Source organism: Lontra canadensis, unplaced genomic scaffold (assembly GCF_010015895.1).
Source record: "Lontra canadensis isolate GAN:19392208 unplaced genomic scaffold, GSC_riverotter_1.0 scaffold43, whole genome shotgun sequence".
Taxonomy (NCBI): domain Eukaryota; kingdom Metazoa; phylum Chordata; class Mammalia; order Carnivora; family Mustelidae; genus Lontra; species Lontra canadensis.
In genome coordinates this window covers 3,515,617-3,637,512 of record NW_022631037.1, presented here as the reverse complement: position 1 = coordinate 3,637,512, position 121,896 = coordinate 3,515,617, and the positions used below count along the sequence as shown (strand labels likewise).

General features: G+C 42.1%; 3 protein-coding genes across 5 annotated transcripts in view; all 3 read right to left on the bottom strand.

Moving 5' to 3' along the window:
- Positions 1-4,912: 4,912 nt before the first annotated feature.
- On the bottom strand, positions 4,913-10,713 carry SUPT4H1 (SPT4 homolog, DSIF elongation factor subunit). 2 transcript variants are annotated; one of them, XM_032871954.1, is made up of 5 exons: positions 10,513-10,713; positions 9,890-9,996; positions 6,081-6,136; positions 5,746-5,799; positions 4,913-5,298 (listed from the first exon to the last, which is right to left on the bottom strand). In XM_032871954.1, the coding sequence occupies exons 1-5, from the start codon at positions 10,624-10,626 to the stop codon at positions 5,231-5,233; spliced, it is 399 nt and encodes a 132-aa protein (XP_032727845.1). In that variant the 5' UTR covers positions 10,627-10,713; the 3' UTR covers positions 4,913-5,230. The 2 variants fall into 2 exon arrangements, with proteins under 2 accessions (XP_032727845.1, XP_032727846.1); XM_032871955.1 differs by having other exon boundaries at positions 10,558-10,708.
- A 2,170-nt stretch (positions 10,714-12,883) lies between these two features.
- Positions 12,884-76,795, bottom strand: RNF43 (ring finger protein 43). 2 transcript variants are annotated; one of them, XM_032871953.1, is made up of 10 exons: positions 76,155-76,795; positions 74,443-75,318; positions 28,747-28,869; positions 21,676-21,750; positions 21,433-21,564; positions 20,697-20,801; positions 19,237-19,398; positions 18,630-18,732; positions 16,401-17,750; positions 12,884-13,584 (listed from the first exon to the last, which is right to left on the bottom strand). In XM_032871953.1, the coding sequence occupies exons 2-10, from the start codon at positions 74,692-74,694 to the stop codon at positions 13,541-13,543; spliced, it is 2,346 nt and encodes a 781-aa protein (XP_032727844.1). In that variant the 5' UTR covers positions 74,695-75,318; positions 76,155-76,795; the 3' UTR covers positions 12,884-13,540. The 2 variants fall into 2 exon arrangements, with proteins under 2 accessions (XP_032727844.1, XP_032727843.1); XM_032871952.1 differs by having other exon boundaries at positions 74,443-76,795.
- Positions 76,796-79,660: 2,865 nt separating this feature from the next.
- Positions 79,661-121,896, bottom strand: part of HSF5 (heat shock transcription factor 5) — a 47,187-nt gene continuing 4,951 nt past the window's right edge. The window contains exons 2-6 of the mRNA XM_032871951.1: positions 117,403-117,777; positions 108,284-108,381; positions 105,141-105,662; positions 102,314-102,491; positions 79,661-81,213 (exon numbers count right to left, since the gene is read on the bottom strand). Of these exons, the coding sequence (XP_032727842.1) occupies positions 81,143-81,213; positions 102,314-102,491; positions 105,141-105,662; positions 108,284-108,381; positions 117,403-117,777 (1,244 nt within the window). The 3' untranslated portion in view covers positions 79,661-81,142. The remainder of the gene's footprint in view (positions 81,214-102,313; positions 102,492-105,140; positions 105,663-108,283; positions 108,382-117,402; positions 117,778-121,896) is intronic.

Sequence of the window (121,896 nt, the reverse complement as noted above, 5' to 3'; positions counted from 1 at the left end):
TCTCTGGGACCTGTGATCACTCCTTCCCAGCCTCTGCTGGGACCACAGCCCGGGGGAAAGCGAAGCGATGGCTGCCAGCCTCTTCCTCTCAGTGGAGTCCTTCTCTGTTCCAAGTGCCAATTTGCATTTCCCCCTCTGCCCTCCATTCTTCAAGCCCCTAGGGACGAGGTGACAGTTAAACCCCTTCCTCCGGCTGGTGGCCCCAGAGCGCTCATTTCCTTCCAGGTCTTTACCAGGATGGGGGGAGGGGTTGAAAGGGTGGCAATGGCTGATGGTGGGCAAGAGCGAGAAATCCATTTTGGAGAGACACTGGGGTCCCTCCACCCTGTCATCTGAAGCTATTGCTTACCTTCCCTCAAGTTCTCTCTTTAGCCCAAGAGCTCAGTGTGGAGGAAGGAGAGTGCACAGGCAGGAAACAGCACATAGGAGCTCTTGAAATGGGCCCGCCAGGCCCCTGATTTCCTACAGTCCCAGGCCTTCATCTGTAGGATGGACCCCCAAGTCCTCTGTCCATGACCCCATAATGCCTGCCCTCCACTCTTGGGGGCGTGTTGAGAATGGGAGATGCCACAGGTCTGCGGGAGAGGGGTTTTCGGTTACATTTCTCAGAAGATTGGGGATCTTGGTGCTATCAGCCCTCAGTTTTCTCTGCCCTCGGTTCCTGCTTTCTGGGATCTTAGAGCAGAGAGAAACACAAGCATCTCTGGGCAGAAGGCTCCAGGCCAGGTAGTGTAGGATACATAAAGTAGCAGAGACCCCTTTGGGATCAGGTTGACCACTGCCTCTGGTGCTATCTTCTCACCGGAAAGGAGGGCGGGCTGGTGTATAAGTCACAACTCTCCCAGCCTTCACATTCTCTGGATGACCTGTCGCTCTCCAGCTCCAACACTCTGGCCAAGGCCCAGGCTGGCAGCCATGTACTTCTTTCCTCAGTCTACACCTTACTGGCTCACCCTAGAGCCATATTTACCAAGCGTGGCTATCTGTTCTCCTAGCTCAAACGAGACTGGAAGGGGGACAGTGACATATGGGTAGCAGAAGTGACAGGCTGACATGAATCAAGAGGTAGAAAAATAATCAGTCCCAGAACCATTTCACCACATGATACAAAAATGGAGGTTTCTAACAATGACTTTGAGCCAAGTAGAGGTTAAATCACTTCCAGAATCTTGTATCCAATCAGTAAGGAAGTATGAATTTAAAGAAAACAATAGCATATGTCACTAAAAAAAACGAGAGAACAGAGAGATTAAAATTAAAAGCCACGGTGCTTAAAGGAAAATGTGTCTGCTGTGATATATTTCTGTATGATAGGTGTAGTGGAACATCTATCGTCCCACAATACTACAGGGATGTCATTCGTGCCACACTTACCTGGAACTTACCTAGAGGTGGACAACTTTGGATAAAGTTGTTGTCTTAGATACACGTAATAGCATACAGCTCTCAGATGGCTTTTATATAAATTAATGTATTTCTTACACTGATCCTAAGATAGGACCGCCATGTCCTTAAGTGAACTTTTTGTTTGAAGTTAGCATACAAAGAAAACTGAGCAGATCCTGAGTACATAACTCAATAAATCTTCAGAAGGTGAACTGACCTATGTAACTGGCATCCAGATGAAGAAAAATTATAATTATCCTCAGGATCCCCTTGGGTCTCCTTTTCCACCCTCAGCCATCACTGGTGACCACTATCCTGCTGCCTGAAGCAGTTTTGTAGAAAGGAAATGGTTTGAGTAGTCAAGTGACTGGGAGGCAGGGGCAATGCCCCTAATTGGATATGCACGTATCCTTTCATCACAAGTCTGTTTCAGTGGACTGTGAAGGGTCCATAATTGGGCTGCAGATGGAGGTGGTGAGTAGGGAAAAAACAGAAGAGGTTGAGGAATATGGGGCAGAGGTCAGCAGATACCTAAGAACTGCTGGAGTAGAAAAGAAGATGCAGCCAGGTGGGAACTGGGGGAGGGCTGGACCTGTTTCCCAATGTCCTGCATAGGGGTCCTTGAGTAAATTCTAAGGGTCACCTCCCTGGTCCCTTGCCCCACACTGCCTCCCACTCTGGATAATTTGGGGACTAGAGATGTAAGATGTGGGATGTTCGGGGGACTCAATGTATAGGGACATGTAACTCTCACTTATAATGAACTAATGCCTCAAGCTGGTTCTGTGGAATCCTCATGAAGGGAGCAAGTCCACCGCATGTGGGGAGAACTATGTTGGAAGGAGTTAGCAGCCCTAAATTGGGTGTGAGCAACGCATTTCTTGAGTTCAGGCTCTACTTCTTGATCATGGCCAAGTCACTTTAACTTTGACCCTTAGTCTCCTCATCATGACATAAGGATGTTAACTATGATAATAGGGGTTTCGTGAAGATCAAATCAGATAATGGACATGAAAGCCCTTTTGTCAACAGTAAAACATCATTTAAATGAAAAGTTTTACTGATAAACACGAAGGAGACTTCCAAAGTAAGATACTAGTCTGTGCTTCAACATTACATACCTGTTTTACACACTCACAGGATCAGGTGTCAGGGAGGGGACGTGAGGATTGAATGGCAGGTTATAGACAGGCTTGGAGTGAGAGGGCATGGCCATGCCCAGAGGAAATAGGCCAAACCTAAAGAGTCCAGCCTGAGCTTACTCTCCCCCAGCTCATCCCCATTACTCTTCCAAAACAGCTCCCCTCTAAAACCAGAATGTTCTGACCCTCGTTCTGATCCTAGCCACCAACGGTTGCCTAGGAACAGAGGCCACGTTCAGCAATGAACTGCTACTGAGTCTGTTTTTATTTCTTCAACCCAACGGGCAGTAGTTGGTGGGAAGTAGAGAATAAGGAATAAGCAGACAAGGAGGGCAGCCTGGTCACTAGCCTGGCTTGCATCTGTCATTGTGGAACTAAAGAGGAGGAGCCTTGCCTTTCTGAAGTAGGGAAGCCCAACGACTGAGCAGGAGACCAAGACCCTGGGTAGTTGTGGGACCTCCGTGGTCAGAATGGGGCTGAACCTGACAGGCGCAAGGAGCAGGGCATGGCCCTCAATGATGTGTGATGCAGGGCATCGGTAGCTGAAACCTCCTTGTCCGCGTAGTGCCCCTCCCTCCTGGGAAACCTTTAAGAACCAGCAGTCCCTCTTGCAGTTTCTTTGGGTTCCCTGCAGTGGGTGGACTCTAGCACCTTCTAGGCTGTCTGGGCTGCCGGGTAGCACCATAAGCAGCTTCCACGACCAGAAACAGCAAGAAAGCGAACTGAGAAGCAGCTTCCAGGCAGAGCCCACTTGGCACCAAGTTTGTGACACCCGGTCCCCCGACTGGGCACCCCTCCCCCACAACCCTCGGGGCCTGTGTCTTTCGCTTCCTGCGAGGCTAACAGTTAGGTCGTCAGCTCAGTGTGGGGCTGAGGCAGCCTGAGTGTGGTTATTTGTGTACAGCTCCTCTTGCCTCCCCTCCCCACAACTGTTTCCATTCTCACCAAGCAGCCACGTCCGGGTCAGACACGCAGGACAGCAGCTGGGGATTTCCAAGGGACTTTTTGAGAAAAGCCAGTGAAAGTTGGGTGTTGGCTGCATGGCCTAGGCACTCTTGCTGAAACCCACTTCTCTCCAGATCCTAAGGCTGGCCTGGTGGGTCTACTTCCCAAGGATCCTTTCAGACTGAAATTAAATAGAAACCACCACACCTTGAGCTCTTTCAGTTTGCTGGGCTGGAGAAATCCTTTAAAAACAGCTGAAACTGGGGTTAACGGACCACTCCTTCAGAGCTTGAGGGCATCAGCAAAATGGTTCTGGTTTGAGGAGGATCTGTGAGTGCCCTAAGCATCCTGGGCCACTTTCAGCTGCCCTCGCAGGGGCCTCTGAGCAGACGACGACAGGGGTGGGAGCGGTGGGGCGGGGGGGGGGGGGGTTACTGGAGAATCAGCTCCTCTCCCTCATTCCCACAATCGGCTCCTCTCTCTCCTTCCCACACACTCCAGGCCGCAGGGAACAAGAGACACTGACTCACTAGCAACACCAGGTGGCTACGGGCAGAGCCCTAGTGTAGGCACCTCCGCTAATGAGTCAGGAGCTCATTCTGCAGCAGTGATTTTCGGCATTTCTCCCACTATTTGATTAACTGTGCGCTTACTGTATACATTAAAGAACAGCTAATAAAAACAGAGTAAATGAATTTTACTTTTCATAAAACCTAAGTTTCAGAATTTTCACATTGCTTCGTTTTTGTAATAACAAAACTAAGGTAAAACAGGATGTTATCATTGTTTTACAGATGGAGAACAAGAAACCTAGGAAATAAATAGGATAGCGATAGGATTCTTTGTGGAGATTAAAGTAAGATTTCTGGTAAATTTTTCATTCTAAAACAAATAACTCACCTTGACCAACAACCTGATATCAAAACCCCCTATTAGGCCAGACAGGCAGGGGAGGGGCCCAACTCCTACAAAGGCATAAACTAACTGGACCAAGATCCAGCAGCCACCTGAGGGTCTCCAGTTGAAGAAACACAGTGGAATGTGTGTAGGTGGGCAAGGGAGGGTCATGGCCTAAGGTAGAGGAAGAACAGTAAAAAGAAGGAAAAAAAGGGCGAGGGAAGAGTAATAATAAATATGGTCAACAGGCAAAGAATACTGAGAAGCCTCAGACTTTCTTTCAAGATACTTGCTGTGCCAGGTCTAGAGCAAGTCTGCAACCCCCAGATGCCAGGACTACCAGCCTGATGGGGCTGCCCAGACTCAGGACAGCAGACCTTCCAACAAGACCCGACGAAGCACACTAGAAAGGCTGCAACTTTGGAAGGCTGAAAGATGGGTATCAGGGAGCTGGAGGGCCTCTGTTGCTCCAGGAAAGTGCTTACAGAGTTAGGTGAGTTCTTCCTGTGCCCAGGTAAAAAGGAGGAGGCAAGGCATCTGTCATGGGTTTAAGAACTTTCCTAGGGGTTCATGTTTATTGGCATCTGACCCAGAGTCCTACTCATGGGTAAGGGCAAAAAACACGTCTCCTACCCCCCACTCAAGCCAGCCTCTGTTAATCCACCAGCTCAAACCACCCCACCCCCACCAGCAGTCCAAAGGTAAAATGGCTCAGGGACACGCCATGTTCTCTCAACGGTCTGCTGAGTCTCAAGAGTTGGAGGGGGAAAGTCTCTGAAGTTCTGTCCATTTAGTTCCATAACAAAAAATAAGCAGATGCAGGAGGCGGGGAGCAAAGATGCTGGCAGCCACGTATCTTGCTAGGTCTTTATAGCTGTGTCTCTGGATTTGTAGGCCACTCCTCGACTTTTCAGCTCTCGCACGATTCCTGCAGCAGGAAAAGAAACAGCTCTGTGAGGGAGGAATATTCCAGAGGATAAGAAAAGTCTCTCTACTACCACTTTGGTGGAGGGCAGGAAAGGGAGAAAGGAAGGAAGGTGTTCCTAAGCAAAATGGAGTTCCTTCCTACACAGCTCATCAACAGTCCTGCTTGGTTGGCTTGTTACCACTGAAGATCCAGGCACGTGTTTGGCAATGACTTGGTAAGAATGAGAAGGAAAAGGGTACACACTGTAGTCACTAAAACCAAGGGTTCTGGGGTCAAAATGCCTGGGTTCACATTCTAGCTCACTACTAGCAGGATGACCTTGGGCAAGTTATTTAACCTCTCTGTGCCTCAGTTGCCTCCAGAGTCATGAGGACTAGCGTGTAGTCACAGAAAGGACCTCCACAGAGCGTGGCGGAGCAAGTGAACACTGGCTGCTATTATTATTACCTTGGGGAAGGCGACCAGTGACCGACACTGCATACACACCTGGCTTAAAGTTACCTACGAGAGAAGAAGAAAGATGACAGTGAGAGTGAGTTAAGTCTAAAGACCAAATGGAGGTTTAAGCTAAAAATGAAAGGAATGCTGCAACTCCAAGAGAAGAGCAATCACTTCTTTTGGCTCTGATGTTAAGTGACAGGGGATAGGACACTTTCTTCCTGTTTCCTACAACACCAACTGTTTCATTCTGTGGCTACTTACCCCTGATTTAAGGCTCCCCCACCAGACCAGCGGGCAGCAACAACAAGTAGGCCAGGATAAGGAGAAAGGGAGATACTTACTGACTCGCTGCCACTTCGAGACCCAACTGTCCTCTGGACTCATCATTGCAATGATTCTGGGAAAGGAAAACAAACAGTCAGCCTGAGCCTCTCCTACTAGAAAAGAGAGAGATGGAGGAAAATGTCCACTTCACTCTGCTTCCAGCCAGCAACAATTCTGGGAGAGGAAACAAAGGAAAAAGCCAAGTATTGGCTTGGGAAAGAAAGCAGGGAAAATGGACTACTAATGCTGGGGACACTGACAAAGGTTCTTGGCCTGCCAAGCACAGGTTAGTTGCCATTCCCAAAGGATTAGCTCATCAGGCTCAAAAGCATCCTTAGCCTGGATTCTCTGGGAAACAGGACAGCTTTAAAAGTAGAAAGCCAGGGGCTTTCTCAGTGGGTTAAAGCCTCTGCCTTCGGCTCAAGTCATGATCCCAGGGTCCTGGGATCAAGCCCCGTATTAGGCTCTCTGCTCATCAGGGAGCCTGCTTCCCCACCTCTCTCTGCCTGCCCCTCTGCCTACTTGTGATCTCTGTCAAATAAATAAATGGAATCTTTAAAACAACAACAACAACAACAACAACAACAACAAAGTAGGAAGCCAGTTACAATTACAAGCAACACCACCACTAGGGGGCTGGGCCCTAGTGCAAAGGGGGAGGGTGAAGGACAAACATGCTTATGGGGTTACAAAAATAAGTTAGACTTGGCCAAGGTCTGCTCTGATGAGTTGTACAGCCTAAGACACATTTGGAGACCTCTCATAGAATTATGTGGACTGAAACTCAAATACTGAGTTAATACACGACAAACACCTAGCACAGAGTAGGTGCTAAATAAGCATTAGCTCTCCTTATCTTACTCGTTCTCCCCAGAATAGCTCTGATCCACAGGCAACAGAAAGGCCATTTAATAAGGGCTAGTAGGCTGCCACTTGAGCTTGACAAGTAAACACCAGGTACTTTCAGAAGCTACCTTATGTCATTTCTGTCATTCATTCAATCAAATGCTTGCGGACTGCCTATTGTGACAGGTCTGTTATAGATACTGACATTTATCAACTGCCTTCTCAGTAACCATTCCCTCGGGGCGCCTGGGTGGGTGTCATTAAGCATGTGCCTTTGGCTTGGGTCATGGTCCCAGGCTCCTGGGATCAAGCCCTGTATCAGGCTCTCTGTTCACCGGGAAGCCTGCTTCTCCCTCTCCCATTCCCCCTGCTTGTGTTCCCTCTCTTGCTGTTTCTCTCTCTCTGTGTCAAATAAATAAATAAGATCTTTAAAAAAAATAACCATTCCCTCTTCTTCTTGGCACCAATCTTGCATTCTTATTTGGGGAGCCTTCCTCCCCCCAACCATATCCTACATTCTCAGCCACCTGCTGGGAGTGGAACGGACGCCACTTTCTGGGGTGGTTAAGTAGAGTAACACCTGCCCTGGCCTGGCAGACTGACCAGAGGTAGCCACAGGCCGTTGTCTGGACCAACAGTATGTTCTCTTCTATTCTTCACCAGCAATCTTTCTAGCCTTACAGTGCCTGTCACCCAACCTTATGATTTAACTTCAACAGAATCCCCACCATTCTCCAAACATAGCTTAATTTTCCCACCCCATGATTTTACTCAAGTCATTCCCTTGTTTAGAATGCTTTTTCTAAAATGCTCTCTCACCTCAATGTCCTCAAAAATCCTGTACTTCTTTATGTCAGAGCCTGATTCACATAGTATCTCCTCGGCTTCTGAGTTCATGTGGCCCTCCTCTGAGCTCCTTTAGCCTTTGATATACACACTCTCCAAAATCTAACACGCACCAGAATACACAAAAATAACTCTTACAACTCAACAATAAAAAGTCAAATAACCTGCTTGCAAAGTGGGCAAAGGATTTGAGCAGACTTTTTTCTAAGATCTACAAAAGGCCAGTAAGCACATAAAAAGATGCTTAACATCACTAATCATTAGGGAAAAGCAATCAAAACCAAGACAATGTCACTTCACGTCCAAGAAGGTAGCCACTACCAAAACCAAAACCAAACATAAAACAAAAAAACAAAACAAAGCAAAAAAAAACAAGCGTTGGCAAGGGTGTAAAGAAACTGGAACCCCTGCACACTGCTGGTGGGAACAGAAAATGGTGCTGCCGCTATGAAACCAGTATTATGGCAGTTCCCCTAAATATTAAACAGAGCAACTCAGCAATTCCGCTTCTGGATATATACCCTAAAGAAATGAAAGCAGGAATTTGATCAGATATTTGTAAACCTGTGTTCACAGCAGCATTGTTCATGACAGAGAAAAGATAGAAGCAACCCAAGAGTCTACCAACAGATGAGTGGATAAAATGTATTCAGCTTAAAAGGAAAATCCAGACGCATGCGACAATATGGATAAACCTTGAAGACATGGTGGTAAATGAAATGAGCCAGGCACAAGAACACAAATATTGTTATGATTCCACTTATATGAAGCACTCATAGTACACTTCAAATTCATACAGCAAGAGGGGTGCCTGGGTGGCTCAGTTGGTTAAGCATCTGCCTTTGGCTCAGGTCATGATCCTGGGGGTCCTGGGATTGAGCTCCATGTTGGGCTCCCTGCTCAGCTTCTCCCTCTCCCTCTGCCACTCCCCCTGCTTGTCCTCTCTCAAATAAATAAAACCTTAAAACAAAACAAAAACCCAAGAAATTCATACAGAAAGAAAGTAGAATGATAGTTGCCAGGGACTGTGGGAAGGACTCAATCTCACTACCCTGAGATCAAGAATTGGACACTTAACTGGCTAAGCCACTCAGATACCCTTGTGTGTAAATCCTTAATTGGCCTAGAAGCCAAAAGACAGTTATCTCCTTATCCCCCCAAAGAATATTATTCTCTGGCTCCTACCTTGGGGAAAAAAAAAAACCCGAGACCTGGTCACTTATGTTACTCTCATTTCCCCTTCTCCCCATTGGACAATCTCACCAAGGGACATACCTAACAGCAACAGCTTTCAGGTAATAATTTACCACTACTGTACCTTACACCTTACCTTACCTTACCTTACCTTCATTTTCAGAAAGGATCTTCATGTATTTTTTTTTTTAAAGATTTTATTTATTTATTTGACAGACAGAGATCACAAGTAGAGAGGCAGGCAGAGAGAGAGAGGGAAGCAGGCTCCCTGATGAGCAGAGAGCCCGATGCGGGACTCGATCCCAGGACCCTGAGATCATGACCTGAGCCAAAGGCAGCGGCTTAACCCACTGAGCCACCCAGGCGCCCCGTGGATCTTCATGTATTTAACAAACATTTCTTAGCCTTTTGCCACCTTCTGGGCCCTGTGCCAAATCAGTGTGTACAAGATAAACACAGTCCCTACCACCAATGAGCTGACAGTCTAATGAAGAACTGTCCAGCAGAAATAAACAAAACCATAAACAAGTCATTTAAAATTTTCTAGTAGCCACGTTTATAAGTAAAGACAAAAGGGTGAAATTAATTTCAATAACATATTCATTTAACCCAGTATACCCAAAGGATTATCATTTGAGTATATAATTAATATTAACAAAGTTAAAATACCTTAAATTCTTTTTCCTTGTTCTAAATCTTGTCAATCTAGTGTATATTTTACAGCTGGAGCATAACTCAGTTTGGACTAGCCACATTTCAAGTGCTCAATGCCGAACATGCTAGTGGCTACTGTACTGGATAGCACAGAACTTTGTGAACATAACTTTGAGAACAACTAGGATCATGATCTCAAAAGTCTGCCTCACATTTACTGGATGGGGTGGGGTGGAGTAGGATGGGAGTAACCAAAAAGTGAATGAAGGAATCTAGAGGAGCTTACCCATCAAAGGAAGAGCTGGTGCAGTCATATACCATCTCCCGGTTACCCTTCATCTGAAGATATGCATCACAATTGTCACAACCATCATATTCAAACTGGTCTATAGTCTGGGAGAGGGAAAGAAAGGGGTAGGGGTGAGCATAAACAAGGCCAAAAGAATGAGTAGCTCTCTCTATACTTCTACTTGGTCAAGTAGAAGGCTCCCTATGCTGGCTCTGCCTCATCAGGCTTTCCACCCACCACTCCTACAGCTCCATTTCTAAAGTTCCGCCCACACCCTCACAGTCCTCCCTCTCTTGTTCCTAACTGCGTTTTACCTATTCCTTTCCCTAGTCTCCTCAGGGACAGGCATCCTCTCTGACTACTCCCTCAGCTGCAGATCCCCACCCTCACCTGACTCTCAGTGGCCTTCGACTTCAACAGAAGTTCACTGAACGTCTGTTAAGAATCACACGTGTGCTAGCTAAGGATTCAAATGCATCTAAAGACTGCCTGTATTCCTGCAGACTTAAACGATGGCCTTCCAGCAGGTTCCCACATCCCCCTGCGCCCCGCCAAACCCAGGGTCCTGGAACTTAATTTTCTCTTCGCTATCCCCCAGCCCCGTTCCACTTTTCCCCCACCTTGATTCCCCCCATCACCCCTACAACCAGCTCCCCGAAGGACACCTTGACCAGCGAACACAGCAAACAAGCCCGCAGATGCCGCAGATCCTTCGGCACCGTCTCAAGGGCCATCCCCTCCGACAAAAGCACAGCAAAGAACTGGGCCACGGATTCCTCAGCCGCAGGAAGTAAACAGCGAATTACCCAGAATGCCTCCCACTTCCGGTGCCCAGGACTTCCGCTTCCTGTGTGGGAAGTCGCAGGTCCCAGCCACCGCCCCCCCACCCCCGCCCGTCCTACGGAGATGGTTTCTCCCGCCTGAAAGGCGGGACCGGCCGGGAGTCACCTGGGCCGGCGCGAGGGCGAGGCCGTGGCGGCCGTTGGGCCTGTGGGCAGGGCCCATGGGGGAGGAGCGGCGCGGTTGGCGCCTGCGCGGGAACGCGCTGCAGCCGGAGCCGGAATCCCGGCGGGGCGGGCCCTTTGATCTCAGTCCCTGGCAGTCGGCCGTTCGTCCCCTTAGGAGGATCCCAGATGCCAGCCGAGATCCTTTTTTGTCTTGCCGTTTTAAAAAAGCGCAGGGCCAGAGAGCCTACTGTCTCCCTCTGGGTTATCTCTGCCAAGAGGGAAAGAAATCAGGGACAGCCCCTTTCTTCCTGAGAGCAGTGTAGGGTTTCCATTTGCCGTCCGCCGGGATTGTGGCGTATGAGCCGATGGCGTATTTATTTTTTAAAAACTCTTTACGTACTTTACTCGTTCCAGCTGATAATTTAGGCTTTGTGCATCTTTTAGCATTTAGACAGTTCCTTTACTTGAGAACATCTGTAGGGGATAGTAGAGTGTCTCCCCCCGCCCCCACCTTCTAGAAAGCTAGATGCTTCTGTGCTCTGTGCTTCAAAACTGGGCAACAGATAATGACGACCCCTATGAAACATTCCTGGAGAAGCAGAAGGGGAAATGTGCTTTGTGAGGCTATGTGGAATTCATAACAACTTAGCAGTAGCTCTGGATCCTCAACAGTAGTCGCAGGAGTAGGGAGAGCACAGTCATTTGTGTTTATCAGAATTGGAGCTCTGGAATATAAATAGGTAGTTTCAGGCCCCGATGTTCTGTCCTCCCAACCAGGCCTCCGAACTGAAACAGAGCTTCTTCAAGGGGGGCTGGGGGGACTGCTGTTTGTGCCCCTGCTATGCTTTGTTCAGATGGGCTCTATGACTGGGGTTAGAATGTTCTCCAGCGTTGGATACTTAACTCCTCCAAACATGCTTTCACTCTTACCTGGGGAGCCCTGCCACTACTCTGTGAAGTAGGCCTATTTTATGGGTGGAAAAGTGAGGCACAGAGTATTTGCTACAGGTTACAAAGTCATTGAAGCATCACAAGAGTGTGAAGTAAAAGGTACAATAATAATACAGATAGCAACTGGACCACAGAATCCAGTCATGCTTTCCTCCCTTTCCTGATCTCACTAAACCATGCTTTTAGGGGCATACAAACCAATGCTTGTTGCCTAGCCCACCACTCTGTCCTATCCCTTCCTAAGTCAGAGCCTAACCTCTGATACCAGAAATAATTTACTTCTGTCAATGTAGAAGATGAAACCGTTACCGTGAGTGACCGTCATGACAGAACAAAACCATGAGACAAGACCGCATTTATGGATAAATATATTAGCAAATAAATACATTTCTCAACATAGTGCCTGATTCAAGCGTCTTTCTGTCTGGTTCAGATATAAATACCCATGTGGGTGCCTAGGTGCTAGTTCCCCACTGACTTTGAGGGAAGAAGTTTCCCAGGTAGGGTCCTGTGTCCACGTAGCTCCCACATTCACATTCCAAATGGGATAATGCCTGAGGAGCCAGCAATAGTCCAGCTGTCCTGGGGTGAATGTCACCCTCAGGGGGCCCCTCAGCCCTTGCCCACTCGGTGCCAGCTACCCGGGCCAGATGTCCTGCATGCACAACCTCTTGCATGTACACCTTCCTGGGTGTCCCTGGTCTGTATGGCTTATCATGGGAAGTGGGGCCTTGGAGCCATCTAAACCCAAATGTCCCACTTTGCTTTTCCTTTGTTTTCCCCTGTTCCTCATCCCTGCTCTGAGAGAAAACTCCGAGAAAAGAATTCATCATTGTCCTTGTTCAGCTGTAATTCTGTCTTTTCTACCTTCATTCCATCCTCCCTCTTCTAGATGAAGTCCAGCAGAAATCCTCTTCTTTCCACCTACTTTGGGACTTTGAGATAGGCAACTTCCAGGAAAGAATTATTCCCTCCCCCACTACCCCCACTCCCAAGCCCCAGAGGAACTGGAGCTGCTAGAGTGACGAGGGAGTTTGAAAGTCGGAGACTTCATCCCAGGTTCTTCAGGGCGCTGTACTGCTTTAAAGACATATCTCCACACCCTGGCTTCCCAGAGCCTCCCCTCTGACTTAATGGAGTGGATATGACAATTAAAGACAAGAAGGGAAGAGCACTCTCCCTTATGCACCAGGGCAGGTACTGCCTGGAGAAGCTGCACAGTCTCCCTTTATAGGGCTCAGGGCTCATCTACGTTCCTGATCTGTTTGCAAAGAAGGAAAATGACACAAGCCGAGGTTGCTGCTGATGCAGCAGCTTTACCAAGGCGTCAAAGCTGGTGTGCAGGACTCACCCAAGAGAGGAGGTAAGAAGGACCCTTGACAGGTGTGCACATGAGGCTTGGGACTAGGAAGACCTGCTGGGCCTGGGGAAAACAGCAGCACCTTTATAACATCTATCCACCCATACCCAGCTTCCTGTTCTCAAAAGACAGCCTTTGGGAGCCGGCCCACATAGGGAGTAGTTGGCTGCCCCACTGGACACAGGCTTGCTGACTGCAGACGCGTTCTGCACTCAATGTCCAGCGCTGGGAGCAGGGAGCACCTGCCACCCACCACCACCACTCCTCTTCCGGAGGTGCCAGGAAGTATGGCCCAAAAGAGGGGTGTTTTCTGAGGTCCTTTCTTCACTCTGTGCCAGGTAGGGCCAAGTCATCCAAGTACGCTCTTGGTTGGAGCTAGGTCTGAGCATCTCACACAGCCTGTTCACACAGCTCCTCAGTCTCCTCCTCCGAGCCTGCATTTAGAGAGAGGAGGGAAAGAGGTCACTGAGGGTCAGGCCAGCTGCTTTCCTGTCCCACCTGCAAGACAGTATGGCTGGGAGAGAACTACAGAGAGGGAGGAGCAGGGAATGTATCCAGAAGGGGCAACTAGATTGAAAGCTGGGAGGGGCCCCAGCTGGGATAAAGGGGAGAGAAAAACAAGAAAGCTCAAGAAAGAGAAACATACATAGCAACCAGTGTGTTATAATTACTTACTATTTGCTCATTAACCCAGTAAATACTTATTAAGCACTTGTGAATCTGGTCTGTTACCATATGCCAAATAGAAGAATAAGCGGGGACCTGACAATCTTGTAGGAGAGAGGGTGTGCATGCAAAGGGAAATTATGCAGTGGGACAGGATGGATCATAAGACCTTTCCTGGAAAGGGGACAGATCATGTTCAAGTGGAGCAATCAGAAAGGGCTTCCTGAAAGTGCAGATAAATGAGCTAGTCGGGCAGAAATGGGTAAGAACTGGATTTCTGGGAAGAGGAAGGCAGCAGAATATTCTGGGTTACAGGGACTGCGAGAAGTGTTTACTAGGTTTGGCAAGGGAAGGGGAAGACTGAAAAATAAAGTGAGGAAGGAGGACAGGGGCTAGTCGGTGCTAGAGCCTTGAAGGCCAAACAGGCTCTGTTTTTGTTTACTGTGGACAAAACAACATGTAGAAATTTCTGTACAGTTTGTTTAGAGACGATGAGCCTGGCAGCAGCAGGTGAGCAGGGCCCAGCCTTCATGGCCCTGTAAGAGGGGAAGGAAGAGCTAGGAGGCTCCTGCCTTGGTCTTTAGGCTGCATCGAAGACATGGGCAGGGACCATGTATCCTTCTTCTTCTTCTTTTGTTTTTTTTTTTTTTAATATTTTATTTATTTATTTGACACACACAGAGAGAGATCACAAGTAGGCAGAGAGGCAGGCAGAGAGAGAGAGGGAAGCAGGATCCCTGCTGAGCAGACATCCCTATGCGGGACTTGATCCCAGGACCCTGAGATCATGACCTGAGCCGAAGGCAGAGGCTTAACCCACTGAGCCACCCAGGTGCCCCCATGTCTCCTTCTTCTGAAGGAGAAGGTAAAAAAGCTCTCAGGGACAGAGTTAACAGAACCTGGTGCTGACTGGATTTGAGGAGCAGGGAAGAGGGAGGTGTCCAAACCAGTTCTATGTATAGGAGAGAGGGGAGGTGCTGGTCTGGCTCCAGTAGCCGCGAGAGAGCCCACGTGACAGGTTCCAAATGGATCATCAAACACATGACCAAAGCTTGCTTTACATGGCTCCAAGGAAGCCATGGTCTTCTCTACTGTCACTGTGTACGTGCCTTTGACCGCATAGACCAATCTCCCGGTTGACAAATTCCATGTCCTCAGCGCCTAGCCTGGAACCTAGCCCATAGCAAGCATCGAACGCAGGAAGAAAAAAGGAGGGAAGGGTGCCTGGGTGGCTCAGTGGGTTAAAGCCTCTGCCTTCGGTTCGGGTCATGATCCCAGGGTCCTGGGATCGAGCCCCGCGTTGGGCTCTCTGCTTGGCAGGGAGCCTGCTTCCCTCTCTCTCTCTCTGCTTGCCTCTTTGCCTACAAATGATCTCTGTCTGTCAAATAAATAAATAAAAATCTTTTAAAAAAAAAAGAAAAGAAAAGAAAAAAGGAGGGAAGAAATGAATGAATGAATGAATGAATGATAAAAGCTCTAGGTCTTGACTGTAGGGTTCCTAGACTGAGAGGTCTTATATTACAGGACCTTTGGGTTCCCTTTTGGGGTGCCTAGGGAGAGCTGTAGGCAAAGAGCTGTGTCATCCAAACCATGGGAGAAGATGGGGGAAAAGGAGGGAGGCTGCTCTGGAGAAGGAAGAGGATTTGAGCAAATAAACACCACATTAAAATGGAGGATTTACATTATCCATATTGGTTGTAATACAATTATCAGGGATGCACTGAGGCCCCAGGAGAATAAGGTTGGTCTTATTAACAAGGGTGCTCAGAAGGGAAGCCTTAGTTGTTCTTTTACCTCAGGGGGAGAGGAGAAAACCTAAGGACCCCCAGGGTTGCTGGGAACCACCCATGATTTTTTTTCTTTTCTTCACCCCCCCACCGCCTTTTTAAAAATAATTTCCATAGCTCTTCTCATATGGCTTAGTGTTACAGATATCTGCAATTATTTCCCCTCAGTCCTCACATTGGCTGGGATTACAACTATCAGTAAGTACTTCTCCATGCTGTCCCTGAAGAGCAAGGAACACTTCTTGGCCTTCTTTGTTATCTAAAGCTTATAACTGGGGACGCCTGGGTGGCTCGGTCAGTGAAGCCCCTGACTCTTGGCTTCTGCTTGGCTCATGGATCTTGGGATGATGGGATCAAGCCCCATGTGAGACTCCACGCTCAGCAGGGAGTCTGCTTAAACATTCTCTCCCTCTGCCCCTCCCCACTCCCCTTCTCAAATAAATAAATCTTTAAAGCTGATAATTGAACTGTGGGCACAGCTTGACTAATTATTACAATATTGAAACACTTACATTTGAGCTGCTGCCTCAAACCACAGCAAGTGCTATCTGATGTTTCCTCCACACTGGCGCTTCCCCCGAGACCGCCCTCTGCTCTGGCAACCAAAGGACCAACACCTGGCAGAGTCAGAGTACCTAGGCCAGCATCCTGCACTATGCCTGCTGTTCAGGATTTTGAATGTTACCCCACTGCACCCTTCTCAGCTGCTGTCAACCCCCTCGTTGGCTGACTTCCCCCATCCTGCAGAAACCTCCGGTATCCACTCCTCACCACACCCTCTTCCCCTGAAAACTCACCAGGCTGGGCTGGCGGCAGCTGGCAGTGAGGGTAAGGGCATGGCCTGCCCTCTGGGGTGCCAGAACTCCATTCAGAAGGCCCCTCTCCAGGTGGGTGTGGTCCTAGGGACTGGCGTGGAGTCAGACACAACCACACTGGCTGTGAACTTGAGTAACAAGGGCCTGGGCTTTCTGGCAGCAGCCTCCTGTCCAGGCCTGGAGGCCCAAAGATCAACGGGTGGGTCTCCGGGGACCAAGGGTACGCCAAGCTGGTACCGTAATGGGGGAAATTCTGGCAAGCTGGGTGAGCCATTAAGTCCTGGGGCTGAGAGGCAGGGGTGGGCTCTGAGAGGCCCCCCCGCCTTTTCCTCTGTGGGTGTCGAACAGGGAGGCTGGATTTCTGCAAATGGAAGAGGCTGCTGGGACTGGGGCTGGCGGCATCAGCTGAGCCCGGGGCTGCCTCCGGGAGGGTCCTGGGCCGTTGTGGGCTGGGGAGCTGCCCTGAAGGGGCAGTTAGGTTGGATCTGGCAGCCTGCTGATCAGGGGAAGGTGGCTCTGGCTGGGGCTGTGTCTGAGCAATGGCAGGCCTGGCCTGGGGGACCCCAGTTTCTGGGCCAGGCTTCCGGCCATGCCATTGGAAGCGCTTTTTGTAGTGGTGGTGCCGGTGGCGGTGGTAGTGGATGTGGCTGGAAACCTGGCTTTCCCCTGTGGGCACCACGGAGTCCAAAGACCGGGGCCGGGAGGTCACGCAGGGCCGTGTCTCCTCTCCCCGGGGCTCCCCTTCCGGGCTGCAGTACACCAAGGGGTCAAAGTCACTGCTCAGGGAGCTGCGGAAGGTAGAGCTGCTGCCGTGAATGCCCTGCAGACTGACGTCTGTGCAGTTGACCACTGAGTCACTAGAGGAGCCATGGCAGGGCCCCGAGCTAGAGTCACTGGCGGGCCCGTCGGCCATGTAGCCACTGCGCTCGGTGCGGTAACTCTCTCCAGAGCCACTGCTGTCGTGAGGCCTGGCCCGACGTGCGGGTGCTGGGCACACCGAGGGGTGCTGCGACGTGCGTCGGAGCGGGCTCAGCCCCCAGCCCTGCGCGTAGGGGTGCTGGGCCACTGCCAGGCGCTGCTGCTCTCCCGGAACCCTGGGGTGTGCGGCTCTGGGGATGCGGTGGTGCCGGGGCGCTGCGCCTGGCTCCTGGGAGGTTAGGAAGGGGCCCGGTCGTGGGGGCCGAGCCATTGCACCCCGGGAAGGGCCCAGCACGTAGGCAGCAGGCAGGTGGTAGTGCGCATGGCCAGGATGCTGGCGAATGAGGTGCAGTCTCCGGCCTGGTTCCTGGTAAGAGCGAGAAGGTCCCAGGGACTGAGAAAACGAATCTCCCTCTGGAAGAAAGAACCAAGAGCACGGGTGTTTGACTCCATGAATTGTTGGAGGGTGGCTGCAGCGGCCCCATTCAAGCCCACGTAGCTGCATGTTCAGTCAGAGTTGGGGGACCAAGGACATTCCTAATCTGCCTGTGCCCTGGGACGCCCTGGCTCCTTCCAGCTAGTCTCTCTCCCTGGGGGTTCCACTCTGTATGTCCATCCCCACTCCTCCCACCAAACCATTTGGGGCTCTTTCACTCAGGGCCACCACTGGCCTGTAGCATACCTTTGGGTAAATTAGAAAAAGGCTCTCTTTCCTCAAGATACTTCACTTTCATCTTTCAGGAAATTTCCATACTATCCTGGTTTTGTTAGAATAAGATACTTTATTGCCAGAAACTCAGAATTATAAATACACAAACCACCCAGATTTGGAATCAACAAAGTTGTTATAAAAATACGATTTTTAGGGACGCCTGGGTGGCTCAATCAGTTAAGCCACTGCCTTCGGCTCAGGTCATGATCCCAGGGTCCTGGAATTGAGCTCCACATCAGGCTCCTTGCTCAGCAGGGAGCCTGCTTCTCTCTCTGCCTCTGCCTGCTGCTCTGCCTGCTTGTGCACTCGCATTCTCTCTCTCTCTCTGACAAATAAATAAATAAATAAATAAAATCTTTAAAAAAAAAAGATTTTTAAAGTAACAAAGAAGTCTACAATGTGAACTGTGGTTTGTCCCCCTTCGTAGGAAGTACCCTTGAGCAGTGCACAGCCTGAAGAACTGTTAAGGGAGAGCAGCATTCCCCTCAGCTTCAAGGCAACACGCTCCGTTGGAGGGCAGCCTCATCCCAGACCCACCCCCCCGCCCCAGCACACAGCAGAGTGCACAGCCCACCTCCTACCTACGATGTTGAACATGCAGAGAGGGCAAGTCCGGTGCTGATGGAGCCAGGGGTCCACGCACACACGATGGAACTCATGGAGGCAGGAAATGACCCGTAGCTCCTGTGGAACACAAGGGGGTCCGAACCAAAGTTACCTGTAGCTGCAGCAGTAAAATGGGGCCTCCCCTTCTTGCTGTGACCTTGTAAAATACCACATAGTAGCCTAGAAATGGTAAGGGCTTTGGCGTCAGGTCAACCTGACTCTTGCCACTTGGCTGCATTACTTTGGTCAAGTTCCTTAACAGTTTTCTGCTCTAAAATGAGGATAAAAAGAAAATCTACCCCCACTGGGCATTGTCATGAGGCTGACAGGAGATCATGGCTCTGAAGCACCCACTGCAAAGCCTGGCATGTGGCCACACCGAACAAGGCCTAGCTCTCCGTCCCTGGAAGACCAAGGAAAGAGCCAGAGATCAGGGCTGTCGCCTCCCTCTGCCTCATGCAAGATACACAGGGTACAGATGCAACCAGGGAAGCAGCCTTCAGTGCCCTGCCCAGCCTCCTGTGCAAGCGTCCCTCCCCGGCCCAGTCACGTCACAAAGGGCAAGCTCGAGGCCCGCCTTACCTGGCCCTCAGAGAACTCCTCCAGGCAGATGGCACACACGGGGGCTGAGCTACAGCTGCTGCTCGAGTCTGGCCACTCAGCCCGAGCCCTCCCGCAGCTGGCCCGGTACCTCCTGGTGGCCAGCTGGCTGATGGCCCAGGCGGTTCGCTGTTGAAGGGGATCCTGGGAAGAGGGCTGGGGCTCAGACTAGGGCAAGGGCTCCTTGCCCAAGGGTTCCTTGTCCCTCACCCCAGGACTGTACTGGGTTCCCAGTCACCCAGTGAGACCACACAGCCCACTGACTATTCCTAGGTGTCTGTCCCCTTCAAGCTCATACCCGGCTCTGCCAAGCCTTCCTACCCCACCCCCATTCATACCACCAAGCCTTCCTTTCCTTGATGGGCTGGAAGAGAAGTTTTTCATCCCGCTGCCTGCCTGGTATCTTAACTTGGATATCTAATAGGCCCATCAAATGGCATTCCTAATCCCATTAACCCCCCAACCACACACCCATCCTTCCCCACTTTAAAACTTAAATCAGGGGCGCCTGAGTGGCTCAGTGGGTTAAGCTGCTGCCTTTGGCTCAGGTCATGATCTCAGGATCCTGGGATCGAGTCCCGCATCGGGCTCTCTGCTCAGCAGGGAGCCGGCTTCCCTCCCTCTCTCTCTGCCTGCTTCTCTGTCTACTTGTGACCTCTCTCTGTCAAATAAATAAATAAAATCTTTAAAAAAAAAAAACAAAACTTAATTCAGATCATGGTACTGGTTCTGCTCAAAATCTTCTCGTATCTCCCACTTCACCCAGAGTGAAAAACACTGTCCTGTCAATGGCTTCCGCAGTCCAGCAAACCCCTGTCCTCACCTCTCACTCACTCTACTCCAGCCTCCTGGCTGCCTGGCTGTTCCTCAGACATACTGGGCACACTTCTGCCTCAAGGCCTTTGCCTGTACTGGGCTCTCTGTCCCATCACGCTCTCCCCAAATACCTCCACAGATGACCTCCTCACCCACTTAGGGTCTTTCCTGTAAATGCCATCCCCCCAGTGAAACTTTCTCTGGCTTCGCTTTTTAAAAATTAACCCTTTCCCTTTACATTCCCTCTTCCCTCTTCTATTTTATTTTTCTCTCTGGCACATACCACCATCCAAATATACCACATAGTTTGTTTATTTTGCTTATTGTCTAAGCTTCCCATTAGAATGAAAGCTCCCTGAGGGAAGGGATCTTCTGTCTTTTTGTTCACCCTGCTCTTGCCAACACCTGGCCCCTCCAGGAGCTCTTTTTGCTGAATAAATAAATGAATGGGCAAACCTCCATGGAGGGGCTCTACAAGTCAGAGACCAGGGTATTTAGATGTAAATGATTTCAAGAGCCTAAGGGCACCTTCTTTCCTCCCCTTTTCCCTTCCCACTCCTTTATCCTCCCCCACACAGGAACATGCCCACCCCCCCGCCCCCCCAGTGCCCCCCAACCCAGCTCACCGGCCCGCTGTGGCGGGGGCGGCACCGGAGGCGAAGCACGGAAGCCAGGATGACCACAAAGATGGTGCCCACCACTGTCAGGAGGATCCACACGTCATAATCTGGCTGGGGAAGTGAGCAGAGATTGAGAGAGTCATACTTCTGGAAGGAGGTGGGCCAATCTGGGAGAAGCTCACGTGCCTGGGAGGCAGAGAGCCAGAGGTCCCCTTGAGTCTTCTAGCAGTGGGGAGGAGGTAGGGAGGAACCTGCAGGGGGTGCCAAGTGGTCCCTCTCTGCCCACGGGCATGCATAGGAGAGGGTTCTCCAGATGTTCCTTGGGAGAGGTACTCTCTGAAGACCCATCTGCTTGGGAGAAAGAGGAAAGGGACCCCCCTGAAGAGTGGCAGCCTCCCAGTGACCCCCTGGGTGAGATTTCCAGCTGGTGGAGAGACACCAGCCAGGGATCAGGGGCTGGGGGCCAGGGTGTCAGTCTGGCTCTGCTACTCTGTGCAGGGAAACCATGGAGCTGAAAACAACTTTAGAACTCAGGGGCCTAATCTTCTCATTCTGCAGATGAAGCCCAGAGGGGGAAGAAACGTGTCCAGAAGCACACAGCTGGTATGTGAAGATGAATGGTTAGGGTTTCAGAATTCTCTTTGGCTCCAGGAGTGCAAGGGCTTTTGACAGGAGTTGCCACAGGAAGAAATGGAGGTGAGAATGGGTGCCAGGGCAGGGGCTGGAGATCTGGCGTGCTTACCCAGGTTGGGGGCTCCTTCAGCTCAATCCTAACATGGGCCTTTCGGTTTTTGTACACAAACTCCATCAGCTTCTCGGCGTCCTTACCCCAGATCAACACCACTGGCCACGTCAGCCCCAGGGGCTGCTGCAACTGCAGGAGGAAGAGTACCCACAAGGGCTGCTGCGTCCTCACTTGTCTTTCCCCAGGTGACTTGATCTCCCTCCATCCAGCCCCCTCAAACACCCCAGTGTCCCTGGGTACCTGCTCAGCAGCAGCTCGATCCTCCGTGATATCAAAAAGGACAGCGCTGGCTCCTCGCTCCCCCGCCATCCGGGCCTGCAGAGACACACAACAGTGGTCCCCCTGCGGTCAAAGCAGGACACAGCCCACCCAGGCCCTGGCCTCCCCCCTCCCACGTCTATCCCTTCCTCGGGCATCGCACACACCATACCTCTGCACACTCCTGTATGACACTTGCAAGGCGGCAGTGGGACTAGGATCCCTGTCCTGCAAGGAGCGCACCCAGCTCCCACTGCCTTCGAGGACAACGTTCAGTCCTAACTTTTGTAATCAAATAAACCCTTAACAAGAATTTAGTTGTGCCAGGTAGTAGACTAGGCTCTGGAGCTAAGGACAAATAAGACATCTCCCTGCTCTCAGAGTACCCCAAGTCTGCCTTCACTAAGAGCTGGGATAACAGAAAGCAGGGAATGACCAGCACCCCCAGGGAGTGGGGAAGGGTGACCAGTCCCCAGTACAGAGAGGGAGAAGGGGAGAAAAGACAGCTCCTTTTAGAGCTGGGCTTTCCACAGTCCCACCCTGCCTGCCAAGAGGAGCCTGTGGGCATCCCCCAAAGGCCTGGGACCCTGCTGCCACCCAAGGTCTCTGTGGCAGAGCCCTGGGCTCAGCCCATCTCTTGGTGTCTCTCTCCCAGCCACACTCTAGTTTGCTGACACGTTTCCTGGCTCCAGTTCAAGGACTTAAAGGGGTCCCCATCCAGTGTTTTGTCCCTGAGGTGGCACTGGAGATTTGGTGGGGAGGGACCCAAAGGGCTGTTCTCACAAGGGCACAACTGTGTGTGCAGGCTTGGGGCAGCAGAATCTAGCCAGGCAGCCAGGCAGAACAGAGTAGAGCCAAAAAGAGTAAAAAGGCAAAAATCTAGCAGCTCTGGGTGTTGGGTAAGAGAAGAGAGATAAGGGCAAGGGGTGGGTGGAGACACAAGGGCAAAGGAGCAGGACAGATACTGCCGTGACTTGGCGTCGGGCAGCCCTGCCCAGCATCGCCACTCACCAGCTTTCCTCCCCAAAGCCAAGGCTCATCTTGGAAGGGTATCAGGCTGGGACCTTGTGCCCCCAGGGGCCTGCTGAGTCTCTGGGGCTGAGCTGCAGGCACAGAAGGAGTTAATCCCTCTGCCAGCCCCAGTGGCAGGCGGAGGAGCCAGTGCTGGGGCTCACTCACACGCTCAGGCCTTTGATCTCGGCTTTCTTTCCCTGGGGAGAGCCTGTCCAGGCAGGTCTCCTGCCTGGCAGGCCTGGGAGCAGGGAGTGGGGAGTGGCTCCTCGCCCCTGCTCCTCACTCCTCGCCCCTGCTCCTCATGCCCCAGGAGGCAGCAGGGACCTGGGCCCCTCAGAACTGGCAGCTTACAAGCAGGGAAGCCCTGGAAAGTGGTGGAGACACTCAAGTGGGGGCCCATAATGGGTCATGAGGGTAACTTTCCCCCTTCCTCCCTCCCTCCCTCCCCCCAAGCTGCTAAGTCCCGGGACTGGACTAGCAGCATCCTGGCCCAGCCCAGGCTCAGGCTCCACAGTCTAACCAACTGGAAATTTACAGGACTCCGGAATGATACTGCGGAAGAAATTGAGAGGTCTGAGCCTTCCTTGTCCTCCTGCTCACTTACACCCAGGAAGTCCAGCCCAACTAGAGGACCCCAGGCAAAGGGAAGCTCTCCACTCTTCAGAAATGCCCAAGCCATGGTCCCGGAGCAGCCCCAGAGGACAAGAGGAACTTCCACTGCTAATGTCACAGTCCAGGCCTTGGCCAAGGCATTGGTGGGGAGTCACCCCAGTAGTGAAACAGTTGAGACTCCTGGATCCCCATACTGCCAAGGCCTCACGTTTCTCATGCCCTGACTGAGACCCTATACCCAGCCCAGGCTGGGAAGAGCATGAGGGAAGGGCACAGCCTTCTTTCTCCAGAGAATTTCTTACTTTCCCCACTGTCCCCCTCTTTGAAGGATTGGGGTAGGAAAAGTGGAAAGTAATTACCCTGATGTTCAAACACCCCAGCCCATTATAGCCCATAATTACGAAGCTGTAAAAGAGATCAAAGAGAGCGTACTGGCCAACAGGGGAAACAAACAGGACTTTCAGGCAGTGGGTACCTGTGTCCAGAGTTCTAGGAATCAAAAAGCAAGGCTTGGGGCCAGATGGCAGCCAACTCTGGGGCTGTCCATGCTTCCCTCCAGAACACCTGCACCCCAAAAGTGGGAGAGAGAGAACGAAAGGAGTACTTCTTGGGAGACTGGAATCCGGAAGGTAGAGAGGGTGGGTAGGCCCTCTGCATGGAAAGATGGGGCTCCACAAAAACAACACAGGGATCTCTTTGGGAGCTGCGAAGAGTCAACCAGCCCCCTTGCTGGCTGCCCATGGCCTCTAGCCCCTGTAACCAGGACACTGCAGGAATTGCACACAACCCTCTACGCCTCTCTGGGCTGTAGGTTTCCTCTCCAGACACAAAGGCAAGTCTCTGTCATCTCCTCCTCATCAAAGACTGACTGAGTACCTACTGTGCCCAGGGCACCAAGCCAGGGAAGGCCAGGCCTTCTAGAACAACTCATTTTCTAGTTGTAGAGACAAGGCATATACATAATACAATGCTGATAACGTTCTAGAGTACAAATGAATGAAATAAACTGGTAGTGCCCAGATAAAGCCCTTCCCTCCACCACCCCACCCCCACCGACACACACACACACACACACACACACACACACACACAATCTGACACAATACACAGTAAAAGTGAGCTGAGTTTGAGGATGGGGGTGGAGTTAGGAAAGAGCCTTGGTTTCCCCCTCCCCACAAAGCATCTCTGTGAAAACTGGTGTGTAAAGCACAGACAGAGACCCTGGCAGCATGCCAGAAGCAAGGGATTTCTGCCCCTAATGGGCTACCTGGGCTGGGCCAGTCAGGAAAGATTCAGTAGAAGAGGTGGAATTCATCTGGGCTTGAAAGCAAGGGTAGGAGGAAATAGAAAGGATATAACCTTTATTGAGACCCACTCTGCCCAGATTGCTCAGGTTTGAGTCTGGAATTTCCTACTGACTGTTATCTGTGAGACTTTGAGCATGTCACTTAACTGCTGTATGCCTCAGTTTTCCTTTCTGTAAACTGGGGATAATAATAGGACCTACTTCACAGGGTTGTTTTGCAGACTATATAAATTAATCCACATAAAACCTTACAGTAGAAAAAAAAAAGAACCAAAAACCAAAAACAAAACAAAACAGAAAACCTTACAGTAGTACCTCAGACATAGTCAGTGTCCCTGAAGTATTAGTTATTGTCATATCAGCTATCACTACATGCTTTGGGTACATGATTTCATTTATTCCTCACAACTCTACAAGACAGTCATCAGTTTTGATTTGAAGAAACTGAGGCTCAGAGACACCAAACAACTTGCCCAGGATCACAAAGCTGATAAGCAATGGAGGCAGGATTCCCACTCAGGACTTCAGTCTTCCAAGTACCTGGTTACCAGGTCGTGGCCTCTATGGTAGGAGAGGCGGGGCCTTGCTGTCTTCCACCAGGAAAAAGGCCACTGCTCTAGTCCAGGCACGAGGTGACTGGGGCCTGGGTAATCACAAGGATGGCTGTGGAGTTGCTCATAGAGAAACAGAAACCAATTTGGATGACTAGATAGGGGTAGGGGGTGGCAGCGACAGGAACTGAAGAGTCCGGAAAAATTATGGTGAGGGTTTCAGAAAAGATCAAGAGAAGTACCAGTAAAAGAAAAAAACCAATCTTGTTAACTCTGAAAGCATGGGATGATGGTCCCAGTGATGACAATAGTGATAAATGTGATCATTGAGTGGTTCCTATGTGCTTGGCATGGGGCTGAGAGCCTCCATCTGCACTGTCCCATGAAATCTTCACAATTACTTTCTGATGTAAGTTCCATTATTATTTCCTGTCTACGAATGAGGAAACAAGAGGCCCAGAGAGGTGAGCTAAAGTGTCCAGATCACGCTGAGGGGCAGTGGACATGCTGGGCTTCAGGCCCAGGGCTGTCACCTCAAGACCCCCAGCTCTGTCGATAGTGATGACAGCACTAACACTAATCCGTATTCCAGAGCAGAGCCGATGGAAGTCAGCAGTTCTCAAACTTTTATCGCTAAAACCCACCTTTTCCCTATGCCTCCCATGAGCCATATATTTGTTATTTTTTAAATTTTCTTTAAAGGATTTATTTATTTATTTGAGGTAGTGTGAGAGCGAGAGAGAGAAGAAGCAGGGGAAGGGGCAGAGGGAGAGGGAGAAGCAGACTCCCCACTGAGCAGGAAGCCCAATGAGGGGCTCGATCCCAGAACCCCAGGATCATGACCTGAGCTGAAGGCAGATGCTTAATTGATGGAAGGCAGGGGCTTAACCAGGCACCCCCAAGCCATATTTTTTTAAATGTTTTACCAAACTAACTGCATTTGTTATGTATAATTCATCTTCCTATGAGATAACTTATAACCAAAAGCAATAAATAAATATTTTAATTAAGTTTGTGGGACTTATAAATCTTGGAAGTAGCTCAGACACCTCCATTCCTACTTTCACAGACCTCCTCTGGGCCAGGGGGCCCTAGATAGGAGCTGCTTGGCGAGGCCAAAGGATGAGGTGTGAGGGAAGCCTTGGACCTGCCCCGCTGGAAAACACAGGGCTAGAGCACGCCCACAGAGATGAGGGAGAGGAGAAGCCCTGTGTGAAGCAGCTGAGGAGCGAGTACAGGGGAGGAAGGCTAAGCGGCAACTGCCAAAGCTGTGGAAGAAAGGCAGGTCCCAGGGTCGGGCCAAGGCACTTCTAAATCCCTAATGGTTTTTTGTTTCTGTGTTTGTTTTAGCTCAGGCACTATTTGGTACTTGACATATATCATTTTTATCCTCACAATGATCACTGGGGTAGAAAATAAAAGCCCCATTTTATGGCAGAGGAAACAAAGGCACAATAAGGTTAAGTGCCTCAAAGAGCACTCCCCTCATGTTCCTTGCTTCCTAGCCTCTGCGCACGTGCCTCAGTTCTCCTGCAGGAGTGCGATCCTCCCAGGGGGAGAAGGAAGCCTCCCGTGTGGACGGCGTCCTGACGTGGCCCAGTGTTCACAGTATGGGAGATCATACCCGGCTTTAGAAGACAAGTGGAGCTTCTCTGAGGCCTTCTTCCCCCTTCTCTCCTCCCACACGCCTGCATCTCACATGCACTCTCTCTCTCTCTCTCTCTCTCACACACACACACACACTCTCTCTCTCTCTCTCTGCCCTCATGTTCGTACTACCAAACACTAGGTACTCGTCTACCAAATGAATAAATGAATGGCATTTGCCCATATTCTGTCAAGCAAGGGAAATGGAATAGCCAGAAGCAGGGTAGCTTCAATCTAACAAAATTCTGCTGCTGTTAAAGACCCACATAGTCTTTTTCTTCTTCTACTTCTTCTTCTTCTTTTTTTTTTTTTTTTTTAAGATTTACTTATTTTTTGAAGGAGGGGCAGAGGGAGAGAGATAATCCTGAAGCAGATTCCCTACTGAGCGCCGAGCCTAACGAACGGGGGCTCCACGTGGGGCTTGAGCTCAACCACCCCAAGATCATGACCTGAGCTGAAACCAAGAATCGGCCACTTAACCAACCGAGGTACCCAGATGCCCCAAGACCCACACAGTCTTGCACTGAAACCATGCTCTCCCCCTTCCTGGTGTGTCCTGGCCCCCATTTCCCACATCCTCCCCTGGCCCCCTTCTGCACTGGTGTGGCCAGCCTGGCAGACGCTCCACCCACGTGTGGGGCCACGTTTGAATCCTGCCCACATCCCTGTCCCCTCCGTGGGCTCGTGGAAGAACCCAGGCTGCTTCCTTGAGACTCCTGGCTCAGGAAGCAGGCCTCGGGAGGATCAGGAAACCCCCAGGGGGATCTGGGCCCAGGCACAATGAGCAGGCACAGGGGCTGGGACACGCAGCTTCCTCTTTTTACCCCACCAGGGAGCTGGACCCCTTCCTCTAAGCCGACCTTACTCACCCGCATAGAATCTAACTAATCTCTGGCTTAGGTCACCATGAGAATCTTCTCATATGCATTTAGTGTTCCTGGCCAGAATGGGAGGCAACAGCGCAAGGAGATTAAAAGCCCAGGTTTGGGAAGTAGACAAGGCTCAGTTCAAATCACAGCTCCACCCCTTCCTAGCTCTGTAACCCTAGCAAGTTACTTAGTTTTTTCTTGTTCTTTTTTTTTTTTTTAAGTTTCTTTCTTTATTTTTTTAATACTCTCTACACTCAAGGTGGGGCTTGAACTCACAGCCCTGAGATCAAGAGTCGCATGCTCCACTGACTGCACCAGCCAGGTGCCCCAGTTATTTAAGTTTTCTGACCCTCACTTGTCTCATACGTCAAATAGAGAATAAAAATGTCTAGCTTTCCTGACTGTTGTGCAAAGTAAACAAGATGATACATAAAGAATCTGTCCCACCTGGCCCACGGTCAGCGCACAGAGAACGGTAACTAATATTAGAGCAGGCATCACAAATGCACATGTTCACAGGGCCTTTGAGGTAGCAGGCCAGGGAGGAGCGAGGCAAACCCGAGAGCCCGGGACGGTGGAGAGGCGGCAGCTGCCACCAGCTCCAGCCAGCGATGTCCCATGGAAATGTGGAGCCACTGGTTTGCAATCTTGCAGGAAGAATGGGAACTGTTTAGGGATAGGGCAATGAATGGCATCTGCTTCTGCTATTCTTGCATATGCTCGGTTAAAATTTTTGAGAGGTGGAAAAGCCCTTCGACTGGCCCCTCCTTGCTCTGATCCGGGCAGGGAAAGGGGTTTAGGAACTTCCAGGTGATGGGGAGGATATGGGGCAGGCAGCATGCCTTAGATGACAGGTTCTGCTGGTAGAGGGTGGTTGGTGGGGAAAGGATGGAATTTGAATTTCCACCCCTCTCAGACCCATCATGAGTTAGGAAAACTTGAGTGAACTGGGCCCATCTCTCCTAGGCAGCAAGGGGACAGAGAACAAAGGGGCCTCTCACGGCCTAGAGCTGGGTGAAGTTCAGAGCGTGTGTGGGGGCAGGTGTGAACCCACCTTGCTGGCCAGGGACAGGCAGGGGCGGGGGGCCCGCTGGGGACTCTCCAGCTTGACGATGCTGATGAATCCAGGCTCCAGATTGTCGTCATCACTGGCATTGCACAGGTACAGGGGGTGGGACTGCAGAGAGAGGGAGAGAGGGAGAGGTTAGGGAGGCTAGAGGGGAAGTGGTAAGTGGCAGGAGCCAAGCACCTGCCCACTGTTCCAGGCAGGGACAAGGCAGGTCTCCTAGTGGTATGAAAGAGCAGGCCTTCTCATCTGAAGGCCTCAGAGGAAACTAGTAACCATCAGTTGTCATTTCCAGGGTGCCAGGGCGAAGAACACACGGAGGCAGGGAGCAGGTAGGCAGGAGGGTGTCCAAAAGGGGGACCTCCATGAAGAGTCCGCTGCAGAGCCACTCCAACAACCCTCACACTGCCCCAGCCTCTCTAACCTCCTACTTCTTCTACCTGTTCCAAAACCCCAGGCTAAGAGCCCACATCAGCACGTTCAGAACCTTGCCTTCCCTCCATGCTCTCCCAGGGCAGCTGGGTGCCACCAGTGCCTCCTGAGATCCCCTGAAAGCCCCTGGGTGCCCCCTGAGATCCCCAGCTCTCACATGGCTTGGGTCTTCTCACTCGGCACTGCCTCGTTCCTCTCAATAGCTCCCTTTGCCCCTGCCCTGGGCCCATCCTGGGATGAAGCCAGGCACGGGCAGGGAGAGTGAGGCTTGGCTAACAGCCTTGAACATCACACTTTCTAGGGGCTCATCCTGTCCTCAGCAGCAATGCAGTAGAGAGGGGCCAACCCAGCGCCTCTGCTCTGAGGGTATGGCGGGGCCAGTCTGGGACCCTGTGTCCCTAGCCCAGTTGGTGCGGAGCAGTGACTCAGGGGCAAGTGGGCCCAATGTGTGCTGACAGACCAGAGGATCCCCCGAGCAGAGGGACAAGGGTGCCCTTCTGTATACGCGAGGTGACTCAAAGGCCCACGTGAGTCTAAGTTTCCCAGAGTGCTGTGAGATAAAGTATGATCTTGCGTGGAAACTGAGTGTATGTGGCAAGAAAGGGGATTCTGCATGAGGGAGGCATGCCTACTCCCCTGTCCACTGCTGCTGAAGTCTAAAGGACTTCCAGAAAGAAGCATCAGAGGAACCAGACAGCATTTTGAATTTATGAGGCTATCTCTGAAGATGACGATGCCGGTGAGGGACTTACGGGCACAGTCACTTTCTGAGAGCACTGTCATGCTACTTCTTCTCACTGTCACTGCAGTTACCTGAACATAGTGGGTTCTCAAACACAGACACCACCTAGCTTTGAATTCCAGTCTTGTGAATACACATCTTTGGGCAGGGGGTGTTGAGATGGGAGTGCCATTCTTGCTCCCAGAATTTAAGGAGTACTAGTCTGGGGTGACCAAAGTTTAGTGTGGAGAAATGTTACGCACATCCCCCTACCAAACCCTGGAAAAAGGCCAGCCAGAGCTCGGGTTGTTCTCGCTTCAGTCCCATTAGTCTGTCTGTCCGCCCATTTGTCCAACCAAACATCCCTTCATTTCTTCATTCTACCAACACTGAAGGCCTCCCTGGTGCCAGGCCCTGTGTGATCCAACAATAAATAAGATGGGCTCTTTGCTTTAAAGAAGCTCAGAAGACAAGTTACAAATACACTGTAGGGTGATATGACACAGGTTCATGCAAAGGCCTGCAGGACGGCGGGCTTCAGGGCTCCCTTGGATTCTGAGCAGGTGGTGCTCACCCGCTGGGCCCACAGGAAGGGGGAAGACGCATTCCTGGCAGAGGAGGCACAGCCTATGCCCAGTGTGGAGGCATCAGCAGGGGTCTGGGAGGGACTTCCAGCAATCAGGTCTGGTGGGGAAGGAAAGGCAGGAGACTAGACTGGAAAGGTCAGCAAGCTCCAGACTGAGGAGCAGAGACTACAGAATTGCACTGGAGAAGGTTCCTCGGTAATGACAGAAAACTGTCTGGGGTGGTCAGGAGGCAGAAGGCAGCTGTTCCAACAGAACAAAGAGGTGGGAGATCCCCCTTCAGGTGACAGATTGAAGCTGTGGGAGTCCACCTTGGCTTGCTCTCCAGCTGTGACCCATGGTCAGCCTTCTTCAGATAACTCCAGCATGCCTCTCATGGACCAGGGGGTCAACTGAGGGGGTAGGTCACCTCAGAGAAGAGTTGTCTTTAGAGAAAGTTGTGCAAATATTTAACCACCACTCTGCCCTCAGACCTCTGCAGAGGGAACCAGCGTACACAAAGCGGTGCCGTACTGTAGGATGCCTCTGATGAGATTCAGGAGGAAAACTTAGTGTCAGAGTCACCAGACTTGTCTGGTCCTGAAAAGGCTATGGAGGAGGGGAGGGGAGGAAATTAGCCATTAGTCAATGCCTCTTGCATACCAGGCCCTCTAGATGCTATCTCACTATGAGGTAGCTGTGATCATCCCCATCTAAAGAAGAGAATGAAGCTTGAGGCACAGGGAAGTGAAGGTCACACAAGATTAGAACCCAGATCTATCTGACTCTGGCCTCTGGAGTCACGTAACTCCAAATGAACACAGAGTCAACCCTCCATTGTCCATGCTAGTGATGATGATGATTGTTCTAGAAACTACTGTCTCCATCTTAAAGATGATGAAACTGAGGCATTAAGTGGTTAAGTGACCAGCAAGGAAGAAGTCAAACTTTTACTGTTTGCATATGATACGATACTACATATAGAAAACCCAAAAGACTCCACCAAAAAATCTGCTAGAACTGATACATAAATTCAGTAAAGTCGCAGGATATAAAATCAGTGTACAGAAATCTGTTGCATTTCTATACACCAATAATGAAGCAGCAGAAAGAAAAATTAAGAAATCAATCCCATTTAGGGCATCTGGGTAGCTCAGTTGGTTGGGCGTCTGCCTTCAGCTCAGGTCATGATCCCGGGGACCTGGGATTAAGCCCCATGTTGGGCTCCCTGCTCAGTGGGGAGCCTGCTTCTCCCTCTGCCCCTGCTTGTGTTCCCTCTCTCTCTCTCAAATAAATAAAATCTTTAAAAATAAAAAAAGATATCAGTCCCATTTACAATTGCACCAAAAACAAAAGATACCTAAGAATAAACCTAACCAAAGATGTGAAACACCTGTATTCTGAAAATTATAATGCTAACGAAAGAATTGAAGATGACACAAAGAAACAGAAAGACATTCGCTCATGGACTAAAAGAACAAATACTGTTAAAATGTCTATACTGCCTAAAGCAATCTACAGATTCACTTGTTCTTTTTTAAATATTTTTTAAATTTTTTTTTTAATTTTTATTTATTTATTTGACAGAGAGAGAGAGATCACAAGTAGGCAGAGCAGCAGGCAGAGAGAGAGGGGGAAGCAGGCTCCCCGCTCAGCAGAAAGCCCGATGTGGGGCTTGATCCCAGGACCCTGAGATCATGACCTGAGCCAAAAGCAGAGGCTTTAACCTGCTGAGCCACTCAGGCGCCTCTAAAGATTTTTTTTTTTAAAGATTTTATTTATTTATTTAACAGAGAGAGACACACCAAGAGAGGGAACACAAGCTGGGGGCGTTTGAAAGGGAGAAGCAGGCTTCCTGCCGAGCGGGGAGCCCGATTTGGGGCTCGATCCCAGGACCCTGAGATCATGACCTGAGCCAAAGGCAGACACTTCACTGACTGAGCCACTCAGATGCCCCAGCAATCTACAGATTTAACGCAATCCATATCAAAATACCACCAGCACTTTTCACAAAGCTAGAACAAACAGTCCTAAAATGTGTCTGGAGCCACAGAAGACCCCAAATATCCAAAGCAACCTTGAAAAAGAAAAACAAAGTTGGGGGCACCACAATTGTGGACTTCAAGTCATATTACAAAGTCGTAGTCATCAAAACAGTATGGTACTGGCACAAAAACAGACACAGAGGTCAATGGATCAGAATACAAAACCCAGAAAAGAACCCACAACTATACGGTCAGTTGATCTTTGACAAAGCAGGAAGGAATATCCAATGGGAAAAAGAATGTCAACAAATGGGGTTAGGAAAACTGAACAGCAACATGCAAAAAAATGAAACTGGACCACTTTCTTACACCCTACACAAAAATAAATTCAAAATGCATTATAGACCTAATTGTGAGACTTGAAATTATAAAAATCCTAGGGAAGAGCACAGACAGTAACTTCTTTGACATCAGCCATAGCAACTTCTTTCTAGATCTGTCTCCTGAGGCAAGGGAAACAAAATAAAAAATAAACTGTTGGGACTACATCAAAATAAAAATCTTCTGCATAGTGATGGAAACAATCAACAAAACTAAAAGGCAACCTACAGAATGGGAGAAGATATTTCCAAATGGCCTACTTGATAAAGGGTTGGTATCCAAAATATATAAAGAATTTAAGTGAGAAAGAGAGAGAGAAACAAGCCATAAAAGACTGTTTTAGACAGAGAATAAACTGAGGGTTGATGGAGGGAGATGGGTGGGGGTGGGCTAAATGGGTGACGGGCATTAAGGAGGGCACTTGTTAAAATGAGCACTGGGTGTTGTATGTAAGTGATGAATCACTGAATTCTACTCCTGAAACCAATATTGCACTGTGTGTTGAATAACTAGAATTTAAATAAATATTTGAAGAAAAAAAATTTATACAACTCCACACCCCCTAAAAATGAATAATCCAATTAAAAAATAGAAGACATAAACAGACATTTTTCCAAAGAAGATATGCACATGGGCAACAGACATATGAAAAGGTGCTCGTCATCACTCATCATTGGGGAAGTGCAAATCAAAACTACAATGAGATATGTCACCTTACACCTGTGAGAATGGCTAAGATCAACAACACAAGAAATAGCAGATGTTGACAAGGATGTGAGGAAAGCGGAACTCTCTTACACTGCTGGTGGGAATGCAAGCTGGTGCAGCCACTCTGGAAAACAGTATGGAGGTTCCTCAAAAAGTTAAAAATAGAGCTACCCTACAATCAGCAATCACACTACCAGGTATTTACCCGAAGAATACAAAAATACTAGTTCAAAGGGATACACTCACCCTGATGTTTACAGCAGCATGATCTACAACAGCTAAATTATAGAAACAGCCCAAGTATCCATTGACTGATGAATGGATAAGAAGATGTGGTATAGGAACACAAGGGACTATTACTCATAAAAAAAAAAAAAAAAGATGAAATCTCGCCATTTGCAATGATGTGGATGGAGCTAGAGAGCATTACGCTAAGCAAAACAACTCAGAAAGACAAATACCATATGATTTCACTCATATGTGTAATTTGAAAACAAAACAAATGAGCAAAGGGGGGGGGAAGAGAGAGAAAGACAAACCAAGGAAACAGGCTCTTAACTGTAGAGAAGTGATGGTACTGGGGGCAGGTGGGGGGGCGGTGGGGATGAACTGAATAGGTGATGGGGATAAAGGAGGGCACTTGTTAAGTGATGAGCACCAGGTGTTGTAAGAAGTGTTGAATCACTAAATTCTCCATCTGAGATTAATATCACACTTTATTTTAACTAACCAGAATTTTTAAAAAAACTAAAAAAAAAAAAAAAAAGTTTAAGTAACATGTCCAGAATTACATAGCTGAAATCAGAAGAAATGAAAGAAGTAGGATAATGTAAAAAATAATCATAATAAATTAAGAATAATTTCCATTTTACTTTGAAAACATGATGCCTCCTCCCAACTCATGGCCATCCTAATTTTACATTCCTTAACAAGTCCCTGAAACATTGGTGATGACTTCCAGGATTCTGTCCTCCGCCTTCCTTTCTTTTCACTCTCCAAGCACCCCCTGGGTGAGTTCAGCCAGTGCATGGCTTTCAGAGATCATTGATGACATATGTGCAGCCCAGACCTCTCTTGACTTCCAGACCAAATGTCCGACATGTAGGGCCTGGATGTTTCTGCCTGAAGGAGCTTAAGTGAGACATCTCAATCTCAGCATGTTCAAAATTGAACTAATCATTTTATCCCTCAAAACTGCTCCTCCTGTGTTCTCTATTTTAGGGATTGAAATCACCATCCTCCTCCTACCCAAGCCAGACGTTGTCCTCCTAGCTTCCTCTCTCTCCTTCAGCCCTACCCCCACCAGCAACAGCCACCAATCACCAGATTCTAACAATGCTATCTCCCAAACATGTCTCCTCTTTGTCCTCTTTCCTCCATTCCCACTCTGGCTACTCTAATACAGGCCGCCATCTTTGCTGTTCCAGTTTGCTGAAATAACCTCTTAACTGGGGTCATCTCACCCCCCGCCCCGCCCAGTTCTCTATACACTAAAGCCAGAGTGATCAAAAATGCTAACCTGTGTCACTCTTTCACTTTAAGCTCTTAAAAGGCTTCTCATAGCTCTTGGAATAAAGTCTGTGTCTATAAACACAGCTTAAAGGCTCTGCCTGCTCTGGGCTTACCATTCCCTTCCCATATTTTGTCCCCCCTTGCAAGCCATGGCGCCGCTTTGGTGCCTGCCACACAGTAGGTACTCAACTGGTATTTTTTCTATTAAATATTAAAGGTCGACAACCAGATAGCTGACAGTTAACTTTAATAAAGGCAACACAATGCACACCAAAATTCTGGTAATGCTGGCTTTGAGAGAGGATTTAGAGAGCAGACGGTGAAGATAGAGTTTGGTGCTTTTGCTTTGAACATTTCAGTCATAGGATGATATACCAAGATACTAATTTGAGTTTTGTTTTTTTGCTGTTGGGGAAGAACAGAAAATAATGAAAGCTATTTATGTTTTGTTCTCTGTCTTTTCTTTCCTGCCATTCCAAGAAAAGAGGCCCCACCCCCCTCTATTTCCCTGCCTCGGGGGCACTTGCCCAAAGCAAGTGTTGCTAAAGACCTATCTTCCTGCCTTTTGTGAAGGACTGAACTCCCATGAGGAAAATATTGAGTGTCCTGGAGGCAGATAGGAGTGTGTAGGTTTGGGGGGAGTGGGGGCCATTAGAGTCCCAGGAATCCTAGAGAATGGGGGGCAGAGTCTGGGGATATGCCAAGTTGTAGGAGTCTGCAGGCTGGGCCCCAGGAGCGGTAGATTCCAGAAGGCTGGGCCTGGGCAAAGATGACGCACCTCTGCAGATTTCAAGGGAACACTTGTACCTGAACAATGGGCACATTTGTGGTGACCAGCGCAAACAAGTTTCAGAGGGGTCACTCAGATATTTCTGTTTCAGCTGCTCTGTGAGGGAAAGCTCTCAAGAAAACAGATTTCTTGTACAGTTATATTTGTGGCATGAAAACCATACTCATTACACTTTTGTATGGTTTGACTCTTACAGTAAGACTTTTTCAAGTATTCTCAGATTAAAAACCAAACCAAAAAAAAAAAAAAAAAGTCATTCAACTAGGACACCCTTCTTTACCTAGCAAAGCTGTTTTAGTCTTCCTTGGGTGTGACCTGGGTTGTCTTTGCTCCCTCCTCCAGGGGATTTTCAGCTGGGAAGAAGGCCCCTGAGAAGAAAATAGATCCAAATGCACCTGCCTCCTTAGGATGCAAGGTCTTCTAATAAGGAGGTGTCACCTGTCCTCTCAGTGACACCCAGAGAGAGCCAAGAGAAAGAGGTTTGTAGCATTCAGAGAGGGTGTGGCTGGGGAGGGCCCCCCAAAACCTGACGGGCTTAAGGATTGGTTATCTGTGTGTTTCTGAAAGGTCAGAAGTTGGGACACCCATCCCATATGCTGCCATGAGGGGCAAATGAAGAGGAGCCTGAACTTTCTTTCAGGGTCTAGGCCACTCTGGCTGAGAATTCAGCTTTGCACACATATTTTATACAACTACGAAAAGACATGAATACTGTCCTTTAGTGGTATGTGTTGTACTTCCTATTCTTGGATCTGTTCTCTATGTCTCTGTCTTCCTCCTTTAACTTATTTGTTCTGATTTTCCCCCTCCCTCCCAAAATAGACCTAAGGCTCCAATTCTGACTCTGTCATTTGCCTGTATGATCTAGGGCAGGTTACTTAGCCTTTCTGAGCCCCACATTCTTCACCTACAGAATGGGATGATTATCATGAAGAATGGAGATAATGGATATATGCCTAGCACGGAGCCCAACACTCAGTCAATGCTCATTAAATGGTAGTTGTTTTATTATTGCATTTGCAACAGTAAAATCCCTCCTCATTGTGGAAGGGACAAAGACCTTTCTGAGTGTTACTCCCTTGGTGATTGTCAACAATGCCTCTGAATGCCAGTGTTCTACAAGGCACAGTCTGGGACAGCTCATTACCCACGGTCACTTCCCTCCTGTGCTCAGCCCCCCAAACCCCACTGAACAAGCTCTTCCAGTTCTCAGCCTGCCTCCTTCCCGTGAAGCAGCCACGTGATCTCATTACCTCTTCACAAAGGGCATTCCAGGGCTCAACTGAGCCCCAAACTTAATGCTGGTCTTTCTTTATCCGCGGCATCTCCTCATCTTAGGGTGTGTGCTTTTGCAAGCAATTCTTTACAGTCTCTTGTTTCCAGCCACCCTCCTCCCCCCACCTCTGCTGCAATAATCTCTTAGTTCTCTGATTCCACATACGGACCTTCACCCAGGCCTTGGACAGGAACTTTACTGCCTGCTACAATTTTGCCTTTGTAATCAGGAACATTGGCCAGGCATCAAAGGCACCTTTCTCCCCATTTCCTCTTTTCAGATTTTATAATCAATCTCTTCTGTGCAACCTCCATTACCTGCACTTAGAACTACCTGACTCTTATCTCCAGCAGTAGGACACACCAGTATCATAAAGTCAAGCTCTGTAGCTCGGGCGTTGGGAAACACAGTTGGGCCTGAAGTGGCTGCTTCCTGCCCGCAGCACCAGAACAGCCTCAGAGGCCTAGTTTGGTCACCTTGTCCTTTATTAAAGAGGTCAATGTTCACAACCACAGGTTAGATCCTAATGGTGACTGATTAGGCTTGGATTTGGAAACCTCTAGACCTCGTTCTCTTCCTTACCTTAGCTTGTCACTACAATCTTTGGGATGGCTGAGTTTCCTACTGAATTAAGCTGGAAGGCTGGGAAATTGTCAAAAGGGGTTTCCTTTTATTCTGTTAATATTTTTTTAAACAAGGAAAATGTATTCCTGCTTAATTGTGTGATTTTTTTAAGGTGCAAAAGAAAATAATATTGGTGGGGCTAGCCAAGCGCAGCCTTGGGCTCCCTGATGAGAGTGGACTGGCAGAGAGAGGATGGGTGACAGAGGCCTCCTGTGTTTCTCACTTGATCCAGAGAACCTCCTGGCAGACAGGTGTGCCAGTGAGCAACTGGGCTGACACGAGAACGGCAATGATGTGCCAGCTTCCAACAGGAAGCAAGGGGACAAAGTCTGAGACAGAAAATGAGCTCATCAGACGTCTAGTCGGACTGTGCGGGGGGGTGCCTGGGTGGTTCAGTCGGTTAGGCGTCTGTCTGCCTTGGGCTCGGTCATGATCCTAACATTGGGCTCCCACTCAGTGGTTCTGCTTCTCCCTTTCCCTCTGATCATGATCACTTTTGCTCTCTTTCAAATAAATAAATAAAATCTTAAAAAAAAAAAAAAGTCCAGCCGGGGGCTTGCATTTTGGAGGTCCTTTGTATTTGCTGAAAGAATTAATAAAATTTCATTTGAATCCAGTTGCCATATAGTTTATAAAGAGTTGTGAATTACTAATAGCCGGGCCTGGTTCATGCCTCGAAGGCCCTTCAAAACTTACTTCTGACAGATGAGGAATGGGAGACTCAAGTCACAGACTGCCCATGGCCACACAGCTAGTTAAAGGAGGTGGAGGGCTCCAGAATTCAATGCCAGTACCCTCTCCATCCAGTCATGCCACCTCCAGGGGTGTGCACTGGGAGGGATTCTGCACGGTGCAGCAAGCATTAGGTGCATACCGCAACGCATGGGTGGAAGGCTTCAGGACCTCCATCTGTAGAATGTTCCAACTTGAATCATTCTCAGCAACAACACAGAAGTAAAGTCTGTTTGCTCCTCTTCCTTCCCGGCCTAGGCTCCTTCTGCCCAGCAGTCCTGTTTCCCTTCTGTCCCCTAGGGCTTATCTCATCTCTTCTCCTACCCACAAGAGAGGTAGCCAGACCCAGACACCGCTCAGAGATGCTTTCCCAGCGAACAGTCCATGTTTGTTTAGGATGAGAAAGGTGTGCCCTGAAATTAGAGGTCACAGAAGCTCAGACCCCAATAATGGTCTTTCAATCAGACTACAATTTCCCTCTCTGTCTTGCTCCACATTACAGGTTTCATTCTTCAGTTTTAAAATTCACCTATCCTTCTCTCAGATCCTGGACAAACTCCATGATGTAAGTGGACCTCATGACCCTAAAATGGCCTCCACAGTGGGGTTTTCCTGACCCTACACCTTGCCTGGCATCTATGGATGGGTAGTTCACAGGGTGAGAAGCAGAGTCATGAGCAGGAAGAAGGGAGGGGAAAGAAGAAAGAGCTAACCATCTAAGTTGCTTTTGAAATAAATTGATATCAGAGAAGAAGCTTACTTGGCAATCATCAGAGGGAAAGAGGAAAATCTCCGCCACCCAAGAGGTAAAGCTTCTGTCCATTCTATTCCCACCCAGAAACACGGTTTGTCCTGACTCAGCCCAGAATGACCTCTGGAAGCTACTCACGAAGTTAGGAGCAAAGAAGAGGGAGCTCACCAAATGTTTTAATTACATCAATGCTCTTTAGAAGGAAAGCTATGAAACAGGATGCCAAAGTCCTGAGGCCCACGAAGGTCAAGACCTCGGAAGATATGCCAGTCACGGAGTTTGAACTCCTCTCCTCCACCAGGGGAGGCTCTCATGGATCAAACCTCTAAGAATCCCACACTAGGAGGTCCTGAGGTGTCAGCTGAGTTCTGCCCCTCAGTCAGTGACCACTGTCGCAGGGAGACCCTACCGCCTTCACTGCCTTCTATCCTTCAGGAAGCACTGCTCGAGGCCCCTCATTTACCTAAGTCTTGTTAAAAGAGGTCATCCGAACAAGAGCTGAGGTCTTGGCACGGGTGGCAGTATCGCTAGGGCGACACCTGCCCTCCCATTTCCAGGATGAGGGTCTAAGGAGGCTTGGGTCAGGGTCCCTCCTACAGGCAGCCTTCACTCTTACCACATGACACTAGTTCACCGCCCCCACCCCACAGGGCTCCAGCCCAGCCCAGGATGCTCCCTGAGGACAGTCTTGACACGGTCTGCTTTCCGATTTTGCTGCTATTACAGCTAAACTCATGCCAGGGATTGTAGAAATTTAGAGACCTGCTGGAACCAGGCAGTGCTGCTGCTGCTGTTTAAATAATTACTTCTGTCAAGATTTTAATACCAAAAAGGCCACAGACTAAAACCAAACAGCCTCTGTGAAAGAAGACCACAGAAACGAGACTTGAGGACATCAGATTATTCACGTCAATATGCCACAGGCCTGTCAGGACTCCCAGCAGAGCTACTCAAGCATTGCTGAGGTTGGTGAGTTTAACGCAAGGGTGTGAAACAGCCACGTTAATCTGGTTATTTCACACATGCCATGTCTTTCAGGCCTAGTCTCCTGCTCAGAGGTTGCGGGGATTCCAAGTCGCCCCACAAACTCGGTGCCAGCTATCCACGACCTGCTCGCCGCAGTGCTCATACGTCCTTTGAGGGACGCATCCTGTATCCAGATGGGCCAGCACAACTAAATCTGTTGTCAGCTTTGAACTTCACACTGTGAGTAGGGATGGGAAGTTATGGCATTTGCTTGGCTGGTGTCCGTCCCCAGATCCGGGGCTGTAAACACAAGACCGCATGCACACTGGAAAGTGAGTGGGGAGAAAATGGAGCACGGGCCTGCACTTTGGTCAAGAAACAATAGAGGGGCTCTAAGGTAGTTGCGCTAAGAAATGACATTAGGAGGAGAAGGACAAAATTATTCACGACACCAGCCAACTCAGATGCCCAGAGTGTCTCCTCAGAAGCCACTGGGGGTTGAGATCAGGCCAAGGAGGCTTCTGTTCCGAAGAGGCAACAGTCCGAGGCTTGTGTTGGATTCGATCCAAAGGCTCCAGCCCGAGTGCTGACAGCCCTTTGACCACAGCTCTGAATCCCTGTCCACGGGGTGGCCCTGGGGAAGAGGCCTGCTTTGGGGGGACTGTTTAATGATTTGCCAGTAAAGAACAAGGCAAACAGACTGCTGGCAGCTGCCTGGAGGCAACAGGAGAATAGATTTTTATTCCCACCCACGGTGGAGCCTTCCAGGCAGGAGATAAAAGAAAAAGTGAAAGATGGTGTTGCGAGAGCCTGGAAGGGATGGCGTTTGGGGATCAGCACTACGCTGGGTCTCCATGGATAGCGCCTGGATATCTTGGCATTGCTGCCCATTGGTATTTCCATCCTCTGAATATTTGCTCATAGCAGCATTTCTTGGGCTCCTAAGCACTAAAGACTAAGATCTATAAGTGGCCCCTTCTGGCAGGGTTCTAGCGTTAAAGAGGATGAAACCAGAAAAACACTGTCTTGGCTCTTAAGTAGCCTTTTACAGAAAAGATGTATGAGCTGGGAAAGCAGTTTGGTTCTCTGCTAAATTCCTTTTACTTTCTTCTCATGGGCCTTTCCCAATCTCCTCGGCTCTGTAGGGAAAAAAGGGCCCCTCCCCTTCCCCTGTGAGCCAGACTCCAAGGTCTAAGTCCTGCAGCTTTCCACCTCTTTCCGCCCTCAAACCTCTCAGCCCAGTCCTGTAATCTAAGCAGCCTTCAGTCCTCAGAATTAAACACCTTGCTCCATCAGTCCCCTAAAATGATAGATTCAAAATTCTTAAGTGACACTTACCTCTTACAGTTGTATCAATACAGTGCCTAGGTTTTAGATTTCAATAAATTACTAGTCCTTTCCCTCTCCCCCTAAAGTTGATCCGGAGCTACTTCAGGTCAGAAACCAGGCCTTATTCATCACTGAGCAGAATGCCAGGCACACAGTAGATGTGAAGAAAAAAAATGCCTCCATGTAGAATTATGTTTTAATAAATGGATGTGAGATAAAATAAATTTGGTGGTTTTTTTGTCATTTGATCAGGATATGCTTATTTTCAGATTTCTGCTTTCTCTTCGAAAACCTTCTGTATACTCCCTGTAAGTTTAGGTTTTAAAGCCAGCTTACGGCATTTTGACCTCTTAGCAAGGGAGAGTTTGCTTCCTTTTTATATCACACCTAAACCTCCTCCATCACCCTGAACAAAACTCACTTCTTTCAGGAAAATCTTCCCGCTTAACAGCCCATCCCCAGTTACTCTCTTACTGTCTTCCTTCAGTAGCAGTGTGCTAAGTTGAACATAATCCCTAATGGGAGAGAAGCGTCCCCCTGCAAAAAAAGGGAGTGGGCTCCTGCTCTCAAGAGACTAGAGCCCAACTGGAAAGCTATGGCCATGCGCTCACACACACACAAGGCACTCAAGGCCATTGTCCAACAACACACAGGGAACGCGAATCCATGGATCACAGCACATCCGCACTGAGACAACACAGAATGAACGGGCAGACTAACTTATTCTTGTGATATTATTTTGGAAGCGCTCGCTTGTCCTCTTGGGCTGTCTTGTCTAATCTCCCAGATATGATGGGAAGCTCCTTCAGGGCAGGAACCAATTAGAGTCTGTTCAAAACAATTTTATTTATCTTTTTTATCCCTACAGCAAGGCCTCAAAGAAACTCTTGCTCCCACTGGCCGCAAGATATAGGGTTGCCTACCAAGATTTTATGAGGACTCAGGCCAGTCATCTGCATGGAAAAGCTCTGGAAAAACTCAAGAGTTGATGTACTCCCAATACTACTCCATATTTTTTCCAAGTGGGTCAGGTTAGCATTAAATGAAATAACGTATTTAAATAACATTTTTCTTACCTTCAGTGGGATGAGAGATGAATTATATTTCTTTTCTCCATCCTTCTGCTCTGAAAAGCTGATGTGTCTGAAGCCCAGCTCTTAAGGGCTTTAGCTGAGGAGCCACTCGGTACCATCGCCTTTCCTGCTTCAGATTCCCCGCAGCCTGCTCAGCCCTCCAGCCCACTCTCGTCCTGAAGATGTATGTTCAAACATTCCAAGCATCCTTTAACTCACTCTTTGTGAACCATGAGTTCTTTGTCACTTCCTAATTGCTCAGACCCCTTTATTTTTCTTGCTAAGTGCAGATGGTAAAAGATATGAGGAGACCATCAAAGCGCTGAGAAATGGAAGAGGAGTCTTCTCAGTTATCAAGTGGGCTCTGCGGGACAGAAGTTCCTGCTTGCATCTGTCAGGACATTCGGAGAGGGGCCATCGCCAGACTTAGTGGGTAAGGGAAGTCCTGGGAGAGTTAGGAAGGAGCAGAGCCAAATTTCTGGGTTGAGAGTTCATAGGGCAGTGAGGATCCACAGCCGCACTTCGGAGATCTACACTGTTATCAAGGTACAAAGCAACACTACCCTTTGTCCTTTTTATTTTTACCCTGCTAATGGAACCCTTCGCCCTGAATTAAGACGATTATTCGGCTTTGATGTTGCGTTTTATATTGGTAAAGTACTTTATAATCCCTCATTAGCTATTTTACTCTCCCTTTATTAGTACCACCCATTTTACAAATGAGGGCCAAGAGACAACACAATGCGTGTTGGGCTTGCAACCAGGAATCCCGAATTCTGGGCATGGACTGCATGTATTAAATATAATGAAAGGCAATGTGGCAGACCATCGGAAGAGCCACAGAGGAAAGGAATAAAAGTGCCAAAATTCTGAGCGCCTTCTTGGGAACTAAACCTCCAATGACTTAGAGCAAGACCTGAAATGTCCAGTTTATTTTGGCAGCAGCAAAACCGAGAGCTCTCGCTAGCTTAAATTTAAAATGTGATCACCAAACTTGTCTTTAATAAGAAAACCGTTCTCCTGGCTCACTAAGTTCCTCCATAACAGACTTGAAAGCACCAGGGACAAAGGATGTCCGGGGCCAGTTGTTTTCTAAGAATGCAGACTGAAGCTAAAGCAAAACCAATATGCCTAACTTACTTCTGACGTGTCGAACATCCCTTCTTGACACTCTCCCTACTTGCTGTTCTTGATGTCTGTGCCTCATCTGATGCCTCTGCCTTCCTCTTCTTTTCTTCTTCCTCTCATTTAAATATAAGGAGGTGCAGGGACACCTGGGTGGCTCAGTCAGTCAGGGGGCTGCCTTCAGCTCAGGTCATGGTCTCAGGGTCCTGGGATCGAGACCCACATCAGACTCCCTGCTCAGCTGGGAGGCTGCTTCTCCCTCTTCCTCTGCTGCTCCCCCTGCTCTCTCTCTCTCTCTCTCCCAAATAAATAAATAAAATCTTAAAAGTAAATAAATAAATAAAAGGAGATGTTCTCTGATTTTATTACCTTTCTTCTGGGGTTCTTGTTCACTCTAGTATCCTGGCAAATTCCAAAAAATTTCTCCTAAGTCAAATTATCCTGCACTACAAAATGCCTGATACACGTTGTTTCTTTGAGGTCTTTCTGGTCCCGCAAACTCAAAAATACCAAACATACGTACATCATCGTCTGCCTGCACTCCACCCTAAGCCAATAACTTCTCTTAATTTGTCTGTTTTTTTTAAGGGCACTGTCATTACAGACCCAGGCTGAGCACCTCAGAGCCATTAGGTTCTCCCCTTCCTGCATCCGGATCACTCAAACTCCTCTTTGGAAACCTACTTCCTCTATCTCCCTGGAGCCTGAAGCACTATAATAGGCTTTTAACTAGTCTCCAGTCTCACCATTCTAGAGCGCTCTGTATTTCTCTGCAAGAGCACTCTTCTTAAATATAGCACTAGTCAAGTCATTGTCCTGCTCAAATACCATCAACAACTCTCCACTGCCTCCTGAATTAAATTCAAACTCCTTAGCCTATCAGATCAAGGCTGCGGCTCTCTGCACTAGCTTTGGAATCAGACAACCTGGTTTCACATTTCACATTTCACATTTCACAGCTCTGTCACTTGAAAGATGTGTGTGACTCAGAGTGGGTAACCTAACCTCTTGAGTCTTGGTGTCTTTCTGGGTGAAAAAAATGCAGATACCACTATCCATGCAAGAATATCACTGTAGAGATTAAATAACATATTTAAAGTACTACCATTTCCTGCACATAGTAGTAGGCACTTAGAAAGTATTAATTCCTTCCTCTTCCCCTCTGCTTTTTCAGCTTTATTCCCACTTCTCTCCTAAATGTACTATACTGCTTGTCCAAACCAAACTGTCTTACTCGTCTCTCGCGTCCTCTTGGAATACCTTTATTCTTGCCCTGTCACTTTTTAAAATGCTACTTATCACTCAAAGGCACATTTATATGCTACCTCTTTCATGAAAAACCTCTCCTTCTTCTGAAATGTCCCAATCAAGTTGCTTGTATTTATGGTGTGGTACTTTTCACCCTCTGCTTTATATTCTTATCTACTAAATTGAGGGCAGGGTTTTCTTTGTACCCTGCAGAACACAATGCCTTAATATAACAGGCAGCCAATAAATGAATGCTGCATTAATATTGAAAGCTTGTGCTTTTGGTCTCCCGAGAGTCTATTTGTTTGTGATTCATACTTCAAGCTGAGAACTCCTTAGAAACAGTCTCTGGCGGGATATCAAAATTTCAAACAACTTTAACAGAGAAGCTGAGTCAATCTAGAATTAAGTTCAGTCCTAGTTCAGCCAATAGGAATTGTCTGGCCCCTGTTCCTGGTTGAGATATCATAATATGGCAATGTGTGAGCACATCCGAATACATTCAGATGAGAATGTATCTGTTTTAGGAGTAGGCAAGCAAAAATGCATGATACCTATAAAACAATCAACCACTTTGCAGTTGACAACAGACAATGGCTTCACTGGTATAGAAAGAAGTCCCCCAAAGCCATCTGGTCGCATAGGTTCTGACTGTGGCTCAGCTACAACTATACCTTACTCTGGCTTTCATCCAATCAATTTCCTCTTGGCCCAGTTAGCAAATGGGTAATTATATGACATCAGCCACCATGGGGTGGCCGGGCCATAAGGTGGCTTCATGGTGCCCTATAATGTGGCACCAAGTTTCTGAATCACTGACCACAGATGCGTCGACTCTTCCCCCACCACACCCCCCACTCCATAAAATTCACCTTATCTGATTCTGCTGTTGACACAGTGACTACATTTAGGTTCTGAGCACTTTCCTTTGCTTCTTCAAAGTGTTTGTTCGGGTGGGTACCTCCGTGTAGTGTATAAAAGAGAACTCACAGTGTGGGAGTGATCACCCAGTCATCGGGCCATGCTTTCACCTTTAGGTAGGCTCACTTCAGAAAGTAGCAACACATCTAACTGCTCAGTTCACGTCTACCTGAAATACTTCAGAGGCTGAACTCCCTTCTGAGCCAAATACCTAACTAGCAGAATTGCTCTCTGTCACTAAGCTTGATTCTTAGCCTGGACACTATCAGGCTGATTTCTAGAGCCATCTTTCTCCCTAAAATAGCAGCTGCTACAATTTCTTCCCAAACCCTTTGTTACAGGAAAGATCAATAGATCCCAAATGCTCCTTGTCAAGATACAGTCACATGAGTAGGGTGCGGGATGGGTACACATGGAGATTTGCCCCATGAGCACAACAGAATGGGCCTGAAATGTGGCCTCTTTGTTGACAAGTGTTTGATGAACATCTATTTTCTTTCCAAAATTATGTTAAATCCACCCCAGGAGTTATAGTCTTATTAGGGAAGTAACCTATGAACACAACTCAATGATGGCATAAAGTGATACACTATCAAGTGTTACATTGTGTGGCACAGCCAACAGGTCCTGTGGGCTTAGTGGAGGTGATGAATCTTAAGCCAGTCCCTAAGGAAGGCTGAACTGAATAAGATTTGGATAAGAGAAGAATGGCCACATATGTAAAATAAGGGCATACTGATTGGCAGGCTCTGTGAAATGGGTCTGGGGAACTTCCATGGGACCAAGTCATAGGAAAAGTGGTCTTCTTGATTGGTTTCTCTCAAGTCTTCAAAGTACAAGAAGATTCTGTGACTGAAAAATAGAGGGACCAAGATAGCTTAGATAGCTTGAGTTATGGTCAAATTGTGAAAGCGCTGAATGCCAAGATAAGAGTTAGACCTTGCTGGCATATGAGAAAAAGGAATCACTCTAAATTCTGAAGCAGTGGGATCTCATGATCAAAACAGTATTTGAAACACAACTGAGTATCAGAGTAAAAACTATAGTAGAATGAAAAGAAACTGGGGGTAGGAAAGCCAGTTAGAGAGTTGTTCCAGAATCCAGCATGACACAATAAGAGCTTGAACTCTGGTGGTAACAGTTAAAAGGTGAAAGGATGAATCACAGAAATTATGCAGGAAGTGTTGAAAGTACTTGCTGACAGACTGAAGTCTAAGAATAAAGGAGCTAGGGGCACCTGGGAGGCTCAGTGGGTTGAGTCTCTGCCTTTGGCTCGGGTCATGATCTCAGTGTCCTGGGATCCAGCCCTGCTTCGGGCTCTCTGCTCAGGAGGGAGCCTGCTTCCCCCTCTCTCTCTGCCTGCCTCTCTGCCTACTTATGATCTCTCTCTCTCTCTCTCTCTCTCTGTCAAATAAATAAAATCTTAAAAAAAAAAAAGAAGAAGAAGAAGAAGAAAGGAGCTAAAGGATCTACACTTGGAGAATTGGCGGGGGTGGGGGGTACTGGGAGGGTGGGAATTGCATCAACACAAAGAAGAATATTGGAAGAAGAAGTTAATTTTGCACAGGGAAAATTAATTGACTCTTGGAAATACTGAATTAGAGATGCACATTTAAATCCTATAGGCAATTTGAAATAAGAATCAAAGTTTGAGTGAAAGGACAGGACTGGAGATATAAATCTGCCAAATCCTGTTTATGTCTTCAGCTACAGAACTATTGCGCTAACATTTTAAATATTGAGTTAGAAAAAGCTACAATGTCTACATCAGTGAATCCAATTAAAAAATAAAGAGCTTCTGCTTATTGGTTTGCTTGAACTAGTCCCACCTCAATAAATCCAGAAGGGATGGTGCTATGTAGCCTGTCTTGCGAGAGAGAAATTCCCCTCACTTAGCTTCTAAAATCATCTCATGTACAACCCAAAACGTTGTGTGGCTCAGGGAAGTGGAGAGAAGAAAAATGAGAACTCCTAAAGGCAAGGCAACCTTGGAATTTTCTGAGGAAGATACAGGAGTTAACCAAAAGTGTTGGTTTCATTCTCCTTATGTCCTATTGCTAGTTCTGTATGTCAGCTAGTAGTTTTTCTAAAAGGGAGCTCCCATAAGCTACCTGCTGCTTGAATGAGTCAGTAAGCTGCCAGGGACCTGTAAGGAAATGGTTTCACCTACTTACAGGGCAGGTGGCAGGTGCCACTGCCCTGCAAGTAGGACAAATTCTCTCATCACCAAGTGTTCGCTTCAGGTCCTAAAGCCACAGTGACTTCAGTCAGTGCAGATGGGATGCTGTGGCTATTGGTTAAAAGTCTTCGTCGTTACAAAGGAGGAGGTAATCTAGAGCAGTGGGTCTCCAAATTTGGTCCCCAAGACCCAGCAGCATCGGTATCACCTGGGAATTGGTTAGACATGCAGATTTTCCGGCCTCCCTTCAGGCATATGGAATCAGAAACCCTCGGGGTAGGGCCCAGCAATCTGTGTTTTAATAAGCTTGCTAAAAATGACTCTGATATACCTTAAAATTAGGGAGGACTGATCTAGAGGGACCAAAATGATTGTAGGCAGTTGCCTTACTACATGCGTAAGGAAAACAGTGGGGATGAGAAGCCAAAATTCAAGAGCGATCTTTTCCCAAAAAACAGACTATATTTGAGTAGAAGAGCAGGGCCTTCCTCCACTGCTTCCTCCTGTTAAACCTTATTGTAAATGACCTCAGAATTAGCCAGAGCATTGAATTGGGTGGATCAGATAGCAGCCACAAAGCTTCCTTGTGTATGTACCTTATACATTTTGTATTTCTACAATCCTACTGTATAAATGTGACTTAACACGTCCTCTCAAATAACCACTCTCCTGTTTACCATGAACAAATAATGCTGAGCAAATGGTAGAGAGGCTTGGATTTGTTTTCTCTAGTGCCTGTTTACTTCTAAAGGACTTGAGTTCTTTTTTTAAAGACTGAGCTGTTTTTTTCTATGAATTAGGGGCAAGTGTAGTTGTCCTGGACCACAGAAGGGGCTCATCCTCAGCAGATGGGTAAATCAGAAGCAGAACACAGGGTGAGTACAAGGTTGCACGTCCTCAAGCCATACCTCCTCTTCTATTTTACTCATGCTCCCCTAAAGCTACATTCAGAATCAGCAAAGGAAACTTGGATAGCAAGTCAGAAGCAAACCCTAAAATATGTAAAGGGGATGAAAGGGTGATCCAGAAAGCCAGAAAAACGGAAATGAAACAAAGAAAATAGAGAGGCCCGGGAACAGATCTTTCTAACTAATTACGTCATGAGGGCCCCAGTCTAGCTGACGATATAATGCAGCTCCCGCCACCACCCTAGCTTTTAGTGGGAAGAATGTCTTCTGGCTGAATCCTTTTTCTTCAGCTGAAGTACATGAGGCAAGTATTAAGATACTGTTTTGTAGAGAAAAAGAATCTAGCTGCTTCACATTTGGGATTCTGGAATGAGGGGCAAAATCTGGGGCTTTGGTGCTCACCTTGAATACAATGAGTGTAGGATTTTATTCCTCTCGTTCATTTAAAACCTATGGCCTAATCTAAATTTTGCTCTGTGCTATGTACCATAAAGTGCTTCAGCAATGACAGCCTTAAAACTAATCTGAACTTTAAAAATATTCATCAGGAAAGGGTCTTCTGCAATCAAGATGCTTAGAGTAAGCTGCGTTTGGTGGCAGAATGCCCCATGGGCAGGCAGGTCTCGTAACTACCTCTGCAAAATTCTGTTCATCAGAAAAATTCTAAAAGAGGGTTAACGATTCCATTTATTCTATGTCTGGAACAGTCAATATTGCTAGCAAAATTAGCAATGATAAAGACAACAGAAAATTGGTTAGAAATATGAAAGAAAAGAAACTAATAAAAAGAAAAGGATGGAATGTAAGATTTCTCACAGACTTGGAAGGGAGTTTCCCTGATCACTCTTGCCCACGTTGCTTTTCTTTCTCCTTACTGCGAACTCCCACAGAAACTCATCATATGCCTTAGTTGGCACTTGTTATAAACTCTCATGGTGGCAGTTATCTCTAGAATATATCTAGTATTATCGTAAGGTCTCAATTAGTAAGCACCTTGAGGGCAGGATGTCTGTTATCATGGCCCAGCACTGTGCCTTATACTTAGGGTCCAGTAATACCGAGTAACTGTAAAGCTAATGGGGGATATAGGGTATACTGAGGACCAAAGTTGGATTCAGTCTGGAGCAAAGGAACAAAATAAAAATGTCAATGGTGAGGTTGTAAAGGTTTCAGAACACGGATGTGGGTAGGAAAATTGGAAAATGAAATTTCCAATCTCTGATGATAATTTCTTCCCCACTGTTTATTCCTGGTCAAGGTTTTCTTTTCTTTATCTTTTTCTTTTTCTTTTTCTTTTCTTTTCTTTTCTTTTCTTTTCTTCTCTTCTCTTCTCTTCTCTTCTCTTCTCTTCTCTTTTCTCTTTTCTATATTCTTTTCTCCTTCCAGCATCAGCCAGGTGCAGAACAAAAGGAAATGAATGATTTCATTATTGCTCCAATGCTGAGAGTTTGGAAGTCAGTCAGTTGGAGCAGGCTCCATTGTATGGCCCTGCGCGACTCGGGCCTTGGTGGCTCTGCACATAGCCCCGTGCTTCCCATCGCCACAGTGGGGGCCAATGCTGCACGCCTGGCTTCTAGGCAAGAGAGATGAAAGGCTTCTTCTAATGTAATAACTGACGGCCTCTCAGTGCCGTTTGAACTGTTTACAGACTGAGTTAACGATTACAGGCTATGTGTATCTTGGCCAGGTGCCCGAAATTCTTACCCACCCGTCAGATATTATCAAAGAGCCCTTCCATGCCTGGCTGGAGTCCTTCCAAAGCACCTCACAGAGATGCCGACACAAAGGAGGAGTGTTCAGAATGTGCTCTCTCTCCTGAGGCCAGGGCAAGAAAGTTAGAGTATCAGGCATGAATTAGGTGCTGAGGGGGGCAGAGTTTCCAGGACTGCTCAGGACTGGGGAAAGGGTCAAGGTCAGCACTGAGGCCAGAAGAACCGGATTCCTCCCGGAGCAGTTTGGGAGGAGTAGGTAAGTAAGTCTTCGCTGCTGACTGACAGCTAGAGTTGATGAGAGGAGGGAAGCAAGACCCCTGAAGTGAAGCAGAAATCTGTGCTGTCACGGGAAAGAGACGCCCTGAAGACATCAGATCCGCGAGGCCGGGTTTATTATGGGGGAGCATGCAGAGGGTGGAGGGAAGGAGACTGTGCTTTCTGAGAGCAATACACAAGTTGAAAAAGAACATCATCTTGAGACTAAGAAAGAATTAGAGACTTCAAAAATGATAGTAAATAAAGTTAGGGGAAGCTGAGAAGACACCTCTTGATGGAGGCGAGTCTCAAGAGCTCAAATTCCAACAGTGTGAGCCTCATCACAATGGTTTTCACACAAATACAGTTAATCATGACATATCATGGAGAACTGGCTAGCTTATGACTGCAAAAGAGACTTCACACCAAGAATGCCAGAAAGTCTTTCTGGGGGCAGCAAATATTAAAGAGCACTCAAGCCAGAGGACACCAAGTCCAGTTATTACTTAACTCTGTGCTAACTTGTGGACGACAAAGGAAGATGGTAGGGAGTTTCTCCTATTTCTTTATTAAGTACCTATTGGCCCCTGAATACATCTGGAAGTGGAGTAAATGGCAGCCCTGGCAACGAAGCCTTATAAATCTAAAGTCAATATATAAGACAGTTGCACATTCACTCCAGAGCTCTTATCATTGCTACAAATCTCTCCAAGAGCAATACCTGCCTTCAAAGGCTAAGGAAGGGTTACATGGCTTTTTTATTTCCATACGTGGCCTGATGAGGGAATAGACATCATATAACTTATCACAAAACACTCTCACAAGAAAATTTGGGGACAATGCATGCAATTCATCTCCTTCTCTCCATATATGAATATAATCATCATTATTACATTGTGTCTCCTTGAATTTTCTTTGCAGCCTCAACTGGATATGATTGTTTTATTCTCCAGTCCTAACTTGCTGAGCCATGTTGCTAATATGGAGCAGCTGGTGGCCTGCCCCATGCAATGGGGGACGGGACATCATGTTAGAAGATAATTCTTCAGACTATCTACCTTGAGGTGGGGGTGAACTTGTTACTATTTTGATTGCAGTATAGATTAGGAAACTGACCTGATTTTTGAGACTTGTTGTAATGTTTATATTTTCTACAACAGACCACAACCCATGTGCCTTTACTTGCACAAGGCCTGACTAGAAACACAATTAGATATTGTTGAGTTGACTACTATCTATATGGGGATACTCTTCTCTCCTGGGATAAGATTAGATAGAGATCAGTTTGATTTTTAGAATACAAAAAAAAAAAAGAATAAAATCAAAATCTTGTTTGCACTGAAATCGTAGAAAGACTATGACTCAGTGGTAAGCTTGAGAGGTAAAATTACAAAAGTAAATCTTATCAGTTGATGTTGAATTTTATGAAGAAATTCCAGATAATCCCATAGAATTTGGCCCCATAATCTTCTAGAAAATAGCTTCAAAGAAGGAAGAGAAGATGCATCTAGCCTCTCTGTATAGATCATTAGCAATGACTTAATATCAGATAGAATGAAAAAAAGTAAAGCATTGGATATTGTACAAATGAAAATAATTTAGGGGGCGCCTGGGTGGCTCAGTGGGTTAAAGCCTCTGCCTTCAGCTCAGGTCATGATCCCAGGTCCTGGGATCGAGCCCCGCATCAGGCTCTCTGCTCATCAGAGAGTCTGTTTCCTCCTATCTCTCTCTGCCTGCTTCTCTGCCTACTTGTGATATCTGTCTGTCAAATAAATAAATAAAATCTTTAAAAAAAAAGTAATTTAGAAAATCATTTGGGAAACAGAAGTCAAGTGTACAAGAACTCAGAGGATGATGCTATTGCAGTTTTTAATTTTTTTTTTTAGATTTTTATTTTTATTTATTTATTTAGAGAGAGCGAGCAGCTCAAGTTGGGGGAGGGGCAGAGGGAGAGAGGGAGAGAGAGAATCCTCAAGCAGACACCCCACTGAGCAGGGAGCCCAACTCGGGGCTTAATCTCATGATCCTGAGATCAGGAATTGAGCCAAGATCAAAAATCAGATGCTCAAGCGAAGGAGCCACCCAGGTGCCCCTGCAGTTTTATTCATGCAGAAACAAGACGGTTCAACAATCCTCCTCATATGGGGTGGCTGAGAGTCCACGTGCAGGACTCACTATCCACTGCTTACAGCCCTGGCTTTGTGAAAGAGATTAATACACAAGAGGTTCAAAGCAGGCCAACAAAAGGATTGAAGGACTTGAGGAGATGATTCCCAGGGAAGGTCAAGGGCCAGGAAATGAGTACTTTGGAGGATATCAGGAAGGCTGTCGTGTTATCTCTCTAGGCACTGGACTGCTCCGGATGCATGGGTTCCACTGGAACACCAGCTGTGTCTTTGAACTTCGGGAGTCTTGGGGGGAGGGAGATGGCCCTCTTTCATCCTCCTACCTCCTCTCCCCTTCAGGTCATGCAAATGGACGGAGGCACGATGGTTCAACTATTTGGCAGATATTCCACCTTATCTAGAGGGCTGACACTCTACCACAGGGTTCTCCACCGGAGGACATGCTTCTGGGCAGGCAAGTATATCAAGAAGGAAACACAGTTCCTTATCAGTTTTCCATGTACATCAGCTTACTTGGACAGATTGACAATATATGGAAAATAGATAAGAAACACCAATTTCCTTCTTCACAAGATTACTACTACAACCCTTCTGCCTTCACTACACAGTAAAAAAGTAGCAAATATTAAACAGGATCTGAAATTCCTTTGAAGAAAAATATAAGGTAATGGCTTTAAGGCAGCCAAATGGTCTGTCATAGCATGACCTACCTACCCAAAGATTGTGGAAAGGGCATTATCAATATGAGGCGATGTAATGTGTTGGTAAGTTCCCTAGCTTTAAACATACACATGACTCAGTGATTTCTTTCTTTCTTTCTTTTTTTTAATGTATTTGAGAGAGAATGAGTGAGAGAGAGCATGAGAGAGGAGAAGGTCAGAGGGAGAAGGAGACTCCCCAAGGAGCTGGGAGCCCGATGCGGGACTCGATCCTGGAAGTCCGGGATCATGACCTGAGCCGAAGGCAGTTGCTCAACCAACTGAGCCACCCAGGCACCCTGACTCAGTGATTTCTGATCAGAGCTCTGGACCCCTGGTAAGATGCATCCAAACCTATTATCAGATCAATAGCATGAAGTTACTCCTTCTTTATGAAAGACCGTTTATTACTGTACACACTTGAACTGCTAGAAGATATTCACACCTCCCTGACAAGTAAACCTCTGATGACAATGAAATCAGAAAGCTATAAAACACAAAAATCTGAGAAACATTCTTTTGGTAGGAAGATCATGTAACTTAGTCCCTCACCATAAAGATCAAGTATTAAACAAACTCAAGAAGAAAAAAAAGAAAAGAAAAAAAAAAGACCGGTTCTGCCGCTTGAGAAAAGAAAAGAAATGTGGTTTCTCCAGCTAAAAGTTTTCTAGATGATGCAGGAACTGACGCTTAGAAACTACTCTCTAAATAAACTGCAAAGGGATGACTATAAACATTTCATCAACATATTACAATAAAATTCTCTAGGAAGCTGCTTTCCCATTAAGGATAGAGAAAACCACAGATGCTGTGATTTCAGTTCTTCTCTTTCATTTGATGTATTTTGCAATTTTCTCTAAAATCTAAGCTTTTATTTGATAGGGAGGAAAAAAGGATCTCTTCTGAGGGAAGACACAGCTGTCAGCACGTAACTTGTCGTGCAGTCGCCTGTTAACATGGCCTGCGGAACACTGTCTCCAGATGAAAAAAGCAGCAACACACCAGCTTATTCAACAGAATTATGAGTGAACATGTACAGTGAATCTGGTGCACTACATGACATGCCAAGGAACAGGCCAGGTCATCAAAATCCCAACCTAAATAAGACCAATATGACATGGAGGATACAAAAGTGATAGCAAAATTTCACAGCAATTAGAGACTTTTGACAGTGAGCACAGATTTTTTTTTTTAAATGACCCCCAAAATGAAAATGAGAGAAACATCATAGAAGGACCATTATGTCGGTTAGAAAAAAAAATAATAATTTTTTTTTTTTTTTAAAGAGTGGGGAGGGAAAGAGGAAGAAGGAGAGAGAGAGAATCTTAAGCAACCACAACCCAAGAGCATAACCTGGGCTGAAATCAAGAGTCAGGATTCTTAACTGACTGAGCCATCATGGTAAAAATTCCTAAGGAGAGAGGCAGTCTACACAATCAGGGAGAGATGAGCGAGCAGAAGTTAACAAGAGAGAAGAAAGCCAGCTCCAACACACTGAATCTGAATCAAGCCTGAAACAGAGCAAAAGACATCAGTTTGAGGTTAGAATTGATCGTCTTCTGCTAAGTAAATTTAACTGAAATTATGGGTGGAAGAGCGAGTGTCAGGGAAAAGAACACGGGGGAGGGGGATGTCTTAAGGTTCTCCATTTTGCCTCTGACTATCCTTTCTCTCAACAGGCAAAATTTCAAAAGCCAGATAAATAATTTGGCTTTAGGGTCTCAAAAGGCAACTATTTCCGGAGACTGGTCCACAGTTTGCATAGAGGAGTACCTTCCCTTAAAGGATGGAAAAATAAGTATTTAGAATATGTACATATAGTCTATATTCCATATATGTGTTCTATGTATACTGTGAATATATATTCTATATATAGCATATACAATGTTATTTATATCTAATATATATTATTCATTATAATCTAAACCCTCATTTTCAATCCTTCATGTGTCTACAAATACGTATTATTACCATTATTAGTAGTTTCAGGGTGGTTGCTTTTGCTAAACATGATGGTAATTTCAAATACTTTTTTATAGTGGTTGGCCTAATGTATTCCATCCTCCTATCTGATTTCCTATAGACTCTCTCTGGTTCTGATGAATATTTTCCACTTTTTTTTTCTTACTTTACCGTTCTTTGGTAAAAGCTAAGCTTAGAAGTACACAAATCTGTGTGTGTAGAGATGCAAATATTGAGGTGGGGATTAAAACTCAACTCACTGAAAAGCTAGAGGGGAAAATATATGTGTGTATACAAGCAAACTTTATTGTAGAATAACCATTTAAAATCTAAAACAAATAAACAACTCATCAGCGAGGGTTGCCTTTTCTTTTTTTTTTTTTTAATGGAACATGTAGCAACCCCACAAACTCAAAAGGACCAACAGCATTAAAAAAAGAAATTGAGCATTAATTCTACTCAATTCTTAAATATACCTGCCAATCAGGGAAGAAGATATTTTGATTAGCACAAGTCCTTGAGTACAGAAGGCACAAAATAAAAGTCTGTGATTTATTTAGCTAGCTAAGGACCAGAAGGAAGTCTTTTAAAATTTAATCTGTACCATAGAAAGCCTTTCTAAAATGTACTGCTACATTTTCCTGCCTCAATACATTATAACTGAACATATTTAGCCTTTATTTGGTATCTTTGGTATAAGGACATCATTATGATCATTTTTGGCATGAAATAATTTACATTCTGAAGTACAGGAGATTGACTGAATTTATTATGGCGCTCCTAGGGAGTTCCTATAATATTTGTTTTTTAGATCCTTTATATCTGCTTCTTCCTTTTAATTTATCTCTAACTCATAAATGGAACATGGATGGATATCCCAAGTTATTTGGTATTTATTTGAGCTGGTGAAAATTTTCCTATAAAACTCGGGAAAGAATAGAATTGGAAATAAAAACTCAAGTGATCAGATATTAAACTACACTTGCCACCAAGATTACCACCAAGATTACCAGACTTGAACAATAAAGGTATCCAAAGACAGAAACCTGAACTATTTTTTTTCAAAGATTTTTATTTATTTGAGAGAGAGAGAGTGTGAAAGCACCTGCGAATCAGAGGGAGGGGCAGGGGGAAAAGCAGACTCCTCACTGAGCAGGAAGCCTGATATGGGGCTCCATCCCAGGACCCTGAGATCATGACTGAGACAAAGGCAGACACTTACCCGACTGGGCCACCCAGGTGCCCCTGAACTATATACTTTAAACACATTTTGAGACATTCCACCCATAGAAATGGAGGCTAGCAGACATTTCATTCTTAACACCCTATTACTTAGCATCTCAAGACTTTGTCCAACAGTGTCAATAAACGTATAAAGATATCAAGAGGCAAAGGTCAAAAAAGAAATCATAAACATCAAAAAAGCCCGCTGGAAGTGACCCAAAACATCACATGCTGGGCTTTCCTTTTTAATGATAATAACAATGATACTGAGTGTTTATCCATGCCTTTATTTCAAAGAGCTTCAAATGCTTTGCAGACATCTCTCACTAATCTCTATTAGGCCTTGGGAAGAAAAAAGATTTCCTCAAGAAATACCTTTAGAGAAGGACTCTTCCCAAAACCAATACAAGAGAAAACATTAGCCCCTTCTATCTTCCCCACGTACATTTGTCTCCTGGCTCCCACTATGTCACACTGTGATTGAAATGGATTATAATACCATGCAAGCGTTGAAAGGGTAATAACGGCAATTCAGTTTGTTTCTAAAAGAGTTATAAGCTATGTGTGTTTAATCACAACAAGGAACGGGTAAGTAGAAAAGATGAGAAAACCCATAATTACCTTTATCCCATTATTTACCTGTTTGGGGGAGAGACTTCAAACAGGTAAAGTTACAGTGTGGAATACAGATTTTTTCCATACTGCACAAATTAGTCTCTGAGATGCCTCAAAGGATATCTTTACCTAAAAATGACTTCTGGGCTACCAATATGGGATAGGTGCTATGACTGAAACTGCTTTTTTCAATTTTTTTAAAAGAATTTATTTATTTATTTGACAAAGATCACAAGCACGCAGAGGCAGGCAGAGAGAGGGGGAAGCAGGCTCCCAACGGAGCAGAGAGCCCGATGCTGGGGCCGATCCCAGGATCCCAAGACCACCACCCGAGCCGAAGGCAGAGGCCCAACCCATTGAGCCACCCAGGCGCCCCTCTCATTTTGATTTAATACTTCTCAGATGGGGAACTCGGAGTCTCAGGGGCTTGTGAGGTAATTTCCAAGCAGGCTAGAGAAACTTATCTGCTGAGCTTCAAAGAACAACATGTTGGGACCAGCACAGCGCTAGTATAATGAACTGTGTAAATAAGTTCCCTTCACAGTCCTGAATGCCTTTCCTTCTATCCCTTAGAATGCAGCTGCAAAGCTACACAGGAAGGTGAGAGCTTCTGCATTCTGAGCCACTGTTTCAGGGCAACAGCAATTAAAAGAATACTCCAAAATTTCAAAAAGGGAAAATGTAAGAGGGATAGGTAATATGGTTCTAGGATCCCTCTGACTCTTGAGTAGTAAAAACTGAGGAAAGTAGCTCTTTTGTGTTGTGTCAGTAATCACCTCATTGATCCTGGAAAGAAGCTAATGGGCTCACCAGAATAGACCAGTAACATGTACAAAGGTCCAGGGAGGGCAAGTGATTCACCGTGGCACAAGCAAGGCAGAAACAGAACTTCAGTTCTGACCCTAGGACCCACATGCCATTAGTCATTCTCTAAACCATTAAGGCTACCTGTTAGTACAGTATGGTAACATTTCATCTGCCCTTTGGCCCACAAAATTTTGACTCTAAAGCATTGTCTTTTTAGCTACATTAAAAAACAGAAATAGTCTTATTCTTGCGTATTTTAGGATAATGCCAAATTGAATTAAAATAGCTTAACTGAGCTTAAATCAATAACCCTCAAACTTAATATTTCTTACAGTAATTAGGTGAATGAGAAAGAGCTCAAATCTAATTACTTATTAATAATAACAATACCTTAACATTTGCAATTTCAAAGATAATTCTCATTTCATTTCAGGTTGGCAGACTATTACTATTATCGCCATTTTATTTTATTTTTTAGAAGATTTATTTATTTATTTGAGAGAAAATAAGCGTGAGTAGGGGTGTGGGGCAGAGGAAAAGGGGAAAAGAGAGGGAGAGAAGGAGACTCCACTCTGAGCACAGAGCCCAGGATAGGGTTCAGTCTCACGACCCTGAGATCATGACCTGAGCCAAAATCAAGACTTGGATGTTTAACCAACTGAGCCATCTAGGCACCTATTATCCTCATTTTACTCATGAGGACACAAGGCTCAAAAGAAGTTAAGGATTTTTCCTCAAGGATCAGAGCTGAGATTAAAACACAAGACTACTTTCTACTGAGTAGCTCAGTAGATAAAGCATCAGACTCTTGGTTTTGGCTCAGGTGGTGATCTCAGAGTTGTGATCTCACAGTGATGAGATCAAGCCTGATGTTGGGCTCACAATGGGCCCCACGTTGTGACTCAGTGTGGAGTCTGCTTAAGTGTCTCTCTCCCTCTCCCTCTTCATCCCCATCTCTGTGCACCCACACTCTCTCTCTCTAAAATAAATAAATGGTTACAAAAAACAAAACACAAGACTACTGAGAGCTCTGTTCACTGAAGGATGTTGTCACTCATTTTAAAACACACTTTATGCCTTATTATTATATCATTATATGGGAATACTGTGTAAAGAGCACAATTTGGTGAGCATATTATTTTCAATGATCTGATTGGTGACAGAAATTATGTTCTTAGGCCAGAAGGCCTCTAGTCATACATCAAGTTAGGACACAATGAAGTAACTCTGCCCTAAGGGAACCCAAGGTACACTCTGATAACTCAAAAGGAAAACGTCCTCATCAAGGAAGTTAGATAGCCTCCAAAACAATCGCTTAATCAGAGTATGTTCAACTGGTGACCCACAGGGTAGCATATATTTCTGGGAAATGGAAGAGGCAGGGAGAAATGGTAGCGTCTTCTCGTGGAAAACACTACACGGTGTTCTGACTTTGGAGATAATGTTCCTGATCTCTTTTAAGTAGATCCTATTCTCCTTCATGCTTTTCTAAATAATAAATTACCAAGCGATCCATCATCCTTGGTAGATTCTGACCAAAAAATCTTGAAAACCAGTGAACCAGAAAGCTACATCTCCTCCATTTGATAAATAGTAAAATAATCATTGAATATAATGCAAAAGAATACCTTAGAAGTCAACGGAGAACCAGTACTCGTTCTCCTGAAATTGGGACACCCATGTTTTGGGGTGTATGCTATGGGTGTAAACTATGGTTTCTGAGTAGAGTTTGGCTACAGGAGAAAAATTAGATCTTCTGGCAGCACTTATAAGGCAGGTGCAGTCATAAAGAACTTGACTTTTGATTCCATTGTCTCTGCCAGGACAGGTGGTTTGGTAGAAGCATGGAATCCTGCCAGATAGGCTCCAACTCAAACTTCCCTTTAGAAAACAAAACAATAAAAATGGAAACAAAATGCCAAGTCCTGTTCCACGCCTTTAAGATTGATATTGCTGGAAAAAACTAGGGCATTTCATGTAATGTTATTAATTTGGTTCAAGTACACATCAACTCAGGAGAAATAAGATCACGATAATGAACGGTTGGTTGCAGGTTAGGCCCTTCCCTTACAGTTCAATTCCCTACTCCCCTTTATAAACTTTTAAAAGGGACATTCTTAAATTTCAGTGAATTTACCCATATACTCTTAGTATAAAAAAAACAAAACAAAACAAAACAAAAACCCAAAGTGTAATCATATACCTGCATAGGAGTAACATAGGCAAGTTAATTTGACACTGCTGAGCAGAGTAAAAACCTCTGGCAAATCCTGTCTAGCCCGCACATTCTGACTTACTTTCCTAGTACAAACTCGTGCTCTTAAAATTTTGTGAGAATGGTCAGTTGAGGATTCCTTCAAAGTAACTGTCTTTTCTCTAAAAACCTAGGGCATATTAGTTTAGAGCAGAGTAAAAATATAAAGGATTGTTTTTGGTGGCAAAGATAGACAACTGACATTTCTACCAGGTTTGTCTTCGGGGCAAGCCTTTGTGATTGATGATGTAGGCTCCCAACCACAACGACACCACAAGAAGGCAGTGAGGAAGAGTGCTCAAAGAATCCTTGTGGGGGCAATGGAGCGGCCACTATTGGAAACTGTGAGCGTTTTTGGTGTTCCTGGAATTCTATTTCCAACCACGGCTTTGTGGTTGCAGTGAAGGGACAGAAGAGATTGGACATCTCCTGGACCAAATAGTCTCTTCTGTTCATAACCACAGAGCCAAAATTAAAATAACAAGAAAATACTTTGTCCAGGGCATAACTCCGCCTCAATCTGTCCTATCCATCACTTTATTTTTTCTAATTCTTGTTTTTGTTGTTGTTAATCTCCTTGAGGAAGGAAAGTCAGATAATGCATAAATGGATCCCAGAAAAGCTTGGAAAAATTCACGGATTCAGAGGATATTTAAGAAGGAGCCATAATCTCTTAGAACAACGGCCAATAAATGTCCCAACTGCAAGAACCAAAATATTAATCATTGTTCTGATCCAGAAAATGATATCTTAAAGTTGCAGTGTTTATTCTCCGTGAACAATAAATGGTCTATTCAGGCCCCAGAGATGAGGCTGTGAAGCTAGTACTTAGCATGGTTGTGCCTCTTTAAGCCTGAGTCAATCAAACAGTTTAAATCCAGAAGTAAGTTCCTCCTTCATTTACCTGCCAAGACCTGAGTTCAGGCCCTCAGGGTGCTGAGGTTTTCCTTTGTGAGAGAAAATGACATCATCCACACCTTGGAGACAGCAGGGAATGCAGGGAATGTGGCTCCCGACATTGGTGAGATCATCAACAGCCCTGGGAGAAACCCCAAATTCCCCAAAAGTTGAAGTACTGAAGGTTAAAAAAGATTTTTGGTTGTTTCAAGTTGACCTCATGTTTCCCCATATCAGGTTTGAAAGGGGCAGGTAGGGTAATGGTCCCTCTTCCAGTAAGAACCTCAAGAACCAAACATACAGGAATTAAGTCCAGATAGAGCTATCCTTCTCATTTGTAGCTAGCTTATTGGGGTACATCCAACCAAGGAGAAATACACACTTAAGTTCTACTAGGTTCTTTCCCAACTCTGAGATGAGTATATTCTTTAGGGGGACTTACTAATGTTGCGAGTTTGCATTCAAAATAAATTCTAGGCACTCACATAATCCCCCAGTCTCCTCCAAACTTTCTTTGATGTCCAACAACTAAGGACAAGGATCTTTGATTATAAAACAATTTCTTTGGTTGGAAGAAAATTCTTTGCAGGGCGTGAACAGCAGGAGAAAGAAAAGATTTTTCTGAAGTGCAAACTAGTTGGAAACCCCCTGGGGAAAGAATCGGATTCCCTGTCTTTGAGAGGACCGGGCCTGCCCGTACAGGCTGCCCCTGCTGCAGGCCTGTAAGAAGGCGCTTTTGTGTCTACTGGATGGCCCTCAGCAACAGCACGGCAGCCCTTCTCTTTTTTTTTGCCAGGGGAAGTTTTCCAACTCTGGGGGATATACAATGCAGAAAGTCACGGTTTAATAACAAGGCATAGTTACTAGTCAGATGGCCCCATTTCCACTCCTCCCAGATGCCTCCAGATGCTTATAGACCAGAGCTCTATCCCTTAGCGCCACACATGAACACCTACCAGCTGCTCTGAAATCCTTATTTCTAGTGTAATTATTCAGCTTCTCTTTGATAATTCAACTTCACAAAGTATTTTAGAATCAGACACATCATCCTTTTACTGTATGGCCAGACTGGCTCTAGGTTATCTACGGCTTTGCCAAGCTTTTCCAAAGGTTCAGATTCACTTAGATGTAGGCTCATGATTGAAGTCGGTGTGGTTTGGTCACTGAGACACCTCAACGAAGAATTTAGAATAAGGGTCCTCCAGCCACTGCAGATATTTTAAAATATGTATCTCCAGAGAAAAACTCATTTTTGTGTGCTTTAACTGAATGTAAAGACAGTACAGGACAAGGAGACTGGGAGTGCCCTTGACTCTGATGCTTCATTTTGCTAACAATTTGTTGTGTGACTTTAAGGAATTTGGTCAGATTTTTTGTACTACTTACCAAATACATTTTATCTCAAGGAAAAGAAATAAATAAGTTACATGTTACATGTCACTTTGTAATAAGTCTGTTTCTAGTCTTATTTCTAGAAATAAATAAGTTACAAAGTTACATGTCACTTTGTAGTAAGTCTGTTTCTAGGGTAAACATAAACTAGAGCTAGAAAGGATCTTAAAGATTTTTTTTTTAAGATTTTATTTACTTATTTGAGAGAGAGAGAGGGAGAGAGAAGAGAGAGAAAGTGCTCATGAGCAGAGGGAGGGGCAAAGGGAGAGGGAGAGCAGGATCCCCTGCTGAGCAGGGAGCCTGATGCGGGGCTCAATTCCAGGACCCCAAGATCATGACCTGAGCCAAAGGCAGGCGCGTGACTGACTGAACTACCCAGGTGCCCCAGGATCTTCAGATTATTTAGTTACCCTACCAAATGTACCCCAACAGATGATAGGTTATGTGACTTACTCTTACTTCTTAAATGGTCATAAGGCACCTATGGACTTTTCATATACCCAAAGGGGACAACTAAATTCCACATGATCTCTAATGGTGATAAAAATATATGATGTATAACCATATGGTTTACTAACTTCAGAGCAGTAATAGCTTACTGTTGTTATCACAGCAGACATGTACAATTTTCTAGAGTTCATGTCCATCTCCTTCATACTTTACTAAAGTCACAACACATTTAAGAGAATGGAAATAGGGGCGCCTGGGTGGCTCAGTGGGTTAAAGCCACTGCCTTCGGCTCAGGTCATGATCTCAGGGCCCTGGGATGGAGCCCCACATTGGGCTCTCTGCTCTGTGGGGAGCCTGCTTCCCCCCCCCCGCCCCCACCTATTTGTGATCTCTGTCAAATAAATAAATAAATAAATAAGAGAATGGAAATAACAGATATGGATGACTACTCAGTAATTTTTGAATACATTGGTATTAGAAACAAATTTTGCTGAATAGGGATGATATTCAAATAGTATTCACCTTCTACATAGTCTTAGTATTTATTTCTTCTTTTATGCAGTTTGTAAAGAATTAAAACTGAGCTACTAAGATTCTCAATTCAAACAGATCTCCTAATATGCTGAATTCTGTTTAAAGCTATATTTTCTGCTTTAATTTTACAACTTAATGGGAATTTCTTGTACCTTTTTTAAAAGTTTGCAATTTGAGAAGAAAACCATGGTGTTTATTTGAAATTCTAATGAAAATGCTACAGGGGTGCCTGGGTGGCTCAGTGGGTTAAGCCTTTGCCTTTGGTTCAGGTCATGATCTCAGGGTCCTGGGATCGAGCCCTGCGTCAGGCTCTCTGCTTACTGGGGAGCCTGCTTCCCCTCTCTTTCTGCCTGCCTCTCTGCCTACTTGTGATCTCTGTCTGTCAAATAAATAAATAAAATCTTAAAAAAAAAGGAAAGAAAATGCTACAAATGAGTTTTTATACATACAGGAATATTTATACAGGCAATATTATAGCCCATATTTAACTGACAACAGTGAACATTAGAAGGTATGACTGGCTTTGGCTGTCCTGCAGCTTGAAGCTACTTGCAGTTGCCTGGGTTAAAATCTTAATGGGCTTTTTTGTTTGTTTTTTCTTCAGTCCTAGGGGATGAAACAGAACTAGTACAGTCATTTGAAAGACTCCTGAGAGAATCAAACTCGCCATTCCAATGCATCCATGCCTACACCTCTTGCTTGGCATTTATCTCGTACTGTCTTCTGCTATTTTCCTCAGTAGGACTAGGCTAGGGTGCTGTTCTTCGTATTCCTTCTGGACCTGTCACAGCTGTCACAGCATTTGGCACACAGCAGGAGATCCACATTTTAAAACACCGAGAGACTTGGGTGCAGCCCCCAGTCTCGGTAAGATTCTTGGCATAGATTTCTTAAAAAGTCTCTCACGCTTTGAGGAGACAGTCCAGGCTATCTACAACAGAATATCAGCAGGGTACCTACAGCAGAATAAAAGACATACGCACCATGTAAAGTAATGCTAAGGTATGGCAAGGGATTTTTTTGTTGTTGTTTCTTCACTTATTTTAAAGTATGCCTTCTGGTTGACTAGGGATCAAAGAGGAAAGAGACCCTATGGCAATCTGTAATATCTTCTTACTGGAATGCTCCAGGGAAAAATCTCTGCCAACATCTGATTTTTAATCTCCCTGCAATGACCCCAAAAAAGTTTAAAATAAATACGGTTTGCTAAAAATGCTGGCCAGTAAGATATGGCAGTAGATGGGCAGCTCTTTGGCAAGATACTAATCTCTCTATTTCTTCATCTGTAAAATGAAATGATTGGATTAGGTGTTTTTTCTAGCTTGAAATTTGATGATTATATTTTACAAGTGGAAGAGCCTGCCCTGTATTTTACCGTAGGTATGGAAAACTGAATAGGCTTTAATTCTAGTATAAGTGCAATAAAGTCCCTCACAAAGTTTTAAAACATCTTGGCCACAGAACTGTAAATTCAGATACCAACATGGTTCCAAGCAGAAATTACAAAAGTGAAAGAACCTGAAGCCTGAATTACATAAAAGATTTTTCTTTTCTTTCTGGACAAAATGGTTTAGGGAAAAAAGAATGGGACTCCATAATCAATTTTTAGGAAGGAGCAAGATCAATAGGCATAAAACATAAAGCCTGCAGTCTCATCCAAATTATTCTACAGAAATAACAACAGCAATAGTATTTTCCAATTATCATATATTTATATATGCATAATAGTACCCTTTTGATATATAAGCACACATAAAATTGGTAGGCACATGATAACTGAATATACTTCTTAAATTACTGTTGTATTATGGTTGCTTTCCATCATAACACAAGTATCCTAGATTTAAAAAAAAACGAACAGCGGTCTTGAAGATAGTTATGTTGCCATCTTGAACAACTACCACCACTTCAAATCCCAGGGATCAGAATTTCTTAATAAACTAATTTCCTGTCTCCAAGAAAAATATGTGCCTGTGTTTATAACTCTCAAAAAAATTCTAACTTAAAGGGCACCTGGGTGGCTCAGTGGGTTAAGCCTCTGCCTTCGGCTCAGGTCATGATCTCAGGGTCTTGGGATTGAGCCCCGCATCGGGCTCTCTGCTCAGCAGGGAGCCTGCTTCCTCCCCCACCCCCCCCCACCCCTGCCTGCTGCTCTGCCTACTTGTAATCTCTCTCTCTCTCTGTTAAATAAATAAATTAAATCTTAAAAAAAAACCCTCTAATTAAGTCACTTTGATTAATTTGGTGTTTCTTAATTTGCATATTAAACACAAATTCTAATATGTTAAAAAGTATCAAACAAAACAAAATTTATTCATGAGCTGTACTGTTTAGAACCCACATCAAAATTAGAGTAGCTAAAGTAGCTTATCTGATATTTTAAAAAACAAACAAGCAAGCAACAATAAACTTTTTCTTTTTAAAGATACAAAGTTTTCCATTATAGCAAATAGAAATTTAAGGGCCCAAGGAATTCTACTCTAGGGAAAGCAGTAGAGAGTAAAGGATAGAAATTAAAAAAAAAAATAGAAAGTAACCAAAGTTAGTTTCACAGCCTCTGTTTTTTGAATTTAGTAATCAGACAGACACATATTGTTCTACTTATATCGAAACAAATTAGTAAAATATCCTTTATTCTTATGGACCTTTCAGTAACAACACCATAATGAAAGGGTTGTAAGCATTTCTTGAATTGATGCAGTTCCACTTAATATTTGGAGAGGACAATTCCTTTGCTAAATCGACATAAGAAGATCCTTCTCATATACCAATTTTAACATCTGAGGTCATCTTTGGTCAAGACAACCTTCTTATAACTGAATCATAATATTGTGTCTATTTGACTTCAAATAATATATACAAACTTTTTTTTTTTTGATACTTTATTTATTTTAGAGAGAGAGGGTGTGCATGAACAGGGGGAGGGACAGGGAAAGGAACAAGCAGACTCTAGGCTGAGCACAGAGCCCGACAGGGGATCAATCCCAGAACCCCGATCCCACCACCCAAAATCAAATCAAGAGTTGGCTGCCCAATTAACTGAGCCACCAAGGCACTCCTATACAATTACTTGATACTTACTTAATACTTTTCAAATTAAGTAAGCTGAGGGTAGATTCGGTTTGAGAATTTGGTATTGTTTCTTGAAATAACTGGGATTCTTCTAGGATAGCAGGCATTAGTCTGGAGTCCTTAGATCCCTGTATCTCAAAGACTCTCTCAATTCACTGAGATTTTATGCAAAATTGTATTTTAAATGCATGTGGTCAGCAACTTTTCTCAAATCCTCAAAGGAGTCTGTGACACCAAAAAAGGATTAAAAATCACTGTGTTGGGACACCTGGTTGGCTCAGTCGGTTAAGCGTCTGTCTTCGACCCAGGTCATGATCTCAGGATCCTGGGATCAAGTCCCACATCGGGCTCTCTGCTCAGTGGGGAGTCTTCTTCTCCCTCTCACTCTCCCTCTGTGCTTTCTTTTTCTCTCTCTCAAATAAATAAATAGTATCTTTAAAAAAAAAAAAAACACTGTGTTAGGGTATCTTAAAACCAGAATTAGGAATCACAAGCTTAAGGACTAAGAAGGTGAGGTCCTTTAGAAATGCGCCAATAGGGGTGCCTGGGTGGCTCAGTGGGTTAAAGCCTCTGCCTTCGGCTCAGGTCATGATCTCAGGGTCCTGGGATCAAGCCCAGCATTGGGCTCTCTGCTCAGCAGGGAGCCTGCTTCCTCTCTCTCTGCCTGCCTCTCTGCCTACTTGTGATCTGTCTGTCAAATAAATAAATAAAATCTTTAAAAAAAATGTGCCAGTATCTTAAAATCACAGATTTAAAGTAGTACCCCAATAAATCTTTCCTCGAAAATCAGAATTTCCTAAAAAGCGGAGGCTGAGCTATCTATTAAACCAAATAAATGCTGTGTAAAGAAGCACCTCAAATATATTGATTATAGCCATGTTTACAATTTAGAAGCAGCAATCAAGGAGATGCTATGCTGTCCATAAGTCAGAGGAATAAAGGAATAGAGCAAGTCCTATCAAACCCAAAGCACTCAAAATAATTGACCTCATAGTATACTTAGAAATGTGAATGACATAAATAAATCTGTTTCATCCTAAAGTTATCTCCCAGCTATTAGAGTTACTCAGCACCACCATCATGTTCCTTACATTTATTCAATAAATAGTTATTGCGTACCTATTACGTCTGAGGCACTAAGTACACAAAGGCACTGCTCCCAAGAATACATCTCTGAACTAAGGAGACAAAAAGTTCCTACTTTCACAGAGCTCATATTCCACTGAGAGGACAGAGACGAGTACAGAAGTAAAATATTACCGTGTTACATGGCAATGTTTATAAAGAAAAACAAAGCAGGGATGGAGAATATGAGCCCAGGAGGGCATAGGAAGAGCCCTTCAGAATAGGACAGTCTAAGAAGGCCTCACTGAGAAGATATATTTGATTCTTGGGGGTGACACCTGAGAGATTACAAGAAGAAAATACCTGGGGTATTAACTGGAACTAACACGTGGAAAGGCCCTGAGGTGGGGGTATGCCCAGCTTACCTGAAGGATGACAAGTCCTTAGTCAGAGTGACTAAGGCAGAGTGAGGGGAGAGTAAGTAAAAGGTCAGGGCACCAGGCAGATCCTGATGGACCTTATAGGTTGTTAGAAAGACTTTGGCTTTTGCCCCAATAATAGTATGGAAAAGAACAATGAATGAAGATCAGAGCACGGGCTCTTAAGGCTTTTTGAGACATAAAGTTGGTAAACCACTTCACCAACAGTTTTTTAGCTGAATCATCATGCTGAGCAACACAGGCCCAAATAGAGTAGATATCTCAGCCTTGGACAATATTTTAGCTTTTTGGAATTTCCACTCTGTAGAACTGATCCCAAAGAGATCTACATCCTTGGAAACCTTAAAAATTGGATTACTAATCTATCTCCTGCAAAGCAGTTTGGGTCCATCTATGTGCAACTTTGTTCTTGTATAATTTATTTGCTTTCTCACCCCCATTAGGTTTCCTTTTCTGTAAAATGGAGTAAATATCACTTGTTCTTCTTTGGCTTGCGGGTATCTGTGAATCATTTTAAACTTCTTGGAAGAAAACTACTATGTAAATTCAATGGAACATCATTACCACACTCTTCTCTAACAATACCCTGCTTTACCAATGCTGGTTCCTAATAGGACATTTACAATAGTACAGTGCTCATTTATAACATCTTTTTCCTCTACTGTACTTAGCAATTTGAAGGGAATAAGAGGGGGGCAAAAGGCAAAGAAAGATCCAACACTTTCCAGTGAATAAAATGTAAAAGCCCTTCTATTAAAAACAAAAACAAACAGGGGAGCCTGCGTTGGTCAGTTAGGCATCTGACTCTTGATCTCAGCCCAGGTCTTGATCTCAGGGTCATGAGTTCAAGCCCTGGACTGGGCTCTACACCTGGCATGGAGCTACTTAAAAAAACAAAAAGAAAAAGAAAAACCAGGAGCCCCAGAAATGTATTTAATATTGTGTAAAAAGTAATTGTGGCTGGGCACCTGTGTGACATGGTTGGTTAAACATCCAACTCTTGGTTTCAGCTCAGCTCATGAGCTCAGGGTCATGAGATTAAGCCCTGCATGGAGCCCCACATCGAGCCCCACATTAGGCTCCCTGCTCATCACAGAGTCAACTTGGGAATCTCTCTCCCTCTCCCACTCCCCAATCCCCTGCTCATACTCTCTCACAAATAAATAATTTAAAAAAAATAAACTATGGCTAACTTTTACATAAAGAAAATTATAACACACACAAACTCTTTACTATAAAAACCAAGGAAATGTCTACCCCCAGAATCAGCTAAATAAACATTAAATAGCCTCACAGGTGTAATAGCAGAGGTACAGCTCATTTATTGCCTCCTATTAACCACAGCAATTTATGGATTCAAATTTACAAAATATTTGCTGGATTTCCACATGAAATTAAGAACTATTACATATACAAATGTGTTTGATGGGTGCTTAAAAAAGAGATATCTTCTTAACTTGAAAAATTATCATTAAGCATATTCTGTAGCTTCCTTCTCTCCTCTGGGTGCCAGTCTTCTAACAACAAAGCCAAGTCAAGAGAGGCTCTGAGCTGGGACTGTAGAAGGCAAGCACCTAAGATTGTTAGTGCACACAGCGGAACTCCATCTGAGGGTGTACTTCTGACTCTGTTCCAAAGTCAATTATAAATTAATTGGATATTCTGCACCTCCATTAACATAAATAACTGAGGTTTGACTGTGCCTTGAATATTTATACTTCTTTTAAAATCTGTCTCAAAACAAAATCCCAAAACTTTGAAATCTCTGCTTCCAAGTAGCCCCAACTTGTGCAAAGTAACACATATGCTATTTCAAAATTTATGATGTCAGGTTCCTGTATTAGATAACCTACCATGGTCTGTTATAAAATGAAGAGAAAGGTAACAAAAGTTGTTACATAAAAAGGTAGATACTGACTAAATAAACATTCTGATGTACAAATACCTTTGCAAATGAAACACAAATGAGAGAAACAGAAGGAATACAGAGATCATTAGAAATTAGCAGGATATTGGGTATTCTGGGTCAACCTCAGAAAACAGTACTCATCATTTTCATGCCTTTTGAGTCTGGAAATAAATGAATCATTTATTCAGAGCCAACACTGGTGTTCTGTTGATCTGTGGCATTCTTTGATGTGCAGAATTTTAGAGCTGGAAAAGCCTGGGCTCTAGAGTTCAAGTTCCAACTATGCCACCTACTAGCCACATGACCTTGGCAGATAATAACACCTTGAGTCTCAGTTTCCTTATCTGTAAAATGTGAAGAATAGAAGTACTGTACTTTTCTCCCAAAGTTATTATGAGGAGGCAACAAACTAATACATGTAAAGTGAACAGCACACATTTGCAGTGCACTATTATATTTGAACCTCTGATTTTTATAGATGGGGAATCTAAAGCCTAGAGAGGTAAAAATCATCTTGTCCCAAATCACCCAACTATGTAGTGACAGAGTCAGAGCTGAAGTCCAGCCCCTTGAGTCGCAGTGTAGTCACTTAGACAACGATGACCTGCTAAAGCATTCTCTCTCTGGTTTTGGCCAAAGCTTTAATTATAAAGATTTCTCTCCCTCCTCAAATAATTCATTCCAGGCCCTGATTACAAATAAAGCAAAAAGGCCAAGATAGGACAGCTACGTGTTGACTAATAGGTAAGTTAAGGGGCAAGCAGAGACATTGCACAAGAGGGAATTTGTCCAGGAGGTGTTCACTGCTAGTGGCCCAATGCTAAACCACCAAGCTGCCACTGTAGGTCTGAAGCCTCGGGACAGTACATTCTAATCTGGATCATAACTTTATCCTAAAGTCTAAGAAAATCCAGGACAAACCACTGAGCAGGAAGAGTGTGACAGTCAAAGAACTGTTGACCTCTCCTGTGCTACGTTAACAATCCTCTTGCTCTTTTGCTTTGAGAAGAAGGATTGATTTCAAGTTGTCCTTCTGAGTGACATTTATAAATAGGGAAAAGGAATTGGAAAAGAAAATGGGGCTGTCATCATTTATAGAAGTGGTAACAACAATATTACTAGAAATAACAGAAACAAACCTTGACAAGAGGTAAATAAACCAGAAAACAGGACGGTTAGACAATGCATATGCTCTAGCACATTTTTCATCAACAATGGTATAAACCACGAGAAAAAAATATATATTCAGATGAAAAATAAAAACAGTAAGAAGTTATAACCACTATCATTTAGTGCTTTTTACCAGACGTAGACAAGGGATTAGGAGAACTGGAAAGTTTCCTTGACATGGATTAATTGAACAAAATGTAGAGAAATGTCAAATTTTCTGAAACTCTCTGGGAATTCCAGAAACCACAGCAAGGTTACTATTTATTTTTTAAGACACTAGTCTTGTACCTTTACGTTTCCTAGTGCAGAGCACCACCGATTTTACAAAGGCCTGACTACGTCTTTGGAGACAATCAAACTTAATAGGCAGCTAGAATAATTCATAGCAGAAGGATACACTGAATTATCTAAAATTCCTCAAGGCCAGCAGAGAAGACTGCCTTCAGATCTGCGGCACCGGGTACAGCTGTCTATCAAGCAAGCTGAAGAGCAGCAAAGCACGAATCTAGGAGATGCAAACTTCAGTTACAAGGAAGGCTTGGTTAACCACTGTCGTGTAAACCTGAGCTGCAGTGTAATCTGATAAGGACCAAACAGCATGGATTCTAGAAGTGTAAACCATGTGTTCCTAACACACTAGAGTTCTTTGAAAGAATTAATCGAATAGTAGATAAAGAAAAATTGGTGCATATCATCCAAAAGGTTGTTCTGTATTTTTAAAATAAAGTCTCTCTTAAGAAGTTATTAATTCAGTTACTATTGTGGATCAAAAATTGATTAACAGACAATAAACCAGGACCAATACTGAGAGTATCCAGCGCTTAATATTAGGCCAGTGTACAAATCTATTAATGATCTAAAAGAAGCTTATGTGAACAGAAAAAGTAAAGACTAAAAATTGCCAATAATGTAAACTACCCAATAAAAAAATACAAAAAGACTTGCTAAATAATAGATACAAAGTAAAGAAACAACATTTTTAAAAGTTAATAGCTAAAAAAAAAAAAAAAAAAAAAAGATTGGCAGGATTTACCAGAGTGAGAAAAGGTAGAATAAGCAAAGATATGATAAAGATTGGTAAAATAATGAATGGCAAAGAGAATGCCAGCTAGTCTCTGTTATTTACCTTTTCCTTTATGCATACACAGAGCCTTATGGTAACAGAAGACGACACAAAATAAAAGACACTATTTTATGCAGCATATAATTAACCCATTGAACATGCTGCCACAGGACATTAATAAGACACAGAGTATGGCTCCCAAAGACCTCAGAAATATCAAAATATGGTTTTGTAGTAAAATTACTTATGGAAAAAAATGAAAGTGGAGCATACACCTCATGCTTCAGGATATCAACAAGGCAGGCTCAGGAAGAAGGTTTCCTTTTCAGTTATAGTCAAAATGATTTGTGAGTTCAACTTTTAAATATTCCTAATTCCATCCTAGAACTCAGATTAAGTGAATAGACTCTTATCTAAAAATTCTTTTGCCATTTTTTCCAGATACATTCTTTTTGCCTGTTTATTTTTCTGAATAGCCAAGCCCTCCTTCATCTAATTCTTCTTCTACTTCACTTATCCCAGTTTCAAAATGTTGCCTAAAAAATGATCACAAAGAACCAAAAATCATATATGTAAAACTATATATTTGGAAGAGTTCTTTAATTTGTTAAATTTTCTCACCTTCTTTAAGTAGACAAAAATTGGAATTCATACAATCTTTCGTTCTGTTCATATCACACAATTAAAATCTGAGGCCGAATGCTGAAGTAAATCATATTTAATAACATCTTAACCTATGCACAAGAGCTACAGCAAGAAATGCCCTTTTATAAAGTGAATTTTAATCAATAAGGAATATAATTCTATGGAATAAGACACAAGAATGCCACAGTAAAAAAAAAAAAAAAATACAGCCCTTTGGGCTCATGTTCACCATGGGGAATGAGCAATTTGTCTACGAAAAGCTATGGCCCCAGTCAGTTCATAAATTCAATACAAAAAGGTAGGCTATGAATGAATTATAGACAAAATTCACAGCCTGAAAGCCTAAGAAACTGTGTCTGAAAAGCTTTGTGGGTCAGTGAAAAAAAAAAAACAAAAACATTAATTTTTTTTCAAAAATAAAATTATGTGTAGATAAGACCAAAGGAGGCAAGTTTATACCTTGTGTCCATTTTGTAATGCAATCCTCTCCATTTTGGGCTTAGCAATAGGGTGCCACACGTGGTATAAAGCCAGCATTCAAGTAGCATTCAAGCTTGACTGAATTTTAGAAGTGACACAGTGATCAAATATGCTCCAAGGACGTTCTAGAATTTCAGGGTGCTGCTGACCATTACAACCTCCTCACAAGTGCATGGTAACAGATGGTCACTAGACTTACTGTGGTGATCACTTTCTAATGCATACAATATGAAATTATTACATTGTACACATGAAACTAAATAATGTTATATACCAATTTTACTTCAATAAAAAAAAATCAACCTCTTTCGTGTTCACTTCGATTTTAAACAGGATATAAAGTACGATCCTCATGTCCATTAAATAGAAGTTCATATATTTAATCTACCAAAAAATAGTGTCCAGAACACATCACTTGCAAAGAATGGCCTTATTACGTGGATCTAAAGGGGCAATGTAATATCGGAGTTAAAAACAACCAGATGATCTTCTAAAATACGGAATTTTATGTGTTTCTTCTTTAGCATAAAACAAGATGTTTTAGAATGCCAATAAGGCAATATCTTTAAAAGAGGAAACAAACAGAAAACTAAACAGCAGAAGCTCTTGCATGGCATTTGGCTTGAGACACAAAAGAAGAAAGGCATAATTCGAACAGATGGAAAGTGAAATGTAATAAATTGTCCTTACCTGCATTAGTTTGCCTTCTGCTGGAGTTATTTCAGCAACACCAGCAAAAACGCCTTCCAAAGTGAGATTCAGTTTTCCTGTGGGGTCCATTTTCAAGGGGATCACTCTGATAATAGCTTTCTGCTCTGCTGATCTTTCCGACTCCACCGCTGCCGCCAGTACCAGTCCTGTGCGTCCAAAGCCTGCCTGCAGGGTAGCCATCAGCAGCCAGGGCCAGAGGGCAGCCAGCTGCAGCTGGTGGCCACCACTCATGCTACCAGCTGCAGCAATGCACTTCGGCCATACATACCGCTTCCGCCAACCAATTCCAAGTACAGCTTCTCAGATCCAGACAAATGGGGGAAAAGAGAATTGATGCTTCAGTTTCTGAAAGCCAAGTCGTAGTCTGGGCCCTTCCTTTCTCTAAAGTGTTTTCCCACAAACAGGTGGCTTTCCTGATCTGTCGGGGTGGACGGTGTCTTCAGCCCACGTCTGCGGCGGGTCTGTCATTTTCTCCCATCTTCACTAGGATTAGTAAAGAAACCACCACTTCTCTTCGGGATTTCCAACTTTCCTTGAGGTGAAATGTTACATTCTGAACATTTATTATGTCAGTTCGCGTGGTGCTGGTCTTCCATATGCATCAAGTTGCTGAACCACTAAACCCGACGTTAATGAACCAAACCAGGCAAAGGAAATAACGAAAGCCATGCATCGAAGGTGAGAGTGAAAAACGACAGCTCGGAAAATGAAGAGATGGTCCTTTTGAATCCACAAAATTTGTCAACAGCAAAAGACTAAAGATCACAGGGGAAAAAGGGTGTTTGTTTGTTTTTTTTAATGGAGAAGGAGAGGGTACAATACTTCAGGCCACACCTTGAGAGACGTCCAAAGATGCTACAACATGAATTCACAAAAGTTTCCACATTAAACTGTATTTGAGTGCAGCCAAAGTTCTAGGCCCGTGGAATTTATAATACTTTTCATGAAGTTAAAAATGCTATCATTTTTAATGTTCTACCTAAATTTGCCTACAAATTAGATGCTAATTTATATGTCTTCACAGAGTACAGGATAATCCTGAGTCTCACCACCTTTTCCAACTTTCACAATTAGAAGAGTATCTCGAAAGGTGAGCTTTCCAATTATTTTTCCCAGTTAAATGATGTTTCTATCTTTATTTTCCATTCTCTCTTAGGGATTCCAACTTTTATTCTCCTGCTTGAGAATGCCAAGCGCTTTGATTTCCCATGAGATGCTTTTAGAAACTACTTTCTTATCCAGATCTTATAATCTGTAATTTTCCACATTCTTAAGTAAAACAAAGAACTATTCCTAACACGTTTTCAAATTCCTCGAGGGGGTGGGGAATAAAAGATAGTGGGAGTAGAGAGGTGATTAGTCTACAGGCTCCAAGTAGAACTTCCTGAAAAAGTAAAAATGAGCCTGAGGAGAGTAGATCTGTGCTATTTCTAGGCACACTTGCGAATTTGGGTCTTTGTACAAACAAAACTTTAGTTCTAAGATATTAAAGTGTGCACCCTCAAGTAAATATAAATGCACTTCAACCATAAAGCCTGCCGTGTTCAGAGGTCAAGTTAAAAAAAATCTTATAAAGTCTTCGGAATAAGTGCTGAAAAGCCAAGCAATTGAACATGAACCTGTTACATAGATCCTTCTCTTTTGCTGAGGCAGAGGGAGAAAAATAAGAATTTCAAAAGAAATCTTCAAACCTGTTGCGCTGTCGGGCCCTCTGGAATCCACGGGGGTGAAAGAAATTCAATTATGCTTTTATAGGTCCTGCTCAAAAAAGGTTTCAACTGCTTAACCAAGTACAGCTCATTCTTCCACCTTCTCACTCTGCAACCAGACCAAGGGCCCCACACTGCAGGTAGGTGCCGAGAAATTCCGCAGCCTGAAAAAGTAATCCATGCAGGTCAAAGGCAAACATTTACTCCAGGCTTAGAGCTACTGTTCCCAAGAACTCTAAAAAGCACTTATAGAGGATCCAAAATCATTTCTGAAATCTCCTTTCTAACAAATGTTCTTTTTCTCCCCGAACAACATATAAAATGATCAAATCTTGAGAGAGAAAAGGAGCAAAGTAGCAAATACATCAGCAACAATTCACTACCAGGAACACAGAAAATCCCAGAGGGAGAAAGCAGTATCTCTGAATCACGGATGGGCTTGGAAAGTTCGGAAAGATTCGAGTGCTTCCCTTCCAGAAAGACAATTCTGGATCAACTCCCTAGAGGAGGAAGCCTGTGGTTTGTAATTGGTGTTCTAGCTCTGACTCCCTCCCCTGGGACTGCAATCACGCTCTCTACCTGCTGACACAAAGTGAGGGTGGAGCAGCTAGAGGCAACCCGCCCCTCCTCCTGGCTGGCTGGCTGGAGGGCAAGGGCTTGAGTGCGCGCACACTTACGGAGCCGGGCACGTTCTTTTGCTCTCTGCTCTCTCGGCTCCTCTACGCCCTCTATGGAGCCACAGCCAAACTGCATCCAGTTCAATGCTCTAACTTTGTCCTGGTAAGCAAGCTACCACATGTAAATCAAGTCCACTCACACATACATCTAAGCAGCTTCTGCAACCAGGAGAACATAAATGGTCATATGAAGAAATAAAGAGAATAAAATAGTGAAAACCCAGAACATGAAAGAGCAGACACAAGACTATGCAAGTAACAAGTTCAAAGGGGTTTCGTTTCTGCTCTTTTCGGGTTTTAGTGTCTAGAAAGGGCACAAGGCCAGGATGAAGTGATCCAGTGCTGTAGTCCTTATTGCTGTCTCATGTCTGCTACACCAGCAAGAACCCTGTCCATTTTACACATAGTTTTGCTTCAGCTTTTACGTATTTAAATTCAGCAGCTCTTTTCTAAACTGTGTCTGTATGGAGCTTTTTAGATCAGGCTGGTATCAGAGGTCTGGTACCTCTTACTTACTTCTCACGTCACTGGAGAGTGAAATAATACTGTGGATCACACCCATGCCCTCAATGTAAGATTGTGAGGAAGTCTGCCATCAACACAAGCAAAGGGGTAAAATATGTATGCTTCATAAGAAGTGTGTAGGCAAAAAGAAAACCAATTCTTGGCTAATTACCACAACCATGAACTCTACCCCTTTTAGTTACCTTGTCATGAGAATGCAAAAGTTTCTAATATATGTGTCTAAAATTTGAATTTTCAAATTTGCCAGATTATATTGGACTGTGTCCAGACATTTTATTTTTAACCTATTGCCAACAATCTCTCCAAACTGTACAAAAGTACAATGTGAACATGGTTAACATATTGAAGTGCACACTTAGATTGCTTTTACACTGAAATTTTAGTTGTGGTAAGAAGCACAGAAGACTAAAAATGTTTTAGTTGTACAAATGAGAGTATATAAATTGATCATCTGTAAAATGTGGCTAGCAATAATTGCACTGTAGGTTGGTTATAAAACTTTGAGCTGACATAATGCCTCTAGAGCAAAAAAGTATGAGTGCTTTCTTTACCTTGAACATTTTTTCCCTAAAAAAGGTTTATGCGAATAATTTTGGCATTTTTGGCCTAATAATTGACATAGAGCTGAGAAATAAGCTCTAAAATAAATTCTTAATTTAGCACGTTCTCTTTATTGGTTGGACCTTAAGAACACAATGTAACCATAGACCTTTATAGCTCTTTTCAAACAAATTTTTTAAAAACTTCTATGGTTTTATATTTTTTATTTTATGTATATTGTGTAATAGTAGAGCATAAATAATGCAAAATATACATTACTGTATATTTAATAGATGCAAAAACATCTCCTACCAATGGACTTTGCCTCACCTGTTCCTGCTTGAAACTTGCAAAGGAGTTAAGAGACATAAACAAACCTAAGAGTTAATATACACACTTAGTTAAAAGAAGGAAAATAAAAATAGATGTGGTTTCCCTCTCTCGAGGAAACTGCATGATCTAGGAATGATGCTAATATGTATTGTGAACCTGGGTATCCTGTGAGATACTCAGGATCAAACCAAATAGCCCTATGTAGTTTATTGCACTGATATATTGTGTTTACTAGGTCACCAGAATTGACAAGCAAGAGAAATTATTCTCTGGCTTATCCCTCAGGGGTTGATATACCACAACTTCCACAGAGATGTCATAAAGATGTCATTACTGTGGTAATGAAATGCCCATCTCACTGACATCAACCACCTAATCTTACCCATGAGAAAGATCATCCTTCAGGATCTATTTCCACATCTGGATTGTCTAAAGTTACTGAAGACTATTCATTCTTTTCCTTAAAAAAAAAACAGGTTTTTTTATAAACATGTCCAAGAATTGTCCATATCCCTAATGGCATCTGAAAGATTCATTCGCTGTTCAATTGCAAATGGGAAAAAAAAAAAAAACAAACAAACCCTGACACTTTTTATTTAAAGTCAGATTCTTTGAAAAACAGAATACATTCTTTTTTAAATTTTGCTAAGATGACTGAGGTTTCTACTGATCACCAATAAAACAGTAAAAACAAGCAAGACAAATCCAGTTGAAATACTCACTTTATTGTTGACTGATTGAAATTTATCGTGCTTAAGGTGCTGAAATACTGAGGTCCTCGTCAGAAACCTTGTTCATATGTGTCAGACCCTACTGGCTAATTCATACAAAGATTTTATTTTATCTTTTGCCATTTTCCCCAAGTCAGTGATGATAGCTTTAGTTGATAGGTAGCAGGCATGTGAGCAGAGCAGGAGATCCAGCTCCTTGGTCTGTTGTATTAGTATATAAAAAAGTTTGGGAAGCTGATAAAGGTATTTCATTAATTAAGCTTTAAACCACTGAAACCAAATCCATGCCAAGGTTTCTGCTTGACACATGTTCCTCAAAAGATATTATTTCTTTCAACATACACAAAGCTAAAAAGGCATATTAAGGGAAAGAATGTCTCCTATACAGTTTATCAGCTTCTCAACATGACAGAGAAAAGGCAAAGTTCCTTCATTTGGAAATTGGGTCTCCTCTTCACATACTCTGCCAAAATACATAGTCAGGCCAAAAGATGGAGGAGTCTTGATAATTTGTTCATCTTTTAAACCTTGCTAATAAAGATGAGTAAATGCCCATCACATGGACATCAACTAGTCTAATCAGATGGACCAAACAGGTCACTTTTCAGAATCTACTTTCATATCTAAACTGAGTCACTGCTTACCAATACAGAACTCATCCTTTTTGGAAAAACTATCTCTGTAACATTTCTATGGTTTGACGTCATTGAGAAGGTGCAATGCAATTTAAGAAATGAATTGTTACACCCACGAAGAGTAGCATAGTATTTATGTCATATCACTAAGTGCCTTTTCTTTTTAATTAGTTTCATATTCCTAGGCTTTCCTTTTGTTCCTGCAATTCTTATTAGGACAACTGAAACAGAATCCAATAAGGAAGTTCTAGCCAGTTTAAAAAGACTTTAAAATCAGAAAATTTCTTGCTGTCATTGGATGAGCAAGTGAGGGATCAACCACAGAAAGTGGACACCCAAGATACCTCTCCTAAAAACCGGTCCCACAGTCCTACTATTTGAATTTAGAATCCTACAGAGGGGATAAAATAAAAATGTTATGGTCTATCCCACTATCTAAAATTCTCTCAGAAGCTTAAACCAGACATAAAGTATTAAGAATGTCAGAGGTATACAGTTTCTGTTAAATGACTACTAATCAGTTTTTCCCAAAATTTGCATGCAATATCTCATATAGATGAGAATTTATATGTACTTAATATAAAAAGCTAATGCAAAAAAACAGTGTTAAATCTCTTACTGTTTTTGTTCACACATTTCCCCTTCAAATTAAATATCTTACACATGCATCCTTTATCCTTCTATCCTGCAATATTAATAAAAATACAAAGCTTTAAAACTTTTAAATCTACCAGCATTTATAAATATAATAAACAAATACTTTTCTTTAGAAGACACTTAAATAAGTGATATACAACAAAACCTTCTTACCATTTATGATAATGTATCATTAAAATTAAAGAAAGATATGAAAATAGAAGAATGCTCCCATTAATATAAAAGAATCAGGGGCTGTTAAGTGTGATGGATGGTCCAAGTCGGGATGCCTTGCTTTTGAAACAGAATGCTGGGTTAGGAAGTAAGAGCATTTCCTGGTTAATCACTTAGAAAATTAGCTCTTTCTCAGAGTGTCTTCCCTGGAATTCCTGACCCATTTAGACCTGTGATCTTGGTGACCTCACATGCCTTTGTTTCTCACACAATCTTCTCTAGAAGGATCACACTGTGACTTGAAACAGATAGACTGAGCTCCCCACTGGCGTTGTGCTGACTACAGTTTGAGAGCGGCAAGATAGCAAAGCAGCACACACACAGATGATTCTCCAGCACACAGATGCGGCAGCTTTTAGATGCTTCTGGACTGTAATAGAAGGCCAGGACTTTTCATTTGAAAGGGATCTGGGCAGCAAAAAGAAAAAAAAAAAAAAGGCTGCTTGATGTTTAGTAGTTTGTCAAGGTAAATAATCTGAAACAGCAGTAGTAAATACCAAAGTTCCAATTCTCAATTAACAAAATTCTCAATTAACAAAACAAAAATACTTTTTTTTTTCCTTAACAGAACTGAAAAAAATCCCAACAGTGTGTCATGTGCAAGGCTAGTCTGCCTCCAGCTACAGCTAGTGCACAATGTCACATTTATCATCCGTTCCTCACTCTTTTAATTCTTCCTCCTTTGGAAAGTGCTCCTGCTTGCAGGCCACATCCACCAGCAGATGAAGATCTAGAAAGAAAGAAGGTTTGTTTACTCACTCTTAGCCTCTTGGACTGTAGAGCTCAACAGGTAAGTCTTCAGACAAGAAGAACAAGTTGCTCATGTTTAAATGTAGAATTGGATCTAAAATTATACTATCTCATCAGATTCTCAGTTTTCGGTCATTCCTTATACCTCTAGAACACACAGACACAGCCCAGTTGTTAACCCAATGAGACCAACAAAGTGTACAGTTTATATCTTTTCAGTGATGTAGCTGCCTCTTTTCATTTCAACTGCCTTTTATTTTAAGTGAAAAATTAAGGAAAGGTGTCAAAGGGATCAAAGTGAAATATACACACACACAAATTCATTTCTTTGATATTATAACAATGAGTGGGTGGGTGGCTTGTGGGAATATGAAAAAGTCATGTCTTCAGAAATACAATGTTAAAATAAGTAATCACTATTTTTCCAAAGTTGATTGACTCCATAAAATTTCCACTTACTGACAACACAGCTGCTCTCTTGTAGAAAAACCCATCTGAACTCTCTATAAAAAAGAAACATACCCTTCATGGAAGAGACAAAGAGGGTTGGTTCACCAAGAATGGAAAGAACTAAGGGCGCCTAGGTGGCGCACTCTGTTAAGCATCCAACTTTTACTTTGGTTCAGGTTGTGATCTCTGGGTTGCTACCCCAGGGCCCAGCCTCTGGCTCTAAGCTCAGTGTAGTCTGCTTGGGTTTCTCTCTCTCTCTCCCGTTGCCCCATCCCTCCTAAAATAAATAAACAAATCTTTAAAAAAAAAAAAATGGAAAGAACTAAAAAGTGAACTCTTAGCTCAGGTAGTAGATTTTGTAAGACAAAAAACTAAGATCATGTATAGAAGTAGAGCTAAAGTACCTGAGTAACACAGGCAGAAGTAAAAAGACCCTAATGTGGCTTCTAGACTCAAGCTAATTAGTTTACAGCTTCTAGAGCAAGATACACACTTCTGGTTTATAACTTCTAGACCAGGGAATCCTTTTAGGTTTGTTTTGAAGCTTACAATATTGCTGTAGTAGCCTTTCGGAATTAAACTAAACTATACAGCATGAGTTCTTGATTTAATTCTAGACACAGACTTTTATCATTATATTTCTAGAACACAGCTTTTGTGGGATTGACCAACAGAGTAGGCAAGAGACCTAATTCGATAAAATAATTCTACTATCATATTTGAGAGAATCCAGAAAGCATAAGGAATAGTAACTACTTTTGCCATATTTTGTAAAAGGCAAACCAGTCACTAGGGGCAGGTAAACTCATCTGGTGAACAACACTACAACCTATCCAAAAAGAACAAGTGATCTGGGGCAACTGTTCACTTGTTGAACAGGTTAAGCATCTGCCTTTGGCTCAGGTTATGATCCCAGGGTCCTAGGATCGAGCCCCACATTGGGCTCCCTGCTCAGCAGGAAGTCTGCTGGTCCCTTTCTACTCCCCACCCCTGCTTTCTCTCACTGCCTTTCTCTTTCTCAAATAAATAAACAAAATTAAAAAAAAAAAAAAGAGCAAGCAATTTACCCAGATGAGCGTCTTATTTATCACTTAAAATTCAGTTCTTGTGCATCCATGATCATAACAACATTATTCACAATAACCAAAAGATGGAAGCAATCCAAGTGTCCAAGGACAGATGAGTGGATAAACAAAATGTGGTATATACATACAGTGGAGTATTAACCTTAAAAAATCAGGAAATTCTGACACATGCTAAAACACAGTTGAGTCTTGAAGATATTACGCTAATTCAAATAAGTCAGTCACAAAAAGATAAATACTGTGTAATTCCACTGTACGAGTACCCAGAGCAGTCAAATTTGTAGAGACAAAAAGTGGCATGGTGGCTGCCACAGGCTGTAGGCTATTATGGGAGTTACTGAATGGACACAGTTTCAGTTTAAGATGATGATAAAAGCTCTGGAGATGGATGGTGGTGATGGTAGTGCAACAATGGGAATGCGCTTCATGCCGCTGAAGTGTACAAAATGTTTAACATGCTAAATTTCATGTTATGTATACTTTACCATAAAACAGTGCTCCTTTTCAGTCTATATAACAATAAAAACCAGTCTCATATTTATATAACATCTTTTTTTCAAATAGTTAAAGTGCATTATTATCAGGTCACTTAATTGATCCTGAGGAGTAAACTGCTACCAGAAGCAAGAAACTCTACTCTAAGCCAAATGGTTAATAAGTAAAGCCAGTGTTTTCTCAACCTTGTGGCACACTGGAATTACCTGGGGATCTTCTAAAAAATACTGATGCCTATGGTTCCTACCGCAACATTCTGCTTTAATTGGTGTGGAGTGCTACCTAGGCATTACGATCTCTAAAAGCTGCCCCAAAGATGTAAGAATAATACCTAACGATGAACATTCTCTAAACACCTCAGCTCCATATCAGAAGAAGGACAGGCAAACATATCTAAGGTAAAGGCTAATAAAGCCACTGGGCACCTGGGTGGCAAGTCTTTAAGTGTCTGCCTTCAGCTCAGTTCATGATCTCAGGGTCCCGGGATCAAGCCCCTCATCAGGCTCCCTTCTTGGCAGAAAGCCTGCTTCTCCCTCTCCCTCTGTCTGCCTCTCTGCCTACTTGTGATCTCTCTCTCTGTGTCAAATAAATAAATTAAAAAAAAAAAAAAGGTTAGTAAAGCCACTACAGATTTCACATGGGGAGGCAGACTGAAGAACAGCAGCAAAAAAACCCTTTTTGTTTTTTTAAAGATTTTATCATATTGATAAGTTCAAATCATGGACAAGAACACATCACAGACAGGCATGCTTGAAAAAGCAATAGCCCAGGGGCACCTGGGCGGCTCAGTTAGTTAAGCATCTGCCTTCCACTCGGGTCATGATCCCAGGGTCCTGGGATTCAGCCCTGCATCAGGCTCTCTGCTCAGTGGGGAGCCTGCTTCTCCCTCTCCCTCTGCCTACTGCTCTGCTTACTTGTGCTCTATCTCTCACTGTCAAATATATAAGTAAAATCTTAAAAAAAAAAAACAAAAAACACAATAGGCTGGGTGGCTGTGTAGCAGCCTCAGAATGAGTTATGTAAATGAGTGTGTACAACAAACCCTCTTACCCTTCATGATTGGCTTTAAATTAGCATTTGGCACGTGGCTTCCAATAACAGGCATCAAAACATAGTAGTTTTATCAAAGTGAGCTTCCTTCATTAACAAAGCTGCTGGTTAAGGAGTTAAGAGTATAGAGACCAATAAAAATACAAAAAGACATAGACTAGCTGGGTGCTACTAGACGTTTATATGACTTCATTTAGAAAGAGAAGCTTGCATACTCATCCAAGAAGGTAAGTATTTGGGGATTACAGTAGCTCAGTTGGTTTGAGAGCTGAAAGGCCTTGAGGGAGAAGAGCATTGCATCTACTTGTTTGGGAGTGTTAATTCCTACTGTGAGCACCCTCTAGGGTTTGGGGATTATTGTCTTAATGAAGTCTCATCCATAATCCAACAGCTACAAAATAGGAAGTCCTTTCTTTAGGAATGAATAGAACTTTGCTTGTAAACATTCACTTTCCCTTAACCAGAAAGTAAATATCCCATCAAAACAGAAATGAGTATAGATTTTACCATAAGATTGATATTTGGGTATATCCAGTTTAGGGTGATAGCATTACAGAAATTGGAGGAGCATGACTGAGCATTTCCTTAAGTTAATATGTGCTCAAAAAGCTACACACAGCATGGCAATGATTGTGATTGGCAATCTCCTTCTAACAAAACACACATCTATTAAAATCAATATAATCTGGATATTTAATCAACTTGAAGTCTCTTATTTGAAAGAAATTCAAAGAAAGCTTGAAGCGTGAGAAAATGCTCCTACTTAAGTCAGGCAGATGCATCACATTTTCAAAATAATTCAGTTACAGAAGGGCACTGAGAAGTTCTGGAATATAGGATGCCCTGTTCAATGAGATATTGAACAATATAATGATAGTCCAACAGTTAATGTTATAATCATAGTATTTCAGAATTTGGAGGGAAAGGAGTCTTTAGAAATGATTTCATGAAATTTCTTTATTTTTATCATAAATAATACATTGTGAAAGGTGAAACCCTATTGAGGGGACATACAGTTGAAATTTAAATGATACTTTAGGAATTTCACATTTGGTTCCTATCATTATTACTTTAATCTTGGAGTTTAGTATCAAAATTTAAAACATTTGGTCATCTCTGAGAACTAAACTAAACATTAGTCAATTTTGAGCCCTCCTCAGAAGTACCTCCTTATCTCTTAAGGGCTTCTCTGGTCATCAAGGATCAGAAGCTAAGAACAACGACTTTCTAATGTAGATTTCAATAGACTGAATGTTTATCTCCCTGAAATTCATAGGTTGAAACCTAACCCCAATGTGGTAGTGCTAGAAAGCTGGAATTTCTGGAGGTCACTAGGTCATGAGAGTGGTACTTTATGAAAGATATTAGTGCCCTTGTAAAAGAGATCCCAGAGAACTCCCTCATCCCTTCTGCCATATAAGAGATAGCAGGAAGATGGCCATCTATGAACCAGAGGGCATGTTCTCACCAGACACTGAATTTATTGTGCCTTGATCTGAGGCTTCTCAGCCTCCAGAACTGTGAGAAATAAATTTCTGTTATTTATAAGCTAGCCACTCTATAGTGTTTCTGTTATAGCAACCTGAGTAGAAGAAGACAGAGTAGACCAACTTTTTCTGTAAAGAACCAGATAATATATTAATATCTTAAGCTTTGGGGGCTATATGGTCTCAATTACAACTATCTGACTCTGCTGCTGTAGTGTAAAAGAAGTCACAGACCAAACATAAATGAATGGGTGTGGCTGTGTGTTCCAACTAACTTTTTTTATTATAGACACTGAAACTGGAATTTCATATCATTTTTATGTGACAATCTTCTTTTGATTTTCCTTCAACTATGCTTAGTTTGCAGGCCATATAAAAACAGGCAGTGTGCTAGATTTGGTTCACAGGTCACAGTTTACTGACTTGTAGCACTCACGAGGGGCATAATTGAGAGAGTTAACCAAAACAGAATATTTCATCAAATAGAATATTATTATAATAGTTGTAAAAAAGTTATCTTTTCTTTCTTCAAAGAAAATATACAAATGGCCAAAAAGCATGTGAAGAGATGTTCAACATCACTAATCATTAGGGAAATGTAATCAAAACCACAATGAGTAAAATAAAGATTGCTAGGATGGCTATAACAATAATAATAATAGTAATAGTAATGGGAAAATAATAAGTGTTAATGAGGATATGGAAAAACAGGAACCCTTGTACATTGCTGTAGGGAATGTAAAATGGTGCAGCTGTTATGGAAAATAGTTTGGCCAATAGTTAAATGCAGAACTACGATATGACCCAGCAATTCCACTCCTATGTGTATACCCAAAAGACTTGTAAACAAATACTCAAATACATGTACACATATGTTCACAGCAGCACTATTCACAATAGCCAAAAGGTAGAAACAGCTCAAATGTTCATCAGCAGATGAATGGATAAATGAATTGTGGTGTATACATACAATGTACTATTATTTCACCATAAAAAGAAAATTCTGAAACAAATGCTACAATGTGGATGAACCTTGAAAACATTATGCTAAGTGAAATAAGTCAGACACAAAAAGTCACATATTCATGATTTCACTTATATGAAATATCCCAGAAGAGATAAATCTATAGAGACAGAACACAGATTGGTAGCTGCCAAGGGAATGGAGGAGGAGGCAATAGAAATAACTGCTTAATGAATATGAGGCTTTCTTTTGGATTGATGAAAATGTTTGGGAACTAGATAGAGGTACAGGTTGCACAACACTGTGAATATACTGTCACTGAGCTTTGCACTTCGAAATGGTTAATTTTATGTTTTGTGAATTTTATCTAAAAATGTATATTTTCCTATTAATGTGAAATGACCAAATTTCCCTGCCAGAGAAAGCAGAAAATGGCTACAAAAAGTAAAATTCATAGCCAAACATTCCTGAGTTTTAAATGTCAGAACATTAGCAAAATAAGTCAATCAGAAAAAGACAATTATCATATGATCTCCCTGATATGAGGAAGTTGAGAGGCAACGTGGAGGGTTTGAGGGGTAGGAAAGGAATAAATGAAACAAGATGGGATCAGGAGGGAGACAAACCATAAGAGATTCTTAATCTCAGGAAACAAACTGAGGGTTGCTGGGGGGAGGGGGCTAGAGAGAGGGTGTTGGGTTATGGACATTGGGGAAGGTATGTGCTATGGTGAGTGCTATGAATTGTGTAACCCTGGCGATTCACAGACCTGTACTCCTGGGGCTAATAATACATTATATGTTAGTAAAAAAATAAAAAATTATTAAAAAATTTTAAAATGTAAAAAATATTTTTAAAAAGTCAGAGCATAATGACAAGATATGAAATGGCATCTTAGTAAAACATTTCCAGTTCTTGGTTCCAGAAGAATAAAACTGTGGGGGACACTATTCGTGTGTCCCTATCACGTACCAAGCCCAAGGCAGTTGTTCAGTAAGTACTTGTTAAAAGAAACCTGAGGGGTGGTTTGACTCCTTACATGTTCAAAACTTATCTTTGAATGTACTTAATGCCACTGAACTATATGCTTAAAAATGGTTAAGATGCGGCGCCTGAGTGGCTCAGTTGTTAAGCGTCTGCCTTCAGCTCAGGTCATGATCCCTATGTGATCCCCATGGTCCTGGGATTGGGTTTCCTGCTCAGCGGGAAGCCGGCTTCTCCCTCTCCCACTCCCCGCTTGTGTTCCCTCTCTCGCTGTCTCTCTGTCAAATAAACAAGTACAATCTTTTTTTAAAAAATGGTTAAGATGGTAAAATGTAGCTTATATCTATTTTACCACCATTTTTTTTTTAAAGATTGCTTTTTTTCCAAGCATTTTTTTAAAAAGTAGATCAGTAAGAGTGGGGAAAAAAGCAATTCATTCGCTAAATAAACACTGAGTGCCACAGCTAACCTCTCAGCAATGAACAAAACAAAGTCCTTGCCCTCATGGAGCTAACCATCAAGAGGGGAGAAAAATAATCAACAAAAGATGTCAAGTAGTGATAAGTCCTACCAAGGAAAAACAAAAAGGGATAAAGAATAGAGATTGAGGGAGGGCAGGACATGGGGAATAGGGTGCTATTTCAAAGAACATGGTCAGGAAGATTTCTGTGATGAGCTGGCATCTGAGTGGAGAACTGAATGAGATAAAGGAGTAAGCCGTGTAAATACCCAGATGAACAGCAAGTGTGAAGGCAAGAATGTGCTTGGTTTGCTCAAAGACTAGTGAAGAGATTGCTGTGGCTGGAATAGATGAGCGGGACCAAAGTGGTAGAAGATGAAGTCAGCGCAGTTGCCAGGAGCCAAATCATTCAGCATCCTGCAGACCATAATAAGGACTTTTAGATTTTATTCTAAATGTGATGGAGAACCACTGGAAAAATTTAAACAAGGAAATAATTAACATTTTTAAAAGGACGACTCTATTGTGTGAAGGAAAGGTTTTAGGGGCCAACAACAGAGCAGGAAGACTGGTTAAGAAGCTACTGCAATCATCGAGGCAAGAGATGGTAGTGCTCGGACCGTGGTGAGAGTATGCGAGGGTGATGAAATGGTCAGATTCTGGGTCTCCACTGATATTAAGCGGTTAGAATTTGCTAATGCGTTGGATGTGAGAGAATAAAGTCAAGATTTTTGGCTGACTAGAGGTGACTAGAAGTATTATTTCCTAAAATAAGTAAAATTGGGGAAAGGATGGAATATTCTAAGTTTGGAACACCTATGGGATATCCAATCAAAGATGTAGCATAGGCAATAAGGTATGCAGGTCTGGAGTTCAGAGAAGATTGAGGCTTAAGATATAAATTCAGGAGTCATCACTATAAAGATGATAATAAAAGCAATGAGACTAGTTGGGATTACCTAGGAACTGAAAGAGAAGAAAAGAGGTCCAAGAATTGAGCTCTGGGACTCATCAATAATTAAAAGTCAGGAAAAATAAAGAAGATTCAGTAAAAGAAACTACGGAGTGACTAGTGCAGGTGCAGGTGAAGGAAAACCAGGAACAGGTGATACTGCAGAAGCCCAGCGAAGGAAGTACTTCAGGAAGTGTGAAGTGGTGTGTTCAAATGCCGCAGAAGTCCAGGAAAGTGGGGACTGAGAACTGGGCAACTTCACAGTCAACATAAACCTTGACAAGAGCAGTTTCAACTGAGTAACAGGAATGAAAACCTGGGTGAGGAAAGGATATGTTTAAGGAGCTTCTGTCTAAGGGAAACACAAAAATGGAGTAAAAGCTGGATGGAGATATGAATGAAGGAAAGGTGAAATAATTTCTTTTTATCACAGAACTTACGATGGCATGTTTGTATGCTGATAGGAATTACCTTACATAAAAGGTAAAAAGTGATTATTGAAGAGTAAAGGGGGATGACTGTAAGTGCTAAGTCCATAAGTACATGGGATTCTATACACGAGGACAGGCCCTCTTGGGTAACTTGGTTCCATGGTAACAAGGGGAAAGGCAGACCGTAGCATTACAACTGGAGGTAGACTGATAGATTTGTTGGTGGGAAAATATGAAAGTTCTCTTGTATCGGCTTCTATTTTCTCCGTAAGAAACAAGGTTACAGCTGGGAATGAAAAGAGGAGGGTGTTGGAAGTGAGAGCAGAGATGACATGGTAGATGACATGGCTTTGGAAAATGGAGAGTATACTACGGAAACACAGGATGCTGGCAACACTGGGAACCCACATGAATTTGAAGTGACACCAGTCGTTTCAAAGGTATTTAACAGTAATAAACATAATGACAGCACTATGAAAATGATAATTATTGCTAAAATTCCATTGCTACCATATACTGACTAGTTACTATGTACCAGGCACTATACCAGGCTGGTTATGTTTTACATTATCATTATCTTCATTTTATAGGTGATGTAACTGAGGCTCAGTAAGGCAAATATGTCCAAGATTACCATGGTAAATGCTTCCAGATTTTAATTTAGAATTTTTATTTAGGAGAGTCTGGTGGCTCAGTCAATTAAATGTCTGCCTGCAGCTCAGGTCATGATCCCAGGGTTCTGGGATGGAGCCCCACATCAGGCTCCCTGCTCAGCAGGGAATCTGCTTTTCCCTTTCCCTCTGCCCCTCCCCCTCACGCATGCTCTCTCTAAAAATAATAAATTTTTTTAAAAAATTTTTAAGAATTTTTATTTAATTTAGGTTTTAATTTTAAAAAAGGTTTTTCTAAAACCAAAAGCCTTCTTCCTGTCAACTATGCCATACTGCCTTGAGTAGATAGTATATAAATCTTATACGGACTTTGATTAGGTCTTCTAATCCCACAGAACCCTATATACAGCCATGTATACAGCTATTTCATGGACCATTAGGTTAACTTCTATCAAAGTAGAATAATTTTATACTTCATGAATTGTATTTATGTATGCATTCTCATTACAAAAGCTAACTTTTTAGCAAAGAGGTTCTAGTTTAAATATAAGTTATTTACTCCTTGCCCCTAATAAAATGGAAATGTGATCAGATGTCCTAATAATGCCAATATGTCACAACTCTTCTATTTCCCAGCAGGAAGCCAAGGTCAATTAAGACTCAGCTGTCAACACCACTGACCAAAGGATAAGATTTTACTTAGGGGGAAAAAAAACCAACATGAAGAGTTAATAAGAATAATTAATGTATTAATTATGTAATCAGTTACACTTATAACCATAATAGTGAAAGAGATGAAATTATTATTTTAACAGCAGGTACCAGAATTCCTCATGGGGAGGTAACTATCTTTGTAGAGACTATTGTTTTGGGTGGGGAAGATAAGGCCTCAAAGACATTAGGAAATAGATGAAATGCTTAACTTCTCTCCTTAAGTAAGAAAAAAATAAAAAAACAGAGAAGAGAAGGTATAGCGCCAGTACAAGGAAAGATGACAAGGCGAAGGCCATAGTGATTAGTGAGTGACAAGGAAAGGTGAAAAAGTGGTAAAGTGACTGAAGGCCTTTTTTTTAAAAATATTTTATTTATTTATTTGACAGAGAGAGATCACAAGTACTCAGAGAGGCAGGCAGAGAGAGAGAAGGGGGGGAAGCAGGCTCCCTGCTGAGCCGAGAGCAAAATATAGGACTTGATCCCAGGACCCTGAGATCATGACCTGAGCCAAAGGCAAGGCTTAACCCACTGAGTCACCCAGGCAACCCACTGAGCCACCCAGGTCCCCACTGAAGGCCTTTTAAAAAAGAAAGACGGAGGGGCACCTGGGTGGCTTGGTTCGTTAAGCAACCGACTCTTGATTTCAGCTCTTAGGGTCATGAGACTCGTTGTACTCGTCATACTCCAAGCTCAGGGCAGAGTTTGCTTGTCCCTCTCCCTCTGCTCCTTACCCCACTTGCTCGCATGCTCTCTCTCTCTCTCCCTCAAATAAATAAAATCTTTTTAAAAATTTTAAAAATAAAAAGAAAGATGGACAACATTCCATTTAAAATTATTGGCAGTATTCTAAATGTAAACCCTTTTTACCATCCTTCAGAAAAGTATTGAACACATACAAATGCCTAATATAAAGGCCCAGGGGAAGGTAGAAATCAAAGGAAGAGGGATAAGTTCTACATCTGGTTACAGCATGGAGAAGACAGTAGAGAAGTGATGTAAGAAATGGGAAATGGATGAATCGAAATTAAACAAACAAATTTTAAACGCCACTGTAAGCCCTAGAAATTCTACAAAATCTTGGAAAAGCATTTTAGGTGTGGGATAAGGTTAGCTTGAGTCAATCATATCTAAACCTCCAAAGTCAGATTAATAACTGGGATGTGGGGGTGCCTCATGGTGTAGTTGGTTTAACATCCAACTCTTGGTTTCAGCTCAGGTCATGATCTGTCATGCAATCAAGCCCCACATCGGGCTCAGCCCTCAGCATTCTCTTCCCCCTTCCTCTGCCCCTCCCCACTGCACACTTTCTCTCTCAAATAAATAAATCCTAAAAAAAAAAGGGAATATAAATATTTTTTCAAAATATTCTTAAAATTTCCCATTCCAATTATTTTAATGCTTTTAAACTTATACTATAGGAACACTTTAAAATATTTAAACACTTTTAAATATTTTTTCTTTTTAATTTAAAAAATCTAGAAAAATACAAAAAGGGAGTGAAAATTTCCCATAATCCCACCATTGTGTATACTCAAACAGAAACTGAAAGGTAAAAAAGTACCTTTCTACACTTCCAATTCTACTTTCCCAGAGGTAACCACTGTTACATCAACCAGTTTTATCATATACTTCCATATTTTTTCTATAATTATATAGTATATACTTTTTCTTTCTAGAAAGGAGGCTATCCCAGACATACTGTGCTACAAAACTTGCTTCATCCACGTAACATATAATGAACACTTACTATCTTTTTGAGTAACAACATAGCAAGTTATTTTATATTCTTAAGTGGTTACATAGCATTTCATCACATTAATTTTTCATATCTAGGTCCCTCTTGTCAGGCACTTATGCTTTTTCCAAATTTTTGCTATCATAAATGACACAACAGTGAACTCTGTAGGAGAGATTCCTAAGAGTGGAATTCTTAAATCAAAGCATAGGAGCATTTTAATTATTTACAGATAATGACTAAGCCCTCCAAAAGGCTATACAAATTTACATTCCAGTTACAGTATAGGAGAGGTTCCTTTTCTCCTAAAATTTTATCAAACCTGGATATTAGCAACAGCTTAAGTTTTGCCAATCAAACTGCCAAAAAACCCCACAAACAAACAACTTTTTGGCTGATTTAATTTGCATTTCTCTACTGACTTCTCTGAGGGGTTCAACATCATTCTATATGCATATTGGTCATTGTGTTTCTTCTGACAAGCACATCCTTAGTATCATTTTATTTACTTTTATTGGGTTGCCTTTTTCTTATTGGTTTGTAGAAGCTTTTATGTATTACTAATACAATGTTTTATATTTTGTTGTAAATATTTTCTTAGTCCATACAAAACAGACTTCTAGTTATCTCCTAATATGTATTCTTCCCTTAAAAATCACGGTGGTGTTTAAACGGGCAGGTGGTCCCCAGCTAAAGACTACATTTCCAAGCTTCCCTGCAGCCAGTTTGACCGTGTGACTAAGTTCTAGTCAAAATGGTGTGAGCAGAAGTGACGATTATGCTCATAAAAGGAAAGGATATTTATAGCAGGATGCTGGCTGACATACTGATAAGAGTGGTGAGCTGTTTTTAACCATGCAATAGGTACCTGAGAGAGTGCCACATCAGCTCTCGACAGCTTACTCTCAGACTGTATCAGACTGAGAACAACAAGCTTCTGAACTGTTTAAGATACTGGTTTTTTTGTTCTGTTTGTTACAGTAGCCTAACTTACATGTGGGCTAACACAGAATTTGGAATCTAGAAGAGGAGCGCTGCTATTATTCAAAATAAAATACACGGTATTGGCTTAGTAGTCAGACAGCAAGTAATTAAGACACAGCAGGTTAGAATGCTGATGATCTTTGTAATCCATATCACAACATCTGATAAAATTGTTGCTGTGATAGCCCTGGAAGGCAGACCACACACCAAGAGAGCATGCAACCATATAGGGGGAAAGGCTGACAAAATTTACCGTGTGCTCGCTGTTTCTTGACACATTCAGCAAAGCCCTAAAATAAGAGATGAACTTGGGCTAGAGGCAGCCAGAGAGCAAGCAGAGATGGAAGGGAATAATTCTCTGCCTGTGGTTGATAACTTATTGTCTAAAGTTCAATAATTTGGATTATGCACCCCATTGCTTCATTATCCCAACCTGAAATAGTGGTAAGAGGTCCTCAAGCTTTTCTCAAGTGCTACTGATAGACAATGGGAGAAAGCTCTGTGGCAAAGATAAGATTAAGATCAGATGTTATCTTTCCAATGAAACCCATTCTTTTAGATGATCTCCATACAGGTTCCATTAGGTTGAATGAAATGGATGGGCAAAATATAGACAGTAAATCAAATTCCAGACTTGTCAGGCTTAAAATCTACCTAAATGAGATCCCTGTTATAACTCACATCTGGAATGACCAAAAAGCAAACAAAGCAGTAGTCTTTTTTTTTTTTTTTTATGAATTGAAATGCCAGATAAGTAATAAGCCTGGCATGCTTGTATGATGTGTGACTGTTCAGCCTCTAAAGTAATCCTCTGACCTTTTAGATCCACTCTAGCAAAAAATAGGCAGCAAAAACTGGATTGCTCCATAGAAATGTATATTCCAGAGGTATTTGGCTTGCTCACTCTGTAGAGCAGATGCCTCTTGATCTTAGGGTTGTGAGTTTGAGCCCCACATTGGGTAGAGATTACTTTAAAAAATAAAATGTTAAAAAAAAAGTGAAAAAAAAGAAATGTATATTCCCCAAGGACCACATTAGCATAATGATTTGTATATAACAATAATGTATTCCTTTTTATTGCTGAGTAGTATTCTGTTGTTGTATGGATATACTGTAATTTATATGTAATTCATAAGTAATTCATAAGTTGTGGTGAGTGTATCTTTAACTATATTCTTTTTTTTTTAAGATTTTTTTATTTATTTATTTGACAGACATAGATCACAAGTAGACAGAGAGGCAGGCAGAGAGAGAGGAAGGGAAGCAGGTGCTCCACTGAGCAGAGAGCCCGATGCGGGGCTCGATCCCAGGACCCTGAGATCATGACCCGGGCCGAAGGCAGAGGCCTAACCCACTGAGCCACCCAGGCACCCCTCTTTAACTATATTCTTAAGAAAATGCCAAATGGTTTCCAAAAATGGTTACACTATTTAATCCCACTAGCAGTATCTGAATAGTTCTAGCTGTCTCATCAACACTTAGCATGGTCCTGTTTTTTTCTTTAAAAATTTTAGGCATTCTAATGGGTGTGTAGTGATATCTCATTATAGTTTTAATCTGACTTTCCTAATGATTAATCATGTTACATTTCTTCATGTGCTTATTGGCCACTTGTATATCTTTTGTGAAACGTCTGTTCATACATTCCCCCATTTTTGAGTTGCATTATAAGAGTTCTTTTTACAGGGGCACCTGGGTGGCTCAGTGGGTTGGGCCTCTGCCTTCGGCTCAGGTCATGATCTCAGGGTTCTGGGATTAAGCCCCATGTTGGGCTCTCTGCTCAGCAGGAGCCTGCTTCTCTCTCTCTCTCTGTCTGCCTCTGCCTACTTGTGATCTTTGTCTGTCAAATAAATAAATAAAATCTTTAAAAAAAAAAAGAGTTCTTTTTACATTCTAAGTATGTCCTTTGTTTTGACATGTGTGTTGTCAATCTTTTCTCTTAGACTCTGGCTTGCCTTTTCATTTTCTTAACGGTGCCTCTCAAGGAGCAAAAGTTTAATATTTTGATGAAATCCAATTTATCAATTTTTTCTTTATTAATCATGCTTTTTGTGTTCTAAGACCACTTTGTCCACTCCAAAGTAGCAAAGCTTTTCCTCTTTTTTTTTTTTTCCAAGAAGTTTTATATGTTTGAGTTTTATATTTAGGTCTTGGCACCACAGTTAAAAATCAATTGACCACATATGTATGGATCTATTTCTGGACTCTTGTATCATTCATCTATATGCCTATCTTTTCACAAATATCAAACTATTTTAATTATTATAGCTTTCTGTTAAGTCTTGAAATCAGTAAAATCTCCTCTAACCTTTTGTTTTTGAAGATAGCTTTGGTAATTCTCTGGTCTTTGCATTTCCTTTTAAATTTTAGAATCAGCTTGTAATTAAAAAAAAAAAAAGTCCACTGGAATTTTGATTGGGATTGCACTGAGTTCACAGATGAATTTGGAAAGAACCCTCACTTCAAGAAAATTGGATCTTCTTATCCATGAATATGGCATATCTTTCCATTTATGTCTTCTTTAATTTCTTTCAATGTAGAGGTCTTGGACATCTTTTGTTCAACTTATTTCTAGGCATCTTATGATTTTGGTCTTATTGTTTTTATTTCATTTTCCAATTGTGTGCTGCTAGGTTGGAGAAATACAATTGATTTTTGTCTATCAATCTTATGTCCTACAACCTTGCTAAATTCATTTATTTGTTCTAGCAGCTGCTTTGTAGAGTCCCTAGATTTTCTTCAGATGAGCAATCATACCATCTGCAAATACTTTACTTCTTTTCAATCTTTATGCCTTTTATTTCTTTTTCTTGCCTACTGCAATGGTAGGCCCACCAGGACAATACTGTATTACAAGTGGTGAAAGTGGGTATCCTTGCCTTGTTCCCAGTCTCTGACGTATATAGCAGTCTCTCACCATTAACCATGATCTTGGTTATACATATTTTAGAGATGTTACTTATCAGTTTGAGAAATTTTCCACTATTCCTACTTTGTTGAGGATTTTACTATGAACAAGTACTGAATTTTTTCAAGTGCATTCCCTGCATCTATTGAGATCATCAGAAAGTTTTTCTCCTTTATTCTGTAATATAACAAGTAACATTGTTTAACATTTGAAAATCAATCAAGCCTTGCATTCCTGAGACAAACTCTATTTGGTTATGGAGTATTATCCTTTTAAATATTGTTGGACTCAATCTGCTAATATTTTGATAGTGATTTTTACATCTATTTTCATGAGGATTCTTACTTTAAGAAAAGTCTTTGATAACCAGTTCAACTTTTTGAATAGGTATCGGGCTATTTACCTGGCTCTTGGGTGAATTCTGTTAAGTTGTATTTTTCAAAATACTTAACTGTGTTGTAAATTAATATAAGACTGTCCCCTGTATTCTCTTGTTATCCTTTCAATATCCATAAATTCTGAGGTGGATATCTCTTTTTCATTCTTGATAGTTATGATTTGGGTTTTCTTTTTTCTTGATCAGTTTAGCTAGAGGTTTGTCAATTTTGTTGATCTTTTCAAAGAGTCAGTTTTATATTTGTTAATTTTCTCAACTATTTTCTATTTCACTGATTTCTATTCTTATTTTTAGTATATCCTTCCTCATGTTTACTTTCCTTTTTTTTTTCTAGCTTCTTATAGCAATACTTCAGGTCATTGATTTTAGATCTTACTTCTTTTCTAATACTACCATTTAAAGCTACACATTTTAGGGCACATGGGTGGCTTACAGTCACTTAAGCATCCAGCCCTTGGTTTTGGCTCAGGTCATGATCTCATGGGTTATGGTCTCATGAGTTGTAAGATCAAGCCCTGCCTCTGGCCCCACTCATACATGCACTCTCTCTCTCTTTAAAATAAACAAATCTTTAAAAAATAAAAATAAAAAATAATAACAAAGCTACATATTTCATGCTAACATTGTTTAAGTGCATCTCACAAACTGATGTGTTTTCATTATCACTCAATTCCAAATATTTTCTAATTTTTCTTGAGATTTTGTCTTTGAGTTATGAATTATTTAGAGTATATCATTGTATTTCCAGATGCTGGAAGTCTTCCTTGTTACTTCATTGTCACTGATTTCTTTTTAAGATAGATTTATTCATCTTAGAGAGAGAGAGAGAAAGTATGAGCAGGAGAGGGAAGGGGGAGAGAGAATCTCAAGCAGACTCCGCACTGAGTGCAGAGCCTGATGCAGGGCTCGATCTCAAGACCACAAGTTCACAACCTGAGCTAAAAACAAGAATCAGACACTTAACTGACTGTGCCACTCAGACGCCCAATTATCACTGATTCTAAATTTTTTTTATAAGATTTTTTATTTATTTATTTGACAGAGATCACAAGTAGGCAGAGAGGCAGGCAGAGAGAGAGAGAGAGAGAGAGAGGAGGAGGAAGCAGGCTCCCCGCCGAGCAGAGAGCCGGATACGGGACTCGATCCCAGGACTCTGGGATCATGACCTGAGCTGAAGGCAGAGGCTTTAACCCACTGAGCCACCCAGGCGCCCCATTATCACTGATTCTAATTTAATTCTGTTGTATTCAGAGAATACACTTTGTATGATTTTAATTCTTATAAATTTATTAAGACTTGTTTTATGGCCCAATATATAACCTATCTTGGTGAATGTACCATGTGCACTTGAAAATAATACATATTCTGTAGTTTGGGGATGCAGTGGTCTATAAATGCCAATTATATCAAGATGGCTGATTATGTTGTTGAGATGTCCTATGTCTTTACTAATATTTTGTCTAGTTATTCTATCAATTACTTAGTATGTTAAAATATCCTACTCTCGGGATGTCTGGGTGGCTCAGTCAGTTGAGCATCGAACTCTTGATTTTGGCTCAGGTCATGATCTCATGGATCATCAGACTGGGCTCCATGCCTAGCAGGAGGTCTGTTTGAAGATTCTCTCCCTCTGTCCCTCCCTCCACATGTATGTGCATATGATCTCTCTAAAATAAATAAATAAACCTTTAAAAATATATACTACTATATTGAGGAATTGCCTATTTCTCCTTTTGTTAATTTTTACTTCATATATTTTAAAGCCCTTATTACACAAAAATACATTTATAATTGATATGCTTCCATGATGAACTGTTCACCATTATGACGCAGACCCCTTATAATGCTCTGTCTTAAAGTCTGTTTTATCAATATTTAAAAGTAACCATTGCAGTCTTTCATACTTCCTTTTTGCATGTTATATCTTTTCCCATCCACTTACTTTCAAGCTACATGTCTCCTATAGCCAGCCTATTGTAGGAGTTTGCTCTTTTATCCATTCTAGCAATTTCTGCCTTTGAATTAAAGTTTTTAAGACCATTTACATATAATCATTGCACTGGTGAAATTTGGATCCACCATTTTATTATTTGTTCTCTGTGTTATTTTCCTTCCCTTTTTCCCCTTTCCTGCCTTCCTTTGGATTATTTCTATTTTGTTGGTGATTACCCTAAAAGCTACAGTATGTACTCTTGATTCATCAAAGCCCATACTAATCAATACATTTACCACAGTCTCCTCCTGCCTGAAGAACACCCTGTAGAAGTTCCTTTAGTGCTGATCTGTTGTGGCACATGCTCTCAATTTTGTGTTTATCTAAAAATGTTTTCAGGGTGCCTAGGTGGCTCAGTGGGTTAAAGCCTCTGCCTTCGGCTCAGGTCATGATCCCAGAGTCCTGGGATCGAGTCCCGTATCGGGCTCTCTGCTCAGCAGGGAGCCTGCTTTCCCCCTCTCTCTCTGCCTGCCTCTTGGCCTGCTTGTCATCTCTGTCTGTCAAATAAATAAATAAAATCTTTAAAAATAAAAAATAAAACTGTTTTCATCATCTTGCCTTCATTCTTGAAGGATTATTTTTTTAACTGGGTAAAGACTTCTAGGATTGCCATTTTCTTTCCTTATAGTAAAAAACGTGACTTTACCCTTTTCTGGTTTCCATTGTTGTTCAGAAAGAAACTGTTAGTTTAATTCAAGTGTGGGCAAATTATGACCTCTGGGTAAAACTGGGCCCAGCGCCTGTTTTTGGAAAGACAGCTTTACTGGAGCACCACCACAACCATTCGCCTATGTACTGTCAATGGCTGGTTTTGTACAAGGGCAGAATTGAGAGGTTAAACAGATCACATGGTACTAGCATAAAGTCATACAGACAGACCAATGGTCTAGACTGGAGAGGCCAGAAACAAATGCTCACTTATACGGTCAGATGATCTTCCATTTCAGATGCTAAGACCACTCAATGGGGAAAGGACAATCTCTTCAACAAATGGTGTAGGAAAACTATATCCACATGCAAAAAAATGGAGTTGCACCCTTATCTTCCATAATATTCAAAAATTAACTGAAAATGAGCTAAAGGCCTAAGTGTAAGACCTAAACTATAAAACTCCTAGAAGGAAACATAGAGGAAAAACTTCATGACATTGGACTTGGCAATGATTTCTTGGATAGGACACCAAAAACACAGACAACAAGAGCAAACAACAAACAAACAAACAACCCCTCCCCAAAAAAAACAAGTGGGACTACATGAAACTTAAATACTTTTAGGTATCCAAGGATCAATCAGCAGAGTGATTATGAGTAGAATATTAGCTACATTAATAAATGTGTGACCTTATTCGTTTCTTTTTGCAAACAGGTTACTTATCCTCTCCAAGCCTAATTTTCCCAATCTTTAAAATGATGACAATATCACATTCAATGTTTTTTATGGCATAAAAATGGGTATGCAGCAAATATTAGTTCCTGTCCTTTTCTAAATTGCCTTCAGTCTATGCTGTTGTCTTTAACATTTTCAATGGTGAGAAATTTTAATGTTTCATCATGGATTGGACCATATATTCAAATAAAAGTGACTATACAAGCTAAGTTTAATAAATATGATGAGTGATCTAAAAAGTGTTTTTGCAGAAACACTAAAACTAAAACACTTTCATCTAAAAAGTGTTTTGCAGAAAGAACCCTATAAGTCTGAGTAAGATCTTGATCCTATCACTATCAGTTTACCTTTTGGAGAATTTCTCAGAGAAGTTCTCAATATTTTTCAATTTTTATAGGCTAAAATGATTGTCTGACCTGATTAATGCTACCTGAATTACATGCTTCTGTCATGCATACAGTGTGAGAATATTAAAGTTGGCCACTGGAGACTTTGATGACTTGTTTTTTGAATCATATAAAGAAACATGTTTTATTAGATGTTACTGTTTTCTTTAAAAATGGTTTTGTCCAATTGCCTTGGGAACAGGAGAACAGGGGCACCTGGGTGGCTCAGTAGGTTGAGAGTCTAACTCTTGATTTTGGCTCAGGTCATGATCTCAGGATCATGAGACTGAGCCCTGCACCAGGCTCCATGCTGAGCATAGAGCATGCTTAAGATTCTCTCCCTCTGGTGTGCACGGCTGGAGCAGTCAGTTAAGGGTCTGACTCTTGATTTCTGCTCAGGTCATGATCTTGGGGTGGTGAGATGGAGCCCCATGTTGGGTTCTGTGCTCAGCAGGGAGTCTTCTTGAGACTCTCCCTCTCCCTCTTGCTCATGCTCCCTCTCTCTTTAAAATAAATAAATTTTTTTAAAAGATCTTATTTATTTATTTGACAGAGAGAGACACAACAAGAGAGGGAATACAAGTAGGGGGAGTGGGAGAGGAAGAAGCACACTTCCTGCTGTGCAGGGAGCCCAATGCAGGGCTTGATCCCAGGACCCTGGGATCATGACCTGAGCTGAAGGCAGATGCTTAATGACTGAGCCACCCCCTAAAATAAATAAATCTTAAAAAAAATTCTCCTCTTCTCCTTCTGTCTCTCCTACCACTACCCACGTGCACGCTCTCTCACTCTCTCTAAAAATAAATAAATAAGTACATAAAATAGTAGAAACAACTCTATGGGGGCACCTGGGTGGCTCAGTGGGTTGGGCCTCTGCCTTTGGCTCAGGCCATGGTCTCAGGGTCCTGGGATCAAGCCCCACATCGGGCTCTCTGCTTAGCGGGGAGCCTGCTTCTCGCTCTCTCTCTGCCTGCCTCTCTGCCTACTTGTGATTTCTCTCTCTGTCAAATAAATAATAAAATCTTAAATTAATAAAAAGGAAACAACTCTATGTGCCTAAAACCATCATTAATTCTGGATTCCTACAAACCACAAGAAAAACAATACCACCGATAAAAAAGTCATACTTCATATTATCTTTATAATGTGCTTGGGATAATGTCATTAATGACCATCTAATTCTTTTCTGCCACAGTTTGAGCATATCCCCTCTTGTCCTACATTCTGTTAGTAAGAAAATAAGTACATTAATAATGATAAAGTCTTTGGCACTTGAAGCAGCTGTTAAGTCACTCTTCATCCTTGCCATCTGCAAGTTAAATAACTTACTTTCCTTTGCTTTTACTTAATATGTTCTATCTCTTAGAAAGCTCAAATTTGCAATAGTAGGAAAATACATACATGCAATACTAGGAAAATAACTTTTACACACTTTTAAAGGACAATTAAGAAAACACATAGGTTAGAATTACAGTTACATAAAAAAGCAATGTGGTAAGTATAATATAATCATGAATAAAAATGAAGACTCAGAAAAAAACTGTCATTCATATATTAATTCCATACCATGGTTCTAATTCTAGTATTCTAGAGCACAGTAATCCTTACCAGGGGACTTTCCTTGCTGTGAGTTGCTTCTTCGCTCTCTGTATCTGGCTGGAGTAGATAAACCTGCGTCTTTACTTGGCTTGCTAGCAGGCCCCATTTCTGAAATAAGGAATCCCATCTGTTCTGAAGGCAAGATATTCTCAGGTGGATTGGTCTGGCATTTTATACTGGCATCCACCTAAAATATGAAACCCACTCATTACTCTGAATTTATCCCAAATACCTCCTAAAAGTTAAGATATTTTATCAGAGGAGTTCTAATATTGAAACACGATCCAACAAACATATCTGTAAAAAGCTTTTCATTCTTATGAGTGATACCACCTTTGATTTTTTTGGAACTAATCTGAATATTCAGTAGTAGGATATATATTTTCCCATGCACAAAGCATTGAAATGTATATGGAGCTAAAACATTTACTTAGGGTCAGCAGATTAACCATGAAGCTTGTTGTTGTTGTTGTTCTGGTAAAATTCACACACAAATACAAATTTACAATTGGTTAAGACCACTATCTTTCTCCACTCTAGTATCCCTTCCATCCGATTTCCACTCCCATTGGTAATATTAAAATGGTCACTGGCAAAATCCTGTTGGATGATGTCAGTGGAGCCGAGGACACTTTATTCTACTAATTTTGTATTCTTTGTCTTAAAGAGACCCTCAAAATTGTATGAGCTTCTGCCCCTAAAAAAATCTAGATCTGTTCTGTTTATGAGATATAAGTTTGGAGTTCCTAAATTTTCTCTGGAATGCAAATTCCTTCCCTAAGGTGATCAACTTCTGAAATACTCTTATTTCTTTGAATTCATTTTAAATAAAACTATATAATGAAATAAAGCTAAAAGTTAAAAACAGCTTTTAAAGGCTCTGATGTTCAAACATTTTTTAAAGATCTTGAAAGTAATTATGTGAATGCAATTTTAAGGTATGAAATCTAGTACTTTGGATGTGACTATGAAGGAACAAAGAGAAATTTTCTTTTCTTTCCACAATCATATTTGAAACACAATGGGCCTATCTTTGGTCTACAGAATTTATAGTACTATTTTAACACATGATATACTGGGTCTCAACAGTTGGGCTCAAAAAAGGACAATGAGTTGATAGATACCTTAAGACAGATAGATCTAAAGTTAGAGCTAAAAAAGAATGCATTAAAAAAAAACACAACTGCTGGGCAACCCCTTCAGGTCCCCCTCCGTCCTTGGGAGCTTTGAACTATCACTTTGCTATCACTCAACAGACTTTGCTTTGCTATCCAACAACAACGACAACAACAAAAACCACAACTATCAAAAAGTTATCTTGGGAATCTAAAAGTGATGATATTTTAAGTCCCATTAAAGAAAAAAACCCCAAAATTAAAAAAATATATGTGTGTGTGTATACACACATATTTACATATACACATATGTATATACACGGCTAAGATCAAGAAAAAAATAAAAGTAGGAAAATATAAGTTAATTCACAAAAAGTGATTTTAATTTAGATGTACTTTTACTTAGAATCAAATTTTATTCATTTTTCTGGTCATAAACCAGCAGCAATAAAGGAATTAGCTTCTACCTTCAGAATATGTCCCTCAAACTAGAGTCAGAATTCTGCTTTAAGAATGTAGATAACAGGGGCACCTGGGTGGCTCAGTCGGTTAAGCCTCTGCCTTCAGCTCAGGTCATGATCCCAGGGTCCTGGGATCGAGCCCCGCATCGGTCTCTCTGCTCCGCAGGGAGCCTGCCTCCACCTCTCTCTCTGCCTGCCTCTCTGCCTACTTGTGATCTCTGTCTCTCAAATAAATAAATAAAATCGTAAAAAAAAAAAAAAATGTAGATAACAACAACAAAAAGAATGTAGATATTAGTAATGAAATTCAAACACAGTATGCTCATAAGTCAAATGAGAATTCAATAATGCTATAAGAAAGTATGAAAAGACCCCTAACCATCTTCTTACCTCCATGCTACAAATGGCTAGGAAAGTCCTCATACTATCTGCCAGATAAACCATCCTTTCTGAGTAGTGGATTTAATCAGCCAGGCACACCTAGTCCATCCAAATTAAGATAGGAAGCAAAACTCAAGGGATGCCTTTAACATGAAAATGAGTTTTATACCACAATGCTCCTACTGCCTCTCTAGAAGCTGACTTCGACCATAACACAGTAAGAAGTGTGGGGTTTAAGGTTACTTCTTGCTGAATTGTTCTTGCTGAATTGTTCGTGCAGAATCACTGGGACAACCACTATGCTTCTGGAAAGCAAAATGGGAGCACCTGGGTAGCTCAGTCAGTTAAGCATCTGACTTGGCTCAGGTCATGAGTTCTGGGTCCTGGGATGGAGCCCCATGTCAGGCTCTGCACTCAGCATGGAGTCTGCTTGTACCCCTGCCTCGCCCCACACCCCGCTTGGGCTCCGGCATGCACTTGCACTCTCTCTCGTGCTCTAATAAATAAATAAATAAAATCTTTAAAAAAAAAAAAAAGAGAGAGAGAGAAAGAAAGAAAGAAAGCAGGGCTGGTGGCTCAGAGGGTTAAGCCTCTGCCTTCGGTGCAGGTCACGGTCCCAGGGATCGAGCCCCGCATCGGGCTCTCTGCTCAGCGGGAAGCCTGCCTTACCTCCCCCCTCTCTCTGCCTGCCTCTCTGCCTACTTGTGATCTCTCTCTCTCTGTGTCAAATAAATAAATAAATAAAATCTTTAAAAAAAAAAGGCATAATGAGCTGATAATAAACCCAAATAAAATGTGAACAAACTCTTCACCAGAATAGTCTTTAGCAAGAAGCACTAGGTACTTTGAGCTTTTTAGGGACTTTTTTCTTTGCCTTACCTGGTGTGTGCTGAATGGTAGCCCTTCCTGCACAAACACTACTGAAGATGGAGATGGATTATGACTTAGCTGCTCCTTCAGTTTGACATGAGCTTGTTGGATGGCTGCAGGTTCCTGCATTGTCGTATTTTCAACAGGCTGAGCTGTGTGGATGGTATAGACGTACTCAGGTGACTGTGGTAGAGAGCAGGTAATTGCTTGCTCTGTTCCAACCACAAAAGATGTAATATCTGAGCCTACAGGAGTAAGTGGCTCCAGCTGGCTAGCCTGACTTGTGGAAGATGCATTGCTGTTGTTTGAATTAGCTAGGATATGTTGGCCTCTGTTAGACTGAGATGTTGGGCACTGATTCTCAACAGGCTCCACCTTCACCATCTCCAATTTAGGAGAGGAATGCAACTCATCTACTATCTGAAAAACAGCTTCTAGGTTTACTTCTGTCTTTTTATTTTCATCAGTAGCACTGCAAGGCCAATTAGAAGGCAGAAATTCAACTGGATAGGAGGATTGCATTGGAGGATTCTGGGAAAAGAGAAAATAGGACTGTTTGGATAGAAAATTGAATATGAGATTAAGGAGGAAAGCAACAATGTTTAGGCTGATAAATGTTAAATAACTTTTAACTAAAGCTCACTAAGAAAACCTGAACACCAATCAACTTTTCAGCAATGGCAGCTTTAATTCTATTGTTAACATTTACTTAGCCACTAATATACATCAACCACTATGCTAAATACTGGAAAGGAACAATAATTCTCAGGGTTCAAATATACAAAATCAAAAAGCTACAGTACCCAAATACATATCCACTGATAAAATGCCTATACAACCAATTCTTTCATAAGAGTTGACAGACAAAAACATCACTTATATCTATCATATGCTACTTTAGGAACGTAATAAGGACATTTCAAACACAGGATGCTCACAAGTCCACCAATGCTTCTATAGATTCAGGGGGAGGTACTGATACTCTGTTCCAAATGATCTGGGAAAAAATGGATGGAATATCGAAGGTCCTTTGGTTCCTGAGATTATTTATTTTTAATAATAAAACATAGATTAAGAAGAGCTGTCACTTTTAGATATATTCTTTATATCTTTAAGATGTATTCTCTTATACATTAGTACTTTGCACAAAGTAGGCATTTAATTACATATTTGGGGATAAATAATCTCAAGCTATGAATATAAAATACTGAAGAGTAATAATTAAATAAAACGTGTGATAGATTGGTGTTGCCAAATACACGACAAAGACTGAGTCAGTTATTTGAAGGACATTAATGCCAAATAATGTAAATTTAAATGGTTTAAGCATCAAGCCACTTTCTCTAGCCAATAGCACCATTTATTGAGTTCTTACTATGTGTCAAGCACATGCAAAGTACTTTATATACATTATTTCATTTAATCCTCACAAGAGGCCTATAAAATGTGATAATCTCCATTTCCAAATGATGAAACTGAAGTTCAGAGAAACTGTGTATTTACCTAAAGTCACAATGAAATAACTGACAAATCCAGGTTTCAAACATAGGATGCCTGACTTCACAGCTCTTGTTCTTAACCATTACACTATAATGATCATTCATGCACACTCTCACCAATATCTATGATCCAACAAAACCAATTGCATTTATTTCCAGAATCACATCTAAAAATGTTTTTTTCATTTTAAAAATGTTATGTCTTCTTATCTTTATTTTCCTATAACAAACAAGTATTGTTCTTTCTATAGTAAGGATATTTCTAAGGCTATGTTAAATAATTTATTTAAAACATAAACATAAACAAGACATAAACACCATCAGAGTATCCCCAGTATGATCCAAGGGAGAGAGTGCCTGGATCTAATTTGTGGGACAGATATGTCCCTCTAGTGAAGATGAACAGACTAGACTATCATGCTTGATAGTCCACTGATGGTATCTGCCATTAAAAATGTCCAACTAAGTCCCTTTGATCCGGTTCTATATTCTTCAAACAACAATCTGATTATAATTTGGCTTTCCATGTAATTTTCTCAAAATTACTAGTGGAATGCCACTATTAAGCTATTCTCTTAAAAACAGAAGCTATCTCTGGGGCGCCTGGGTGGCTCAGGTCATCATCCCAGGGTCCTGGGATCCAGCCCTGCTTCTGCTCAGCAGGGAGCCTGCTTCCCTTCCTCTCTCTGCCTAATTGTGATCTCTGTCTGTCAGATAAATAAATAAAATCTTTAAAAAAAAAAAAAACCAGAAGCTATCTCAATGACTACATGACATCAAAGGCAAACACAAAATTCCAATCTTTAAGCAATTATAGCATAAAACTACAAAGAGTGAAATTTAATCTTATTCTAGGGGCGCCTGGGTGGCTCAGTGGGTTAAGCCTCTGCCTTCAGCTCGGGTCATGATCTCAGGGTCCTGGGATCAAGCCCCACATCAGGCTCTCTCCTCAGTGGGGAGCCTGCTTCCCCCTCTCTCTGCCTGCCTCTCTGCCTACTTGTGATCTCTGTCTGTCAAATAAATAAATAAAATCTTAAAAAAAATTTAATCTTTTCATAGAAATAGCAATCTAAAACATTTAAATAAAACTCAATTGCTTCCCAATAAATAATGTGAAAATAACTGAAGTGTTCACAATATGGGCACAAAAAAGGATCACCACTTAAATTTCTCATTTTTAATTTCATTTTCCTTTCTCATTAAAAAAAAGTAACTCTCTGTATCATCTTGGAAGAAACGGTCATTTGGTGACTTACGTACTTTTAAAGGTTATCTGGTATTCATTTTACCACAGAAGAGCCTAGAACAGTGATACTCTTTCAGCAATGATGAAAATGCTCTCTGTGCTGTACAATTTGGTAGCCACTAACCATATAAGACTTTGAGCACCAGAAATGAATTTTATATTTTATTTCATTTAAATTAATTTAAATAGCCATGTAGCTACTGCCTACTCTTTTGGACAGCACAGGCCTGGAAGAATCCTCAGACATCATTTTTATCAACCCCCACCTTTTTTTTTTTAGAACTGAGAAAACTGAAGCCGTAATCCACAGCTTACTTACTATTAAGATAAAATTACACTTTAAAACTGTGCAAGGTCAATAATATTCCATGTGAAATAGAGTGTGTGCACTGTTCCAAGACTCTTACCTGGAAGTAGTTGCAGTGTGCATAGGAAGAGGCAGTGGGAGTGACACAACTACTTAGAGCGTCCATATGGGCAGAAGGAGAGCAGCACTGTAGCACAGCTGGGACAAATTCAAACAGAGAAGAGTCATCAACCACAATTCACCTCTGGCAGCATGCAAGGCACTCCCCTCTTTCCACTTGGAAAGAAAAATTCCAAGTTTTCCTTTGTGGACGCAATAAAATTATGTTTAGTCTGATTAGGTGCTATTATTTGTTAAAAACAACATGGTAATAGACTAATTAAAAAAAAATCATTTTAAAGGGTCATGTCCACTTTTCCAAATGATATCTTTAGCACCTAAACATTCTGTTACTTTTCTAACCAAACATTTATTCTTATTGAAAGTAATTTCACTTTATGGAAAATATCAGAACGTATTTGGAATACAAAATAATTGTTTCGATCATTTTAATAGTAATAATAATTAGGAGGAGGGTGTGTTTTAAGGATAAAATAAGTGAATACTCTCCAAACATGCCTACCATTATACAACGCATCGAGTAAAATCCAGACAAAAATGTTTTAACCATTTAAAAAAATAGTTAAGAATTTAAATCCAAGAGCCAGACTGACTGGCTCTGGAGCCCAGCTCCAAAATTTTAATAGCTGTATAAACTTGGGCAAGGTTAATCTCTTTCGGCCTCAGTTTCTGCATCTTAATAAAATAGGGAAAATAACAGTACGTACCTTACTACGTTTGTTGTGAGGAATGAACGAGTTAATATGCATAAAGCACTTGGAATAGTACTGGCATACAGTAGGCAATCAAAAAATAAATAGCTAATGCTCCTATTATTTTAGCCAAAGAAGTGTATCTTCCAAGCTTTCTCTTTATAGTTAGGATACCATAAAAAGATTAACTCTTTGTACTGGTATAGTTATACTTACAGATGCAGTCTTAACAATAGGCTGAGTCTCCTCTTTTCCAGAGAGAGACTCTCCAGAGCGAATGAGAATCAGTTATAACACATCACACCTTTGGATTAAACAGAGGATGACATTTATTGAGCACCTGCCATGTTCCAGGCACAGTACTAGGTGCTTTACATATATTGCTTCATTTAATCCAAACAACAATTGAATGAGGTACTAACATTACTTTACAAAATGAAAGAAACTAAAGCTCAGAGATGTTAAGTAATTTCCTGAAAGTCACAAAGCTAATAGTGACAGAGCCAGCAAACTTCAGAGCACATGCTCTTTAATGTACAATACGTCGCTAATCTTTCCTTCTTCCTAAAATGTAACATTATAGTTTTACTAGAACTCCACTTGATGAATATATTTTTAAGTTGTCTTTATGATAAGGTAGCAACTTTCTATGTCCACATTTTTCATATTTTGTATATTTTAGCATACTAATAAAATTACTAAATTTTAAACTAAACAATCATTCTATGATCTTGGAAAGTAAATTAACCTAAGGATTATAAAAATTCATTGCAATGTTTCCCTATTTCTCTATTATTGACTACTGATTTTTAAAATGTCAGAAGTTCATGAAGGTATACCAGAAATAAACATTTTCTAGTATCATGTGTAATTTAAGCCATTAAATTTTCACATGGAAGGAAAAACTTGAAATAATGGACAAAATTCTAGTTTACATACACATGTAAGGGCTAATGTTTTCTGAATTACAATATTTTAACAATTCCAGTGATTAAAAAAGCCAGACTTTACTAAAATGGCCACATAAAATTCATGCTCTTATCACTTCCAATATAGGTTAGGTAAGAACATTCTTAGATTTAAACTTTGGGATTATTCAAATACACAATTCCAATGATTTAAACTTGATTTCCCCGAATATTTGAAAGCATACATATCTTGGGAAAGAACTTAAATCCAAAAATTAAGACACCAAGGAGGGGTCTGCTGGGTTGGCCAAAACTTGGAAAAAAACTGGGACATTTTTCTAGTTTTAACAGCTAAGGAAAACCTAGCCCCCTAGTGGCAAGAAGAGACTCAGTCAGGAGCTGCAGGTTTTCACTCAACAGGGTACCATGAAATAGTATTTCATTACGAATAAATCAACGAACGGTATTAGGTTTATTTTTCTGATATTGTTCTGATTCCATCGCTTACATATTTTAAATAGCTGTTAAAGTGTACTTTAAAATAAATTTCTTGGATTGGGGCACCTGGGTGGCTCAGTTGGTTAAGTGTCTGCCTTTGGCTCAGGTCATGATCTCAGGGTCCTGCGTCGGTCTCCCCACTCAGCGGTGAGTCTGCTTCTCCCTCTACCTCAGCTCCCCCCCCCACTTGTGCTTTCTTTTTCTCTCTCTCAGATAAATAAAATCTTTGAAATAAAATAAATTTCTTCGGTAAGTAAAGTAAAATATACAACAGAGAGTATATTAATATACAGCTCATAGTTGATTTGGTATCTAAGGAACAGCAAAACAGTGAAAGTCCTTTTAAGTGTCCAGTAACAAATGGAAAGTGGAAAGCTACCTGCAAAGGGGGACGTGAATAGATAATCCAAAAAGATTCCCAGTGGCTATTTCCTTACCAGTGCAGTCCTACCCTGTATGTACAGTCAACTAAATAGAACAAAGTAAGATACTAGTAAGTTTACCGGATAGGAAAAACCTAGCTACAGAAATGCAACTGTGTGGTTAATATATGACAAACTAACTCTGTATTATGAAAACATTGTGAAGGTACTGACATTTATAAAACTGAGTTTATCGCTATATCCTAAGGCACATTCAACTGCATAAAGATCTTCCACTGTCTTCCTGAAGGCAGTATTCACTCAAGGCATTTAATTGCACAGAGAATGAAAAACTGGAAATAATAGACAGAATTCTATTTCAGAAATATAATAGTTAATGACATTTAAAAAAATATTTTTAAAACCTTTTTAATGACATTTTTGAAAAAAAATTCTGGTAATTAAAAAAATCCAGGAGTACTAAAAATTATCTAGGTAAAAATTTTCACTCCCACTATGGGTTAGGAAAACAAGTTCATATTTTTTTATCCTATGGAGGTAATTCAAATACACAATTAAAATATTTTAGACTCGAGTCTACTTCAGAATAAGTACAGTATCAACAGTGAGAAAATGCCAGTATAAATGCTCAACAGGAAAAACATCTCAATTGTAAATTTAGTTTCAAGATAAGCTACTACACATCTAGAAACCCAATATTTCCTTACTTATAGTAAGGTAAAGGTCTTCTGGGCATATCCCCAAAAAAGTGAAAGCAGGCACTCAAATACATATTTGTGCATCTGTGTACACAGCAGCTGTGTTCATAATAGTCAAAAGATGGAAGCAACCCAGTGTCTACCAACAGATGAATGCATAAAAAAAACTGGTACATACATACAATGGAAAATTATTCAGTATTAAAAAATAAGGAAATTTGGACAGATGCTAGAGTATCAATGAACCTTGAACACAGTATGCTTAATGAAATAAGCCAACCACAAAAGGGCAAATGTTGTAGGATTCCTTTTATATGAGTCTCGGGGAAGACGAAGTAGTTCTGGAGATGGAAGGTGGTAATACTAGGATATACAACAGTGTGAATGTATTTAATGCCACAGAACTGTAAACTTAAAAATGGTTAAAATGGTAAACTACGTTATTTATATTTTACTTCAATAAAAAGAAAGGCAGGGGCGCCTGGGTGGCTCAGTGGGTTAGAGCCTCTGCCTTCAGCTTGGGTCCTGATCTCAGGGTCCTGGGATCGAGCCCCGCATCCGGCTCTCTGCTCAGCAGGGAGCCTGCTTCCTCCTCTCTCTCTGCCTGCCTCTCTGCCTACTTGTGATTTCTGTCTGCCAAATAAATAAATAAATTTTTAAATAAATAAATAAAAAGAAAGGCGATTAAAATTATGCTTTTGCCTAGTTTCTTCTGGCAGCTAAAGAGAACTTCCTGCCCCTCTTTTCATAAGAACAAAATCAGGCCTTTTCAAAGACACCGACGATAGAGGATAGAGACTGCCTGAGCTCAAGAACGACAGCACTGGAAAGCTCTTATAACTCCAGGTGCTGTATTTGTTTATGTACACTATATATTATTAAAAGCCTGAAGATAAAATCTTTAGAATTTAAATGTACTTTCAAACAATAATAGGGGGTGCCTGGATGGCTCAGTCAGTTAAGCATCCAACTCTTGATCTCAGCTAGGCCCTTGATCTTGGGGTCGTGAGTTCAAGCCACACAGGGGGCTCCACACTGGGTGTGGAGCCTACTTAAACAACAATAACAACAACAACAAACTCACAACAATAAGCAATTCTTTTTGCCCAAGAGTCAAGTCAAAAAAATTTTAAATAGGGGCGCCTGGGTGGCTCAGTGGGTTAGGCCTCTGCCTTCAGCTCAGGTCATGATCTCAGAGTCCTAGGATTGAGCCCCGCATCGGGCTCTCTGCTCAAGCAGGGAGCCTGCTTCCTCCTCTCTCTCTCTGCCTTCCTCTCTGCCTACTTGTGATCTCTGTCTGTCAAATAAATAAATTTTAAAAATCTTTAAAAAAAATTTTTAAATAATGATACAATATGTATTTTTTCAATAAAAAATAAAAGCATCATATGTACCTTGCGGAAGTTGTATATTCTTACAAACTACTGTATTTAGATTCTAGGATGTTAATATGTAGGTTCATTTGAAAGACAGCTTTTAAACTGTTTTATCCTTTCTATGTAAATAGTGTTTTAAATTTTATAAAGTCTATTCACATACATTAAATTCATTTAATCCCTGACCTGAAGTACTATTACCACTTACAGGAAGGGAAATTGAGGCGAGTGTCATGAAATAATCCAGTGAAGATCAGGTTGAATGATTAATTACAAAGTGGAGACTAGAGTTATTTCATTCCATTCAATACACTATTTACTAGGGAACCACTATAGCCGAGGACTACACTAGGTACAGGGGTATACAGAAATGAATTAGAGGCAGCCCCACTCCTCAGAGGCACCAAACCAGACATCCCACTCTAGCAGTTGGGTGTTTGTTCTCACTGCTTAGGTAGGACGAGCCAATAATCCAGGTTAGTCCCACTGCCACCAGTAGCATCCCCATCATTTCCTATTGTCTGTCCTATCTGGGAGTAACTGATTCTGGGGAGGAGACATACCAGGAAAGAGTCTCACAAAGGATAAAATGAAGAGTTCTCTATATGAGAGGCAGACAGGTAGCAGAGCACAATGGCCAAAAGAATGGACTCCTGAGTCAGCTTGCCTGGCTTTGTTCCCCAGGCTTGCCTCTGAGTAGCTGTGTTTCCGTTTCCTAACCTATAAAATGAGGATAATTACATTTCTAATCTTATAAGGTTGTTGTGAGGATTAAATGAATTGATATTGGAAAATATTCAGAACAATGCTTGGTCACAGTGATTACTATATAAATAACACCAGAGGGGAAAAAATGAACCCAAGATAAAGCAAGACTAAAAAGAGTCAGTCAATACTGGATCTACAATATTTTGTCTTTGAAGGAGTGATAAGAGTGGAAAAAAATGTAGTGAGCTAGGCAAAGAAAACAGGCGCTTCAAGAGAGGAATGACGAATGTAAGCACAGATTCAGATGAGTCATTTTATGAGTCAGTCTGCCAGCAATTTTCCAGTCTCAATCTTTGGCTTTTATAGAGAAACTGATTTATGAAATATTACAACATTCAAAATTTACTAGTTATACTCTTTGGAGACCAGATCAAAATTTATTATCAATATAATTTTTAAAAAGATGTTATTTATTTATTTGACAGAGAAAGAGAGAGCACAAGCAGGGGAAGAGGCAGAGGGAGAGGGAGAGGGAGAAGCACGCTCCCTGCAGAGCAGGGGAAGCCCGATATGGGCCTTGATCCCAGTTCTCCAGGATCATGACCAAAGGCAGTGGCTTAACCAACTGAGCCACCCAGGTGCCCATCAATATAATTTTTAAATGAAGTCAGTTGCTGCTGCTTACTAAAATTTGATCCAACCCTCAAATTCTTCAAAAGGATTTAAGTATGACCATGATTCCAAAATTAGTTACTTCATTATTATTTTAAGAGCTGGATTTGGGAGTGATTATTACCCTGCCTCTGAGAATGATACTCTATTTAACTTTGGAAAAGTCATTTGTAATGCTCTTCATAAACAGGTACTCACTAAACACTGGTTAAATTGCTCACTACTTTTTGCTTCCTTCACCTAAGATCTGAAGGAATCAAATACTTCTACGGTATTTTTACAGCACTTTCTTTTCCATAACAAGTCTTTTGTATTTAACAATACAACTTTTTATTTATGTAGTACTTCAGAATGTTCAAAGCAGTTTTGCTTATTACACTATATCATAGACCTACTCTATTTATTAGATGTTGTCATGAGATCATGACATTTCTTATTCTTATGACCTCAGAAACATTATAGTCATTTCAATTCGCCCTATTAAAGAAAATAAAACAAAAATTCAGATAACATAAGATTCTCTTTCACATGCCCTGTAAGCTATCAAAACATCAGCAGCACTTACTTGTTCTTTTAATGTCTCTTTCCTAGTCCTTACCTTGAACTCTTGGAGACAATTTTTAATTTATAATTTTATATCCAAGCTAACAGAAAATATTTTTAATTAACATATCCTAAATAATAATAATTTACAAGTAGTATTTCTATAATGAATGAATAATATCAACTATTTGTACTGTCTTCTGGTACATAATACAAAGTGGTTCCCATAAAATTTGGAACCAAGGGTTTCTGAGGATTATCTGGAACTTGAAATACATTTTCCCATAGAAACAACATCACATAGGCTAATTTGGCTCCTATACCAGATTATAACCATCTGTACCATAAGTGTACAACTGATAGTAATACAGAACCTAACCACCCTATCTAATACATCCATAGGAAAATGCCTCCAAAATTACAAATTGGAAGGTTAAGCACATTTCTACATTTCTTCTTGCTGCAATCCTTCTAAATTTAAACTCCCCAGAAGCTTCTGAGTCTTTAGCAGTTTTGGGGGGGGGGGTGGTTTGGAGGGAGTATAGGAAAGGAGAGAGAAACACTGGTAAAAGGAAGGGAGGTGGGATATTATCCAACTGATGAGCTGTAGAATGTAAAGCGAGTGTAAGGAAGACACAGACTCTGTGTATGTATATACAGTCCAGGCATACCCGGAATGCAGCTGAAATTATAATTTAGATAGTAATGTCTAATCTGTTTATTGAAATGTTGAATTAAACTATTCACCAATAAAAATCTGACTCTATTTGTTGGTATACATAAGATCTAAAACTTCTAACATGAATTTACTCATCTTCTATTTTTCAAGATCACACAGATATTTTTGTTTTTCAAAGAAGTAGCTGAAAATCTGGAAAAACACTAGACTTCAACCTTTTCCTGCATAAGAAGTAAAAAAATTCAGATTTCTAACAGGCAAAATTAATAAAAGTACTAAGGCATCCTTAATCCATATACTTCCTTTGCCTTTTCCTTCTCAACTCCATCCACCCAAACAGTAGCAGCTCTAAAAATACATGAAACCCAATCTAATTTAAATTCTTGTTTTATTATTTTAATATTAAAATATTAAATATTTTGAGAAAATAAAACAATTCCTTTTACTGTCATATTTAAGTAGAATGCAATAAGCCAATAATAAAAGAATACAGTTGGATGTTACAGCTAAAAAATAGTGAGACCTGTTACAAACAGACGTTACCAGATTTATAACTTGTAAAGGTCAACAAATTATTTTATTCCCTTATCAAATTTACATCCTTCCACTTATTTTAGCTTTTGACTTCCTCCCGTCTGGGAGAAATGGTCTAACAAAATACCTCTAGAGATAGCTTCCAGAGCTATATATTTGAGAAAATTAATATTCCTAGAGTCTTAACAAAAGAATGCCTTCTTCTCTCTCTGGTCTTTTCTGAAAGCCTTGATTGACCCTTGTCTTATTTCCATTGCCCCATTTCGTCACTCAGTATTAAAGTACTCTGCATGATGAAACACAGCATGACTACATGGTGCTCCTACAAAATTGAAGATACATTTGAATGGAAAGGAAAGGCTATTATCTTGCAAAACTGTAACCCTCCCAAAAGATACTCCCCTCCCCACAAGAAGCTAAACACATGGTCACTATCATAAGGATTCCTGATTAGTGGCTTGAGATCTACAGTATTTCTTCAACCCTTGGCTGAGCTCTAAGTCATTTGTCATTGTCAGGTTCTCTTCTCTGCTACTCTGCACTTCTCAGTTGGCTGGGATTAACACTGCAGGGACTGCATTGTCAAATCACACGATCACGTTTTTACTAAAAGAATATAATTTTGTTTTAAGAGCTAGAAAGTATGTTCTTTTATTAAACTTCATTACTGAGATACTAAAATGATTTCATTATGAGGTAATCTCACCTATAACGTTAAAAAATACAGTACATACAGTTGACCATTTAACAACGTGAGTTTGAACTACGTGGGTTCACTTATATGATATGAGGATTTTTTTGATACAGTACAGTATTGTAAATGTATTTTTTCTTAGGATTTTCTTAATAACATTTTCTTTTCTCTAGTTTATTGTAAGAATATAGTATATAATACATATAACATACAATGTGTTAATCAACTCTTTATGTTCTCTTAGGTAAGTCTTCTAGTCAACAATAGGTAATTAGTAGTTGAGTTTTGGGGCAGTCAAAAGTTATACACAGATTTTCAACTGCATGGGGGTCAGTACCCCAATCCTGCATTGTTCAAGGGTCAACCATAACATGTATATAATTTTTTTTAAAGAAAAGAAACAAAATACTGCACCAACAGCAAAGTTAAAATGAGGTCTCAATGTACTATATATACCCTAATTTCATTACTAGGACACATTTCAAAGATACAAAAGTTTCACCAAAAACATATACTTTTATGTACCCAACAGAATTTTCACAATCCTTAAGAACACAATAAAATTTTATATATTGCTTAAAAATATGCCCTCATGAGAAACCTTTGACATTCCTTAGGTATGCACCTATTCCTAAGCATGCAGAAATGCATAAATATATAAACTTTCATCATAAAGTACTTTAAGAGAAGCCACTGAACTTGAATTTCTCATACCTGTTGGATAGTAGGCTTGGGAGTACTGCGCTGAGGGTGTGTAGTTACTGTATTTTTGGGAGGAGCTGACCATTGTTTGAGGACCTTGCTGAACGTGTACGGATGTGGCACTTGGCTGCAGGGTATAGGTAACCTCGGTTGGAAACCGCTGCAGTACAGGAAATGGAACCCCTTTATCTGAAAAAGTGGGAGATGTTTCCACTTGTCCTGGGTGCATTCCAAGGGAGTTCTGCCATGTTCTAGGAGGAATCGGGGTCCGATCTAAACCTTTCAGAGGGAAAGTACTGTGGTTGTGGGATGAAGTCGATACGTAGGAGTAAGGAGACAAACTATCTCGCCGGAATGACCGGTGGAATTGTCCTACAGCCACTGGTCCTGCATAAAAAAAGGAAGAACACATTTACTAATTTTACTTTATACCACCGGATAGAGTAAACCAAAAGTCACAAAATATGAATATGTTGAATTCTCAGCCATTTTTAACAAAACAGAAATTTAGTTCTGGTGGAAATAAGCTCAGAATCCAGAATACAAATAATGCTAAAAAAAAATAATAATCAGACTTCTGGTTGGTTCTCAATATTACTGTCAGAAGAGACAAAGTAGCCAAACTCTAATATTAAATCAAATGTTAAATCAAATTCAATGTTTAAAGCTTTTTATAGACAATTTAGTCATCTTACCTTTTTTACCTCAACTGCCTCAACTGATTGACCCAGATTTTTCCAATCTGTAAGCTACTTCCTACAAGTTTTAGAAATTCCATTCAGTCCTTCAAATCATTTAGAAACCTTAATAATAGGTACATAAGTAAACACTCAACTGTATATATAGAAGAAATAAGTGTAGATAAAGTAAGAACTATAACACAAACCAAAAAGAAAGTTAATGGTCTTTACTCCCCTTTCAATTTTTTTTTTTTTTAATGATAACCTTTGCAGAAAAGTCAGGCTTGAAAACTTTGACTCAGTTTTCTTCTTCCTTTCTTAAATTAATCAAAAATTTTCCAGGGTCTTTTTTTCTTCAGAGGATCTCTATTAGAGTCCCTTCCTAGATATTAGTAGCTCTCAAACAATTGTTTACATCTGAAATCACCTGGACAGTTTGTTAAAAATCGACATACTCGGGCCCAAAGATTCTGATATTTGCTTTCTCTTATCTAATAAGGTAGAAAGGAATTAAAAAGTGGAGATGATGAAGAGAAAGGGCAATATCATATAAAGGGGAAAAAGAAAATATACATGTTGCAAGCTGAACTTATTTTTCAGACTGTAATTCTTGAACATAAAGGTAGGCTAATTTATTCCCAGGAAGGCATCATGTATTAAATTATGTGGTTCACAAATTCCTTTCGATTTGTTTTATTAAGCTAATCTATTTAAAACAGAGGGAAAGGGGCGCCTGGGTGGCTCAGTGGGTTAAGGCCTCTGCCTTCGGCTCAGGTCATGATCCCAGGGTCCTGGGATAGAGCCCCACATCTGGCTCTCTGCTAGCTGGGGAGACTGCTTCCTCCTCTGTCTCTCTCTCTCTCTCTCTCTCTGTTTGCCTCTCTGCCTACTTGTGATCTCTCTCTGTCAAATAAATAAATAAAATCTTAAAAAATAAAATAAAACAAAACAAAGGGAAAGTCTAATTTATGTGCTACTTATCTGTTAAACTACGTGATAAAGGATGACACTCAAAAATCTACTTTTCCAAATATTTAAACTGGAAACCCATTCAATATGTTATACATCTTTCATTCTATTTCTTTGGTGTTTAATTTCCTTTAAAAAATTTCCTCTATGCTGTGAAGTGTGTAAACCTGGTGATTCACAGACCTGTACCCCTGGGGATAAAAATACATTATATGTTTATAAAAAATAAATTAATTAATTTAAAAAAATTTAAGAATTTCCTCTGGGATGCCTAGGTGGCTCAGTGGGTTAAGCCTCTGCCTTTGGCTCAGTTCATGGTCTCAGAGTCCTGGGATGGAGCCTCGCCTGCTTCATCCCCCTCTCTGCCTGCCTCTCTGCCTACTTGTGCTCTCACTCTCTCTCTCTCTCTCTGTCAAATAAATAAATAAATAAATAAATCTATCTATCTATCTATCTTTAGGGGTGCCTGGGTGGCTCAGTGGGTTAAAGCTTCTGACTTCCGCTCAGGTCACGATCTCAGGGTCCTGGGATCGAGCCCCGCATCGGGCTCTCTGCTCGGCAGGGAGCCTGCTCCCCTTCCTCTCTCTCTGCCTGCCTCTCTGCCTACTTGTGATCTCTGTCCGTCAAATAAATAAATAAAATCTTAAAAAAAATTAAAAAGAGAAAGAATTTCCTCTAATAAAGAATAAAGCAATAGGGGGCACCTGGGCCGCTCAGTCAGTTAAGCATCTCACCCTTGATTTTGGCTCAGGTCATGATGTTCTGAGACGAATCCCCACGTGAGGCTCTGTGGTGGGTGTAGAGCCTGCTTAAGGTTCTCTCTCTTGGGGCTCCTGGGTGGCTCAGATGGTTAAGCACCTGCCTTTGGCTCAGGTCATGATCTCTGGGTCCTGGGATGGAGCCCCTCTTCAAGCCCTTCACCAGGCTCCCGGCTCAGTGAGAAGTTGGCTTCTCCCTCTCGCTTTGCCTCTCTTCCCTGCTCATGCTCTCTCTCTGTCTCAAGTGAATATTAATATTTTAAATATTAAAAAAAATTCTTCCTCTCCCTCTGCACCTCCACTCCACTTGCTGTCTCTCTCTCAAAAAAAAACAAAGGGGGACACCTGGGTGGCTCAGTTGGTTAAGAGCCTGCCTTCGGCTTGGGTCATGATCCAGGGATCCCGGGATTGAGTCCCACATCGGGCTCCTTGCCCAGCGGGAAGCCTGCTTCTCTATCTGCCTGCTGCTCTCACTGCTTGTACTCTCTCTCTGACAAATAAAGTATTAAAAAAAAAAAGAATAAAGCATCAGAAGCACTCCTAACCACTTCTGGCTTGGCACTGCCTGATTCATATCAATTTTCATAAAATAAACTCTTAAAAAATAATAAAATTTTTATTTTTATTTTTTTAAAAGATTTTATTCATTTATTTGACAGAGATCACAAGTAGGCAGAGAGGCAGGCAGAGAGAAAGGGAAGCAGGCTCCCTGCTGAGCAGCGATGCAGGGCTAGATCCTAGGACCCTGAGATCATGACCTGAGTCGAAGGCAGAGGCTTTAACCCACTGAGCCACCCAGGTGCCAAAAAATAATAAATTTTTTAAAAGGAACAAAGCACTAATGCCAAAAACAAACACATACATACACATATACACACAAATTCTAGAGCCCTGGAAATCAAGAGATCTAAATCTAATGAGGGAAAAAATTCTTAGTTCAGAGACTGAAAGTATACAAATGATATATACCTCTTAAAAACTGCTTTTCCCCTTTCCCTCTAAAGTACAAAAAAATAGTTTTTATAGTATTTGACTACCAATTCCATATGTATACACACTCCGAACTACCAGTGCAATCATTTAAGACCTAAAGAAACATTTTTTTGTTCTTTACAATAGGTGTTTCTGACGTCCAAAACTACCCATACTTGATTCTTCCTGGGATGCTTCACATGCCAAAACTGCATATTTCTACAGTGTGCAATAGCTAATACTTCTTCCACCTTCTTTAGAGTTAAGCTATTAGTGAATCTGCAGATTGTCAATAACTTAAGCAGCTAACTAAAGAATTCTCTACTTTGATTTCTCAAATTAAAGTATAAATTCTACTTCTATCACAATGACCTAAGTGATCACGAAATACTTACAGATTTTTAGATGCTGCTAACATAAGAATGCTGATAGGATTAGAAGGGCACTCCTTTACATTTGTTTGTTCTTTTTTTTTTTTTTAATAAAGAACTAAAACATGTTTACCTTTTATTTATTGTTAAGGGTTATCTCATAGGGTTCTATTCTGACCAACTTCACAGAATATCATCTATATGTTTTCAGAACATCTTCAAGATATATTTAGCAAATCCTTTCTGCCCGTGGACGCCGCCGAGTAAGCATCGTTAAAGTCTCCCCTCCCACCGCCGTCATGTCTAAGTCAGAGTCTCCTAAAGAGCCTGAACAGCTGCGGAAGCTCTTCATCGGAGGTCTGAGCTTTGAAACAACCGATGAGAGTCTGAGGAGCCATTTTGAGCAATGGGGAACACTTACGGACTGTGTGGTAATGAGAGACCCAAACACCAAGTGCTCCAGAGGCTTTGGGTTTGTCACATATGCCACTGTGGAGGAGGTGGATGCAGCCATGAATGCAAGGCCACACAAGGTGGATGGAAGAGTTGTGGAACCAAAGAGGGCTGTCTCAAGAGAAGATTCTCAAAGACCTGGTGCCCACTTAACTGTGAAAAAGATTTTTGTTGGTGGCATTAAAGAAGACACTGAAGAACATCATCTAAGAGATTATTTCGAACAGTATGGGAAAATCGAAGTGATTGAGATCATGACTGACCGAGGCAGTGGCAAAAAGAGGGGTTTTGCTTTTGTAACAT

What these genes read in the sequence shown, in the direction of transcription:
- SUPT4H1 (XM_032871954.1), bottom strand. Translation starts at nt 10,626, where the DNA reads ATGGCCCTTGAGACGGTGCCGAAGGATCTGCGGCATCTGCGGGCTTGT. An exon ending in GGGTGATGGGGGGAATCAAG is followed by an intron (nt 9,997 to 10,512) that starts GTGGGGGAAAAG and finishes TCCCTCTCCCAG; the next exon opens with ACTATAGACCAGTTTGAATA. An exon ending in ACCAGCTCTTCCTTTGATGG is followed by an intron (nt 6,137 to 9,889) that starts GTAAGCTCCTCT and finishes TTCCTTTCCCAG; the next exon opens with AATCATTGCAATGATGAGTC.
- RNF43 (XM_032871952.1), bottom strand. Translation starts at nt 74,694, where the DNA reads ATGAGTGGTGGCCACCAGCTGCAGCTGGCTGCCCTCTGGCCCTGGCTG. An exon ending in CAGAAGGCAAACTAATGCAG is followed by an intron (nt 28,870 to 74,442) that starts GTAAGGACAATT and finishes CTCTCTCTGCAG; the next exon opens with TCCCACCCCCTGTACCTGTG. An exon ending in CTGCATGTTCAACATCGTAG is followed by an intron (nt 17,751 to 18,629) that starts GTAGGAGGTGGG and finishes TCTTTCTTCCAG; the next exon opens with AGGGAGATTCGTTTTCTCAG.